The sequence below is a fragment of the Zosterops lateralis genome, assembly GCF_965231275.1.
Source record: "Zosterops lateralis genome assembly, chromosome: 10".
NCBI classification, from domain to species: Eukaryota; Metazoa; Chordata; class Aves; order Passeriformes; family Zosteropidae; genus Zosterops; species Zosterops lateralis.
Window position 1 is genome coordinate 4,978,040 of NC_139770.1, and position 144,179 is coordinate 5,122,218.

The following is a 144,179-nucleotide window of genomic DNA, read 5'->3' on the forward strand; positions in this document are numbered from 1 at the left end:
CTGCACACAGTTCATGATCAACCTCACCCTGCCAAGCCCCCCAGTGAAACAGGCACCAGGAGCCTGCACAGGGTTAACCCTGCAGTGTGTCCTCAGCCCTGCACATCAACATGTGCTGCACAGATCACATCTGCCTCCTGTGGTTTGTTCATTCCTTCAATGGTCCCTGTGCCAGAGCCCGACCTCATGTGTTACTGTCAGTTGTAAAGCATCTCCAATCCATGAGTTCATTGTGATTTGTACTGTCATGGGATCAGGAGCTGTTTATCACTGCAATACCCTTTTGGCCTATGGTGCTACACAAACAACTGCCCAAAACACACCTGTGAATTCAATTAGTCAGACCTGACATCTCTCTTTTAATGGCCCAAGCAGTGGATTTGATAAAAAGAGCTGTTAGTGGCAATATCTGTGGATGGACGTGCCACAATCATGTCCAAAAATGCTGTAGAAACAATACTCCAGATCTAACTTTGGATCTCTCCATTTCGATTGAGAAAATACTAACAAAAATAAATACCTTCTGGCTGTTAATATACTGTATATATTTTAAGCTTGTTCTTAAATTTTGTCAGTTATATAGGGGCACTTCCAAAAGTATATTGTCCTTTATGAGTGCTCATTATGAAATCTCTCTTTGAGAGATTTAGTATCATAAAATCACTGAATGTTTTGGGTTGGAAGGGACCGTAAAGCTCATCCAGTTCCAACCTCCCTACCATGGGCAGGGGCACCTTTCTTTATCCCAGAGTGCTCCAAGCCCTGTCCAGCCTGGCCTTGGACACTTCCATGGATGGAGCAGCCACAGCTTCTCTGGGCACCCTGTGCCAGGCCCTCACCACCTCACAGGGAAGAATTTCTTCCCAATATCCCACCTAAATATGTCCTCTTTTAGTTTGAAGCCATTCCCCCTTGTCCTAACACTAGTCCTTCTTCAGCTTTCAAGCACCAGGGATTGTCACAAAGCACATCCCAGGAAAGCCCTCACATGTTACTCACTGAAGGAATACAGTTGGTTTCATTAAGGTGCCCTGACTCAAGGTTCCTTCTCACAGTGGGTTTTTTTTAACACAAATCATTTCCATGTCATTGTTTTAATTACGATTTCTAGTCCCACCACAGAGAGTTTCTGTTTGACAGAAAGGTCTCATATTTCACCATTTCTGTTTGTCTTGGAGTGAAAGATTTCCGTGAAAAAAAAGTTTCTAAACACGTCATTTTGGAATAATTGAACTGACTTTATCATTGCAATAATGTATGTATTCATTGTAAGGGATACATGGCTCTGCTTCCCTGTATTCCCCAGAGATCCCTGAAATAGCAGCAGCTCCTTTCAACTGTAGATTCCAAAGCTGGACCTGGCCATGTGGCTGTTCCCTCATTACAGAACCAGTGTGGTGTGAAGAACTAGATGATGCTCCCTGGCTAGGGGAGCAAAGGGAATGTTTATAGATGCCCTTAAGTCTTTTTCTGTGTTACACTAACAAAGTGATAACGTTGAAATAGGTTCATTGCAGTCTCAGCTCTGGAGAGAGCTGGGAGAAGATCCATAACACATCCATCTGCCTCCACAGCATTTCAGAAAGAGGAAGAATTGCCCTGGCACACAGCAAAGCCTTGCTAGGCAATCAGCTTAAGCCTTGAAGCATGAAATTTGATTTTCTTTACCATAGGCAAGTGCTTTTAAACTCCACTGAAAATGGAAGACAAATATTTCTCTTTAGGGTGCCAGTTGTGCATGCAGAGAAATTTCATTTTTTTGAGGCTTCTTCTCAGCAAAGCATCTGTCACACAGCTGTCTATCTTCATCTGGGCTACAGATTCCTTCTGGGACAGACAGTAACAAGGCTGTTGGTAGAGAAATGAAAGAGATTTCTGTTTCCTTGCTGAGGGAATCTGCCATCCACAGTCCTCTGTGCTGTTGGCATCACATCCAGGGCTCTGCTCAGACGTGCTCTCCCAGATGGCTCCAAAATCCTCTGGGTGCAGAGAGACTGGGGAGAAACAGGTGTGGATGATTTGTACTTCCATGAAGCCTCTTCCTGCGAAACCAGGATGTGATTGATTAATTGGATGGGCTGTGTTTTCTCTTGTCATTGAAAAAAAAACATGGAGTGAATTAAATTCTTGATTATGTCCAGGAGAATCTGCTTTCCTGTTGTTGTAGTTTGGTTTCATCTACAACACTTGATCTGTGTTGAGGATGTGTGGATTGGATTTTGCATTTATACCAGCACAGCCCTCATGAGAACTCACTAATGGGAGTGGGAAGAGGTTTGTTTTTATCTGCAGCTACTCATCTGCAGCAAGAGCATCACTGCATAGGTGATGCCCATTGCTGTGTGTGCACTTCCTGGGCTTATTCACCCTGTGTCCTGCTGCTGGGGAGGCTTTGGGACTGAGGAGTGCCACAGACCCTGAGAAACATCATGGACTGCTCTGATCCATAGCATGTGGATCCAGCTCCTGGGTGATTGATCAGGTGCTGCATATTTCACTACATACTACTTTGAGACACAAAGATTCTTCCACTGTTTCATTTTTGTCTATTAAAAGACTTCATGCCACTAGCTAGAAAACCCCCTCTGTTCAGTCTCCCATCCTCTATGATTAGTATAAAAAGTAGGGAATAACAAGAAGAGAATACAGCCATGAATATTGTGGCTATTTTACCCTGAGGGAGGAACAAGGGGGGAAATTGTGGGAGTGGCATGCAGTGACTCTCACACAAAAAACACTCTTAAATCCTTCAGTGTGGGGGTACCTGGACCACCTGAAATGTGGTTATTTTCAGATTGACAGCTGTGAGTTCAGTGGGGCTGGCTCAGGGACTAGCCAGGACAGTCAGGGTTAGCCAGACTGTCCAGAGGCTCGTGAGCAGGAAACACGAGTCAGTGGAAGCCCTGTAAGACAAGAGGAACTTGAATTATTGGTGGAGATTGCTGGGTTATCAGTGGGTTGGAGCAAAGCTGAAAGGAAACCCTGGCTGGGGTGAGTATGCCAATCACATCACGGTGGTGATAAACAGTACACGTGCCTTATGTTATAAAGGTGAGTACAAATACTGTATAAATGTCATTTGCAGACATTATATTAGGATTCTGTGTATCTGCATCTTTGATGGCCATTTGGAATTTTCAGTGACACCTAACTGCAAAAGCATTTGGCTTCTGTCCTGAAAATGGGTCATTATAGGGCAGGGAGCAGAAATTCCCCATAGCTGCTGCCAAAGGGAGCATTGAAGCAGCTCCAGGGCCAGTTTGCCACAAGAACAGAGACTGAATTGATCTGGAGCTAATGACAGATGGCAAATTTTGCCAGATGCAAGATGCTTCCTTGGGCCAGCACTGAAACTCAGTAAACAGAAAGAGCTCAAGGAAAAATAGAAAGTGAAGCATTCTCCTGGGTCAGCATTTCAGTTTCATCATTCCTACTCCAAACTTGTGTAATATTTAACTGGAAAAAGACATTTATAACTATAACAATATTTAACTAAAAGCAAACTTCATCGAGCTGCAGTGAGGACCAAGATTCCTTTGCTTTTCCTCACTAATTTTCAACTTAAACTCAAGCTAACATTGATTGTCAAAACCAAACCTCAAGTGTCTGGGAATGAAACTCATATTAAAAACATTTCTCTGGGCTCTTTGAAACAGGATTTCCTTATTTACTTGGAAAGGAAGTTGAAAAACGCTCCTGACAATACATATCTAATGTGGAAAATCTTAGAAAACATAACATTAAAAAAAAACAAAACAAAACCCACTGGTTTAAGAGCTAGTGATTGCTACACAGCAATCAATTTGCTTGTTCTGGGTAACCCACAGCACTTGTCTTTTTCCATTAATTTTTAGCTAGCCCTGAGATGTAACTTAATACAGGAGTACTCCACCAAACAAACCCTGGAGACTTGTTCATATCTCAGCAGGCAAAACATTCCCAGCTTGTGTTTCCAACTTTGTTCAGTCATTACTCTTGTTTGTCTGAGCACCACCACAATATCAGCAGATCGACTGCTGCTCTGGTCACAGAGTTTTTAAGTAATCCATTAACAAGAAAGGTGATTCAGGCAATGCAAATAAAGGCCACCTGAAAACAAAATGTAAGATGCCAACACTTGGAAGGGATGAGATTGCAGAGGTGCAAAGTATCATCCTCCATTGTTCCAGGACACAGGATTCAAGATTCCCTTTCATTTCTGATGGGGATTCCAGGTGGACTTTTGGGGTTGTTGGGTCTTTCTACAGCTGGAAACACGAGTCCCTCAAATCCTGCCCTGTCCTTGGTGCAGCCACAGTTTCTGAGCGGGGAAAAGGAGACACCACCAGCTCCTTCCAAGGAGGGAGAGGCTCTGAGAGGGGGCACCAAGGGTGAGCTCAAGGGTCTGCAGAGGGTCTGAGGCTTTGCAAATCCTCTCTGTCCCCACATCTGCAGAGAAGCCAGGCAAGCCTTGAGCCCCCCAGAGCCCCCTGCAGCCACTTGTCCCAAAGTGTCCTTTGCAGGGCATGGCCTGCCCTCCCTGAGCTGTGCTGGACCAGGACAGTGGTCACTGTGCAAAGACAGGCCACAGAGGAAGGGTAAACCCCCTAATTCCTAAAAGGTTTGTGTTAGTTCTGGGTTTTCTGGGAGTTTTTTCATAGCAGCAACAGCAAAGCTCTACAAGGGCACAGCCAAAATCGCAACAAACTGCATTAGGGCAGAGAAGAATGGAAGGAAACACTTAAAACAGTTTTTTTGCCAAAGAAAATGGCAATATAATGAAATCATCTTGATACAGGTGACCTTTTTAAGTTTATAAATTTTATTTGTAGATGTAATAAGGGAAAAAAAAATCAGATTTTACGGTGAAGGAGGAAAGATTAGAAATAGAGGAATTATGTGCTGGGGGTTCAAACATAAGCCAGATATTAAAGGAATCCAGATTTGCCTGTAAAATATTTTGCAATAATAAAATAATTTCCAAACTTTTAAATGATGAGTGTTGGAAACTTGTTTTGGCAGAATGAGTGCATGGGATTGCCATGGAGAAGGCTGGGGGAGATTTGGGCCCTTATTAAAGCCACGTGGACATAAATAAATACGCTTGGAGGTCTATGTTTCATGCCAATATTACCTGACTGGGTAAGAGTTTGCTCTTCTTTAGTCTCCTGGTTAATTCTGGGCTTTGGGTATATACTGGTTAAGCTGGTTAAAGATTTGTGGGGTTTGGGATAAGAAAAAATTGGAACCGTTGCAACAGAATGTTTACATTAAAAGAATAAATGCAAAAGTAATCTCTGTATAATTAGGAAGAATTATCACCAAAGGGCACTTCAAAAATAATTGATGACTGCAATCAGCCACTAAAATAGTTCTTCAGCACAGTTAGATTGTAAAAATACCTCCATGAGTGACTTAATTAAAACAATTACCTAGGGACTTGCCTTGGCTTCAAATAATATGCCCCTTTTTATGACTTTTGGAGGCAGGTGAACGTGATCTCCTTGTCTTCTCTAAGGCTCCTGTCCAGTCACATATTTGGGACAATTAGGTCCTTAATCACCTAAGAAGAAATATCACTCACCAGATATTTCAGGCAGCAGAGAGCTGTTCCCAGCACAAAGATTATTCTGGTGTGTGACTCAAGGGCTTAATTTTAAAAAATGGACCTTAATGATGCAGATGCAATTTTGTGTTAGGAAAACACCAGGAGATGATGATATGGCTTCACAAAAATAACTTCCCCCCCTGTGTTGGTGTTGTTGGTGTCAGTGGCAGGAGCAGGATGTGATAATTGGATGGGATCTGATACCACCTATCCACACAAAGCACAAACGGGGAGCTGTGATTAGGAGATGCAGTGAGGTGTTAGACATGCTCACCCCTTCTCAAAGGGAAAAAAGCTCCACTTCTGCCTTCTTCCCATCTTGTTCCTGACTCCATGGTTTTGCTGCTTACACTGGATCAGCTCTGGTGTTCATCAGAGCCAGTACAGCTCTGATTCCCACAAAACACCAGGACTGGCTCAGTGAAGAGCCCACAAGCCCAGGGCAGTGCAAGGAGAGGTGGGAGCCAGTGCCAGGGTGAGGACAACCCTTCCCTGGCCATGAGGAGGGCTCAGCTGCCCATCCAGCATCAGTCTTGGCCACTCCAGAGTGTTTATCTCAGTGCAGAGGTTGGATCTGGCTCATCTTCAGCCACTGGCTTTTGTTGAGTTGATAGTTTGAAGGAAAAGAGTCCATGAATGGCTTTCTCATCACCCCTGACACGAATTTTTAATGACTGCTTTCAGGCTGCTGAAACTCTCCTGTCAAAGAGATTAGTGGGGAAAAAAAAATCTTACCTGTTATGTAACACTCATTCTGGGGAAAAAACCAATTCTTACAAGAAACACAATGCTTACTTCCTCCAGTGAGAATACAATTGGTTTTGTTTTCCTTTTCTTTGTTACTAGCAGTTTCATATTTAGCTTCAACGTTCTCTGAAGGGAGTTGTCTACAGAGCCTCAGTTCAACCTTTCTGTTTCTCTCACCAGCCACATCCTGAAGTGCCTTCCAGGCATGAGAACAACCTGTGCCATGTGAGACCTCAGTCAGACACAGAGAAATCACCAGCAGCTTCCCAGAATTGATGCTTTCACCATCCCAGTGGCAATATTCATTTACAGCTCACATTTCTTTTCAGCGAAAGAAAAGTTCAGTTCCCCAGACAGGTTTGTAGTGTGGTCACACAGAGGGTTTTGCTGACCTCCTTCAGAGGTGAGGAGGTGCAGGGCAGGGTGAGGAATCCCATCCAAGGCTGTGGCCTCAGCTGCCCTTGAATGAACAGGCTGGGAAAATGGGTCAGTCCCTCACACACCTCCTTCCACCTCAACTTCCCACCCAGATGTCAAAATTGTGCTGATTTTACTCCCTGCCAGAACCCAGCTGTGTAAAGGACAGGGAAACACAGACCCTTCTCCCTTCTTTCACCTTTTACAGAATTCAGAGTGGACCTGGGGAAGCACCTCTGGCTGGGCTGTGAATGCCATGGGGTAGATGTGCATTTTTAACATGGGACCTTTGAACTCACTGTCATCAGCTGAAACTGGAGAATGGAGAGTGAAATTGCAGTCTTTGTCTGAGCAGTGAGACTACCACAGAGCTCATCACATTTGCCAGTGCCTCTGTTCTGCTGATTGCTGATAGATAAGCAGGTTTTATTTAAATTCAGGATAGCAGAAGACAATGAGGTGCTGTCACAAATGCAGACAGAAGGGTTATTAGGATTGCCCAAGAGCTGTTGGGAGTGAATACCCAAAAAGTGCTCATCTCTATACATAACTTTATTTTCTTTTCTTCAATCTTCTTTAGAAACATTTACCACCACTGCCCCTCTGTCACATGGAAGAGGTGCTGTTTAGTTTCTGTCACTTAAAACCGATCAAGTGTCACAGGCAAGGGAGGCTTCCTTAGAGAGCCCTTTTTTTGCAACTGGATATGAAACAGCAATTTGGTTGTCCTTGCAAGATATTAATAGGGAGGAAGTTAGAAATATTTTATAAATACATAGTCTATTTATTATGCTCGTTTCCTACTTCCTTGCTCAGAAATTGTCCCAGGGTCACTTGAGGCTGTTCCTGGAGATGCACAGCAGCTCTCCCCGGGCTGCCATGCCTCCTGCAGGCTCACCTTTACCACCTGTGGCCACATTCACAGTGAATCAGATTCTTTCGGAAAGAATTACACGCAGTCCTGAAAACGGTTGTGTGCAGGTAGGGCAAATCAGATCTGTCCCCAACATCTATTGTAGTAATCTGTTTTTCTTGTGCTCGCCTTGCACGACCACACAGGGATTTACTCTCCAGGGAGCACAATGGCTGGATGGGGATAGCAGAGATTGCTGTGATAATATATTTACAATTCACTGGCAGGACAAAGCACTAAAGCCCTTTGAAGCTTCCCACAAAGAATTCGGCTCATCTGAGTCAACCAGGGGAAGGGCTGGGGTCTGGGTCTGGGGGAGGGCAGCGGCAGCAGGAGGTGGGAGCTGGCAGAGGTAGGAGAAGATTTTTGGTATGAAGAGAAGCAGATGTGAACACAGGGTTTGGCCAAACTCCCTTTCCATGCTCCGCTTCCTGCCTGCTGAGGAGGCACATTTGTGTTTCAAAAGAGCTGAGTCAAGCCCCAGTATTGCAGAATCCAAGCTCCTGAGGTGGGTTTTGATGCTGAATCTGCCTGAGCTCACAGAGAAATCCCCTTCTCTCCACCAAGGCAGTGCCAGCTCTCCTGCCCCCTGAGGGCTGTGTAGGAACAGGTTCCCACCTGTGTAGGAACACAGGTTCCCACCTGTGTAGGAACACTGGTTCCACCAGGACCAGTGCTGATGCCAGCCCACATTCAAGTCTGAGTAGGGATCAGCAATGCTCCACCTCTGCTAAATATGTCCCTGAGGCTCATCTCTGATTCCCAGCATCAAAAACAACATTGCAGGAAGAGCAAGAGCAACACCAAAGTTGCAGGAATCAGGTTGATTCTGTTGCCTTTGGGAATTGAGTCTGCCACAAGAAAGAAGACCTGGGAGAAGCAGGATGCAAGCACTCAACAAGTTGCTTTAAAGTTTCTTTAAGAGTCAGTTTTCTTCAACACTGAATCTTTTTGAAGGTTAGAGTCAGTGATTCACAGAGCCATCATTTCTTTACTCAAAAAAGAACTAGTTGCACATCAAAATAGGTTTATTAACCTCTTTCCTTCTCTTGCAAGTCTCTCCTTCAGTCAGAGTGGCAATATTGCCAGCCAGCTCACTGCCAGGGTCTCCAGAGTGTGGTTCTTAAAATGCAATACAGGAAATTCCCCAAATTTAAAAAATGTTCCACAGGCAAGATTTGTAGGAAAAAACCCAATAACTTCTGCTTAATTTGCACTTTGCAAATCAAAAGAGGGCCCTGAAGGGCAGGCTGCATTCCTCATTTGTAATCCTGGCTGGCTGTGGGTCTGACTCAGGCTGTGTCTGGTCCTTGAGGTCACAGAGTGGTTTTAACAAAGCAGTTCAGTGATGCTCTATGTGAACAAAGCGGTTCAGTGATGCTCTATGTCTAGGCATGACTTGCAAGCAATGCAACAAGTGGAGAATGTGCTGCAGTGTGACCCTTCAGCTGCTGGTGCTCACCTACACCCCACTAGATATAAATTTGTGATTATTGGTTCTCTTCGTGCCCCTCCTTAGAGCCAGTCGTGTTGTAACAGCCTCCAAAGGCCCAGAGCTCTTGTCACTGCTCATGATGGAGTGCATGGGGAGAGATGAGAATTCTCTCTGACCTCATGATTTCTTGGCTAAATCTGGCTGAAGGCTGAGTTGGCTGCACCTTCCTCAGAGTGACAGGCTGACAGGTCCCCACAGGTCTGAAGAGAAAACATCTTGTGATCCTTGCCTTTGTGTTTTTCTGAGCTCTGAACTTCTTATTGGAGTTTTTAGGGCTGGAAACTTACCTTTGTTTACTTTAAGAAGCAAGCATCTGTGAATCTGTCCTGGATTAATCTCCTGTCTCTGAGGAGGTGTTTCTGCAGACAGCATCAAAGTGATGGAGATGTGAACCAAGGGGAGATCTGCCAGCTCCGAGCTCCTGAGACCTAAGCTGGGCTCTTTGTCAGATTTCTCCTCTGACTTTAGCCAGATTATTCAGCTTTTCTTCCACACTGTGTCCGTGTCTTCAAGGAGCCCATCAGGTGGAAGAAATCCCGGAACCCAACCCACCTCCCAGTTGGATTGTGAAGAATTCATCCCTGAACAGCACTTTGTGGGAATTGACTTTTAAGACTGAGTTATTGATGCATTGACAAACCTCTGCTTTCTTTTCACAGGGAAGGAATGTCATGAGAAACAGACTGCTTAAAAACCCTACTTAATAAAAACCCTGCTTAATAATCCTTGAACATGGAGCTGCTCCAGACCTGAAGTGTCCATGTCTGTATGGATGTAGAGGTCTCTTCTATGAATGCATGAATGAATGAATGCACACTCCTACCTAAACATGCACACAGACATTGGAACACGTGTGTATATTACAGATCTAGTTCCTCCCAGTGTATGGTAATCCTGGTTTGGTGCACTCAGCAAAACTTTGATTTATTGTGCTTTAAATACTCTGGATGACATTCATCCCCAGATGGAGTTCTGCTGTAGAGACAAATACGTGTTTTGCCTGTAGGACACCTGCTATTACACTTTCTTAACGTGGAGAATGCTCATTTTTCAAGCAAATACTGTTCACTGTTTGGTAAGCATGTAGCTCTCCAAAATTCTTGTCAGGTTACTTTGTTGTTTCTGACAGCCTGGAGCACAGGTTTGATATATGTTTAATGTGCATTTACACTGACCTGGAGAATTTGCAGTTCTTGTAAAACATCTTGTATTCACCTCTTTGTTTTTCTCAGCTTTATGTTGGTGGAAGGCCCAATACCAACCTGGCTTCCAAAGTTTCTCACCTAATTTCTGCATTTTGGTGGAGTCTCAGTTGTTGCAGCAGAGTGCAAAAGTCTTGTAAGGGTAAGAGAAAGTGAGCAGGGTGTAAGAGTTAGATGATCCTAGACAAGATATCAATCTTCTGAGCAGAAATGTTCAGGTGCAGGAAGCTTTAGCTGAACTAAATATAAAGGCTTTAGGTTGTGTTCAGATTAAGGCACTATTGATTCACCCAGCAGTATCAATGCTGCCTGATCTGTGTAGCTGCAGAAGGGTTTGTGCTTTATCCTGACACAGGCAGCACCAGCAAAAAGGTCAGCCAGTGGTCACATCGTGGAGCTGAATGCTTTCACAGACTGAACCTTTGTGCTCCAAGCAGCACAAAGGTTTCTAAGGTATGTGGTATTTACTTTTGAAATCCATTTTGTAAAAGAAAAAAAAAATTAAAAATCTATATCTATCTATCTATCTATCTACCTATATACCTATATATCTGTATCTATCTATATATATATATATGAAGCATTTCTTCCTAGCTGTGGCAGTTTACCATTGCTGGAGCTCAGTTCAGTGCTGAGTGGAGGGAACACAGCTCAGGCTGTGCTGCTGGCAGCTGAGATAATCTAGTCACGACTTGCTGTGACTCTCTTGTTATGAAATCACTGGTACTGGATAAACACAGGACATCTGCCTTCCATCCCTTCTTACACCTCCTTTCTGACTGCAAGTAAGTGCTCAGTGTAGCACTGACCTGAACTGAAAATTGTAAATTTGCCGGTGACTGAAGACACCACAGAGCTCTGCACTGAGACATCAGGGACAGGAATGATCCCTGCAGGAATCCCAGAGGCACAAATTGTGCTGGGGACTCACCCAGATAATTGGGATAATTGGGGGTAAATGTCATGCCCTTTAGGAATACAGTGAGGTGCTGATTGGAATAATGTTAGGGTGCAACCTTACCCTGCAGCAGAGCCAAGGAAATGGCAATGGATGCTGCACCGGGACTGTCCTGTCACTCAGCTGCTCCCACAGGGACTGTCCTGTCACTCAGCTGCTCCCACTGCCCCCCAGGAATCAGAATTCACCTGTCCCTGCCCTGGGCCAGCCCATGGAGCAAAACAACAAATGGCAACAGCTCCACGTAAACAAGGAATAATTTCTTTTGGCAGTTTGCTGCCTGACTGGAGTTTCCCCAAATGTTTTGTTTTCACAGCGGATGGTTTTTGGGTTGATATATGTGTGAGTGTCTTTGGGACCTTGCATTGGATGTGGGCCTGACCTCGTTCCAATTCACAGCAAAAGCCTCATGAACTGCAGCAGGAACAGGCTTGTTTTATGGCTCACAGCCTGGAAATATTCTTCTCAACACAGCGTGGCTTTCCAAAACTGGATGTAATCAACAGTATCACTGCAGTGTTTTGTTAGGTTAGATGGCCAAATCTGTGAAGAAGCCAAATACAGACATGCTTTCCTTCAAAGTTAGTAAAAAATGCTTAAGAAAAAAAACAACAGGTGAAGAGTTGCCAAGGTTCCTTGAGTTTCAAGTTTAACAAATATTTGCAGTTTAGAAGTTATTTACTCTGGCTGGATTTGTGGATCGAACAGGAGAAAACCTACGTTGACTTAAAAGTCAAGGAAAAGTACTTGTCTTTTTACTTATTTCACTTTTCAGCTCTGATGGACTTAAAAAACAAAGCTCTGGTAATGTGTTTATGTATTTGTCTATGCCCATAAAGATAATCTTAGCCCTCAAGGGCTTACAGTCAAAATCATTTCTTTGCAGCTCCTTGGGTACATTAAAACAAGCTGAGCAGCACCGATGGAAATATTGTGATAATTCACCTCCACTGTACTTGCAGGGCTGATGTCTTAAAAAAACCCCAGCCGGGCATGGATAATTAAATCTGTTGCTGCTGTCAGGTTAGTAGGAATGTCTTTCTCTTTCAAAAGCCTTTCACCAATTGCACCTGTAATCACAGAAGAATCTCTCAGTAAAGCACCCAAGGCATGCAGGGAATGGAGAACTGCACCCAGAAAGGTGCTTTGTCTGATCCTATTCCTCCCCAGTCACTGCTGATGAAGTTTTCTCACTCTTGTGTGAAATGCTGGTGTGGGAGGGGGATTCCTTGGCTCCTGTCCCTCCTGATATTTTCAATGCATTTCCCAGGCCTGTTTCTCCATCCTGCAGTGTAAAATTAATTTTGATGAAATCTTGAGTGAATTAAACTGCAACACAGAGATCTCCTTGCTCATATTTGCTGTCTGTCTTATTTATGTGGAGAAGAAGCACTTGGGCATGCCAATTATCCTGTCATTTATTTGCCTTGTGCATCGTGCCTTTGGCTACTAGAATTAAACTGGAAAATGCAATTAAAAGCATTAGCTGTAGCAGGCATACAAAAAAATATCATTACATGCTTGACAATGTTCTCTTTCATATTGTTAATCCCTGCAGATCTACCTGTGCTATTAGATTTCATACACAGATTTTATTTTTCTCAGAAGGCTACATTAATTGGAACGAGCATTCCTGTTTGTACAAGGAAAGAAAAGGAAGATGTCACACCATGCTGGAAAGCCTCACCTGACTTTTCCTGGTGAGTATGGTCTAAACTTGAATTGAGCAAATACTATTCAGGCTTCAAAATATTTGCAGATGGCTGGACAGTGTTGTTAGGTAACGTGTTTGGCTTGCTGCACCGTGGAAAATATTTGTGTGTAAACTCAAATTGTTATGTAAACACAAACTTTTAGAGAAACGAAATTGGTCTGTGATGAAAAGAAGAGAGAGGCAGCTCAGATGGGATCTGGGCATGAGGATCTTTCCTCCCTGCACACCTCAGCAGGAAGTGTGGGCTTGAGAGCCATGCTGGTGATGGCCAAACCTAAGTACTGAGAACACAAATGTCCCTCCATTTTCATTTCCAAATTAAAATACATGATAAAGACAAGCAAAATTCTTACACAGAAAGTAGCTACAGCAAGTTGGAAAGCATTGCTGCTGAGCACAGCACTGAAATTGCTGTAGTGAAAATATTTTGGGGGAAAAGGTTCCTGATAAGATACGAAAACCTGAAATGGTATTAACAGTGCAAACCCAAGTTATTTGCTTTATCAGTGAAACTGAGAATCCACAAATGCCTTATACTCATGCCCCTCAATTCATTTAATGACTTCTTTATGGTGAGAATACATTATTAGTCATATAAATAGTTCACACAACACTTTAAATACATACCTCTTAACCTCTAGTAGAAACATGTCATTGCAAGAAGGCTTTATTGCAAAGAACTCACAGAAATCCCTGTCACCCTCAGTTTGAACCTCCTCTCTCTACCTGTGGAGAAAAGAAAGTGAAGAAAAAAAGACATTTGTTTTCTTTTGTTTGAAGAAAGACATTTGTTTTCTTTTCCAAAGAAGAAACAAGCACAGGAGAAATGAAAGGGTGAGAAAAAAAGACAAATCTGGACAAGTCCAACTGAGTGGTGACACATCTGCATCTCCAGTGAGGTGATGGAACCAGGGTGGAGAAAGGTCATGTTTTCCTTACCCAGGGCCTGCATTTCCAGCCCTGCATGTTGTGCTGCATGCAAACATGCTAAATACCTGAGACATGAAATCCCAGCCATAAAAAGAAATAGCTGAAATTACATTTAGTGGAAGAGCGGTTGTTTAAAGAATGGTGGTGCCAGGAGCAAAATATCTCTGGTTGTGTGCTGGTTGCAACATTTTATCGTTTCTTGTTAGTCCTGATAAAGGCTGTAAAGGAGTGCATAAACCAGGCAACCTTGCCCGGCTGGACTTGTTTCATTTAACGATTACTGCTCAAGGTAGAGTGGAGAGAAAACAGAAATGAAACTCTCTACACCCAGGGCAAACAAAACTTCAGATTCATGAGATCCTTCAGAGCACGTTAAAGTAGTCTTTACCTCAATCATAAGGGGTTTGGTTTTGGCTGGTTAGGTCTGATAATTCCAAGAAGGTTTTGCTAGAGGGCAGAACTGTCTTGATTTGCACAATTCCCAACATTTCCCGACATTTCTCAAGATCCCTGTTCAGTGCTGCTACCTCCTGGCTCCAGGAGGGCAGGGCCGACTCAGTAAACAGGCAGGGCTTTTTGGCCAGCCGCCTTCCTTATTAGCTGTGAGCAGCAGATTGTTTAATATTTGAAGCACTCTGCTGAAACCACACTGGTTCATTTATTTCCAAACATTTCAGGGAAAGGGAAACAAGCTGAGTGGAGGGGTGGAGCAGATAAGCAGCCGTGTTTTTCTCTCCCTGGCTAAGTATTTTATTGATACTGTGGAAAGCACCAGCTCTAAGAGTTTTGACCTTACCTCTGTGTGTTGCAATTTGACTATTGAGAAAAGTAAGGTAAAATCCCACTTATACCCTGCTTGTTTGTGTCAGTCACTGCTCTCTTTGCTCTGGTCTCGGAGGTTCCTTCACCAGCACATTAGATGAAGCAGCTACAAATGATGTGGGCAAAAGTTTTCTAATCTGAGTTAGGTGTATTCCTATTGAAACCTCACTGACACAGCTTGAGAGGTGCTCCCAGACCCCTCTGGCTGGGGCAGCAGCTCCTGCTGTTGGGCTCTTAAGGTTCTCTCTCTGTCAGCTGTGGCCCCAGAGCTCCTCAGGACAATGCCAGTCACTCTGCTGGATTCAGCAGACGGTTGTTAATGTCCTAAAATGACAATATGTGAGTCATCTAATTCCTTCCTCAATAAATACTGACACTCCTCGGCTGTGGGGAGTGTCATATTTCCATAGGACTCTCCATGCTCCCAAGCCTGCAGCAGCTTGGTGTTGTAGGAGCATTGTCAAGGAAGAAAAGGGCAAAGCTGCTCAGTTAGAACAAGTGCCAGCCCACTGGCTGCTGGTGTGTTTGTGTCCTAAAATCCTTGCCTGAACAAACACTGCTGAAGCTGCAGTGAACGGGGGCACTCTGCAATGCCTTGCACAGGAGACAGGGATTGTGTGCAAGCCCCGTGGCTGAATCCCAGCCTCAGGCTGCTCCCCGGGCTGAAAAACTATCTCTGCCGACTAAATTTGCAATCTCTTCCTGCAAGCCTAAGCGAGGAAACGCCTCCATTGTTTTGCCTCACCAGTGAAGAGCTGGCCTGTGTCCAGGCCTTAGGGAAGCAGGGACAGAAGGGGTGGAATTCCCCTGCCCCACCTGGAGCAAACAGCCGCCCCTGCCCATGGGAGAACAACTGCTCCCAAACCTACTGGAGACACAGAAGTTTAACCCAGCTGAGCTTCAATCCTTGCTGGTTTGGTTCCTTTGGAAACTTTCCCCAAGCTCCTCCTTCCCACCTGTTGGAGACCTAGAAAGTTAGAATTTGGGGTTTTAATGTATAGTAATACATATGAGTCAAGATAGAGGATTTTGGGTGTTGTCTTTGTCCTTCTTCACCTTCTTCTTCCTTCTTCTTTATGGGTCTGGGTGGTTTTCTGTAATTGGGTGAAAAAGGTCTGCATTGCAGGCCTTGGGTGGGCATTATTAGTTCAAAAACATAAATAATATAGTTGTCACCTTGGTATTGGGTAATTATAATTTAAAAGACCTTAGAAAGAGTTAGAAGCACTCCATTTTACCTCATTTTTCTAGCTTGGTAGTTAAGCTCATGGCTCGTGAGTCTATAAATAGATAAGATGTAATAAACGTTCCAAGTCCAAACTCAACATCTTCATTTCCCATGTTGTTCATCCTGACCTTGGCAGAGAAAAAGAAGCCAAAACCTTTACACCCACCCAGTAAAGATCCCCTGGTCCCTGAGAAAGCCCTTCAGGAAAGGATGAAGTATTAACAGGAAAATCACCTTCTGCTTTAACTTGTTATTCATCTGGAAAATAAATGACTTCAGAACTTCGTTATGGGTCCTGGCACAGATTAGCTTTTAATGATTCCTGTGTCCTGATTGATTTGGAAGTGGAAAGATAGCTGGGTTTGCTCCCAGCTCCAGCTTTGGGAACTGAGTCTGGGTCAAGGTGAGTTGCTTGGATGTTTGCAAGAACAGTGTGGTGAGTGTCTGCTGTCAGCTGGGACGAGGAGGTGCTGAGTTAACCCCACTGCCCTTAACTGACTGCAGCTCAGCAAACAAGTCTGTTGAGGAAGTTTTAGGAGGAAGAGCACACAGCTGTGTTGGCTCTGCTGCATTAACATGCAAACAGCAAATGGCTTTTTACAGCTCAGGAGATACAAACACATACAGGCCAGTGATAAAAATAAACGTTACTCAAGCTAAAGTTGCATTTCAAAGTGACACTAAAAAGTAAGTCAGAAATGAGATTTGCATTTTGGAGTGAAGGCCCAAAGAGATTGCATCAGTGGCTGATATGTATGAATCTGCCTCAAGGTGACAACTCAGCAGACTTGTTTAGATCTTGCTTAAACTCAGACTCTCCCTTGGAAACTCAGGTGAGAAGATCACCAGCCCAAGAAGCCAAGATGATGACAGTTATGAAAATAAAAGGTCTGAGCCCAAATTCATGCCAATATCATCATTTTAGCCTGACTAAAAGGACCATTATAAATCTAGAGCCAGCCTATAACCCTTAATGAAATGGTTCTAGGTTTGTATATGGCAATTAATATGTATGTGTGTGTTTATATATACATATGCACAAGTATAATTTATAGCAAGTAGTTTCTGAGAGTGTGCTCAAAAATATACATTGACTCAGGCCGAAAGCTTCTGTTTCACCAGCTTCACCATGCCACTCATGGTGAGACACGTAATTCCATAGGCCCTTCTCACATTTGTACCCCTGTCTCTGATTTTTCATAATTCTACTGTGGAGTTGGCCAACACCCAGTTAAATCTCTGTGTCCAAAGAGACTCTTTGCATTCCAGATATCCTGTCTGTAGGCCACCACTCTGGGGCTGAACATGAAATACAAATGTACAATATGTGATCTCTGATTAAATCACCTGGTATTTCAGCAGGTCACACAGGACCTCAGCTAAACAGTTGGTTCTTTGTGCTCAAATCCAGGCTTAGACTCCAGGGCATTGCTGTGACTGTGAAGTAACAAGTGGCATTTTCCTTCCCTTGACTGTCCACACAGACCACCAAAACCAGGATTTGCAATGATACGGTATTTGGGAAGTTCTGTTGCACTTGTGCAGGGGAACTGGTTATGAAAAAATAGGAATGCAAAAGGAAATTAGGAGTTTTGGAGGGGTTTTTTTGCAGGTGTTTTGGGGTTTTTTTTCAGGGATTTTGGAGCCCCAGCACTGGATGCAGGCCCTGATGCCTCATGCTGAGCCTCTCCAGCTGCAAAGGGAGATGAAGAGGCATGTCTGACTCCTGCCTTTGCATGCTCCTCAGCACAGGATTTTTTGGGGGAGGAAAAAACCCCTGAAGAATAGATACTAGTCACACCAAATGTGCCCTGCTGCTTTGCTGAGCTGTCCTGGCTTTGCAGTGCTCCATGGCCCAGACCACATTTATAGATGTGATGGCTGCTAATGCAGCATAGAGCATGTGGGCTGGGTATGAAAAACACCAAAGATAACTCCAAAGAAAGCTAAAATCACTCAAACCCCAGTTTGCTGGCTGTGCCATGGAACCCTCCCTGGCTCCCACAGGCCCCAGAGCAGAGCATCAGGGTTGCTTTGCCAGTGGAGTTCTTGGAAAGCTCATCTCCTCCCAGCATCAGGAGCAAGCTGTGCAAGGGCTGTAAAAGCTGCCTTTTTTCCTACAATGAATTGCCTTTTGCACCATTAAAAGTGCAGAGATGCCACAGCACAAGGGCAGAAATAGCCCCACTTCTTCAGGTGTTACCCTGCACCATTTCCAGGGGCACTCACAGCTCTCTGTAGGTTTTTGGAGATGCTGCTTATGCCTCCATGCAGCCCTCACTGACACAGACAGATGTCTGTGCAGGTGATGGAGACAGCCCTGAAAATGCAGCTTTCCATGAGCGTGGAGACAGCCCTTGAATGGAGATAGCTCTGAAATGGAGATAGCCCTGAAAATGCAGCTTTCCATGAGCATGGAGATAGCCCTGAAACGGAGATAGCCCTGAAATGAAGATAGTCCCAAAAATGCAGCCCTGAAATGGAGATAGTCCTGAAAATGCAGCTTTCCATGAGTATGGAGATAGCCCTGAAATGAAGATAGCCCCAAAAATGCAGCCCTAAAATGAAGATAGCCCTGAAAATGCAGCTTTCCATGAGTATGGAAATAGCCCTGAAATGGAGACAGCCCTGAAAATGCAGCTCTCCATGAGCATGCCCCATGCCCTGGGCACAGAGCAGCAGATTTCCCCTGTGTACACTTCCTCACCCTTGTGGCTCTGCAGACATGCTCAGGCAGCTGCAGCGAACCCGGGTCACTGCACACACCCCAGCTGGGTCCCAGGGTCTGAACTAACAGCCACATCACCTGAAAAACACCCTCACAGCCTGCCAAGGGCTGAATCATTCACGCTGAGGAACCACAGAATGTTTGGGTTGGAAGGGACGTTAAAGGGACTCATCTCATTGTACCCCATGCCATGGGCAGGGACACCTTCCACTGGATCAGGTTCCTCAAAGCCATGGCCAAGCTGGCCTTGGACACTTCCAGGGATGGGATATCCCTGGGATGGAATGGTTATGAGGTGCTTGTTTGTTTGTTTTTTTTTTTGTTTTTTTTTTTTTTTCCTTTGTGAGAACTCAGTAATTCCTCATTGGCATGACTTCCCTGCCCTGTCTGTGCATGAATTCACAAGTCACGGCTGGGCTGCCCCAAACGTTCCGGTGCAGTTCCCACAATAACACTCCCTGTTTGACACCGTGCTTTTAGAAATTGCTGCAGCAGGCATTGCTTTAAACGCTCCCTCTGCTGGCTGCACTGAAAATTATTGTCTTTGAACTAAAACCTCAGATTGGAATTAGATTGTCGGGAATTCACTAGGTTAACAGTAAGAATTCCCTTTATTCCTTCACCTCACCTTGAATCCCACCTCTAAAAGGCACTGAGTGTGCTGCACCTGTTCTGACACTTGCACAGTGATTGTGGGAGAGGGTTTTTTCTATAACACCAATTATTATTGATGATTTAGCTCTCTTAATATAAAATTTATTCTCTCCTTTAACAAATTTTGCCTCTCCTATATCCCTAGACTGTCTTATGATGGGAAGTGTTGGGATTCTGAGATTCTGCTTCAAAAGGAATAGTTGTAATGGAAGTATTTAGTGTTCTCTACATTTTATAAAATCAGAAAAAAATATTTAACATATTGTTTCTGTAAAAACAGCTTTAAAGGAGTCATTGCAGGGTGGGTTTTGGTTTTTTGTTTGGTTGTGGGTTTTTTTTTTTGGTTGGTTGGTTTTGGTGTAAGGTTTGTTTTGTTTGGTTGGTTTTTTTTTTCCTTTTTTATTTTACCTGTTTTCCTGCTGAACAGCAGATAAACCCTTTAAAATGCCATAGAAAATAATTTGGAAAAAAAATATTAGATTTACATTACGTGTGAATTTAGTCTCATATTATTGATGTGTTGTCAGCTATTTAGATGACATTTACAAAAGAAATAAATGCCATTGGATTAGTGCCAGAAAAACTGGAAGCAAGAGCGAGAAAACGTGTGTCTCCCCTGAGGATGAACAAAATAAAACATGGCCCAGCTCCAAAGAGTTTCCTCCGTGTGAGTCAGGGAGCAGAACCCAGCCAGGCAGGAGGCAGGAGATGGATTTTGGGATCCAGCTGTGTCAGGCACAGCCCCATGGGGCACCTGCTGCTCCAGCTGAGGGTGGGAGCTGGGAAATGGGGCACAGGGACAGCCAGGCACGGGATGTGGGCACAGCCACACACTGCCCTGCCTTGCCAAACCCTGCACAGTGTGTTTTATGACATCTGAGAAAACATCACTGGAAAAAAATGTTCTGTGTGGCCCAGCCTGTTTTTTAATGCACTCAATTTCATGCAAGTAGGAATACGACTCTTGCTGGCTTATAAAAATAGGGTTTTAAGTCCTTTGAAGCATTTGGGTTTTTTTCAGCAGGAGAAAAGCTTTGTATTCTATGAAAGGCACAGGACCCTGCTGGGTGAAATGGGAAACCCCTCACATTAGGGTATTTCAAAAGCAATGCTGCTGTGATCAATAAATGAGAGAGCAGGGGCAGAAAATGGGTTACAGGTCAGAAAGAAAGGATGTGAAAGGAAGGCAAACAGGAATGAAAAAGGAATCTGGACTTCTGCTGATTAAACAAAATTTTAAACATACACATAACCTATAGACACATAAAAATGTGTTTATACATCAGAAAGGAGAATAGGAGTCCTGCTGTTTATCTTGAACAAGAGTAACAGCACCACTGCAGGTTTGTCCACTCAGCACCAGCAGATGAGGTCACCATTCACCATTTGGCAGAAATTAAGTACAAGGAGGTGACCCTTACAGAAGTCTCTTGCCTTGAAAACAATCAAAAATCAGATTGAAAAAGCTCAGAAATACAAAACCAGTGGTCCTGGGGGAAAAAAAATCAAACACCAGGTATATTTCACTTTATTTATTTGTTCTTCATTTTGATAGCACATCTCAAATCACACTTGGTAATGAGATCTTACAAATTTTTCCCCTGCTCTGTGACAAAAAGCAAAAACCAGTCATGCATAAGGTATTGAATGCATTCATTATCAAGTATGTTGTATTTTGGGCTTTTGAACATCATAAATATGAGAACATCAAACCAGCTGGTTTTTGATTTATTTTTAACAATATTATTGTTACAGATCATAGCAGCTTAAAAGGTTTAACTCAAGTTTACCTGCTTCCAATATTTTTATTTTTAAAAGTTTCTAGTAAAGTTTGCTAAGAGATTAAAAAATATAAAGGCCCAAATACTACAAAATAATGCTTTAAAGATGAAATAGTTCTATTTAGTTTGTAGGGTTTAAAACTCACAATGGCCTTTCTGCTTTGACTGGGAATACAGTTCTGGATTTACTTAGATGAAGGTTAGGAAATTCAACTTATTTGTGATTTTTATGCATCATGAAACCTCTTGAAAGAGGTCTGGGCTTCCAGCAGTGTTGAACACCCATCCTTTAAGAGGTCCTCAGCTAGGGAGACAAAATCTCCCTCTATTCCTGCAAATATCAGCCAAAATACTGGGGACACACTAATATAGTCCTCAGGTCTATGAAAGCAGGATAAGAATGACTATAGGTTCTGTTATGCAAGTTGATTTTTTTTTTTTTTTTTTTTTTTTTTTTTTTTTTTTTTTTTTTTTAAATTTTTTTTTTTTAAGCTGTCATCTGAATGCTTTGATAGCCATCAGGAACAAGATATTTTTGCAATAGAGGGATAGAGTCTAATTGTAGAAGGGGGAGAAAAGCTGCCTACAAAAGATATCTAACAAAATCATGATAAGAAAACAAACTTCTTGAACATCTCCTCTGAAAAGACTTTACCATGCACAGGTGAAATTTTGCTACAAACGTTTGCTCTGATCCTACAACGTGCAAAGTGCCCTAAACTGCTTTGTGAAACAACCAAAGGATGAAGGTGCAAGATGTGCCTGAGGAAACACTTGGCGACTTGGGAAACCCAGGAACAAATCCAGGTGTTGTGAAATGGATTAATCTTAATCCCTTGCTATCAGGCATCCTCTTTTTTCTATAACCCTGAGTCAGTCCCTAGGAGCTCGTAGCAACACAGCAGGAAACAACCCTAAACTTTCAATGTGGGGCTTGGGGACTGCGTGCAAAGGAGAACAAAGCACAGGAGCAGGAAAGCTGGGCTGGGACTAACACTGGGCTGGGACTAACACTCACTTCAGGGTTCACACTGAATTTCATCAGTGCTTTGTGTGGCTGTGCACGAAAAGTCATTTTAGAGCTGGAACTCAGACCTCTTTTTTCCCCACGTTGTAGGATCCCTCAGGTATCTCTGCAGCTCTCAGGTATTAAACCACGTGGCTGCAAGATCAAAGTAGTCCAGATGCTTTGACAGAAGTAGTTAATACTGTACATCACATCCGTGTGGTGCTGTGATCTCAGCTGTCACACCAGGCTGCTGACGGCTTCGTAAACATGTTCACTCCAGTTATAAACTTACTACCATTTCTTGTGCCAAGACTTTAATGTGCTTCAGTGCATGAAGGAAATTTACAACCAACTCCATGAACATATATATATGTATATGTGTATATATATATATGTATATATATGTTCCAGCTCTCCCTTTCATTTCAGTTAAAAAAAACAAACCAGCAGCAATTATATTTTAGGTTCATAACAGGTATTTATAACTTAGCTATAAACAAATGCTGACCTAAAGCTTTGCAGAAAGCTCTCAGCAAAACTTAATTATTTTAAGTTTTATAGGAATATTAACTAGTTTCTTCCAGTACTACAGTTATACTATGACATATAATCATAGTATATCTACATATTATACTAATGACAGTGAGTAGATATAAATGGTATTTTTTCTGACATGAGTTTACTCTTTAAGTGGGAAATTCAGGAAAAAGCCTGTTGTTTTAACTCAGTATAGTGATTTTTTTTTCTATTTTAGTCATAGTTTAAAGTCAGTTAAATGCAGCTGTCTCCATATAAAGGGAAAGGATTCTGAAACAGATTAGAAACTTGTCTTTTGAATGGACACAGCTTTGGTTGCTGTCTGTTTAAAGCACACAATCTATGAAGTTGTGTTTCTGGGGAAAAGGAGAAAAGGGTTTAAATCCAGATAAAAAGTCTGAATTCCTCTGCAGTGTTAATTTGGTTTCTTGATCAAAATTTATGCTGATTCAGATTGTCACTTGGTTGCTCTAATTCCACCAAGTCTTTGTAAATGCTAAGTGGAGGAAGAATCTGGGGCACTGTTGAAAAAGCTTTGCCTTGTGATCTCTGTGTGAACTATGTTGGGAATGAGTTTTGGCCTGCATGACTGAGCTGACATCCAGGCCTTGTCTCATTAATGGTTTTTCTTAATACACACAACCATGTTAACAACCTAGTGTTTCCAGGAAGCTGTGATTAAGCAAAGCCATTTCCTTTTTAATTTAAATCCCAGTGAACGGGATTTAAATATATACTGCTCTGTATATATTTTAAATGTCAGAAGGCAGTTTGATGTACCAGTACCTGATGGGGTTTTTTGAGGAACTCTTCAGAATCCTGCTATAAGGAATGCTTTAATGAAATTGCCTTTGTTATGATCTCCAAGGGCTAAGAAGCCTCACCTTAGGGTTCCTGACAGGAACCAGGACAGAAGGGAGCAAACTGCTCAGCAGGACCCGAGCCCAGCAGCATCCCTGATGTGGGACAGGCTGCTCTGAGCCAGCTTTGGGAGAAGAATGGAAAGTCAAAAGCCCTGGGAGCTTTTGCTGAGTGCCTGCAGTTACATTCACATCCATGTGCTTCGCCCACGCCTGAGAATTCAGCTTCACAACTCCTTTGAGAGGTAGGAAGTTACTCCCTCCTTTGCAGAAGTGGGGTGTAAGGAGATGATGTTGTACTCCTGGGAACCCACAGGAAGCCTGTGGTAAACGGAGGATGAATTTGATCTCCCACTCTCTCTCCTCTGTGCCTAAGGGCATTTGTCACCACCTTCATTTCTGCAAGCTGAGAGCAGCCTGGACCACAGACAGTCACAAAGTGGTTTCACTCCCGTCCTGCCTGTCTGAACTTCCCAGACTGGCTCAAACTGCACAGATTTGCTGTCCAGTAGCGAGATCACCTTACCTAGAGCAGTCTACAAGACAGACAAAGCTCAGCTGCAAAGCTCAGAATTAAATAGATTTTATAGATTGGAGCTCACTTCTATTCGCTTCCTTTCCCCCTTTCATGAAGTAGGAAATACAATAAAAACTACAAACACAAAAGAAAAGTCAATGAACAAAAACTTCTACTATTAATTACAAATATTAGTGCAAACCACACAGCAGACTATTTGTAGTAAGGTCAGTATTATCTGTAAGGAGGTCATACAACTGAGGCTTTGAACACAGGTGAAGTCACATTCTTTAGCCAAGTTAGTAGTCAGCTTTGGAGGTCACTCACATAGGAAACTTGGATTCTGCTGCTACACATAATATTTTATCTTACCTATTTGTGTGTATCCTATCATACTTTTTACTGAAAATGTATTTAGTCCTGTACCTTTAAAAAATATATTTATTAAAAGGCAGTAAAGACCAAATTCCAAAGCTGAATTACAAGTTTGGCTAAGAGACTCATCTAGCATCATTTTAACTGTCTAGAAAGAACAGCTTTTGTGAAAAATATTTTTTAAAATTTAAATGAGCCCTTTGTCTGTGGCAAAAAGCCAACACCTAAATCCATGCTTGTCATTCAAATGCATGGCCCTGCGGCCCAAGGTGAGTTGTTCTCACTGTGACATCAGATTTTCAACACAAAATAGCTCACATTCTTACATATTCAGAAGCAGATGTAGGTGTTAGGATTTAAAATCACTTGAAAGCCAGGGCCTTTGTACCTAATTAAGAGTCAAAGCTTGAAACTTGCAGGCAGGTTGAGAATCCTGCAGGAATCCTCATCTCCTGTGCTTATGTTTGGCAATAGTCATCTGGGAGAAAGTGGGAAAAAAAACCCCAAAACCTTCTCAAAATGCTTTCCTGGGCAAGGCCAACAGAGCTAGAAAACGCTGCATTCAGTGGTCTGTACCCCCAGCAGCCAAAGGGCAAAGTCAGAATTCAGAAAAAGTGCACTTTTAGATTGTTTCCTCTTCTGCCACAACAAGCTGGAAAGCCCAGGGGTGGTGGGGTGGCTTCTCCTCTCAGAGATTCTCATCCAACCACTTGATGTAGCTGTCCCTGGTCTTGACGCCGGCCGAGAAATCTGTGGGCCACACGGTGAAGATCATGCAGCCGTGGAAGCAGTCGTGGAAGTGGTCGAGGGTGACGGGCACGCCGGCCCGCTCCAGGCGCCGCGCGTACATGGCGCCGTCGTCGCGCAGCACGTCGTTCTCGCAGGTCAGCATGTAGGTGGGCGGCTGCCGCGCCAGCGTGGTGTCGTCCGCCAGCAGCGGCACCGCCCGCACGTCCAGCAGCGCCGGCAGCCGCTCCACAATGGCCTCCGTGCCCGTGGCCTGCACCACGGGCTTGTAGCTCTTCTTGAAGGAAGGAGGCAGAAGGGAGGTCCAGTTGAGGCGGGCGCGGAAGGAGAGGGCGCGGCCGACGTTGAGCGCGGTGTGGTTGTTGACCAGCAGCTCGTGGGCCAGGGCGTAGTCGCCATTGAGGTAGTCGATCCAGTAGTTGACCATGACGTAGCGAGGCAGGACGGGCATGTTCATGTTCTGCTGGTAGGAGGGAGTGTTGAAGTCGAAGGCTTGCAGGACGGGGTAAATCAAAGCCTGCAGTTTTGGCCTGACGGTCAAGTTCTCTTCTTTGCTGAGCTGTGCAAAAGACACGGGGCAAATCAAGATTGTAAAGGAGATAAACGTATGGCAGTGTGGAACTGTAGAAAAGCAAACACTCATTTGACAGTTCTAGAGTGAATTCTGCTCTAATACAGGTAATGTGGCTTTTTTTCTGAAGTATCAGCAGCCTGATCTTTATCTCCTCTCACTTTATCTCCTGCCATTCAGGCAGACCCAGCATCCCATCAGAAATCCCAACAGAAATCACTGACATAAGTTTATTGAAGGGAATAAGAAGAAAAAAATCGTGTAACACAGTGCCCAGCTGAACAAGTGGCACCTGAAGGATTTACTGAATCAAAGGAGCTACTCTTTTTCTTTAAAGTTCTTAATGGATTTTTCTTACATGAATTGATCTAATTGGGTTTTTTCTCAGACCAGTGCGGACTGCTGGAATCCACAATTTCTTCTAGCAAAGACTCACCTGGTGCAGAAACACCTCCCTGTGTCTGACTTCACCTGCACTTGATTTGAGTCTATCAATTACACATTTGGTGCCCTCTGACTGCCTTACTGGAAGAGTCAGCAAACTCTTAGTTTCATATTCTACACAAGATACACAGTGCCCTGCCATGTCTCATCTTGTTTAAAAAGAATTATGCATCAGGAAATCGAATTAGGAATGCTCTTTCCAAAAACGTGGTACTATCATGCTTATCAGTCCTCAATATTGAAGCTTTTATTGTAATTGTCGCTTAATAATTTTTCCACCCTAATTCAATATTGCAAGGTTGTCATGATAATTAGTTGTCTGGACACGGTATCTGCTTTCTTATCGCTAATGGTTATGGAAATAGGAATAAGTTAGTAATAATAATATTTCATTCAACCATGAAAAATATTACTTGCCTCGGGTTTCCTTTAAATTCTTTACTAGATCAAATTCAGATTACATTTAAAGTGCAGATACACAAAAGAAATTTCCTTAAAATTGCAAAATGTTACAGGAAGACAATTTAATGAAAGAATTAAGCTCTATTTACTGTATATTTTGTCCTTCATTTGTATTTGGAAGAAATAAAAGCATATTTCCAGAGACAATTATCTAAAAATAGGCAACCACATTAAGAAATTATGCCTACCTGGAAAAATAAGGAGTTCACCAGCAAAATAGGTTAAAAAAAAAGTCATTTGGCTACTTGGTCCATAACAATTTATCACTGTAACAACACCTATGTGATTCATAATAGTGACTGAGTCACTTTGCAGAAGGAAAATGAATAGATTCTGGCTTTCTACTATTCTGTTTTTAGGGGTGGCACATCACCTCATGATGGTGTAGCACAAAGAACCTGCCAGCCTCTCTGGGCTGGACTGCTGTAGTGCAATACAGAACACTCAGTGGCTGTTACCTGCTGACACACGGCAGCTGCCAAATTCCCTCCTGCACTGTCCCCAGAGATTGCAATTCGACTGGGGTCCACTGAATACTCAGCTAAGACATCAGGCTGCAGGAAATGCTTGGTTGCACGAAGAGCATCGTGGTACTGCTCAGGGAAGCACACCTCAGGCACCAGCCTGTATCTGCAAAAGAAAAGGGGTGAGAAACAGTTCTTACCTCTGCTTTATTGTACTGATGTTTTATATTTCTAAATAATTTATAAATTTATAAATAAATTTATATTTATAAATCCTCTCCTTTAGGATTTACACGTGATATCAGATAACCCTTACTGGAAATAAATATTTTGTTACGATAAATAGTACAGAAGAAGTAGGAGGTGTGAAATACCTACGTAAGATTTAATCTTATAATTAATGTTCTAATTTGGAAAAATTAAAATGAACTGACTAAACATGAGTAATACCAAGATAGTATAAAATTGTGCAGCACTTTCCTAGGATTTCCCAATGGAGGATTTCTTCAAGCATTATAAAAATCGATAGTTAAAACACCCTTGAGTAATTATACTCTGCCTGGTTTTGATCCAAATTCCCACCTTAACAAGTATGAGGGTGAGTAAATTGTACACACCCAACACGCTCCTGTTTGGCTGAGCCAAACCCCCAACACTTCTGCTTCCCAAATTTTTACTGATGTCAGGAGAGAATAAACCTTGCTATCCCTCTGTGCCATGAAATGAACAATAAACAAGAAATGAAGTAATTCCAATTTTCTCCAATGCAACGGATACAATAATTCCTTTGCCTTATCAAGGAGAGGAGCAGAAATGCCCCCATTGGGCAGGGTGGGGATGGAGGCACAGAGAGAGCAAACAGTCTGCCAGGAAGAGCCAGCAGCTGAATCCCAGACATGAGGCTTTCTCAGCTTCTAAATAACAGGGCAGGACAAATCTGTTTGCATTTACTGAATAATTTGACATCCAAGAGTTATTACTGGGCCTTATGGTACAAAGTTTTCAGCTTTTCAAACTACAGATTTTACACTTTCTCAGTACAGCTTAGTGAACCAAAATTCAATTTTCTGACTCAAAACATCTTTAGGCTGTAAGCCTAAAGAAGTTTCATATGCAGAATAAATTTTAAACTTAAGATTACAACTTTCAAGCTCCAGTTGTGACCTGCTGTCAGAAAGCAATCTGTATCTTGTATGTACAGGAATCTGAGAGTGTCCTTTGGGAGCTCCTTGCAAAACTGTGTAACAGTAAACTGTGCACAGATTGTGAAAGTGAGATGTGCAATTAGACCAACAAGGAATCTAATTAGACTTGACTAATTGAATACAAACACCTTGATTGAAGGATGTAATGATTAGAGAGAAAAGGTAATAGTAACTCAGAGCAGTAAGGCAGAATGATATCAGCATAAATCAGAAAAGGAATAATAAGGAACTTTTCAATATTGTGATTGCTGCTTGCCTGGAATAACCAATAGCTGCTTTTGTAGTTTTCCTTGTTTCTAGTAATAAAAACCAAAACAGTAAAAAAACCCAACCAACCAAACAAAAAAACCCCAAAAAACCAAACCTTCCAAGCCTTTAAAGTACACTATAATAAGCATTAAATGAGTAACATCAACTCCATATAATTAAGTTGCAATTAGATCCCAAAGCTTGGTACATAATGAACTGCAGGTGGGAAAATTGAGTAATTTTATCAAGTGGTTCAGTTTGCAAAAGAAAATATTGAAGTTGACAATAAAGATGGGAACAGTACCAATCAAGCTGGAGTCGTCTAGGTAATGTATTTAGCTAGTCAAGAGGTTTGTTTGCCTTGGAATTATTCAACATGTTAAAAAAGCAGCCCTGCTTCTCTGTTGTCTGGCAGTCTTCTGCTCTTAAGGGAAGCACAAGGCTTAAAAGAGAGGACTGGAACAGTGGGAGATTGCGAGAGCAGCAGGAAACTGCCAGACCCCACAGTGTATTCTAGAATAATTAGAAACCCAAATGAATTTCTGATAGCATTCCAACTTGTTGCAATTTTAAAAGGATAAAGGTACCAGACTGGTAGAGAAAATTACTGTCCAAGTTAAAGCCTTGTAGAGAAGCCTCTAGGCAAAGGAGAAGCTAAAAGAGCTGTTACGTATTTCCAATACCTTCAAACTACTTGATCAGTTTTAGATTACTCACTCGACAGAGACAACAACAGCATTCAGAGATTCAGCCATAATTCTGCAGAGATTGTTGTAAAGGCTTGTTCCTGGAAGGGAAGGACATGGTGTTAGGGACATGTGAGTCAATAGACACAAAGCTGTCCCTAAGCCTTCTCAGAAAACATACAGCCATCACATAGATAAGAGCAAAGTAAATGAGATCAGCCAGCAACTGATCAAGTGCCAAATCCATTGTACAGCAGAAGAAATATAATTCATGTCTTCAGAATCCTGCAGCCTAATGCCTCCTTCCTCATCTGGTTCTTGGTGCCTTCAGACATGCCATTTCACCCATCTATCACAATTTTCTCCGTTGGCCAAAATCTAAGGCACCCAGTGGTTTGGGGGCATTAACATCCAGAGAGAGTTACTGCTGTATGAGTCACTGCCTGTGGTTCATTTTATTACAGCATGCATTGCTTTCATTCAAATGAGTTGCCCTATTAATGTCAGCTGAGCTACTCATTTAAGGGAGGATTAATCACAGCTATCCTATTTATCAGAGGACTGATTGTCTTCAATTTTGTTCCTTTCCAGTTACTTAATTGTTGGTTCCCAGTACTATAAAATATAGGACCTTATACGTTTTCTAAAGTGTCCACTCTTGAAAGTTAATATTTAGGTGTAGCAATTGTGTCATTAACGTCTGCACCTTGGACTAAGGGATATATCTGACTAAGCCAAACTATAATCATCCTGACAAAGTGCAGCAATTCAATATAAACTTTTGCACAAGAGTCATATGCAAACTATTACAGAACAAATGATGCAGGCAGGAGGTTAACAAATATCCCATAGGCAGGGCTAAGAAAACTCATCTCAAATAATACCACAAGCACAAATCCTCTTCAGGAAGAGGAGGAAAATGTTTAAGTACCAGACAAAGAGACTGGAATTTCCAAAGGCCTGTGAAGGCCACATTTCAAAGTTGTTTAGAAACCTAAATCTCACTCAAATCATGGTCTAAATTATTTGTACATCCAGAGTCCAAATGAAATCAATACAGTCCGTGTTTCATATAATTTTGTAAAAATCCACTGATGTTCTTTTTCTGCAGAGGAAGCTGTAGAACGCATCAAGGCTGTTTGGAACAATGGGGAAGGAAAAGAGAGAAGACTTCTCAGATCTGGATCTCAGAGCAGCCACAGGAACCACATGCCCTTTCTCTCCCAAGGCTGTTTTCCTTCTACGCCATGTGGAAGGAATCAGTGGTTACCTTATCACTGCCTATAGCTGTACCTCACTTCCTCTGATTATGTTTGTGGTTTCCAAGTTAATGGAGTAATCAGCATTAAATTTCAAGGTAATTATGCTAGTGGTGGTTGTAGTCCCCAAGGAGCAACCCAAAGAGGAGCCAACCTGTTTCCCCCACACTCCTCCTGTCTGTGCTCAGCAGTGTGTATTCCCAGGTAGGTGTTATTTAAGAACCAAACATTAGCAAGGCTGTTGCATGCAGTGTAGATCAGCTCAGCCTTCTGCTAATTATTCTCTGAAAATGGGGAAAACCCACATAATTTCCTTATATGTACCTGGAACCTGATCACCAAGGACTGACTTTTGCACATCACCTCAGAAAACGGGCCCAAGCAGCCCAACCAGGCATCACAGAAATTTAATCAATAAGCTATCTTTCTCTCTCAGGATATAATAAAATTAACCTTTTGGTCCTTTTACAGCTCACATGCAGATAAGATATGCACTTCTGCTGTGTGTTCATGGTATTTTTCTCCCCTCTTAGACTTCATCCACCAGAGCGGAGACAGTCACTCTGAACCCAGGTACATCTTAGTGAAACTGCCATTCCTGGCAGGAAGAAGAGCTTCTGGCTTTTCCTGCTAGTAAAAAAGCAGACTGGAATCCCATTTATTTACAGGCAGACACCTACTTGCACTTGCCAGGGCCCAGCCCCCTCCGTGGATGTAAACAACGCTGCGCTTGAGGCTTTCATCTCCCTTGGCTGGAGGTTCAAACACTCTCACTTCCACGCCGTCAAAAACCGCATCCGTGATTTTGATGTCTTCAGAGGACACAGACTTCAGCTTGTCGAAGGTGCAAATCAAATAATTCAGGACTATCAAGTGATGGCTGAGTCTCAGATAGTGAATCAGGTGACACTAATGGGAGGAAAAGAAGAAGGAAAGAAATTTCTGTTACTTCAGAGTGTATCACAGGCTGCCGCATTGGTGTGCAATACCACTGCCTTCAAACAGCAGGTCCTGCATGGTTCTTACAACATTCACTGGAAAATGGAATTTTATCAAGAACCTCTAATGCTTTTAAAGCTGTATTAAAACAAAACGCTGCCCATAAAAGATTTTCTGTGGAAAAATGGATTTAAACCATGAACACTTAGTGGATCACAACCATGAACGAGCACTCTGATCCTTTGAAAGATACCTTGGAAGGGGACAAACCTCATGTTCCACTAGGGGACCTACGAAGCTCCTCACTCAGACTGGTGCCAGCAGAGGGCAATACTACACAGACGATGTTTTCTGGTGGAAAAGTATCAAAAATGCAGATTATTTCTCTTGTTCTACCGCAAACCATAAGTCTTTCAACTTCCAAATTAAGAAAAGTTCTCAAGGACTGCAAAAAAATTTGGAAACAGGAATGGTCTTAAAGGAATATAATGGTGGTTTCTGGCTTGTCCTGTGTTTACCTTCTGAATTGGGAGGGATCTGAAACACTAGTCAAGAACAACAGTAACTTAACAACACATTTTTCCAGCCCCAGAGACCCAAGTGTGTTACTTTTTAATGTGATTAAAACACTATGAAACTGAAGAATGATCTGATCCTTCTGTCTCCTCATGGTAGAAGGAGACAGATTTTATCCCCTGTAGCTATCCAGGACTTCTATTTTCATGTTTACTTTTAAATTTCTGCCTTGACTCAATTAGAAACCTGTTTCTCTTAGCAAACACTCCTTCAAGGCCCTCCTCCACTTGAAGTGGTCACGACCTGCTCCCCACACCTGATCCGCTCCTTATTTGTAGTCCATACCTGTTCCCATGCCCTGGATGGTGCACCAGGGGTGGCAAAAGGGCAGCCAAAGGACCACAGGGACTACAGTGTCCAGACTGACCATTTAAAAGAAAAAGTAGTGGAGGTCCTTCCCCTTTAAGCTCAGAAGCCTTTTGTACAACTTTCTCAGTCAAGGCAATGGAGTTAGGAGGTAAAATTAATATATATACTTAACACAGACCTTTAGGAACAACTCCACTAGGAAAACTGTCAGCTGGGACCTTTTATTTTATGTCCAGGTACCAAACACTTGGAACAAGAGGTGTCCTGTTGTATAGGGCTTTACTACACATGCCCACTCTGCAGTGTGAATTCTGCCAGCCCCACCAGTGCAGTGCAGCCTGCCACAAAGAATTCCAGATGCTGACACAGGGTGAGCAGGGTCACCCAGGTACTGGTCTAACCACATTCACCTGGTGAAGAACAGATGGTTGCCAGTTTAATCAGTACAAAATCTGCACACACCCCTTTCCAGAAGAAAAGCAAGCTTTGAAGCACTCAGCATTCTCTCTTCCAAAGATCTTACAGTCACAATCTCTTACATGTATTTTTTTTTTCTCTGTCCTAATTAGTTTGAATTTTAAAATAATTGAAATACTTGCTTTCATCCAGGTTCTGTACAGAAAAGGCTCTGCACAGCTCCCACTGCAGACTGCTGAAGAACAAAGGACAAGTTTGATATTTAAAAAAAACCCTCAAGATTTACACCAAATACAATGGGCTGTTATGTGATCTGGGAGAGGAATCCACTTCCAAAACAAGAATTTTTAAAAACTACTTTCTTTTCTTGCTTTAACTTGTGGTAACATCACCCTGCTGAGATGGTTTGGTAGGAATGCAAGTTTTAAAATGTTTGCTGCGTTTTGGATGGGATATATTTCTCCATACTGCAAGACTTTTCTCTGGGAGAAGAAACACAAAATACCCACCCAGCAGGAAGAAATGCTGAATTCACAAGGCTGTTTGTATCTCTGAGTTCCAGCCCATGTTTTTCTCCCACCATTACTTAAAATTCCCATGGGAAACCTCAGGACTAGTTTGAAATCTGAAGAGCAATACATCTATTAATAATTTGGCACCGATGTAACCACATAAAGGTCTGATCCTCTCTGTGCCCTTTGGAAGCTCCCTGGGGAGGTAACCACTGAGAAGCAGTTCTAGAAACACTGCTAAAGAAAATAATGTTTTTGTAGATTTTATTTAGCCTGACTGTGCTGCAATAGACATCTCACTTCTGCTTTCTCCCACTTTAGTTTGCATTCTTTTTAGACAAGATTACCACATGTTCCCTGGAATCAGGAATGTTTTGTTTTCAAGGCTAGTTAGTGGTGTTTACCGAGAAGTGTTTTGCCCTGTTCTTCAAATCACAGAGCACCCTGGCCATCTGCAGCCTGCCATGCTCTTTCATGTCTGTTTCTCCTAGAATAGACCACTCTTTCCAAGAATCCACAAACCTGGAAGAGACGATTTCTACATCAGGGCACAAAGGCAACAGTCCTAATTATTTATCAGACATGGGTAGGTTTTCTGCCAAGCATTTATCAGACAGATTCCCTGTTAGTCAATCTGCCTAATCAGCCTATTGGCTTGTTATTTGTAATGCCTCAGGATTGCACTTTTTGCTGGCAAAGAGCCGGTCTTGTCCAAAGTTCTCCCAAATAAATTTATTATTTTCTTCTCTCTAAATATATATTTAAAAATAATTATCATATCTTAGCAATCTGTACTAATACTCCTGGCAGAAGATGTGGTTGGCCAGACTCCTCTAGGAGTGCCTTGCCACTGAAAGGACAGCCCTGCCCATCCTGGTGCCTGTTCTTCCCTGGCACCTTTGTTGTGGTGCCACTGGAAGCCTCAGAGCATGATCTTGCTGCACCAGCTCAGAACCTGTGAAACACTAAATTTCAGCCATGTCACCACCTTACTGATACCCCGAGGCAGGAAAGAAGGAGCAGGAGAAAAGGATGAGACCAGCCCTTTTGGCAGCAGCTGGATTGCCTTAAATACAGTATAAAACTGGAACTGCTCATCTCATGTGAGCAACAAGTGGTTTGATCTTTGCTGGTGGCTGTGATTTTTACCATTCTTCCAGTTACAACCTGCAGGGCTGCTGCAGGTTTGCAAGTGTAACACTTCAATATATTTGGGGATTATGTGGATGAGAGAAGAGGAGGGGAGAGAGGAGAGAGAGGAGAGTGATGTTCTCTGCTGAATAGGGAGAGCAGACAGCACTGTAATACTAAAAGCTAACAGAAAGGAGAGAAAGCATAAGGGAAAGGGGGAAGTAAAGAGACTACAGGAAAGAAAGAGATGAAAAGCCTGTGGGCAACTGGCCCAGAACTGCTGTGCCAGCCACAGGCACACCACATCCCTTGCTCTGGGTCACAGCTGCAAGTTTTCCCACTTCAGCAAAATCTCCTTCTGTTTCACCAGGTCATTCCCATGACTGAGATTTTAAGGTAAGAACTATGCAGGCACTCCCTAGGGACTGAACTGTTCAAGACTGACACCTTCCTCCTGGTAAATTCTTTGATACAGGGCGCCAGATACTGAAAGATTTAACTGATGCGGAAGAAATTTTTCAGTAAATGAAGAAAGGAGTCAGAGCAGAGTGAACAAAGTACTGCACCAGTGAGGCATCATTACTTCACCTTTAACCACCAATATCTGTCCCTGAATTATATGGATTCTTCTACTGGCTCCTCAGCTGATAATTTCATTACGAAATTCATGCCCTCAAGGGCTTGAATTCCATACTCATCATGTGTTCTGTATTGCAAAAAAGTAACCCAAAAGTTTTTCCTACAAGTATCCAGTAACCTCTAATGCTACTGAGCACACTGGGACTCTCTGTCCTCAGATGACTTCCTTGGCTAACCGTGGCTCTGCCCTTTAGCCACAGAATTATTGCGACAGGTCGCACAAAGGCAACACCCCAGAGGCACCAGCTGGTCCCTGCAATGCCCTCCCGGCTGGGCAGGGCCAAGGTCCTGCACTGACCTTCCAGGCTTTGGGGGGGATCAGGAACTGGGCAAACAGCTAAGGCTCTTTCTACATCCAGCACTCCTTGGGACCGAGCCAAATCTCACTCATGACTCAACCGAGTGATGATGCTGGAACTGCAAGGCTGAACTGTCTAAAACTCAACTTCCTACCTTAAACGACACAGACACTACAGTCAGTTCTGGCATTGCTTTGAAAAGGACACTTCTATAATCATCAGAGGCCAAAATGCCAACAACAATGACTGTGGTCAGTAACAGATTAGTGAAAAATAAACAGGATCATTTCCACATTTAGCTGTGTGGAACATATTGTTTTCTGTGCATTTAGGGCAATTTACCCTGTTTGAGGGTAATCTGACAAAAAGATTTGTCAATGCAAATGTCTTGTTGCCCAGTAAAGAACATGTCTTTTAATACTATTAGATAAAGACAGTTTTCAAAGACAAGTGCTCTTAGTTTTATGAATTTCTTTTAGAACTAAAAATAAAACAGGAAGACTGTTTTTCAGATTATTAATTAGAAGCAAAATCTAGATTACATTTTAATGTAAGGTTTTGTGCATGTATCTGTTCAACCATGATGATTTGCTTGTATAGCAACATCAGTTACCTGCTCCTGCAAAAAGGACTTACAGTGTGGTTCAGTTTCTGCACAGGTCCCAGTGCTGTGAGATCTACCTGGCATAATTAAAAAAACTTTTTTACTGTAAATCAATTCTGAGACTGTTCTTGCATCCAAAACCATCAAAAACTTACTTCACTGCCTACAATTATGATTTACATCAGTCCAGAAGTCACACACTCTGAAATATGTGGGTAGAGAGAAATTTAAATGTTATAAAGAACTAACAGTTTACTTTACTCCTGAATGTTGATATCCCATGGCTGATTTTATTCCAAAAGTGAGTGGAGAAGAAGCACAAAGGAAACACTTGGCTGATGAGTTTTCTGCCCTGTACAGCTGCCTGCCTTCTTCCCTATGCATCTATCTGCTGGCCTCTCTGCCAACCCTTCCAAACCTTTGCTAACAGCTGTCCCAATTCCAAAAAAATCCCTTTCCTTGCCATGCACCAGAATAGCAAGTGTCTTGACAGTGATGTCCAGAAATAACTTATTTCAAAAGACTTGAATAAACATGTGCTGCTCTCTTTCCTCCTCTAAGGGAGAGTGGTTAGAGGAAGAGGTGAAAAACGCCTGTTATCAATACTGCTGTTACAGCAGAATTACCAAGTGCTGCTCTAGACACTTTTAAATAGACACCAACTGAAAAAATGACTATGGTTAAATCCATGGCTCAATCCTGTAATTAACTTTATGTGGCTTCCCACATCTCAGTGAAGCTGAGTTCTGAGGTACCTGTGTATATATATGTATGTATAAAACTTTTTAATTTCTAATCATAGATTGTGTTACATCACAGTTTTATGTAAAAATGTTACTATGCCCCATTTTGAGACAGGTGATGGGCAAATGACCCCTTTCTTAGGTAAGCATTTTCACATCAATTCATTAGTATCATTAAAGTCTCAGTTTCTCTGTTTTCTTTCCAGAGCATTAAAGAGGAGACAGGAACAAGGCTCTGAAAAGTCACCTCTGTTTTCAGCTCCTTCACTGGAATTTTTGTGTCCTCAGATAAGAACTCCAGCTCTTCCTACCTCTGTTCCCCCCAAATTAAGACTAAGTTAGCAGTATCACTTCCCTTCTGTAATATGTTTTGAAACCTACTTAAAGAAGCTGCCCTATAAACATTACACACTTTCTAAACCACCTGATTATATTCCTTGGGAGTCTCACACTGAGCCAGGGCACTGACTCAGTCCCAAGCTTATAAAGAAATTTTATAGCTGACTGGGACAAAACTCTACATGCAAATGTAAAAACCTTATAATTAATTAGTATGCTGGAAGCCAGTGACAGCCCTATTGTGTTTTATTCACGGTGATTATTAATGCACTGAGCAAACAAACACATTATGCCTGACAAGAAATGGTCACACTTAATCATTGGACTCTTGACAAATCCGTTTCAAAACAAGCAAAAGACAATTAATTTATTAGAAGCACATGACGTTTGTGGGGGAAAAGCACATTTCAGAGATTTCAGAATGAGAAAGGTATTTCTGTCAGCTATCAGATCTATAAAGCAAAGTAATAAACAGTAAGCTGAAACATTCAGAAGTGGGTGAAAGTTCAACAGTCACATTGAGAGAAATGTTAAACCATTTGACCTTGAAAAACAGCTGATAGAGGAAGAAAGAGGAAGCTGAACTCTAGAAAAGGACATACACTTTGTTATATATATATATATATATATATATACACACACACACACAAGAGCTGCCTAGCAAAGTAAATACACAAGCTGAACTTTTACAATCCTACCTTAGGTTCACAAGAGCTCCTTCCTAATGACAGTCATTTACTCCCGACTGCGGTGCCTCAGTGTTAGAAAGACTTCTGAACACTTGGAAAGCACCTGCCCTTTCTCTCCAGGAACCAATGTCCCAAGGCTCACCTGCTGTGTGACTGGGGCACCTCTAACAACTCACCTCCTTCACAAGTGTGAAACTCACTTGTACTTTTGGTTTGCAAGTGATGTTACAGGAACTGTTACTTGCTTAGTAGTGTTTCTTACTATTGAAGTTTTTATTTCTAAGGCCAAACATGTAAACAACTAAGAAATTACCACTTTCCCCTAAGTCTTCCCTGCCTCAGAGAGTGGAGCAGATGTGGGCACCTCAGCCCTGCCACCAGCCTGCTCCAGCTGGCAGCCACCAGGCTTTGTCCTGCCAGCTCCTCCTGGGATTATGACCTCTAGAATATCTCAAATGAAAGACTCCTCAGCCTCCAAGCTAGAGGCACCAGACTGTATCTATGGCCAACACACCACATAAACAAACTGACTGTGTAGCTGAGGCAGCAGCAATAAACATATATACAGCCACAGTCATACCATTTTCTAAAGTGAGATCTCCTTCAGCCAGAGGTTCTGGCCTCGATTCAGGTGTTCCTGGACAAACCACGACACTGTGTTTTGCAGGCAGCATGCTGGGCAGGCACCATGGCCCTTCTGTCTCTACTTACCAATGAATTTGGGCAAGCTGAGCACCTGCAGTTCAGTCACTTGAGTTAAAAACATGGGAGCAAGTGAATGTCAAGCCACAGATTTTTACTGCAGAACTTAAGCTATTGTATTGCAAAATTTTCCTATCGCACAGGAGGATCTACAAGTGACCAGGTTTTATCTGTACATCAAACAGGTTTTATCATTTCACCCCAGAGGCATGCTTTGATTCCGCTATACAAATGGACCATAAGATGTCCCAGGAGATCAGATGAGTGATCCATTTAGTTCCAGCCTCTGTCTACAAAGGTGACAAGCAGAGGAGCTATTCAGGCAGAATATACAAGTTTGGACACTGTGTGGTCCACTGTCCTCATGTTTCCCACTATCCACCCTTAGAGCATGAACACAGCAGGTACATTCCCACCCAGTCCATTCATGAGCTCTCTGGCCACTAACTCATTTAATCCCTTTTTGAAAGGATCATCATCTGCTTAAAATACATTTCAAAACAATTCAGTAAACTGCAATTAAAATCAAAACAACTTTCGATTTTGACAAACGTAGTGCTTTACACCAGTCCTGTCCATGACTGATGAGTCGTTGTGAAAGATTTGATAATATTAGAAGAAAACAAACTTCACAGCTAAAGCCATTACCAGAAATTTTGTCATCTCTGTTCTGTTTCACGTCAGCATAAGAATACTGACAGAAAATAAGGGAGAAATCACTAAGTGACAACTGCTTGGTAACAAAAAAACAAGCATTCAGCCTTCTTTAGTAATAAGACAAACGAAGGCAGTTTAATATTTGAAAAAGCTTCAAATGCCTTCTCTCCCTAAGGCATACGTAACGGATCAGATTAAAACCCACTAATTCTTTTTTCCTGACCCAGAGCCGGCGGGTCACAGAGCAGACCGAGCCCGGAGCCAGGGGCCCGGGCAGCGCTGGGGACAGACAGACGGACGGACAGACAGAGGCGACACCCGGGTTTGTCCCGCACGGCGCTGTCGCCGCGGAGCCACCGCGTTACAGAGGGACTCGAACCCGCTTCTCCCCCTGCACGGGGGATGGCCCGGTGCTGCAGGGCCGGCCCAGCTCCGGCCCGCGATGTCACCGACACGGGGACACCCCGCTGGGCTCCAGCCACAAGGGCCGGGCCGGGCCGGGCGGGATGCTCCGGGCCGCTCCCGTTACCGCGCTTCCCATCGCCTCCGGTAGCGCTGCGGGGATTGTCCGCCCGCGGATCCAGAGCCGCGGCCGCCTTACCGTCTGCTGCACCGCCCGGAAGGTGGCATCCAGCAGCATCAGCTTCCAGGGGTCGGACACGGCGCCGGGCAGCGGCAGGTACACGTAGTAGGCGGACAGGGCGGCCAGCGCCGGCAGCAGCAGCCAGGCGGCCCGCATCGCCTCCTCCGCGCCGTGTGCGGCCGCCTCGCCGCGCTCCCCGCGGGGCGCGCACCGCCCCCGGGCCGCCCTCCCCCGGAGGAAGTCCCGGCGCTTCCTCCCGGCCCGCCGGCCGTGTGCCCGGCCCGCGCCCAGCCCAGAGTCCAGGGCCCAGAGCCCGCCCGGCGCCGCCCCGCCCGGCCCTCGGAGCCGCCGCGCCCCGCTGCCGGGCGCTCTGGGCAATAGCCCCGGGGCATCGCAGCGGCCTGAGGCTGCCCGGGCCCGGCTGGGCCCCCGGGAAAGGGGCTGAGCGGACACACGGGGCGTGGGCTGACAGAGCTCCTCCATCGCGCGCTGGGCCAACAAAGGCATCCACATCTGCAGTGCTGCCTCCTGCACCGCGCACCCACTGCTGACACCCCGTACCCACTCTTAACTCCCTGTACCCACTGCTGACACCCCATATCCACTCTTGACCCCCTGTACCCACTGCTGACACCCCGTGCCTACACCCGACCCCTGTACCCACACCCAAACCCTTTGCCCACCCCAGGCTGGTTCTGTAGGGGCTGACCTGGCAGCAGCCAGCCCGACCCACAAGCAAACCCCACCAGTTTCACGGAATTGAAGAATGGTTTGGGTTGCAAGGGACCTTAAAGACCATCTCATTCCACACTCCCTGCCACAGACAGGAACACCTTCCACTAGATCAAGTTGATCCAGTTCCTGTCAGACCTGGCCTTGATTTTCATATTTAGGGGTTGTAGCAGCAGCAGATGTGTGTGGTGGCAGCTCTTTGGAACATCAATGTTCAGGCAGAGTTTGCCCTTCTCCATTGAGCCCAGAGGCTGAGGAGGTGAGATGAAGACTGTAACATGGATTAATTCAAGTTTGAGAGGATCTCAGATTCAGGGTGTTTCCAGAAACTCAGGCACAGCCTTACTTTACCTGAAGAAACCATGCTGTTTCCCTTTTAACATGTCGCAATTTTTTTTCCTGAAAAATTATTTGTTAAAGGTATGTTTATTTTGTAATTTTGTTTTGGACTGGGAGTTTGTTGGGGTTTTCATTTTTTTACCACGGGTCAGTAACACATTTTGGTTTAACACAGGAATATTTCTTGTACCTAAGACAGGAAAAAACCAAACACTAAAGAGTTCAGCCTTTACACAAGTCATTACTTAATCACCATCCTATCATCAGCAAATTAAAATATTTATTTAAATAACCAGATTCATGTACATTATGAATCCAGTGCAGAGAAAAAAAAAAAAAAAGAACGAGCACCAAATTTAACAAAGACAATAATTTAAAATTAATTCAGAATACTAAAAAGTCACATAGAAATTATATAAATAGAGTCCTGGAAAGCACAAGTTTCCTTTAAAAATTGACATGAAAACGTAATATTAGAAAAACATCTTTCTAAGAAGTAAAAGGTCAGCTTTTAGTCTAGCTTTCCTGGAACTGAAGTACAACCTCGCTGATTCTAAAGGTTGCAGAAGAAAGTTTCTGAAATGAGTGGAGGAAGTCAGACCCTCAAGTATCTTTAACCTTAACAACAGCAGGTGGATTTTCTGTGGTTTTCACAGTCCGTTTGGGTAGAACTACAGAAGGAGAGAAACAAGCTTTGCCAAGAAAGCAGCACAGGGTAAGTCTCCGAGGTCTCCAGATTTTTTATACAAAGTTGTGGCTTTCTGTATTATTTTTTTGCTCACCTTGTGCCCTGCTCCCCTGCCTCCCTTGCTTTGCAAACCCCCGTTCCTTTGCTTTCCCAAGCTCTGCCCCTACCCAGATCCCGAGTGTAATAATTGGTTCCCATCTCTTCCAACTAAACTCACTGCTCCCAAACCTCTGGCAAAACTGAGCCCCACTCCTCTCTCAGCTACTTATCTCCTCAAAGTAGAGATAAAAAAAGGTTGGATGGGATTTTTCTGAGGTTTCTCATGCTCCCACTGACCCCCCACATACATCTGGTGCTTAATCTCTCCCTTTCCTCACATTTTGAAAACTGCTGCTCTGGCTAAACTGAATCAATGGCCCTTTGAGGAATCTGTTGTTTTCCAGGTGCTTAAAAAGAAGTCAGTCGATTGAAAAAAAAAACCCAAAAAAACAAAACCCAACCAAACAAACCACTGTGGTTTGAGAAAGATCCCTTTGTTTAAAGAAATATAAAAGAGATAAACGAAACCCCAGGGTGCTTGCAAGACATCCAGGGGTTTACCGGCAGTTTCCCTGTGTAAACTCACACCCTGGAGGCAAGAAAGAGATGCTGGATCCCGAATTCCCGGGCCAGCACAGCGCACCGAGGTCTCCCTGCGCCTCCTGGGGTTCCACCAGCTTTTCTGATGTGGCTTCCTCGTATTTTTTTTTTTTTTTTTTTCTTTTCCCACAGATAGGCGATCCCTGCTCTGACGTGGGCGTCCTGTCAGGATTTATTTAATGATTTAATCTCCTGAAACTTTCTCCCTGTAGGTGTCACTGCTTGAGGAAACTATCTAACTACAAGATAAGTGTTATACTCCTGGGTTACTGCTGTGTAACTGGAAGGAAGGGCACGTTTCAGCCGCATGTTACATTTTACAGAACGGAAAATAATGGGTGTTTCTATTTCAGAGCCTTTTATAAGAAAATGAGTTTGATGTTTAAATGTCAGACACATGAAGAAGAGTAATTATTTTGTCATCAGTCAGGATAAATGCTATTTGGTTTAAAAAACCCCAACAACTTAGCCATGTTTTTAAAGTGATTACTACCTAAAATTCGTCGAATTTCTTTTCCTGGGGCTTCAGGTTCACCAGAACAACCAAATTGCTTTATCAGTTTGTAATTCTGGATTTTCAAGTATATTTAAAAAATGGATAATGCAAGTCACTCCCAAATGCAGAGGTACCTTCCATTTATGTACTGAACATTTGGATCTTGATTATATTATTTCTTAAACCTTTAGCTGAGACGTGATTCATCTTATCACCTCTTAATCCCCTGTCCAAATAAATATGGTTCTCCTGTCTTTGCAGGCAGAACATTTTATGCAGACTTTGTTTTTTCTTTTTTCTTTAAGATCTTGACACTAAGTGAAAATAACGTGCAATCACCAATATCTTTTCCGGAAACAAGTAATGTTGACTCCTGTACTGCAGAACTTGTTGCAAACCTAGGAGGAGCCTGGCCAATGGTGCCAGGTGTGGGGAAATCTGGCTGAAAAGGACTTTTTAAGAGAGCAGAGAAAGGAGAGAGCAGTGGAAAAGCCAGTGAAAGTTGGCCTGGCCTGGCACTGCAAAATGATGGCCCAAGTGGGTATTTGAATGTGACAAAAGGACCTCAGGTAAGGGTGTACTTTGACTGTAAGTTATTATTGAAATCAGTCAATGCGAAATAAAGTAATTGCAGGGCTTGTGTAATTGTGTAATATTCTGATACAAGTGTCAACATGGAAATGACCTCCCTGTTTTCCAGGTTGTTATTCTGAAATCTTTTCCTCAGGAAAATAGTCCAAATTTTTGTGCACCTCATCAGCAAGTCTATATCCACATAAACAACACCTTTTCTTACGCTTTTTCCTATTTTGTTTTTCTTCCAAATCATAAAAAGTCTATGGACTTTTGCAATTGCTGGATCAGTCATGAAAAAGCCTGAACTGAAAAAAAAATTGTTGTGTAAAAAAAAATTTGGAACATCTAAAAACTCGATTTTCATTCTAGAAATGGAAAATTTATCTCTCATTGTTTTTACATTGTGAGTTTACATTTGCAGTGAAACATTGTGCTAAATCAGGTTCCAGGATGCTGAGCCCGTATGACACAATTCCTTTCCATACCAGTAAGCTTTAGTATCAGGGTAATTAAAAATAAAAGGACGGTTTAAGCATTTGACATAATTAATTAGTTTCAGGGCTGGTGCCGTGGAGCCAACTAGTTGATTTCCATCTTCACCAGCCCTATTTTCCCGGCAGCTCCTGTTTCCTACCAACTGATTAATCTGAAAGTCAATATAAGAGATGCACACCGATATCCGTTTTTTAATTATTAATTATTAATGTTTTTGTGGTGACCACTGCGACATTTTACTGGTGCCGTGGGTTGGTGTGGAGGGCGCCGGGACGCGCTGAGGGCGCTGAGGGGAGCGGCGCTCCCCCCCCCCCCGCCCGCTCCATCCGGGGCTCCCGGCGTGGCCGTTGGGAGCGTTCAAACCCCGCGGCAGCCAATCAGCGCAGAGGGGGCCCCTCCCAACAGCCAATCAACGCAGAGCTCTTCCCTTCCGCCCACTCAGTAACCTGCGCTCGGCGCCGCAACAAGCGCTGTGCGTCTGCCCAGGAAACACCTCACAGCCAATGGGAGCTCGCTCCGCGTGAGTGGCAGATGCAGCTACCAATCTGAGTGGGACAGGGGTGCAGGTGTGGCCGAAAAGGAAGGTTATGTGGGCGGGGCATCTCGCAGCCGTGGCGAATGAGGGGGCGGTTTACAGACGGGCGGTGGGGCCGGCAGCCAATGGGCGGCGGCGTGGGTGCGGCGGCTCGCTTTTTGAATTGGCGGCGGCCGCAGATGGCGGATGGCGGCGGGTGGCGCCGGCGGTGAGGGGGCACCGGGGCCGGGGGGTGTGGGCGGCCCGGAGCGGGGCTGGTGTGGGGCACCTGTGGGGCCTCCGGGCTTCAGAGCTGCTCCGGGGCTCCTCAGGCCGCTGGCCGAGCTCTTTGGGCAGGGCGGAGCCCCGGGCCCGCCGGCACCTGCCGGCTCGTGGGGCGGGAGGCTGTGGCCGTCCCTCGTCCTGTCCTGTCTTGTCCTTTCCTGTCCTGTCCTGCCCAAGGTCACCTCCCTGCAGAGGGCTCGGGAACCTGCCTGGGTGGTTTCTCGGGAGGGAAATGGGAAACGTGGGAGGTGTTTACTGTCATTTCCTTGCTTTAACCAACATATTTTGGTTTGTGGGTGTTTTGTGTCCTTCAGGCTTTCCACAAATGGTTGGGAGGTCATTTCTGAGTGTGATGCTGTGGGGGTATTAACTCTGCCTGAAGCCTATAGTGATGGTGTTCTGACTTTTACTCTTTATGTGAGGGAAAGCTGTTGTGTTTGTGTCTGTCTGTGCTGTTTGTTCTCTTCTGTGTTCTGGAACTTTCAGTCTGTAAGTTTAGTGACAAATATTGTTATTATTACATGATTATTGAAACAAGAAATATTTTTAAATACATCCATGATGGAACCTCAGAAATAAATAAACTGGAAAAGCCATAAAGAAAATCAATGCCCAGATTCAAGTCTGGGCTTCTTCAAATATGTAATGAAGTTGATTGCATATTTCATAAGCTCATTTACATGTTATTTGGTATAGTAATAACCATACTGATGTCTCAGACTTCTAAGAAATAATCTCTAGGATTTAAGTTTAGTTGTGCCTATAACTGGAGGGCTTGTTTTCTTCTGAATTTACCTGTAATTGTCCTTGTGATAATCATTATTGACAATGTGGTTTGAATCTGCCAAGATTATACTTCCCTCCATCAGTGCCAACAAAACTGGTAACTCTATAACAGTTCCTGGTGCTGACATTGTAACCTTCTGGCCAGGTGATTCCCCAAAGACTCTTTATGACTGAGGTTACTCTCTTCTCTTGCTCTGTCTAAAACTGCTCTGAGAAAAATGAGGAGGGTGAGTGGGACTGAGGTCTAGGAAACTCAGTGCTGTGGACGTGCACAGCTGTGTGTGACCTGGAAATTCAAACTAAGGTGGCAAGTCTGGCAGCTGAGTATGTCTGGAATAATGATAGATTTGTGGTGTTGATTATTGCTCATCACCGCATTAGGAACTTGTGTGTTATGAAGGCTTGAATCCTTTCCACGAGTCACAGATGTGATCACTGGAAGATAAAGCCTTTTCTGTATTGCTGGTTTGCCCAAGTGCCCATTGCTTTTTGTTTTCTGACTCAGTTAATAGGATGATGATTACTCAATTTGAAAAATAGTATGTGGTGTTCTCTAGGGGTTTACCACCTCAAGAGTCCCTTCCCAGACAATGCTCTGGTGTGGTATTTATGTAGCTGCTGTTTTAAAAGGGCATTTACAGTCACAAGAACAGTTTCAGTTGAAGCCCTATAAAGGGTTATTATTCTCCAGCAGTTCAGCTGCAATTGCTGCTGCAGGTAACTCCTGATATCACCGTGCAAACATTGAAATCTGGGCGTGTGATGAATCACAGGAGCTGCACCCTGCTTGCCTTGTGTGGGAGAGAAAAGGTGCTGTGTGCTGGGCAGGTGCCTTAGGACACCCTTGTGCTGCAGGATTTGGGTAGGGAGCTCCCAGAAAATGAGAGGGTCAGGGATCCTGCCTTTCCAGTAAGTCTGGGCAGGGAGAGCACAGACACATTCTGTTTGAGAAGAGAGAAGGATTTAACTGATGATGGAAAGGTCCTTCTACTCTTACAGTTAATGCAGGACAGTAGAGCACACCATACAGCTAGACATATATATGCATATCAACTTTGCAGAGACTCTCAAGCTTTTTTAATGTTTCTAAGAGTAAATAATCCTGGTTCTGCTCTCTGGGTGCTCATTTCTAACCACAGTATCTATAGCCAGTTCTCCTGAAAAATTAGATTTTAGCAAGATGTTATGCTTACCCTAATTCTTCTGCTAATGTTTCAAATCAACAATGCTATTTTTAGTCTTATAATAGTTTGTCACTGAAAGAAACAAGTGTTTTTAGTTTGGTGCTTTGTGGTTGAGGTTTTTTAAATGAGCATTTGAGTTTGTGCTCCGACCTGAAGTTCCCTCTCTGCAGCTCTCTGTGCAGATGAATTTCAGAACCATTTCTGAGCAGCTTTGTTGTCAGTCCTTTCTATCAGTTGTGTTACTCCTGATGCTCTTTCAGAGCTGCTCTATCAGTGTGAGTGGGAGTTCAGTAAGAGCCTGAATGTTTTGTTTTGTGAAGTCACTTCTGACAGCCTCGCTTGTAGGACTCTTTTATGGATGAGCTTTTTGCACCTGTAACTGAGTTTGGCCCCTCCACCTTCCAGCTGTTGAAGAAAGAAACAAGGCACAATAATCATGGCTGACAACAGTACTCTGGTGTCTGAAACTGGGAGGAGCCTCTTGGCCGATTCTTCTGTTCTTGATTCAAAAATTATAGAAACCTCCAAAGAGAATATATTCCGTGCAACTGTTCTGGATGTTGAAGGTAATGGGGGCAGTTTATTTTAAGACAACTCAGTTTTTGCAATGACTGATTACTTTGTTGGTATTTAGTAGTTTTGAGAAACCAAAAGCACTTTGAACTCCAAAATTGTATGTACAATATGTACAAACTGTATTGTATGTACAGTAGGGAAAAGGGTGTTGATCTGGAATCCTTTCATTAAGAAAATTTGGGGTTACAGCCTGAATTGAATGAATTTTCTGGCTCTTGTACAGAAAGCTGTCAGTTCCATTTGATGCCTCTTCTGTGGAATGAATCACTCCAGGTGACATTTTGACACCAATGTTTGGAAACTGCAGCTGCTCTGTTGTGGACAGATTAATAGGTATAAGGTAGAGAGGGGGAGAGATTAATAGTCTTGAGCCCAAAAATAATTCAAGAACAAATCTTAAAATTAAAAAACAACCACCAGTGCTTTTCTCCAAGGTAGTAGCCAAAATCTGCTGGTGGTCTGTTGATGCAAATGGAGGCAACATTTGTTCTTACTCCTAATATTTTGAAGGCTTATGTATACATGGAAAAAAAGAACAAGGCATCTAATTTCAGTTCTGATATTCCTGGTAACTGCTCAGTTACCAAGAAAGTAATGAACCCTGTCAGTCAGGAACACAGAAAACAGAAAAGACACCAGCTGTCTATTTCCCAGCAAATCTTGGTACCTAATTCTGCTAGAAGCATTAAGCCTGTATTTTTTTGGGGTTTTCATTTGCTTGTTGTCTTTCCTCCTCCCTACTCCTTGATTTACATTCTTGCTTTGACTGGTCATTAATTGCAGATTGTTGTTTCACCTCATACTAGAAAGTTTGGGCTTTAACTCAATTGGGTATGCCTTAATTAAAGGACACTCTTCCTGAAGTAACATTTGTTTTCAGGATTGTTTCTGATAAGGAGTCTTGAAAGGCTCTCTGCCTGTGTTCTTTTTGACATTATTGCTTGATTTAGACATAACATGGATTTTTCTGCTAAAATACAAATAATATCCTTGCTTCTCTCTAAGCAGAAGAAATGCCTCAAATAGAAACAAGAGTGGTTTTGGTTCAGGAAGCAGGGAAACGTGAGGAGCTTCTGAAAGCCTTGGAGGTATGTGGGCCTGAGATAAAACAGTCACTGGAAGGGCATGTTGTGCCTTCAGACTTGTGGTAACCAATTTGCTCCTGTACTAAAGTTCTCCTCTTCCACAGACCATTAAGATAATGGAAGTACCTGTTATAAAGATAAAGGAAAGTAGTCCTGATAAATCAGAAGAAAAACTAATAAAAAGTATTATTCATATGGTATGTCATGCAATTCAGCACACGTAATTGCATGCAGCATGTTACACTTCACTGGGTCTGAGATGTGCTTTAATTTGTGTTAATTGGGCATAATGGCCATAATATATGCTAATGGTTCTGATGGTGTCACAGCTCATCAAAATTAGCACTTTTTAAAAATCTGGAGTAATACTTGCAGCTCTTACCTAGTGGTGTTTTCTAACAGGGGCCTCAAAATATCCCTGGGGACATCCAACTGCATGCTTGTATTCAGTCACACATAAGTCTGTGCTATGAACTGACTTTGTAATTGTCAATGGGCTTCTCTTTCAACTGAAAGCTGAATTTAAACTGAAGTGCAAGAAATGCTTTTCCATTTCTTGATGGGAAAGACACAAGAGATAAAGTTTGGAACTAATGTTTGAAATTGGAATGGACCAAATTTTTTAACCCCTTAAAAATATCAAGCAATGAACAAAATCTATTTCTGTTCTGTAGATGTTCTGCGGAGTGGAGCTTGCTGTTGCAAACTGGATGCTACTTTTTATTAGCATCCCAAAGTACCCTAAGCTGTTCTGACAGTCTGAAATTTCATTTATCTTTTGAGCTTAGGGTGTTTTTTCTATGTAGCTGCTTGCAATGCTAAATTATCAGTGTGAACTGATATGTAAACTGCTAAAGCAACCAGAAGTCTGATTCTTTAAAAGAAGGAATTACTTTGACATTCAGTCTTAAAGCATGCAGCAGTTCATAGTATGCTTATGCTAGAGAAGAGTGCATTGCATTCAGCTTTCACAAATCCTAATTCTGCCTCTGAAATATGAATCACACATTTTTCTAATGGTCCAAAATAAACATTGGTTGAATTTTACACTTGTGCCTGAGTAATGCTTTCCCTTTCACCCCTGTGCATGAAGGAAATTAAAATGCCCTACGTAAAGACAGACACGCTAGAAGAGCTGGGAGATTCTGATTCCCCAGAATTTGAGACCATCTTCGTTGTGTCAGACTTCCAGACTCCCATCTTCAGCAACCTCTGCAAGGCGGATTGCCGAGTCGTCGGGCCGCCGGTGGTGCTGCACTGTGCACAGAGAGGAGAGGTGTGTGTGCTTCCTGCTGAAATCAGATCACTAGTTTCCTGCTGCAGGGACTTATAACAGCTCACAGTAAAATCTCTCTTGCTTTTCCAATCAGTTATAAACGTTCCTAGCAAGAGAGCTTGAAGAAAAGCAAGTTTCTAGTGCTGCGTTAGAATATTGCACATAGGCAGACAGTGGTAAGGCTACAATTGCTGCTGTAGCTGTGGGAGTTGTTGATCACCACTTGGGATTGTGCCATTAGGAATGGCACCATACAAATGATTCTCCAGTAATGAGTTTATATTTCCAAAAGTTGTGATGTGCAGCAGATAGACTGGGGAGGAAGTAAAAGGATGGAGTGGTACACGTAGAATTTGGGGATGCTCTAGTTACTTTTACAGCAGGCCTGGAGCTAAGGTATAGCTGAATATACAGACCTAGCCTAGTGTCTGATGCATTTTTAATACTAGAAATAATAGTACTGTATTAAAGGTAATGTGAGAACTTTAATGGGAGCAGTATGGTGTTGACTCATGAGCTTTCTTCTTGTTTCCAGCCGTTACCTTTCTCCTGCCGCCCACTGTACTGTGCAAGTATGATGAACTTGGTACTGTGCTTTACAGGATTCAGAAAGAAAGAGGAATTAGTAAGTAATTTATTCTTTGGATTGGTAAAATCACGTTATAGAAGACATTGTCTTCATAACTCATAGGGTTTACCACAGCTCAAGCTTGTATGGGGAGAATGATTTGTCTGTTCTTTTGGGTTTTTTTTGTTTTGCAAGTCCAGAGGCAGTGATATTTGAAGATGGGACCAAAACTTTGTTCAAGTCGTTTTATCTGTGTTATTTTTGGTCACTTTGTGACATTAAACTGCCCTAATTCAGTAGAGCTTAAAGTTTTGTAAGTTGAGGCTTCAGATAAGATGTTTACCCAGTAGTCTCCTCTTTTTCTGTACAGGTGATAGAATGGCCAAGTAAATCTTTGTAGCTCAGTTCAGAGCATTTGCAGGCATGTTATTTTGTCATGATATTGTGCTATCAGGACTTTACTCTTTGTTTGACACTCTAGCACTTTGCTTTTCCATTTCAGTAGGCAGTTGCCATCTAATTTCCCTACTGGACATCTGGGAATCAATGATATGGCTCCACATCTGCATCTGAAAAAACCCACAAAACCAAAAGCCTTTGCCTGATGTTGGGGTTAGTTAGATTTGATCTAGAATTGACTAAATCAGCAAGGAAAATGTCGAATCTGACAGGTGTGAAAAGGTGAAGGCATTATGTATGATGATCATGAGGGTACTGGTGGCTGGGATAGTCTTCAGGCTACATGGCAAGGCTGTATTAAATGTTGAAATAAAAATAAATATAAATAGTTCTTTTGATGTATAAGCTATATCTTCTGTTGATGTGAACAATTTGTTTCAAGAACAGATCAGAGTATTTCTATTTCTAGACATTGAATGTAACCTTCTGTAACTTTCTTTGTAAACCACTTTTGTACTGAACTCACTCTTCAAAAGATCCTGAAAACTTTTCATCTTCATTTTTCAGATTAGGCTCGTGACCCTCGTTCATCATATGGGTGGAATTATTCGAAGGGACTTTAGCTCAAAAGTTACTCATCTGGTGGCAAACTCAACACATGGAGACAAATTCAGAGTATGTAAGCTTGAGATGATGTTTCAGAGAAACCTTTGGAATTTGGCTCTTGTAGACTAAGTTTGTTCATTGTACTTCAGCTCAGAAGCTCATGTTTTTTCCTGTACTAACAGCAATAACTTGTAGTGTTGAATTCATCTGTGTGGTGTTCAGCTTTGGAATGTTTTTGTCTCTGTGGGATATGTAAATAACATAAATTTGAAATAGACAAGTATGGTAAATAACAAGGTTCAAAATGGTTAAATATTGATGCTACCAGTAGTTAAGGCAATGATGAACAAGTGCCTGCTTTTGTTTGTCCAAACTATAAACTTTGAGGTAACTTGCAAGAAGCTTCAGTCCTTAACTGGTGCATGTCTTTTAAAAAATATTTTTAACTTGTTATGTGTGAAGATTCAAATATTCCATTATGTATAAACAGACATGGGTGTACTTTTTCTTTCCTGGTTCAGTTTAGAAGTAAATAACAGATTATAGGTTTTTGTATTGTCTCATATGATGTAGCAATTTCTATGCCTCTTGACTCTCCCTTGTTTGAATTATTGGTAGGATATTGCTTTTTTTTTTTTTTTCTTTTTTTTTATAGTCTTGCATTTGGAAGAGAAGTCCTACTTTCTGTTCAAACACTCCTTTCTGCCAACTCAAAGGAGAAAATGTAGGAAAATGTACAATCTCTCAAGCAGTCATGGCAGTTACCTTTCAAATAGTCACTTTCTCTTTGATAAAAGCAGGATGGGATATTTTTCTTACAAAGTATCAAAAGCAGAGAAAAGATCCCATATTCCACTGGAACAGAGATTTGATTTTGTGTTTTTGTGAGTGATGAAGGATATCAGACTAACAAAATGGTGCACTTTAGAGGAAATGTCAAAATAGCTATTGATCTGATCTCCTGAATTCATACATTCTAACTCTGAGGAACTGCAGTTGGATATGATTCTTGAAGGAATATATTCACTTTTTGCAGTATCTGTCTTGAAAAGTAAAAGGAAGGTTACAAATTTTTCTTGATGTGGGGAAAAAATTAAATGGAAATATTTGGTACAACTTACGCTTTTCCTGTTTTGTAGATTGCTGTAAGCCTTGGTATTCCTATCCTGAAAGCTGAGTGGATTTACAAGGCATGGGAGAAAAGGAATGAAATGTAGGTGTTTGTTTTCCTTCAGCCTTCACCTTACGTCCTACTCACCTGAAATATTGTGAGCTTCTGCTTAAATACTGACATGAATCACTTACTAAGTGACCTTTTTGTGCATCTTCTTTCTTTCAGTGATTTCTCTGCAGCTGATGACAACTTTAGAAACCAGTTCAAGGTTCCTCCCTTTCAGGATTGCATGTTAAGTTTCCTGGGATTCTCTGATGATGAGAAAGCTAACATGGAAGAAATGACAGAAATGCAAGGTGGTTGTTTATGAAAACCCGTGGGGAAAAAAGGGGTGGATTTAATAATGATAGGTGCCACAGAACTGTTAAGTAAGATTCTAATTTATAACAAGAACCTTCTTTCCACTTGCTAATTTGCTTTTTGTTTTTTATCTAGGAGGACATTATTTACCAGTTGGTGATGAAAGGTGTACACACTTGGTGGTTGAAGAAAGTACAGTCAAAGATCTTCCATTTGAACCTTTAAAAAAACTTTATGTTGTAAAGCAAGAGGTTAGTGCTGCAAATTCTTTAGAGAATGCTGCTATGTAGAACTGTGTGTGCCACATGCAAGCACATGGCTTATTCTGAAAAAATATCTTCCATGACAACTGTGTTACTATTATAGATTATTTTGAATACTTTTAACTTAGGGTGAAGCTCTGTAATATGTGTTTTCCTTTTTCCTTTAGTGGTTTTGGGGAAGCATTCAAATGGATGCCAGAGCTGGAGAGTCCATGTATTTATTTGAGAAGGTATGTTGAGCACTCCCACAATGCACAGCATATTTTGGTGGTAAAATTAGCATGCAACATAATGTGTGTGGGACCAGAGATCAGATAGTTTAAAGCAGCATTTAAGTTCCAGATAATCCATAGTAATTTGGAATGGAAAACTCTTTGTACTTCCCAACAGTTTTACTTTTAGTCAAACAAAACACTACTGCGGTTTCTATTTTAAAAAGGGGAAAAGAAAGCTTCACACATTTTTCCTTGGCTTCCCTAAGAAGTTGATGTCTGTAATAATTGATCTCTGCACTGAGCTGAACAGGACACAGAGAATAAACCATTGAATGAAGTTTTCTTTGCCTACAGTCGGAGAGTCCCGACTTCAAGAAGTCAGTGTCGCTGCTGTCCCTGAGCACTCCCAACAGCAACCGCAAACGGCGCCGCTTGAAAGAGACTCTGGCCCAGCTGACCAGGGAAACTGACCTGTCCCCTTTCCCTCCTCGGAAACGCCCCTCAGCTGAGCATTCCCTCTCTATTGGCTCCCTGCTGGATATTTCCAACACTCCGGAGTCAAGCGCTGCCAACGGAGGTAGAGCTAAATCCTTCCATTCAGCCCCACTTACAGTGTTTAATAATTCCTTCATGCAGGTGGAAATGGTGGTGATGGGGGAATCTTACAGGTTCTTCTACAGATTTGCAAAGTAATTCCAGGCTTTTGCCTTTTTGAGGTGTAGAGGAAAAAAATGGAGTGAAGAGTTCAGACACAGGCCAAGCTGCCTCTTGTCATCACAGTAACTGTGTTCATACCTGGAGGAATAGATGTGGAGGTGATAAATAGGGAGTACAGTTGAGTGTTACTCCAAAATGCTTCAGATACTCTGTTGGAATCTGTAGAAAATTACCAGCATAGTCAACAGCAAATTGTCTGAAATACCCTCCACAGGATACTTGGAGGGAAAAGGACAAAGATTCTTTTCTAGAAGAGTTAAAAGGAAAATTCCTGCAGGGCCCACTCCTAGGTTTTTGAAATGTTCTGTTGAGGCAACACTGTTTGTGCCAGCAAACTGTCATGTCTAAAACTTCACAAGAATATAAATCATCAATTGGTTTTGAGTGAATGGACAGAGTTTTAAATATCTCTGCATGTGGCTCTTGTGAAGAGAGGAACTGCAAAGTTTTGGGTTAGTCAAAAGCTCATACCCCAAATGTTTTTAAAAGGTCTGGTCCAACATATATAGAGGACATATCTGGAGCTGCTACTGCTTTAAAAATGCAAACTCAAATTACATAAGAGCTCCCAATGAGGCACAACCTGTAAGTCATAATTCAGAAGATCAGCCTTCTTGGATGATGCTGTGCTCTTGTTGCCCCTGGTAGGGAATTTTCTTCTCATCCAACAGCAGCAGTCTCAGAACATGCTATTTTGGAAACAACAGATAAGGTACTTATTCCATTGTTAACTATGGCAGTAATGAGCTTTGATATCAAAAAAGTCAGTGGAGGTCTCTAAAATCCAATACATGAGCAAGTATTTAAAACTCATGAACTGTTTCAGGTCTGCCTTGGCTTTAGCTTTTGACTTTTGAGCCTTTCTTCTTCCCCCAGTAGGATGAAATGTAAGAGTTGTGTGCAAGAGCTGATTTTAGTAAATGATTTTGAGGTACACAACTAATGCAAGGATGGTAGGCAGCTGAGAGAATTGTTTACAAGGGAAAGTGAAAGTAGAAAAGCACTTTTGTACCAGTGTATAAATAAGTAATGTTCAGCGCCTAATCCTTGCTTCCTGCAATATAAGGTACTAAGAATTGGGTCAAGTCATTGACCTGCCCATAAATGGCTTATTAGTTTCAGTCTAATTTTGAGGAATTATGTGTTCCTGTTGCTCTATAAGTAGGCTGTAATAAAGAGAGCTATTTTCTTAAAACAGCCCTGGTAACTACAATATAGGCTTTAAAATAAAAATGCCAAACTTATCTTCAGTTAACAATTCTGAAGTTGTTTGTTTGGTGGTTGGTTGTTATTTTTTTTTTTTTTTTTTTTTTTTTTTTTGAGGATGAGCTTTTTTTAGGGACTCTATTGTAATAAAGCTCTATTTTCTTTTGGGAATATCTCTTCATCAGAAACACCAAAATCCTGTGCAAGACCTTCCAAAAACTCAACTCCTCTTCCTCTCAAGCAGTCTGCAAGATGGCAGGTTGCAAAGGAATTGTATCAGACAGAAAGTAACTATGTTGATATTCTGACAACAATAATTCAGGTAAGATGGTTTTAAAGCCAGTCCAGGTCAATTATAATAATGTTTCACATTAATTAGTATTTTCAGTCTGTGATCTGCAGGCTTTTGAGGGCTTGGGTGCATCAAAGCTTCATAGGAAGATGACAATATAAACAGTCTCATGTAATTTTACTGACACAAAAATACTCAGTTTTAGGTTGTAAAATACAATTTCTAATCTGGAATTAGAATTCTAATCTGGTATTGCAATATATATGGAAATTGGAAGTGTCAGGAAAATAGGATCTTTATGACTAATATTTTAGATATTAATGAATAGAGAGAGATGGCAGAGGGGAAAGTCTTTTTTGAAATTATTCCAAGAAGAGCAGAATAGCAAACAACTTACAGGAAGAGCTTAATTTCTTGAAAGTTTATTTCTATTGCAGCTGATTATCTACTTAAAGAATGAGCCAAGCTGTGTGTGAGTAGAAAGAGATGAAAGGGGGTTATGCTGTAGAGATGTATCAAACTAAGTGTTTGTATTTTCAAACCACTCTCCAAAACCCACTCTTGCTGAATGGAGACATCTCAAGATTGTGACTGCAGGAAATTATGATCTAGAAGGAAAACACTGTTGCTTTCATAACTATTTCTAACAGAATATAAGGAGGGCATTAACTTTTTTTTTTTTTTTTTCTTAATCCCTCAGTTATTTCAAGTTCCATTGGAGAAGGAAGGACAACTTGGGGGACCAATCCTTGCACAGGAAGAGATCAAGACCATATTTGGCAGCATTCCAGATATTCTTGATGTGCACACTAAAATCAAGGCAAGCTGCACTTTCTCCCCTGCAGGGGAAGCTTTCATAGGGTTTTTGAATATTTTCTGCATGGTTTCAGTTGTGTCTGCTGAAATAGGTATAGACTCTTCCTGGTGCTGATACATACTCTTTCAAATAGTGGCATCTGCTTGTTCCCAGCAGCATTTCACTGCAGGCTTTTAAAATAGAGAGACTTGCAGACTACCTGCAACTTGGTGATTTGTTTGTACAGTTTTTATTGTTTTTTTCCAAGCAGTGGGGTCAGTCTGGTTAATCAGGCCAGCTATTGATGTGTGCCCACTGAGACAGAGATGAAAGTAGAGCTGTGTCTGTGTGTCAAATCTGAGTCACCTGCAGCAGACAGTGCAGTGAGAGTTGCTTTGATGTAGTTGTTGTGTTTTCTTTCATCTTTGGTGTTATAAAGATATGAGCAGTGGCAGCAAAAAACCAATATTAGTGATAAATCCTTTTCACTTAAGGTGAATCCTGAGCCTTCAGTTGTGCCCTCCTGTCCCTCTTACTGTCTGAAGGTGATTGAGCTTGATCCTTATCAAGCTCCTATGGGCTTAACAGGCTCTGTCTCACTTTCCTTGACACCCTGGTGTAGCAACTAAGTGGAATCTATCCTAGTTCTATTTCAATCCTATCTTATAGACTTAAGTCCTAGATAAGTTGTACAGTCTTAATTAGAATTGGTTCAACTGCCTTCTGTGTATCCTTTTTCAATATTCCTTTGGGATGTGTTGTGTATGGTGTGGGATGCAGCAGTGGCATCTTGCTGCAGAGTTGGCTGGTCCTGACATGCTGCCAGGCTCTACTTGCATGGATTTACAGTTATATGTACATATTCACTAAGCCAGAGATCTCTTGTTTCAGCCCTCAGTGGACTGGAGGGGCTGAATGTAAAATTGTACAACTTTTAGGATTGCTTGTTTTGTCAGCATGGACACACACCTAATGATGTGTGTTTGGCAAAATACTGATCCCATTTAATGGCTTTATGCTCAGCTTGTTTTCTCTCCCCATCCCTGCATGTATTCTAGGAAGACCTGGAAGATCTTATGATAAATTGGACTGAAAGCAAAAGTATTGGTGATATCATTCTCAAATATGTAAGTTCCTGTTTCTTTCTTTGTGCTTCCAGCTATTATCTTGCCTTACAAACAATCCTCTGCTAGGAGCTAGCAAACACAAGGAAAGCACTGCTGAGAAAGAACTACAACTTGCATCATTTTTTTTTTTATTTAGACTTTACAATTGAATTAGGTGATACAATCCATGTCAAGTTTTAGTGTATATGTCTGTTCACAGGTATGAAGGATTTAAACTACAAATAGCCACAGTTTGAGAACTGTAATTTGCAACACAGCAGACATGCTTTCTACTCAGACATTAAAAGCCACTTCCTGGGCCTTTAGCCATCTGCTGCCTCTGATCAATAGTAAAGAACTAGGAAAATAACTTTTCACAAAAACTTCTTATGTTCTTTCTTCAAGGCTTGAAACATGTAAGTGAATAAGGAGTCCTGTGTAGAACAGGAAAGCTTAGTCTGGGACTGCAAAGTATTTTAACATAAATAGGCTGCTAGGTGTCTTGTGATTTTGCTGATCTGATGATTTGGAGACAAATAGTGCTTGTCATTCAAAAGCATTCAGTCTAAGGTGTTGCTTCTGGTGATTTAAGAGGTGATTGCAGTAACTGGTGAAAATATCTGTCTGAAATTTCCAAAGTTCTTACCAAGAGCCTCTTGCTGGGTGAGAACCTGCCTCTCACTTGAGCTGCTCAGCAGCTTCTGAGATTGTCATGTTTGCTTGATGCTGGTGAGAGCAGCCTGCCTTTCATCAGCAGCATCAGCCTGGGGCATCTGCCATGCAAAAATGTCTTGTCTTGTTCTGAGAACACGTATGGGTTTACAACACGTTTTTTATTATTCTTTATTGCAATGTGCCTTTGAGCAGCTTTGTATGGCTCAGGGCATGTGAACATATGTGCAATGATACATAATATGTAAAGCAGAGCCCTAACAGTTGTTTCTTTCAGTCAAAAGACTTGTTGAAAACATACCCTCCATTTGTGAATTTCTTTGAAATGAGCAAGGAGACGATTACAAGATGTGAAAAGCAGAAACCAAGGTTTCATGCCTTCCTAAAGGTAAGTGTCTGCAGAACTAAGTCTATGAGTAGAACATGGGGTCTGTTACAATGTTCTACTGAATGTAGTTGATGGAAGAATGTGAAACTTTGAAAGCTTGAAGGAGTGTGAACATCTCTTGGTGAGACAAAAATAGGAAGGACTTGAACTTCGATCCCTCAAGCTCCTCATAAGACTCTTTCAGAAAAAGTCTGAGTTCCTCCTCTGTTAAACAGCTTTCAAGGTAGTTTGATTATATGTATTTGTTGCTGGAAAAAGTTCCTCCCAAATACATGTCTTCCCTTTTCTGTAAAGATAACTGGAGCTGCTACTTTGGCCCCCTCCCTGTGTTTGTGAGACTTGTATTTCTGAAATAGCTTTTAACTTTCCTTGGGCAGCTGTGAAGCTGCAGGGAGGTAGAATTTCTCAGCATTCTTGTGACTAATGAATAGGAGCCTAACAGGGGAGATCTAACAGGAAGATGATCTTCAAAGAAAGCTCTCTGAAGATGAGGCTTAAAACTCTTGATCTCTTCAGATATGTGTGTACTGTTAATAGTGCAGTGTAGCTTTAACTAAATAGTCAAGTGTAGCTATATCTAAATAGTCAAGTAATCACACTGACAGTTTCAGCTCATGTTTTCTGAGGGACTAGGAATTACATCCAAGTATTGATATCTAAAAAATGGGGAACATGTAAGAGAACAGGCTGTCCCCAGTCCCACTCCACATTAGCGCCTGGAACAAGAGCTGAAGGGTTGATATGGACCCATTAAAATTAGACATTCTGGGAACACTGTGTAGTTTAGAATATAATGTGGTTTTTAACATGCTCTGTTAATAAGTGTGGTAAATGATTCTCACACTTGTATAGCTATGCTAATTTCAAGGAAAGCAAGTTTTCTCTGATCTTGTGCTTTTCTTGTGTATGTGTGTAATAAAAAAGTAAACGTTATTTTCTTTTCCCCAGATAAATCAAGCTAAACCTGAATGTGGCCGCCAAAGCCTTGCTGAGCTCCTTATTCGTCCTGTTCAAAGGCTGCCCAGTGTTGCCCTTCTACTAAATGGTAACCCAGTGATGTAATTTTTATTAGTTTGTCTGTGAAGGTGTTAAAACCACAAGATGATATCTACTTCTTGTAGCAACAGGTTTTCTTATCTCAAACAAGCCTGGTTATGTGAGTTACCCATGATTCCTGCCAGTCAGTGAGACCCACTACTAAAGAAAGCATAAATTCTGACTAAATTCCACTTGTTCATACATTTGTATGCAGGATACAGATAGAGGAACAGTTTGCACTGACAATTCTGTCTCTTCAAACAAGAATATAATTGAGATTCAAATGAAACTAACATAAACTAGAGAGCAATTCATATTGACAAGGCTCACAGTTTCATGTGTTCTGCCTGGTATCAACCACTTGCTGTAGCAATGATTTTGTTAATAAAAATAATAAAAAATTCACATCACCCTTTGCTTCAGGTAGAAAAAGACTTCTATGCTTATGTGTGCACTTCAATTTAATTTTTATTAAGAGTTTAAGGGTTTGGTTTCTGTATTGTATTTGGGTCTCTTTTTCTTAATGAGATGTCTGGACATCTTCTGTTCAGCCTAGTTCCCCACTTAATCAGTGCTACTTGGACTCCAGGGTAGATCTTATTTCTTCAGTCAGCTTATCTTAACTCAGTTTAAATTTGAGTTTTTCATATTTCTTTTCCAGCACTTGTAATATGTGTGGAGCTTTTATTTCTTTATTTTTTTTAATTGTAGATATTAAGAAACATACAGCAGAAGAGAACCCAGATAAAATAACTCTAGAGAGAGCTATTGAATCATTAAAGGAGGTGATGACGTAAGTCATGTAGATTCTATGGAACATACTGTTAACCATACTGCATTTAGATCTCTCTATTCCTCCTAAATTGTCAGTATTATGTTGCCACAAGGAACAGTAAGTAAACAGAACTGTAGGTGTTCTTCAGCCTCCTTTTGGCTGCTGTTGTCACTTTGGTGTTCTGTGCCAGAGCTCTGAAGGAGTCTGTGACGTTACCCAGCACTTGGACCTCTGCTGACTCCCTGCCTCAGCAGAGACTGTCCTCAGTCCTCTCTTCTGTTCCAGCTCTTATTTCTATCTATTCCCTCTGGAATGGAAGAGATGGATTTTGTCTTTAAATCTTATTTCTGTGCATGTATCTACTGAAAGGACAGACTTCTGGTGGGAGATGAGTTTTTCTTCTAGTCCTGTATTAGCTCTTCTTGGCGCTGTTCCATGAGTTAATTAGCTGAAAGCTGAAGTTGTTTAGATTGTAAGTCTCACCTCTTTTGAAGTGTAGCGTATGTCTCCAGCAAGGAGAACTCCTGCATTAATTGGGTAAATGTTTGCCCAGTTTTAACAACAACTTTTAAATTGTAATTATTCTTGCATCTGCTGCTTGGTGAGCTGCAGCCCTGATTTGGAGGAGACAAAATGCAGGCTGTAAAGAACTGAGTTGTGTCAGTCTCTGGTTCAAAATTTTGCAGGGGAGGGGAATTCTATTTTAACTGATTAGTGTGTGAAGTGCTGGTAAGGTGACAAGAACAGTGTTCTAGAGCTGAAGTTTCCTATGTGATGTCATGTGGTATTTGGCTATTTTTTCAGGCAAATGTGGCAATTGCTGCTTTATAAATTCTATTCCTGAATGTTTAGTTTTATTATTTTTGTATGTCTTAAATGCAGTGCATCCATTTACTGTTGCTTGGCATTGGAGATTAATATAATGTGTTTTCCTTAGACACATTAATGAAGACAAAAGAAAAACAGAGGCACAAAGGCAGTTCTTTGACGTTGTCTATGAAGTGGATGGATGTCCTGTAAGTAATTCCTCCCAAGCTGCAGATCTATTAAATTACTGCAGTACTTTGTTCCCTTTGCAAAAGTGTGTGAGGCTACAATGCAATGGTGCTGCTTTAAACAGATTGCCAGTGATCATAAGCTGTAAGCAAGCAATAATCCAGCCCTTGAACTAAATGCTTAATGAGCTTTTTGCTTGTGTCATTCAGGCCAATCTCCTGTCCTCCCACCGCAGCTTGGTTCAGCGTCTGGAAACTGTAGCACTTGGTGATGACCTCTGTGACAGGGGAGAGCAGGTCACACTCTTTCTGTTCAATGATTGCCTGGAGGTAAGGTACCTGTACCAGTACATCTCACTAACTGAATTGTAGAGGGATTGACATTACACATGAATATAAATAAGTAAAATTTAAGAACTTTTGAGGCAGAATTCTAAGTCACAGATTGCTGATGGGTCAACATGTGCTGATGTTTCCTCTCCATTAACTACAGTATAAGCAAACATAGTAAGTCATGTCTGCATGGCTGGGAGGTGTTAATGTAGCCTTTATGTCTTGCAGCCAGAGTAAAAACATAAAAGCAGCTTAATGTGTTAAAAAATGTTTATCTGAATAGCACTTTGCATAGCACCGATGGATGAAAAAGTGCTGGAGTCCTTGGCTCATCAGGCTGTTTGTCCTTTTAAAGTTCAGTTGTATATAATGGGAGTGAATAGTGGGCCTTGGTAGATCATCTGTCTGTTCTTAGGCTACCAAAAAACCAAAATCATAATAAATGCTTTAAACTAAAAATATTAAGAAGAACTAAAGGGGAAGAATAATCTAGCTGGGTTTTGGAGACTAATGTGGAAAAAAGGACACTTTCATAGGGTACTTGATGCTGTCTGCAGCAGTGAAGAACATTGTCTTCACAGAAGACCAATTCTAAAATAATTCAAAATTAGTGCTGTCCTAAACAGCACTTAGAGACAAAAGCCTGTTCCTGTGACTAGTGATAAACTCTCCCTGAGAGTCAAGTTGACTCAGTTTCATCCTTTCTTGTAAAGGAAGGAAAGGGAAACAAAACCACTTTTAATAAAGCTTCTTGGCTTGTCTCTTGGACAAGAGACAAACAAGATGCATTACTTTAACACACAAGTACCTTACATATTTTTATGCAAAGCCTCTCAATGGCTGCATGCATAAGCAAGTGATATTTCTAGGACATAACACACCACACCTTAGGTTGGTTCATGCATATAGATGTTGTCTTTTCTATTTAAATCTAGGCTGCCTTGTGGTAGATTTCAAAAGACCCTTGTTTGTTATGCAGGGTAGAATTGAGGTCTGTAATGCAAAATTACTTCCTCTCTAGGTATTTTTTAAAAATTTATTGTATTTTTCAGCTGAGTGTTTTGATGCCAAGTAACAAATATTGCTGGGCCACTTGGGCTGTAGGCAGTGAGTAGTGAGATAAGTGAATTCCTTTAAGATTTATGTGGTAGAGCAGCAAGATTTTCTGTGCCTCCCTGGATAGTGGAAGGTAAAAAATATAGAAAGAAAACAATGGCAAGAGATCTTCCAACTGACCCTGTCTATTCTATTTAACTGCAGATTGCGAGGAAACGGCACAAAGTTATTGGAGCTTTCAAGAGTCCTCATGGCCACACAAGGCCTCCTGCATCTCTCAAGCATGTTGTTCTCATGCCTCTCTCCCAGATCAAGAAAGTCTTGGACATCAAGGAGACAGAAGGTCTGTGTGTTTTGAAGTGCTGTGCTAGTTAAACTATGTTTCAGAGTGTGAAGGAGGAAGTTCTGCTGTTGTGGGATGGAATGCTAAAGTGTACTTATTGTATGGTATGTTAGGTATGTGATTTTAGTAAAAGCTTCTGTTTGAATCTCTGTATGAGCTTGAGAATTCCTTGTACTGATGCCTTTTGGCTTTTCAAGAATGGCTGCAGGATGCTAAATTTGGCAGAACTACTAGATGGCATTAGCATAAGCCAACCAATTGGCAGTGTGACATAAACAGAGTTAAACACTTGACAGCTCTGGATTTACAAAATAAAAACCAAACCTCAAACTTCAGCCCAGAGCATTAGACTGGCCAGGGAAAAGTGCGGTTGGTGTGAAACCAAATTTTCTTCTAACTGGTGATGATAATGCTCAGGAGGAACTGTGCTTGGCATCTTAAAAGATGACTTAATTTCTCTGTCTGCTTTGCCATACTGCTCCAGCCTTGATAGTGAATTATAAAGAATCTAGTCACACCAGTTTCTAGATTTCTATATCCTGGCAAGATTTGGTGTTTCACTGTAAGTGATGATATACACATCATGTGTTCTGCTTTATGTTCTATGAAGCACCTGAACACAAACCCAGTTAAGAGAAATGGCAAAGAGGATAAGGTGAGGCTGACTGCTCTGCAGATTATTTGGTGAATAATCAGCTATTACTTGAACAGCTGATTGCAGCCTCTTGATGATGGCTATGGACAGAACTCTGCTCTTGCAAATGATACAACAGCTGATGTGTAAATAAAGACAAAATCATTGTGCCAAATCATGTTGTCTGTAGCTCCAGCTCCTGGCAGACAGAGGGTTGACCCTTCTGAAATTTTCCCCTCGAATTATATATTAAAAAAATTACTCTTTTTATTAACTCCTTGGGTTGTTTTTGTTTTTTTTTTTTTTTTTTTTTTTTTTTTTTTTTTTTTTTTTTTTTTTTTTGTTGTTTTTTTTTGTTGTTTTTTTTTGTTTTTTTTGTTTTTTTTTAAATAAACTGTAGATTGCCAGAAAGCTTTTGCCTTAGTTGTGAGGCCACCTACAGAGCTGAACAACAAGCTGCTCAGTTTCCAGATGACAACTGAGGAGCCTCGCAAGGAGGACTGGCTGAAGACGTTGTGTCGGCACGTGGCCAACACTATTTGTAAAGCAGATGCAGTAAGTACTCTGGAACCATGATTGAAGCATTCCCCTCTTTTTGGCTTTAAGCACCTGAAGCTAAAGAAGTGAATAGTGGACATGCCTGAGGTAAAGTAGAGCAGAAAACATTTGTGCTAACGTGTCTGCAAGTGAGTGGTTAAAAGGCAGAAGAAGAAACAGCCTGGAAGTTAAGTTTGTGCAGAAGCTAAGTAGTGCTTAAAAATCAAAAATTATTTATAATTAATTTGTGATGGTGAAAGATTTAACTTTGCACTGTAATTCTAACAAGAGTTGTATTCAGCTTGCTTCTTTCACAGCTATCTTTGAATTTACAATCCTAGTGGTATAGATCACTTGTGTTGGATTAACTCTGTATTAGGTTGAGTTCTTTGCTCTACACCATATCTGATCCATTATGCAAGAGACATGACACATCTTCTTCCCATAGACAGAAATCTACAACCTTAAAACAAGGAAATAAGAAAAAGAGTGACATGAAGGAGGCACTGGCCTTGTCACATTTCTAGAAATTCAGCATGTGGGCTTTCTATAGTCAGAAAACCACTAATTTGAGGAGTAGATCCTCTTCAATTACAGCAAGAGGCTTTCAGCTAATGCTCTAATTATGTAAAAGTCTATGCATATCAGTCATCTCAATTTGCTGAAAATATGTGCATGACATGTAGCTGAAGCTACTTGGTGTAAACTAGGAATGCTTTATGTTCTGCAGTGCATTCTTACAGTGCAATATTTGGTTGTAATTTTTAAAGGCATGCTTGTTACAGGAGAGGTAATTAAGTAATGAAAACAGCATCTTGGTTTCATTTTGTGTGTCTTGTAATCTAGGGATTTAGGAATAAGAGATTTGGGCTATGTAGTTTCCTTTCCTTTTTAGGTACTGAGCAGGAAAAGTGCTGATGTGGAAGTGTTAATTTACTTTGGCCTGTGTGTTGCCTATCTTCACTATTTTGTCACGTATAACTTGGATTTTTTAATAGAAATTAAACCTTTGTGTAATAAATGCATCGTTCCCTCTTGCCCCAAGACATTCAAATGACAAATTGTAACCTACTTTGCTGAATCCCATTAGTTATAATTTCCGTACTTATTGCTTTGTACCAACTATATAATACTTCTTTCTTACTGATTTAAATGTCAAATTGAGCTTCAATTTAAGCACTTTTGCCTGGTTTTAGACTTCTAGACTCATGTGAATGAGAACAATGACTTTGCCACCTGGTGGCAGCAAAGGCTTTGGCTACTCTTCCTTAGTCCTTGGGAATGGCCATAAAGCTGCTGCCTGGGGTCTTTCTAAGATATATATTTTTTTAAGTGTAAAATGTCTTTTCTCAAAATACAGACAACAACAACAAAAAATCATCCCAGCAACTTCCCACTCCCATGTGTGCCCCCTAGGTTTTGTAAGTCGGTAACCAGAGATTGCTTTGCACATGCTGGAGCTTAAGAATGAGGCATGAAAAAAACCCAAACTCATGGCTATTCTGTAACATGTATTGCCCTTAAAAAGTCTTTAGTCTTAAGGTTTGGCAGCTGGAGCTCTCAGGATTTCACTTCAGAAATGTGCTGGATGTGTCAGTGGAATAAAGCAGTGTTTATCTTGGAAACTCCTTAGGGATGCCTCAGAACTACTGCCTTTAATTTGGTCAGCCCTGGACTTGAAACTGAATCAGATAAACTGAATGTAAAACTACTGATGAAGTGGTTTCACAAACTGATTGCACCAGCTGTTGATCTAATGAAATGGCTTGAAAACAAATAGCTGCTGGGCTGTATAAAGAGTTAAATATGGAAGAATATGGCAATTAAACCCTCTAAATCTGATCTAGTGGACTATAAAACTATATTTTGGCAAGTGATGATATTTAACTATTTACTATTATTAAGACTATTTTTGTCTACAGGAAAATCTCATTTATGTTGCTGATCCTGATTCAGTTGAAGTAAATACTAAAGATATGGACAGTACTTTAAGCAGAGCATCCAGAGCAATAAAGAAGACATCAAAAAAGGTAAGAGTGCATTTTAGTCAGAGAATTGTTCTGGGATTCCTCTTTCAGGTGGTTTGTAGTATTTACAGTACTGACAGGAAAAACTTAATCTGAACTAAAACTCTTAAATATAATCTCCTTACAGAAAGAAGGTAAGGGGTGTTTAAGGTTTTGGAATATCTGTATATATAGTCTTAAGTATTACAGTCCTAAGTATTATGTAGTCACTTTTGAGTCTGTTATGGAACTTATGCTGTTTAATACTTTGAGTCTTTTAAATATAATGCAAAATTGAGAGCAACTTAAAGGAGAGGGGGCCTGACTGTGCAGGACTCGGGGATGTGGGGAAGCCTTGGTGACCAACCTTGCTTTGACTTCTCCCTAAATCTCTTCCCTCCTCTCTCCCTCCTGTGCTGTCCACATATTTGGACAGAATGAGAAGAGCAAGGATGATGGGGAGCCTTTAAAAAGTCAGATCACTTTAGGTGTGGGTGTTGTGATCCAACCACCAACACTTGATCCACATCCTAGAGATGTTCAGGATGAGAGCCTGTATAACTGCAGCTATTCCAGCCCGGTTTTTGTCAGTGTTTAACCACGTGCCACTCTCCTCAGGTCACACGAGCCTTTTCTTTCTCCAAAACCCCCAAGCGAGCTCTCCGCAGGGCTCTGATGTCCCACAGCGCCACCGAAGGGCGGAGCCCCAGCTCTGCCAACGAGAGTTTCATCGGCAGCCGCCTGACCAGCACCTCCTCCCTGGCGGTGAGTGACCTCTGTGCAGCCCGGGAGGGCCCCTTCTCCTCTTCACCCTCCTTCCAAGGCTGCTGCTGCTCTTACTCTAGCAATCCCAACATCCACAGTGGGGGAAAAAATATTTTTAACTGCATTCATTCATAGGGATATTATTTTCAAAAGCTGTTTAATGAGAAGCTTTACTTGCTGAAAATGCAGCACTAGAAACTGGGAGTTGCCTTCTACATTTATGTTGAAAAACACCACCAATGTCTTTTGCTCGGGGTGGAATATGTTTCCTGTTCTGAGAGAGTGAGAAAGTTTCAACACTAGTCTTATATTGGTTCATGCTTTTGATTTTGAACACTAAATAGAAATGTGGTGTACAACCCTGAATAGTGTGGTGAATGTTTCAGTCAAAGTAGTGAGATTTCACAGACATCCTGTGAAACAAACTGGGAAGGAAGGGTAGAGAAACATAGATGCTGCAGCCTGCAAGTTTTTAAACAACAAGGGAATTATCTCCTTGTAAATGTTTAAGAAAACTTGGTAAAATAAAATATTGTTCTACATATTGCAACTCTTCTGCTATGCCTGGCTGCCTGTTACAGCTTGCTTCTGCTACATTAGGCCAAACTCAATTTCCTAATACAGTCTAGTAAAGCAGGCTAGATTTGGAGGAATCTTTTAATCTTTACTTTTTATTACAGTATTTGAGTAAATTTGGTGAGTAAACAGCTGCTTTCTAGTCTGTAGTATGTGGGACAGAAGGCCAAGAAAAGGGAATCCTGTTCATCTTTTTACAACTGACTGATGTGTCAGTACTTTAATATTGAGGTAATTCAGTATGTTTGAGTGGCCATTAAATTGTACAACATAAAGATATATCCCTGCTCTCCCACATGAGAAAATATGAAGCAGTAAGGGAGGAAGTATCACAGCAGACTCCCTTGCTTTAGAGGAAAAAAAAAATCTACCAATGGGGCTATTGCCTAGCTTTATGTAGAGAGATTTTCTTCCTTCTATTTGATTATGACAACCATTGTTTTTGCATTCTAATCAACTTCATTTTGATACAGCACTGCATCTCATTTCTCATGAACTTTAGAGCCATATACTTTTCTTTTTGTGCATATCTGCCCCAGACAGAAATACCTGTTTTCCACAGAATCTTACAAACTTGAAAAACCATGTTCCTGTTTCAGATTCTTCCCAGACCTCTTGCACCTCTGCAATAATAAGCTGCAGCTTATTATTGCATTATGTGTTGTGTGGTGGTAATTTGCATGAACCCTGTTTGGTTCAGTGATAAGGCTGAGGGGAAAAGAGGTTTGGATTCCAGCCCCTCAAGTTGGAATACCACTGCAGTTGTTGATAGAAAACTAAAGCTGTAGGAAACCTGACTGAGTCCATTAAGAGTCAAAGCTTTTATTCAGACATGTTGTTTTATTTAAATAAAATCCTGACCTATGGTTATGTAGGAATTTTTTGGTGTAGAAAAAAAAAAAACCCATAGAGTAAAAGTATCAATAAAGCTTGGATGCTTGGGTTGTTTTTTTTTTTTTTTTTCTTGTTTGAACTAACTCTTGAAACCTTCCTAATTGTAGATTGCTCGTTCCTCCTTCATGTGCAGCCTCAGTGGAGCTGCCAAATGTGCTGTTCATGTCCATCGCTCCAGCTCTGTTGATCGGAGCTCTCAAAATTCCAAGCCTCGACCTGTGCTGTGTCCTGGCTCTCCAAATACTCATCTTGCAAATGCTGTAGAAGCAAAAAAAGCCTCTTCCAGCTTGGAAAGCTTAAATCATCATGCCTTGGAGAGACCATGTACTTTCCTTTGTGCTGATGCTGGAGATGATAACCAGTGTGGTGCTGGGAAATTCTGTGCATCAGATCCTGACTGAAGTGAGCAAGAAATCCTGAGTTCTATTGGTACAGCTCTAATGCACAAAGGGCTTCAAATGGTGTTGGGTTCTTCTTTAACATCCTCTAATGCACAGGGTTGGAGTCAGCACTCACATGTGGTTCTATTTCTGGTTCTGGGTGCAAGCTTATTTTTTCACAAGCTTTTAAATGTAATTTTTTGTGGGTGTTTTTTGGTTGTTTTTTTTTGTTTGTATTTTTTTTTTTTTTTTTTTTTTTTTTTTGTTTTTTGTTTGTTTGTTTTTTTTTTTTTTCTTAATTGATGTACAGTTGAATTCCTCACTGTTTCAGTTCAGTTGTCCAAATGGCCATGTAGCTCACTGGCCAGACTTCTGAGAGCTTTAATAATTGGGTTGCAAGGAAGTCTTGAGCAGCTCATTTTACCTGTAGTTTGTTTCTTGTTCTCTATCTGTAAAAGAAAACGACATGTGGTATAAAATACTTGAGTCTAATAAGAGCTGCTCTATAAAGAGGAGCATAGGGTTAAATTTTCAGATATTACCAATGACTGCAGATGGAGGACATGCCATAAACAGGCATAGGGCATGTTCACAGTGAAGTGTGTTTATTCTTACCTGCCCAAAATATCCCTATTTAAAAGCTTCTTGAAGCATGCAGGTGCACGAGCTGCCTAACTACCGTGACCTGTTGATGTGCTGAGAAGCTTGGCTGGCTGTTAAGAGCAACAGAGGATTGCTTGTGAAAGTATCTTGAGGTCTAATGTGGAAAGAATATAAAATCTCAGCTAATCCAAAGAGGTTTACTTTTAGTGCTACATATTGATGTGTTGGTTTCGCTGTAATTAAGTCTCAGAAGCAGCTTATTCTCCAAGCATCAGAAAAGTCAGCTCCTTGCCTCGTGTGTGCCCATCCAGGCACGGCTAAAGCAAGCTCTGACAAATCATTGGGATGGCTGTTGCCTCCTGCAGCCAAGGAGACATGTGTTCAGCATCTCATTTGGGGCTCAGAGCTGATGATAACACAGACAGTTGTAGGATTGGAGGGGGAGCTCTGTTTCTCTAAGAGATGATCATGGTGTATCTTGCCTTCATTTTGGAGGGAGATTATTACTGTAAAAAGTGATGCAGGATGTACACTAATACTTGTTAGCAGCTACTCTTCAAAAACATGATCTGGCATTCCAAATCTCTCGAGGCTGGTAACAAGGAAAAAAAAGTCTTCCTTCTGCAATTTTTAAAATATGTCAAGTTTTCTGTTCAAACTCTAGAAATGCTGAATCATTAACTTCAAAAGCTGCCAATCTTCGAGATCTTCTGCGGTCACACATCCCTTGTATATCTCAAGACTGAGAAGTGCCTCCTGCACTATTGAAATTGGCTCATAAGTGATCAGTAACTGATATTTATATTTTTTTTGTCCAACAGGGCGTTCCTTCTCCTTCCTTGGTCAGCCTTCCCTCGATCTTTGAGAGGAGGAGTCACACATTAAGCCGATCAACAACCCACTTGATATGAGGCAGGTGGGAGAGACTCTGCTCTTTGGGAGTGACTGACAAGCAGGTGGCTGTGCAGTGACCTGTTCCTGACATTAATGGTACCTTAGTCATTAGCACTTAGCAATGATTAGCAAAATGTTAGGTAACACTAAGTTAATCACAAGAGGGGGTTAGTTGTGTTGAAGCAGACCAGCCAATCACTGGAAGAAGTAACTTGGCCTTCCTTTAAACACAGTATTCCCTTGCACAGATTTATTTCCTTACCAGCATAACTGAAACACTTTCTATGGAAATTGTCTCCTCCAGGCAATAAACTGGTTTGTCAGATCTTGAAATGAAGATGATGATCACATAATTTACTGCTAGTTGGGATGACTCTTATGCTTGCCTAACTTCATCTACTGGCAGAGCACTCTAATGTTTGAATTGTGGATTTCCTAAATGGAGATACATTATGAAGTACCTGACCTTTCAAGTATGACAGTTAACCTGTTGTACAGCTGCTTATTTGAGATATTTTATAAATGTAGTTGTTTATAATTAAATAGAATTGAGTTTTGTGATTATGATCTCCTGCAGCCTCACTGTAACACAGTGGTATGAGGAGCTTTGACCACCAAAAATGATCAATTGAATTCTTTGTCTTGCTTTGAAGTGGAAGTCTGAAGAAAAGAATTACACTCCTGTTCAGCAGGGTTGTTTAAAAACCAAACCCCCACACATTCCCCATACTTGGTTAACAAATCATTATTTAATACATGGGATTATTGGTGTGACATTGTAACTTCAGGGTCCAATTTTGGCGTGTCAGGTTTCAGTGTACTATTCCTAAGGCTTTTAGGCTTTCTCATGTATTTATGTCTTCCTTGAAAACTCTATGTTCACTTCTGTCATCTCTGAACAGTTTGTACCCTGCAATGCACGCTCACAAACTATCTAAATATGTAAATTTCTGCATTTCATTAACAGTTCAACTGTTGGTATTAGCAGGAGTTCACAACTTCTGGTTTCTTTTTAACCACCTGTGTTTTGTCTTGTATCTATATGTAACTAGTGATGCTTTTGAATGTGTCAGACTGCACTGTTTTTTATATCTCCTTTTGCCAATCTGAGCATTGTAAATAAACTGTTTAAAATAACACTGCTTCTGACTTTGCTAAACAAGCTTTTATGAAAGTTTACTTTTTTATGTGGGGAAAAAAAAAAAAAACATTGTTGGGCTCCAGTCTACAACTGTACTCTGATTATCTATGTAGTTATTCCAAATAAAGTATACCACTTGATAGGCCTGAATATCTTTTTTGTTTTTTCTTAATATATTCATGAATCTCCCCTGGATCTACGTGTCCAGTCCATGGTTTGTTTGTTTTTATTCTGTCCTTGTCCATTCAGAATAAGCCTCTGAGCTGAATATGCACTGATATTCCTATCACAATGTGGCTCTAGAAAATAAACTATTCAATAAATACTATGCTAAAACTCCAACCACAGTTCTTGGTTTCTGTTTTTATTGTTATTTTTGAAAGGTTATGTTTACCCCTGGTAACTTCTGTGCAAACTTACAGCACTATCAGCCTGTCACTTACAGTGCTGAGTCCTTCTGCTCTTCAGGTTTGGACACTGGTAATTCAGGAATCAATTCTGCCCGGTCTTGCTAACTCTTGAAGGAGGAGGAAGGCTATAGCAGCTTTTGGTGTGACTTTATCCCCTCCTACTTTGTGGATGCATTATCTTAACCTGTTACATCAAGTTTCAGCAAGGGCTGCTTCTACTTTTATAGAAAAAATAAGTGTACTGTTAACAAATGTTAGGATTTAGAAGGGTCTGCTCAGTATTTCTCCTGACGGAGGGGGAAGGGAAGGGGAGAGTGTTTTACAGCTGTCACACAGCAGCAAAATCTTGAGTAAGAGGACAGAACAGGTTGGGAGGCGGAAATGAGCTTTCTCAGTTAAAAAGGTGATCCAGAGTAACAGAAACAAGACGAAATAAGGAATTTTTACAAATGAGAAGTTTGCTCCACCTTTCCCATTTCCGATATTACGTGTAGTTGTAACTTTGGAATAAGTACATAATTTTGGAGGGTATTTTGGCTGGTGTTCTTTGAAATCTGAGGTGAGACTGCTTCCCCAAACCAGAATTTTAAACAATATTACATTCACCATCTCACCTCATGGGATGTGACACTGAGTAGCAGTAAGCATCTGGTTTTGTACAACACCTAGCTTCAGTCATCATACAGACAATTCACAGCTCCTGAATAATTTTTAAGCTTCAATTTGGACACTTTAGTAAAATTCATTATAATTTTGTGAGCCTTTATGTTGAGATTTTTGAACTGTAAAACTATAAGATCTGTTCTGCAATTCTTTTAAGGAAAAAAAAAAAGGATAAAAAGGGCATTCCTTTCTGACATCTCTATGCTACAGAGTCAGCCAACACATGTTCAGCATACAGAATTTATTCATTCAGAAAAACTGGAATTCTGAAGAGGGGGTTAAAAGATGGTCTTTGTTTAAAACACCACATTTTCTCGTGGGCTGTACAAAAACAATTTAATGAGCTGCTCTCAATGCTACAGGAATCCTCTTAACCATTGCTGTAAGTTGGTGATTGAAGGACAGCTGCCAAAGGAAAGGGTCTTCTTTCGGGTGGGTGTTTGGTGGGGTGGTGTTTAAGGAAGCAAGAGCTTACTTAAAAAAATTAGAAGAGCCCAAATGAAATATTCAAGAGACTGAAGGAAGTCTGGAATAGAGGCTGGAGCCATTCACATACCTAGAACTCATAAATGTACACTCACAATTAAAGCATTAGTGGCTTAGCATGATTAATCTTTTATAGGTTCCTGTTCAAAGGGAAAAGGTGGAGCTCTCCCGGCTGCCCGAGAGCACCTGTTTGCAAATTTGTCGTAGATTCAACAGCACGGCTTGACCTGTGCTTTGCAGAGAAATAGTTGCTGTTTGAACGCAGGAGCTGCGAACTCCTGTGCGAGATGGATGTTTACAGCCCCTGAAAGCCAGCCATCAGAGACAAAGAGGGGCAGCCAGAGTGTGCTTTAAAAACACAAAAGCTGTTGAAAGCTGAAAACGCTGCCTGAGTGCTCCGCGGTGACATTGGAAGGGGAAGGCAAACCCCTGCCACCTTCTTTGCCTTGGGAGCGGCTTTTAGAGCAGAGCCAGAAACCTGCCCGCTCCCACCACTAAGGAAAGCTGAAATGGAAACGGGAACACCATGAAAACAAACTAATTAAACACGTTGTGAAGTAGATGTCACTCTGTCGGGCGTTAGGCAAACAACGGCAATTTCTTGTTAAGAACATTACCACTACTGAGGGCAGAATTTTCAGCTGGCACAGAGTGTCCTGTCAGCCTTTATACAAATGCAGCCAGGCTTTTGTATACTTAATTTAGGCAGTTAGAAGTGTAATTACCACCCTACCTGCAAATTGTAATTAGTTATAAGCTGTGTTGGTGCCTTTATTGGCTGATCCAGACGCTGACACTGACTTCAAGTACCGAGCCTGACTATTGTGGGAGCTACCCTCTGGTTTTGAAGTAAGTTGTTATATAAAAATATATGTGTTTGTGTATTTGGATAAACAAAAGGTTCTTACGAAGATATATGAAGCGGCCTTTTATTTTTACACCCTGTATGGAGGCCTAGTGCATGTCCTTTATATGAATGAAATTAAGGAATTAAAGTTCTGATATTTCTACTAATATGGGTAGAAAGAGGAGAACCTCTACACCTCATTTCCTCTCTTCCCCCAGCTCCTCAATTCCTTTAAGGGCTGAAAAAGAAGGGAAGAGGCTCTTGGCCTAATGCTGGAGTGCCCAGTTTTGCTGCTCAGCTTCAGGAGTGCTGTAGAGCCCAGCCTGGCTTGGGGGAAGTAAAATCTTCTACCAAAGCCCAGAAGCAGGTTGTGTTCTGCTGCTCCTGCTCAGGTTTCTCTGGCCGCGCTGAAGATCAGGGAAAGGGGAATTTTTCACACTTCTCTCACCTCCTCCTCCATCCAAAATGCAACAACCTGGTGAGTACACAATCAGTTTATTAATGGATTCTTTAAAATGGAGTTGAGTGGAATATAAATGGTGCTGCCTGAGCTCCTGGACATTTGGAGTTGTGTAGAGTTAACAAAGATAATGCTTATTAATATTTATTTGTGAATGTCTGGACATGCCAGCTGCCTCTTGTAAATACTCAAACTTGTGCCTTCACCCGAACCATCAGTGATGCAGTGGTTGTGTTGGGTTGTGTTGGATTGTGAGTTCCTACATGCTTTCTGCTGTTCTCTGATGGCATTTCAGTGGTTTCTCCAATGTTTCAGCCTGGAGGGAATGTAAATATAAGCATAAATGGTTTTGAAAGTGTGCCTTTTTTCTGTATTTCAATGGCTCATGCATTAGAGCTGTCATGGCTGACAAATCAGCACTGATTGCTAATTAAAAAGTGGAATATATTAAGGAGTTTCACACTTCCACTTCTGCCTCCAATTGAAACCCTGGCTGTATGAGTGTGTGCTAGGGAAGCTTTAATGGATACAGTCTAATTATTTGCTGTTTTTGCTTTGACTTAACAGTTCATGAATTACTGTAACTCTGGCTAACAGATCACTGCTGATTACTAATTAAATGGCAGAATTTGGTTTTATGCACCTCCAGCTATTACCCCCACAAAAAGTGACATTCCACATCTTAACAAAAAAAGCTTTTTCCCTGCTTGTTTGTTGATGTGTAAAAGCTGGTGTTATCATCTCTTTGGAAAATAAAAGTTCTTTGGGCACATTTAACAATAGCAGTTGATAAATGTGTTTCGAAATTGAAGTTACTGCTGTGCTGCTATAAATAAGGGTTTAGGGAGGAAGCATTTCAAGGAAGCTGTTCTGCTTTTGGTTGGGGTAGGGTTAATTCTTTTCACAGTAGATGATGTGGGGCTGTGCTTTGGGTTTGTGCTGGGAGCAGTGTGGATAACTCAGGCATGTTTTGTTTATAGCTGAGCAGGGCTTACACTGTGCCCAGACCTTTTCTGCTCCTCACCTCAACCCCACCAGCAAGAGGGTGGGGGGTGCACAAGGATTTGGGAGGGGACAGAGCCAGGACAGCTGGCCCCAATGACCCCAGGGATATTCCAGACTGTATGATGTGGTGCTCAGCATAAAAATGAGGAAGAAGAAGGAAGTGGGAATATTCAGAGCATTGGCTTCTGTCTTCCCAGGTCACTGTAACGTGCGATGGAAAGTCACTGTTATGGTTTTCCCGGGGATGGCTGAACACCTGCCCGCCCATGGGAAGTGGGGAATGAATTCCTTGTTTGGTTTTGCTTGTGTGCATGGCTTTTCCTTCCCTTATTAAACTGTCTTCATCTCAGCCCACATGTTTTCTCACTTTTGCTCTTCTGATTTGCTCTCCCTCCCACCCGGGAGAGGAGCGAGCGGCTGCGTGGGGCTGAGTTAAACCACGACAGCAGCACCTCTATGGCTCCTGCCACTCTCATTCCCTTAGGGATCACCTCAGCCCTCCTTAAGTGGGCACACAGAACAAAGAGAGTTTTAATCCTCTATCTGCAGGAGGGAACAGTTCATTCACTGCCACAGGGACTCCCCAGGTCACCCAGACAGTTGAACAAATGCAGGAGTGGATTGACTTCCTTTCTCTTTATTTGCCTTTTCTATTCAACATACCCAGAATTCAATCTGATTCTTGACAGGATCAGTACTCTCCTAATTTATGGTATGTTCTAATTTCTGATAGTGATCTGTAGAGATCAGCTGTTGAGGTTTGTAATTCTTGTCATGATGGTGTATGTCCTGCTGAATGGCAGTGGGTAGAGTAATGGAGAGCCCTGTAAATGGCATAACTGCTATAACTCTTGCTGAATGCCCAGAAATATTCAGAATTAGATCTCATTAAAATTGACACCAATCTTTTCAAATCAAAGATATGGCAGCCTGATAAACTTTTCTTTATTCTGGTTACCTGTTACAGAAGTACAGCAAAACTTTTATCCTAAAAATAAAAGAAAAAAAAAAGATTGCTCTTCTGAAAAGAAATTATGCTTCTCTAATCTCTTTCAGTTTGTGAGCAGGCCCCTACGCATTTGAATATTTCAATATGCAGTTTGTAAAAATCCATCAGAGATAGTGCTCAAGAGCAAGGGTCAAAAGAAATGGTATGATACTTGAGATCCCATATATCAAAAAGCACAATGTAAAAATCCTTGGCATATTGGTGATCTTAATGGTCCCTTCTGGACTTAAAATGTATTACAGAGAGAAACTATCAAGTCATTTTTATAATTTAAAGCTTTATCTTTTCCTTGTTAGTAATTCTTCCTGTCTGAATATCATTGTTCACCTTAAGCAAAATAGAGAATATATTATTAGTGGAAGGTAATAAAAAGGACTCTGCATTATTGCGGTCAATACCCATAATAAATGTAAAATTTGGTGTTCCAAAGGGTGTCAAAAAGGTCCTTTTTTCTTTGCTTCCATCTAAAGTATTTCATAGCATTGCTAGAAATAGTAACTCAGAGCAACACATTTCTGCAAAGACAAGAATATGGCAGTGTCTGAAAAACAAACTATCTCAGGTCATCATAAATGAACCACTGGAGTGTTGGTTAGAAAATCTTTACGAGCAAAAAGAAGCCCATGTGAAATTGTGAAATTAGGACTTTTGACTACAAGGCTTCAGAAAACAGTTTCTGGTACTTACCTATAACTCTGTGTCATTCACAATGGTTTTATCTTTAAAAAAAAAAAAAAGATATTGGGAGATTTTAAAAATGCATTGGTATCCGGAGGAATGGGGCAGTACTTTCTACAGGTGCTTTCACTGAGACCCACTGTGCCTCACATTCTCCATGTGCCTGAACATGTGAGCTCTGCCTGTCCTCGTAGTCTTGGTGAGTACTGGGATGACGTTTTCTGCAGCTGACAGCCCACAGGATGTAAAAATTCCAGCATTTGCTCTCTTTAAGTAGGAAATCACTGGGATGACTCAGCTTGTAGCAAGAGTGACCTTTGGAAGAAGGCTGTCATATGGAGTTGCTCTGCCACTACTCTCCAATTTTCCTTTACTCAAGAATAGCCAGAGAAAAGGTTCACCACTTTAATTGAATGTTCTCCATATTGAGAGGAGTAAAAATAAACATTCTTCTCGGTTTATTCACGCATACGCTGGAACCATCCAAGTGTGACATCTGAGAGGAGCTACATGATTATGATCTGAAATGAGAACAAAGTTCATCTTGTGCGAATTCTTGTTTTTTTTCCCCTTCAGACTTTGAAAGAGGAAAGAGATTGCAGAATCTTAATACCCATTGGAGCTCAAGAAAGCCAAGGCTGTGAGCTCCTGCATTAACCTTTTTAGCATTCTGCTGGCTAATTGTCTGTCCGTTCCACCTTCTCGTCCCAGGTTAATGGGGTGGTTAACAGGGGAGGACAGGAACAGTTGGCCAATCACACCACAAAAGCAAACTGAAAAGGTCAAAGCAATGTGCTGTATTATTCATGGACTATGCCTTGCTGAGGTATCTCAGATCTCACGTCTTCTCATGATGAATTACGACGAGAACAAGAAATGGCCCAACGTGAAATTGGCTCTTGTGACAATAATTGTAGTTCAGATTGAGAAATGTAAAACTCTGGCCTGCTGCTGTTCTGGTTTTTGAGACTGAGGGGGTGTGATCACATCTAGCCACTGAGAGAGCAGCAGGTTACATTTGTATGGTTTCTCAGCTGGGCTACCAGTTTAAAATCATGTATCCTGATTCTTCTCATTTCAGCCATGAACTTTGTTTTAGAAGTATTGCGTGGTGCTAAATATCCCTCCTATACCTTCTATGTCTATAAACTCATGACTAGCTTATAGATGTCTTAATAGCAGAGGCTTTTTCTGTTATGTGGTATTTTGTTTTGAAGTATTAATATGCTCATTCCCAAGAGGCCCTCCAGAGCTGACCATAAGACAGTTCCTATTCTCAAGAATTTGCAACCTGGAGAGTCAAATTTGAAGGAAAACTTGATGCAACCATTATATTTTCCTTCATCTTGGATGTGAAACAGGAGATATTTGCCCTGTGCCTGAAGTGCTTCAAATTATTTTGAGTGCAGTCCCTCTCACTGACCCCACAGGGCTCAGCCACAAGCAGAGCACTGCTTTAATCCCTGCCAGTGGATCTCATTAGTGCATGTCCTTGTTTAAGGACTCATGACAACTGGATGTCATGAGTTCACCTCATCTTGTTCCTCTGGTGATATGTTTCATGCAATACTTTAGGTGTAGACCTACTTTAAACCTTGTATTTTTTGAGTGTTTTTACCATACCCCATTGACAGGAGAGACTTCACAAATAGTGGAATGTCTTTTTCAAGAACAGCCACTGCCTGGTCTACCTTCTCCAAGTTGTAATTAGTGTTGTAACCCAAGAGTATACCATAACTAGCACCTGGAGGAGTTGACTTTGCTTATGTCTCTTGCAGGGAAGAGTTACAAGGCAGCCTTAGAGGAAAGGACTTACTTATATCTTTTCTTTTCCTTCCCTTTCTTTAAACTGGTAATAGTGTTCTTTGCTTTTCATTGAGTGGTTTCAACTGCCATCAGTTGCCTGGGGGCAGTGAACCTGGCTGTCAACAGATAAATCATTTCTGTGACAAAAAAATTTCTGTGATGGAGGGAAACAAGCCCCCATCATTCATTTGGGAACAGGTTTTTGAAAGAGAAGTGACCTGAAAGTGGAGCTCGTGGGGAGTGGTCTCAGATGTGTCCTTGTGCATGGGACTGAAATAGCCACAGAAACCATGGGCCAGGCTTTTTAATGTGCTCTTAGAAAAAAAAAAAAAAAAAAAAAAAAAGATGAGGAATCAAGCTTGTAATAATATTACCTGAATGAGAGAAACTGTGGTTTGTATCTTCACCCAGTAGAAATTGCCAGCTAAGTTGCAATAACCCAGTCTGCAGTTTATTTAAAAAGCAAGTTTATCTACTTTCCCCTCCTTCAAACTTCCTCATTGCCCAGCCAAAATGTAGTATAACCATGGAATAAATAATTGCCTTTTTTTCCCCACAACTTGAATAGTCCTGGGTAAAATCCTGTGCTCACTGGGGCCTGGGGATCTGTGCATTACAGATGGGTATTTTTGGAAAACAGCAATGCCCTTCTCCATGACAAGAGGCTTCTTTCACGTTTGCTTTGTGTTGTTTCCTGGCTGACTCCATCTCCTGACAACTGCTTTGGTCTGAGGCTCTCTGGGGGCTAAAGGGCACAGTAGCCAGGTGTCGGCCTAGATGTTTCTGACACCTTGCAGATTGATTTGGGCTATGGCCTCTCTCTCCCTCTCTAAGTGATGTATTGATCTGCAGTGTAAGACAGGTTTTCCGCCCTACTTGATAACTGAAAAGTGAAATGTCACATCTTGCCTCGGATCTGGGTCTCTCACAAAGCTCTGAGATGAGGCTGGAACATTTCTCTCAGTGTGCTCGGGTCCACTTGTTCATGTTGCACACACACAACTTGTTTTTTCTTGGCAATGCTGCTTTTTTTCCTTCCCAAGGATCACCTGCTTTCAGCTCACTTTGTTATTTTTCACCATTTCCAGATAAAACCACCCAATTTTCGTTAAATACTGCGGAATTCTACACCAGCTTGAAACACATTAGGAGTATTTATTTAAAAGGCTGATGATTTACCAAAGTGTGTGCTGTGACTCGGTGATCCGTGGAGAGCAGTCTCTCTGATTTAGTGCGTGTCTGCTCATCAAAGATGGATGATTGCCACTATGTGTCATAAAACTTCATCTGACAAAACCAACTCCATGGCAAAATAATGCCGTCTCCAAAGGGCAATAACTCTTAGTTTCTCTGTCCTACATATTTAAGGAGCTCTGATTTTTCTCCAAAAGATTTCTTTATTCTGTTAACAAAGGATCATCAAAGCTTTTGCCAATTTTTCTTATTTTTCAGACATATTTTTTGATGGCCCAGGAAGGCGGTCTCTAGCAGCTAAAAACCTGCAGACCTTAGACTCCTGTCTGTGATAAACACATAATGGGAATTAAGTGGCAAAATACCTTTTGAGGTCCTGGATTTTTAATTAAATCTTAAATTTAATTTAAGATTCAGGGGCTGGATTTTTCCTTTCTTTCCATCCTTTTGTTTTGAAATCACCCTTGAATAAGAAAAAAAGCAATGAACTGAATGCTGGTTTTATAAGGGTGAGGTTATTTTCTTACTGAGTAAACACAGGGCACCAGAAGGCACAGCCAGCCTTAGCAGAGCCTGTAAACTTCAGCTGGGGATGCTGGACAAGCATCACCTACTCAGGTGACCTCTGCTGTGTTGCTGGCTGAGGATCCCTGTTTCCCATGCTGCTTGGGTGAGAAGCCGGCAGGGATTTGTAATTTGGATGCAGAATATTCTGACAGCAGGAAATATTTTGGCTGGGTGTTACTTACGATTTCAAATGCAACACAACTGAATGGAATTGGAATTTAATGAAAATTATGGCAATTTAAATTTTAATTAATACAACTTTAAGTTAATTCAGTTTAAAATAAGCCTTTCACAGACAGCTCAGACTAATGAAGTAGAGGATAAAGCCTTGCTGAAGATAACCTGTGGAAAGGAGAAGGATCATTAAGTAGAAGGATGACTCTGGTTGGTCTATCTACCCCATACCTATAAAATCTATAAATCTTCTCTTTGGCTCTATAGTTAAATGTTAACATCAGAAATGCACAGGTTTGGAGTCAAAATCATGTTTTCCATCCCAGCTGTTCTCATCTTTTTGTTCCTTAAGAAATTATCTTCTATTGTGTTTAAGTAGTTTTCAATTAATCCAATATACCATCATAAAGAAGTTGTGTCAGAAGAATGTCCCTTCCCCTCTATAAAAATCTTTAAAACTTTCGCAATCAGTTTATTTCAAAACTAATTGTCATTAGAAAGCAAAACACATCAGGGCATCTCTCATACGTTTGGCTGCAGTAGCAGTACCCAACTTCATAATTTTTTTTCCTCTCTCTTTCTATTTGGATGAAAACTACTTTTACTGCTGTGGAATAGACTCTTTCATTGAAATCTGTACATTGAAACCAGGAATTTATCACAACTCTGCCTTTAAATGGCATTGAAAAACAGCCACTTTAAAAGGAAAGGATGATGAGGAAATTAATCTGAGGCAAGTTTTTCTTGATAAGGAAAGAGAACAGAGGCTTCTGGCATTTATATGCCAAAAAATCAACACATGGAGAAAAATGAGTATTCCACATTGCTGTGGCAAGAACCATTTTTCTATTAAATCAGAATGAAGTTCTGAATAAATATGTTTTCCTGTGAATATAATACACTGGAGAACACAGTAAAAGAATAATGACCTCAGCATTCCCCCCAAAATAAAACAGTAATTAACCTAATAAAGAGCATATTCTGCTCTTTATTCTCATCTTCCTTGCAGGGGTGATTAAAAAAAAAAAAAAAAAAAAAGGAATAATTGTACTGTGTACAGGTATTCTGTAAGTACCAAGCATTCATAATTTTCTGTCTCTCTCTCTCCCCATCCCTTACTTTTATTCATTCCCTTTGTCAGCTTTGGTGACACGCAGCATCTCTGGAAGGTGAAGATGAGAATCATCTCCCTTCACACTGAGTTATACTCTAGACCCAGACCCTATATAATGTGAGGATCTAAAGAATCAATCTTCCAATTGCGTTTTAAGCTGAAATAATCTTGGGAGGGGGGGTAAAAAAAAAAAAAAAAGCCCTTGGAATTTATCATCCTGACACACGTTCAGTGGAGCGTTGTTTCTTTAGGCACAACACAGAGCAGCTGACTGGGAATTAATCCTATTGTAGTTATTCATGTGTTGAGCTGTTACCAAAGTGCTCCTCAGTCTGAGCTTGGAGCTGTGCCGGTGCTCTGGCTGTGGTTTGTGCTGCTGAGGGGTGTGAGAGAGAAGTTTCCAAGGCCAGCAGGAATGTTTATGGACTATTCCACCTGCCCCCTTGTGCTGTTGGGGGCTCAGGGAATAGCTCTGGGAGAAGAGCTCTGCCTGCCCCAGGGAGCATTTCCAGCGGGAATTCCAGCTGTGCTTAGCACCGAGCACGATGCTGCAGGAAAAGAGTTTCTCTTGTGCTGGTGAGCCTCGCTGAAAAGCACTTGGGCTTCTGCTCCCTTGGTGCCAAGAGATCCATTGGAACAGGAGCACAGAGAGCTTGGGGCTCTCTGAGGAGCCTCCAGGGCTGCCTCTGCTGGGATGTGCTCACCAAATAATCATGAGGAGGATTAGAGGAAGGAGTCGTTATGACAGCCTCATTTTTAAGAAGCTGAAAAGAAAAGCTTAGGGAGTCATTGATCTGGCCAAAAGCACATGGGAAACCTCAGGAAGACTAATCACTTAGTGCTGAGCTGCAGTCCAGGGGCTTAGCCACATTATAAACATCCTCTAAGCCCCCAAGACTCCAACAGACCAACTGGGAATACCTGCCTAACTTTCTTCTGCAGATAAAAGTCACTATTTCTATTTTGGGGGCAGTGTCTGCGTTTGGGTGAGCACAAATTATGAAACAAAACAGGTCCCTAGTGGTGGTAGGGTGTGGAGTGAGGGCAGTGGTGACACCAGAGGAGCAACAGGTTTTCCAGCAGCTCCTTTAGGACCATCCATGAGCTTTGGTGATGCCACCAAGGAGTCCCAGTGGAATGATGTTCCTACCTGGAGCCGCAGCTCGGCTGCCGTTGTGTGCTTTTCATATTGACAGAATACCTGTCAGCTCCAGCCCCCAAAATAAGTTTTAATGTGGCATATCAGGGGTGGAAATAATAGTGGCTTACATAATTGCAATGTTACTGACACAGCTGATGAGCTGATGATGTTATTTGCACAGCAGTGATGACATTCAAACCCTTGCCGGCTCACAATTACACGGTGCGCGCTGAGCCCGAGCAGGATTTAAATTACCAGGAGAGCACAATGAAAATACAGTCTCTTGACAAGATAAAGGCGGGGGAGCGGTGGAGAATGGCTTAAAAATCTCTTTTTGGTGGCTGCGGCGTTCGCTAGTGCTAATTCACCGCTTTTTACCTTGCGTGTTTCGTCTTAAGGAAGTAAATTGGAGCATTATGTTCTGCCTTTTTGCCTTGATTTAAAACCTGCCTGTGCCCGCTCCTCCTCTGCCTGGCTGTGGTGAGGCACCTCTGGGGCTCTCCCTGGGAAATGCAAATTTCTTGAATCAATAGCTTCACTTTTTTTTTTTTTTTTTTTTTTTTTTTTTTTTTTTTTCTTCTTCCCCCCCTTCTCCCAGTAGAAGTTTAAATAAGAGTATATGTGGGTGGGAGTAGGTAGGACACCGTTTGTAGCCAGCCCAAACATGATGAGTGTTAGAACAACAGCTGAAGGAAAATGGATTTTGGGAAAGATTTATTCCCCAAGCAGAGCAATAACTGGCTACAGACTGATGCTGAGGCTGAATCCCAGGGATATATGGCTGAATCCTGCAGCTGCTCTGGGGCCAAAGCAGCACCGAGCCCCAGGTAAAGAGCTGTGCTGGCCTTGGCTCACAGCACAGCATTCCCTGCTGGTGTTACCAGTGATTCACATGACGCTCATTTTGGGCACGATCCCAGCCCACACAGAGATCAGTGACACCAGGGCAGTCCTTTGCACTGTTTGGATTTGGATTATGGTCCTCACCTGCAATGCCTTGATCCCCACAGGTACCCAGGTGTGCCACAGGCAGTGCTTGGCAGGTGGGCAGAGGCATCAGAGCCCACCTGCAGGGCTGTGCTCAGCTCTCTGCAGCTGAACTTGCTGCCTGACAGCCTTACAGTGAAGTCCCTTCAATCCTCTCCTGAATGTACAAAACCACGCTTCCCATTTGTTATTCCATGGCTTTATGGTCTTTTCCTCAAGTGCCTGGTGACCTGAGAAATTATGAAGGCAAACTGGGCTTTACCCATTTTTAATCCTCTGCTGCTACAGCATCTTTCTCTCAAGATATTTTTGCATATTCCCTCCACCCCAGTTACTCACAGCATTTATACTTTGGGTCAATGTCTGCAGCTTTGTCCAGCTGGAGGCTCCTCAGTGCACAACTGCTGCAGCTACTCAAGTTCCTCATGTTTCTTCCTCATTAGCTCCTGATTTCAGGCTGCTTCTGACTCTAGTCCTCTCACTGGATTTTTCTCTCTGTGGGTTCTGTGATCAGCTGGAGGGAACAGGAAAAGGAAATGAACAGAATGAAGATTAAATGGGAAGCAGGAAGAAATACAAATAAAAAGTACCTTTTAAGCTAATTACATGCTTGGTCCACAGCACATCCTTGTGGTGCCTGGATGTGCTTTGGGATCAAGTCATGCAGAGAAATGTAGGGTTTTGGGGACAGAAATATGAAAACGAACCAGGTCTTCAGGGTTTATTTTGTGCTCTTTATGTTAATATTGTATTTATTTTACCTTGCCCCCAAATTATTTGTGTTTCAAATTCTTGCACCAATCATATGTCACAGAAGATATGAACATTAGAAATTCTTGATTTGAGGAGAGGCAGAACAGAAAACAAGGGAATGGGAATTAAAACACCTGGACAAGAGCACAGATATGTAGTGTTGGTGTTTTCAACTCTCTGCCTTCAGTCTACACCCACGAGTTATCTGGGGACCTGAGGCTTAGGGGAATTAGGACAGACACAGATCTCCAGGCTGGTGGCTGAGTGAAAATGTGAAACAGGACAAGAAAAGCAAACTTGTCTGGCCCCCCTAAAGGAAGTCACATTATTTTTTTTTATGCCAGAGGAGTGCATGGGAAGGACAAAACCTCTGAGTGTGCCCTTGGACCCAGAAGCTGCTGGGGCGATGGCACAGCCTGTGCTGTGCTGCTGAGGCATCAGCACAGACCTGCAGCACTGACAAGTCATGTCTCAAAGGTGTTTCTGCTCTTTTATTCTTGGGGAAAATCAGCTGAATGAGCAAGGTTGTGTCTGCCTTTCCTCAGTGCCACACATCAAGGCGTTTCTACTCTGACATGGAGTGAGAAGGTGAAAAGCATAATTAGTGCACCAGGAGTAGCTGGATGGACTGTAGGTCAATTAGTCTGCTCTGAATCTCAGTTCTGAATTTGCTGGGAGAAGAAAATGATCTGTGTTCTGTGTGAATACTGAGCTGATCAGCTCATTCTTGGCTTAAATGGTTTTACATCAATCTCTAAGGCTGGGCAGAATCTGTAAATACTTCTGGTTTTGGTAGATGTTTAATGCAGTTTCTGTCTGCAGTGAAAGCACGGGGCTCTTTGGGTATCAGGCACTGCAACAGGATTAGCTGGAGGGATGAGCTGCAGAGGCTCTTATCAGATGAGACAAAACGTGGTGTCCCTTTGGCTTAGGGTTTGATTCGAACCTACAGGAGTTCTTGAGAATGACATCCTATAGATCCACACACAGATAAGGATCACACAGGCCTTGTTTGGAGCATATAAAAATATTTCTGCCCCTGCCCTTTTGTACCTGCTGGCCAGTGATGGATAAAGGGGAGTGCCTGGCTGCTGGGAGTGCTGAGCCCTGCTCTCTGAATGCCATCCTGATTGATTTGCTTGTGCCGTGCAGGGAGGTGGAAGCAGCACTTGCTGGCAGCAGCTGAATTACAATCATGGCAAGATTTCACTGTAAGGGACTCTGGAGGTCACCTGGACCAACCTCCTCTTCAAAGCAGGACTTTACTCTCCATTTCTGAAAAACTTACCACATTTCTGGTGATGCCCCTATCAATCCCTTCTGAAATTTCCTGGGTGCCCGTGGTTGTACCCTGAAACAGCCCAATGCCAGTGAATCCTTCCTGTTCCTGGGCACTCCTTGGGATAAGACATCCCACAGATGGTTCCTAACCCAGGGACAGGCACTGACTGTGATGGGGGAATGCTGTGAGACCATCCATCATTCCTCTGCTTTTGTCCAAGTCCTGATGGGCCACAGATGTCACGGAGCTTGTCAACCTTTGCTATGAGGGGCTGTTCCAAGGAACAGATGTCTGTGTTCAGGTGCTCACTGACTGTCCAAAGGAAGCTTCCATCCAAAAATGAGGACCTTTTCTTGTCTTGAAAGCACACACAACTTTTAACAGACCAGCGTGAATTTATCTGAGTGCAAATGCAAAATATCGGTTATAGAGTCTGCTAAAGAGTTTAGAATAAAATGAGAAAGAGGCAGAATCCAACAAGGAAAAGCTTCTCTAGGGAAATAACTTTGTTTAGAGGAAAATTTAGTTGGATAAGCAGCAAGCAGAGCCTGTAAATTGTTATATCATTAAAGTGTGTCTCGCATGGGTACATGTGCATGCTTCCTCTTTAGTGTGGTGCCTAAACATCCAAACTTCCCAAATCCCAGCACAGCTCTGGGGAGCCATGCTCAAGGAAGAGACAGGTGTTTTTGAAAATGTCTGCAGGAGCTATAAATAACAGGCAATGGCAAAAAAGATCTTCTGGCATACAGACTCTATTTTTGTTACTTGGGAGCTATAAGTAATAGAAGGCAAATTTGAAGGGCTGCCTTCAAACATGAAACACCCCTCAGTGTTTTGCTTTGTCTCTCACAGGTACTTGCTAAAGCACTCCTTGGAGTGGCTATAACCAAAGGAACAGTACTTGAAGGGTCTATGAGTAAGTAGGGATGGCTATACAGGGTGTGGAGGAACAGCTTGAGAAAAGCTACTGATATTTTAGTGAAGGTTAAATCCCAATCTATACCCTCCATCAAAGTCAATTAGAACAGAGGATGCTAAGTATTGGGGGAAAATAAACTCCTGATTTTCCTGTTTGTGTGTTAAGTGAAGCACATTTGTTCTGTTCTGGTTGCTTTTGCAAGGGAAGAGTTTTGCCCAGGATCTGAGCTGCCTTGGGCAGGGCAAAGCCTCTTCCCTGTGTCTGTTTGAGCCCCCAGCTCTCACCTGGGCCCTGCTGCTGGAAGTGTTCATAGCTGGGATGCAGACACCAAAGCTGGATGTGTAGTTGTCCCTCATGCTCCATTCCTGTAGCTCCCCATGCCTGGTTTGCATGCACAGCCTTGCTTTGAGGAGGGAATTCTGACAGACAGCTCCAATGCAGGGATGAGCTCAGCGAAACATGGAAAACCAGTGTTTGCCTGCAGCTCCTTTGCACAGCAGCAAAGCCCCAGTGCCAAAAGCAGATGGTGGAAAGAGTCTTTTTTGATGAGGAGGAAAGGAAAAAAACCCCAAAAATATTGATGCTGCTAATGAATTACACTTAATAACTACCTTAGAATTCAGACAACCTTTTAGCACTTCACAAGCTCTTCTGAACGCCCTGTCCAACCCAGTGTTTACTATCAGCAGCCTTGTTGACTTACACCATTTTTCAGAGCTGTAGCAATTCCTGGTAACAAGTGTTTATAGGGCTGGAGACCTTCTGTGGTGGAGGGCAGCAGGTGAACACTCTGCCTGTTTATAACTGACAGCACCATTAGCAGGGGCTGGGGAAATGTTTACCTAAATCCTGATGTGGGGACTGGAAATGCCCAGAATCACCAGTGATTTAACTGCCAGGCAGCTGCAAGCACCTACATTATTCCTATTTTAGGACACTTACTGCTTAGTTGCCAGATTTGCTGCTATTTAAAATTATTCCAGTGACTTATCACACCTTAGAGCTTGGTGGAATGGACCAAAGGCCTTCTCAGCACAAAGCTCCTTCCTGATAGCATGAGCAGGGTTTTGTTGGAGCTGTCATGACCCAAGCATTATGGGTATAGATGATATGTGTTATTACACTGATGGATTTATCTGGAAAAAGAACTGGTTTTATGTACAAAATTTTTATTTCCTCGTGGTGTGGAGCAGAAAACTTAAAACCTTCCCATCTCTCCTTCAGAGCTGAATAAAACCTTGTGTGCTCCTAATCAGTTAGTAGCCCCAGGGGCTGTTTTTTACATTGCAGTGCTGTTCTGTCATGAGGCAGAGCTGTTTGGGGTGTGACCATGAACCAGCTCAGCTTTACATGGGACACTGGTGTCTGGAGGGTGGGAAATGGGCAGGATGCAATTGCTCCTTCCAGAGTAGCCAAAGGACATGTAGGCACTTTGCTGGGGCCTTTTTTCTTCTCTTATATGCAAGGCAGAAAGAAGCAGAGACTCACTGGGGCAGAAATTGATTTTGAGGAATGGGAGTATTGATAGCAGCTGAAATCCCACTGTCACCTCTCTCCTACTCAAAGAGTTCTGAGAATGCAGTCATGCTTTAATTGTCCCTTTAATTGTGCTGGGACTGAATTTATTAACAGGACTCTTTGGCTGCCTACAATTCTTTTATATCACCTGAGATTCTGTGGGGCAAATGTAATTTTCTGCTCATGTATTTTCCCCATGCCCTTTGCTTGATCTAAAAACTTCCCTCACCACGAGGTTAGAACCTCTGCCACAGTTACTTGTTGTCTCTCTTGAGGCTGTTGCTGATTCAGAGTTAATCCTTTCCAGAATGTCTCAATGTTTTCTGTAATCTTGATATGAGGACACTCTTCAGTCAAGTCCAAGAAAAATTCTTGCATTTTTACCTGGTCGCTCTGCTCTTGGTTTCCTTCACTCTCAATCGACCGATTGAATCTACACCAACTGAATCTCTCAATCTACACCAATCTGAATTGGTGCCACTAACATTGTTTTTTCTTTTGCATTTTCACTTTTCTGACTTCATTGCACATTAGACTTTTACTCCTGTTTCAGAAAATATCATTTTCCTACCCTTTCCCATCCTTTGCTTCCCCTTTCCACAGTGGGTCCACACATTCATGAAACACTTGGCTGCACCACAGCCCCAAGGAGGGAACAAACCAGGAACTGGTTTCCTTTTGTTAATTTAGGAATAGCCAAGTTTGAGCCAAGAAAGTGCACCAGAACTCAGTGACTTTTGGAGCCTGTGCAGTTCCCAGTGGCTGTGGCGTGGGTTTGGATGACTTTATCAGGTGTTACAAAGTCATATCCATCAAAAGCTGCTGGAGTAGCCGGCAAATCCTATTCAGCAACGTGTCCACTTTCCACCAACATCCCATGAATCTCCCTCCTTGTTCCTTTGGCTGACTGAGAGCCCAGCAAGTCTGTGGCCCTTTTTCCATGGCTTGGTTTTCAATTAAGAGATAATGTCAGTGGAAGAGCGCAGTTCATCAGACAGGGTCCCCCTGCTGTTGCAGAAGGCAGGGATGTGGTAAGCAGAGGTCAGCTGCTGAAAATCTACGTGCCTGGCTAAAATATTATATAATATGTTAGGCTAATTTTACTTCATTTCATATTCACATATATTAGTGCAGCTTTTGTTATATTCTTATCCTTATGTAAGTTACATCTGTTCTTTTATTCACTCATCCATGTTTGCTCTGCTTTCAGATTTATGAAACAGGCATTCCACTGAGCTCAGCAAATGATGGGCATAATAACTTATCTAAATTGCAAAGTATGTGATGCCCTTGAGGTAAACTCGGTTGTGAAGGTTTTATGAAGTGTCTCACATGTGGAAGTGGAGGAAAGTGTTTATTTGCCAACTCCTGTCTCTCCTTTGGCTGTTCAATTGATGTTAAGAGGATCCTGTGGAACTGCTACGAAAGCCTAGGGGCTAAATGGAGGAGAGAAGTAGAGCTGCATTATTATCTTGGTAGAGAAAGCAGAGCCATCCTGGCACTGGCACTTGCACTTACACGGCTCTTCCCTCTTTGGATGTCAAAAGTTTCTGGTTGACAGGCTCTAAAGTATCTATTTACTTAATGAAATGCCTCTCACTGTAACAATATTGTGAGGCTTTATTAATGAATTTATGGTTATGAGGTAGGATAGAAATCTCTTTTTTTTTTTTTTTTTTTTTTTTTTTTTTTTTTCCCCCTCTTACAGCACTGCAGAGGGGCAAAGGCTCTGTAGAGGAAAGGAGGGGCTGTTTTATGTACCTGAGATACTCTGACCCCCTGTGCCTGTCTGTGGCTGCTGTAAAGTCCTTCACTGGCCTTGCAGAGTCCTGATTCCTTGAGTTATTCAGGGCCAAGCTTTACTGCCAGTAAAGCTGTGCACATCAGAGGTCACATTGTGTGTAACTCTGTCACCAAAGAAGCTCATCAATAAAAAATAAAATAACAGCCAGATCTGGCTATTAGGGGAGTGTCTTCCTCTGCCTAATTCTCAGTGCCTGGACTGAGTTTTGTGGGACAGAGCTGAGTTATTATCCTAATTTCCCTCAATATCTCTTGGAGTTTCCCATTCATTGCTGCTGAGCCTTGTGCATCAGAGATCTCTGCTTAAACCACTGCTAAGTAAGTCTTGCTAAAATAATAAATTCAAATATCATTTGAATTAAGAAGAGAATTTACACTTTAAAATCCAGAAAGCAAAAATACATTTCTATGTGTCTTGGGTGTTGAAGACTTAAGACCCTTTTAGAAAGAGGGTTTGATTCTCTTTTGATTCTCTTTTCCTTCATGTTTCCTATTGACAACTTTAGGTGGGATTCCCATGCACGAGGGGGGCTTCAGAGAGGTTCATTGTTATGCAATGCTGAAGTTGTGATATTTAAATACCTTTGAACATTTTGAACAGAGCCAATAACCAAAAATATAGTCCTAAGCCTTAGTATGTTGCCTCAAATGTGAGCCCAGTGGTCTGGCCACAACCAAGTTGAGTTTGGGAATTTGTGACAACTATAGAAAAGGAATGAATTTGGTAAATTTTTCTTATGTATTCCTGAAGTAGACAGTGACTCAGTCTCTTCATTGATTGTAAAAGGTTTGAGGGTGTCTGTTTCTCCCAATTGCTGGTCAAATTTCATACAGGGGACTGTGAGCAAGTGTCAGGAAAATTCTGCAGGATGGGGATGTTGGGAGACTGACCAGAGCTATTTTCCCTGCCTCTTAGACACTCCAATACCTGGTAAATGGGTAAAGGCTCTGTGGGAGGATGTTTGTTAATCTCCCAAGGTAATCTGGATTTCCTGGGTCATCTCTCCTCGTGGCTGCAGTCACAGCCTGGTCATACTGGGAGAAGCATCTTCCATTCACTGATGTTCTCTTTTTTCCCAGCTAATTATGAAGTAATTTTTCATTTCTTTGTGTTTAAGCTCACAAAATAATTAGCCCATTTGATAAATTAGTTGGCTTAAAAACATAAATCTGTCAGTGAATTGGATGAGCAGTGCAGCACCCAAACCACTTGAAGCTACATATCTATTACTACTTTGTCAGTCCTGTAAATTCAAATTTGCTCAGATTAATTCCAAACTAATTTCATAAACCCTCCACTATGACAAGAGGAAAAGTGTTTGGGTGTCAGCCTTTGTGCCCTTTGATGTCAGATTTCAGCCTGAATGAATTTTTTATGGCTGACTCTAGAATATAAAACCCTGAAAACAGTGGTTTGTAATGGCAGTTCTGACAGACCCTTCAACCATTTGGAAAATAGGCACTGCTATAACCCTGCTGCATTAGAGAAAACTGTTGAGTGCTTTCATTAGGTGCAACAGCTGTTTCTATTGCAAAAGCCAAACTTCACTGGTGGGAGCAGAGCTGTCAGCTTTCCAGAGCTTTGCATTTATAGCTGATTGTATAAACTCCTTTATGTTCTGCTTTTTTGCTTTCCAATGTATGTAAATTAATTCAATAGCAAAAATACAAATAACCACCTTGAAAGTAGATGTGTGTGGAGGTTCTTTGTAGGCTCCTACAATCAGTGTGGTGTGATGAGTGAGCTGAGAAATTCTGAACTTTGGGAAATGGTTCTAGCTCAAGTGATGTGGTAATCCACACCACATCAGTTTTTAATCACCAGATTTAATCCTCCTCCTTGGTAATGTGTTAGAGGTCTTTAACCTAATGTAACATTCTTAATTAGCTGATTTAAAAACAACAACCACAAACCAGGAAAAAAAAAAAAAAAAAAAAAAAATCCAACAAACCCCTCCCCCTGAGCTCCCTGAGTGTTCTCCTGTCTCTTCTATTTAAACAGGATTTTTTTCCTAAGAACATGCTGAATATGCTGAAATGCATTTTTTTTAAAAAAAAGTAAAGTTGATGACGCTTTTAATTTCTTTGTTCTGACATAATACAGAAAAATATTTTAGTATTATGAAACAAACAGTGAGTTCTGCCTGGAACAAGATGCCTCAAATCAAATAGTTATGTGAGTTGTCAGAAATTAAATGCAAACATATGCTCAGAATGCAAACGAATTTTGAAGCATCAAATTCTGTAATGGCAGGGAGCATGTTTTAATGCATTCAGTAAATTTCAATCCCAAATATTGAGTTATGCAGAGATTCATGTGGCATAATATGGGATGCCAGTCCATTTTTAGATGTTAGCTTGATTTCTGTTAAAATGATACTGAAAGCAAAAGTATCCAGAGAAATATAAAGGATGTATATACATACAGACAAACACACCAAAACCCAAATTTGTTTTACTGAGTTTGCAACGTGATATTAGTCAATTTGTGTTAAAAAAATGAAAATAAGTAAAAATTTAAGAAACCTTTAGTAAATACTTAGCTATGTCTGTCCAATCCATTCTCAACAGCCTCTGACCTATGGTCACTCAGAGTTGTGAAAATCAGGCTGGTTATTCAAACACCTGACTGTGGGTTAAAATGCTGACTTGGGGAAAACTTTGGAAATCTATCTTTGATATTTAAGTCCACTGTCTAAAATGGGAAGGTTAAGTGTTAGAGAAGTACAGAGAATAGGCTATTTGTAGCTGTGTCACTTGCACTCATCTAGTTAACAATGTTTATTATATAAGGCAGGAAAAAATATATGTAACTGTACAAGTATATATATTTTATATCATGTGCAGCATTCGTGCTGCAAAAGATTCTCATGATCTGTAGGCAGGTGTGAGAAATTTAGAGAGTGTCGTGGTGCAATGTCAAAAAAGTAGGAATATTTGTCCTTTGTTTTGCCTCACAAGCTTCTGAAGGAGATGAAACCCAGTCTGTCTATAATTTGGGGCATTTAAGATTTGATTAGTTTCTGAAAACATTCTGTTCTTGGAAAACTTTGTTAGAAGCCACTGATCTGACAGCTAACTGAGGCAATACACACCTACTCAGACTTTCCCTAAGGAGAGATAGATGCCTTCTGAAACTGTAATACAAATAACTTAGGAATAGAATGAATAGAATCACTTTGAAAACACCTTGACCCTCCACCCCTGTGGTGTCTTTCAGACATCTCTGTCTCATTTCCTTGTCCTGGGGACACTGACTCTGGGCAGGCAGGATTTGGAGTTTTCAGTTTTACTTGAGATCTGTCTGCAAACCCCAGATCCCAAAGAAGGGCAATTCCAGGTCCTGCCAGTGCAGAAATCCAAATCCTCTATTCACCAGCCTGTCACTGCTGACCAATCCAGAGTGAGAGCCCATCCCTCTGGGATCTGAGGGAGCTGCAAGGACCATTAATAACATTTTCCCTCCCTGCTGATGTGTTGCTGTCCTTCTCCTCACAAGGGGCTGAATGTCTGTGGTGGTGAATGCCCAGAGCTGTGATTTGCTCTGGTTTGAGAGACTTTATAAAAATGTAAGAAACTCCCCTTACACCCCAGCCTGACCTGCTATTCATTGTGCAGGGTCAGACTCATCTGTACTGAGAACCAGCACAGGGCTCCCTGCATTTCACAAATCCTTTCAGAATTAAATTGACCATTTGCTGTGCAGAGACTCCAAAGAGGCATTTACATGTCTTTTACCTCTCCCATCACCAAAGCCTCATTTGAGCTCCGCTAAGAGACCTAATTTGTTGGGCTGAATTTCATTCTCTAACAACTTCCCCCCCACATCCAATTAGCACAGTACCACACATGACAAAGATAGAAGAGAATTCTAATTATCAGCCAAAAAGAGGCTATTCAGGTTGGGATTTTTGTCTCTCTCTTTTTTTTTAAAATGTGTTAGGAACCCCTATGAGACTGTTAGCATGGACAAAGTTCAACCATAGGGGCTAAATCAAATAATAAACATGTATTTGTGGTTAATGCCTCAGCACTAACAGAGTTCAAGGGGTGCAGTCAGGTTTCAAATAGCACTTACATTTTTTTTAACCTTTCAAATAGATATGACTCAGGTGGAATTTTACTCCCCAAGGAGCAATGTACTCTCCTGCCCTTTGCTGCTGCTTTTTACCTTCTCAATTTTAGTCCACACATGATCATCTTCACTTCTTCCTTCAAGGATGTCCATGGCATCAGCCATTAGTGACTGCAGCTGTGGCACTGAGATAAAAATTATCAGTGTGGAATTCACACAGAAATAACTTCTCTAAATACACAGATTAAAACCTAATTAAAAAATCATTTGTACGCTGATGATTTTATAACTCATCCTTCACACAATGAGCACTGCCACCTCATCTTTGCTTCAGCCATTACACTGCATTATTGTGGGTATAAAGTACTTCACAATGGGAAAAAAATCCTCTGGAAAATTTGTACTTAAGCCTATACATTTTAATGCAGTAAATGTTTATATTTAGCAAAGGAAGGCTTGGGTTGTAAAGAATAAAGGCTCCATATATTATTCTTTAGCTGTCTGAGATATTCTCTGTCGTACATGAATGCTTTTTAGTATTTTCTCCCAAGGCTAATGTATCATCATTTAAAGCAGCATGTAAAACCTTACAAGAGGACAACAATAAAGCTGAGATGCTTTTACTGTAGCTGGAAGTATCGAGCTCATTTTTCCTGCTTTTACTATCCTTTTCCTTTGGCAAACCCTTCCTTCTCCCCATCATTCAGCATAACAGAGCATAAAACCAAGGCTGACAATTTCTAGTGTAAACTATAAAAAGAAGCTGAGGGAAAATACTTGGTAATCAGTCCTTAGTGTTAGGAGGGAGGCTAAAATTCCAGTTTAGCTGCAGCACTGCCTCACTCCAGTGCCCTCCCAGGTTAGTCACAGCCTCACCCTGCACCTTTCCCAAACACCTGGAAATGTTTCAGTGGTTCTTAGTTCAAGAAGAGAGACACAAGGGCCAGGTCCTTGAGCAGCCACCAGCATCAGTGTTTAGGGACAAACTGGGAGAAACTGGTATTTAATATCTGTCACTTTGCTGTGCTCCAGTAGGTCTATTCCAAAATGTTTACTTGCTTAAAGAGAATGCAAACAATAGTTTTTAGAATCTCTCCCCAAAGCCATTACTCATTACAAGGAATTGGACAATTTAAGCATTAGGATTTATGGTGAAGGTGTCTTTTCCCTCAAGGAATTGTCTCTTCCATCTGTACCTAGACAGGCAGCAGTCTAATATGAAAACATGGGTGGTAAAACATCAGCATTTAGGCTCATCTGTACAAGATAAAAAAATGCAGCCCTTAGATTGAAAAAGCAGATCTGCATTTCCTCATGTTACTCTACACGTTCAGGTATTTGAAGTTAAAATTATATATCTGAATCCCTGCACCAGATAAAGGATACAGGAATCCTCTTTTGACTCTCTAAAGAAATTTGTTATGCTCAATCACAGCCTGTTTTCCCTCTGCTTGTGCAGCCATTAAGTTGAATATTGTCGGTCCAAACATTTTATGAAATCTTTTGAGTTTTTTTTAAGTTGTGCATCAGCAATGATGAAAAACAAAAACAACACTATAAATTTCTGCCTCTGATTTCAAGAATTAACCTGTCAGAAATTTTCTATCACCATACTTTTATGACATATAATCTTTTATGAATCCAGAATAGACACAGCCCAGAGATTTAAGGGTATTAAGGGCAGAATGGGCAAAGCACAGATCCTGCATCAAACCAGGCAGCAGAGGAACTGCTCAGGGAAGGGGAGGGTGTTTCCAGTCCTTTCCTTGGAGTAATTCTCCTGAAGAACTGGCTGGGACAGGGAGCAGGACATTGGTCTGTCACCCCTGAGGGGCTGCTCTGACAGCCCAACCAGGCTGCAAATTTCACTGCTTGGGGCAACAAGTTAAAACAAGAAGTCTTTCCAATTAGTTTCACTGATATTGGGACGTGCCAGTGAAAAGTGCCCAGTGTGTGCTGTGGGTTTAATTTTTATCACCCAAAGTGTTTCACCAGCTCTGCTGACAGATAAAATGTGCAGCTACCGAAGTGGGCAGTTGGCAAACCATAGTAATTATCCCAAAGCTGTTTTTTTTTTTTTTGGAAAATCCCCCCCAAAGAGAAAGGTGTCTTTAAAAAAAAATTAGAAGTTCTAATTTGATCTTAAATGAAAATAGATTTTTTTTTTCTTTTTTTTTAACAGCCTTTCATCTTGATTTATGATGTACAAATACGGTGACATTGAAATCATAAACCTTGGAAAGATTTTCTTCAGGGTTTTTTCTCCACTTACATTCAATTGTTCAGGCTAACTGAAATCACAGCATCTTTGTTTTCCCAGGATCTGTGAAAAAATACTGACTTAAAAAGGCCTCAGTTGAGGTTCCCTGTGTTGTATCTTAGGACTTTATTTATTTAGTCACAGGAAGACATTTATACAGAAGAGTTTATAACTGAAATGCCTTCGGGATCCTTGTGAGTTGTACTGTTATAAATTCAGTGTCTTTTAAACTTTATACAACTTATTCAGCATGTGATAATAAACATTTGGCATCTTTAGCCCTTTCTAACTCACACAATTTAACTGCCTGCCTTGGTTATCTCAGTTTTACCAGTGTAAAGTCAGAATGACCTCAGAGGAATTATTTTTAAATTTTTATTAGTCCAAGTGCGATTAGAACTTGGCCAGCTCAGTTTTCCTCGAGGAAAAGAAATCAGATTTCTCTTAGAAACGTTGGTGAGGAGTGAGAACCACGTTGAGTCAGTGTAGGGGCTGTGCCTCTGACCCCAGGGACACAGGGGTGACCCTGGAGTGGTCACTGAGAGATGCTGAATCACACCAGGTCAGCCTCAGATGGCTCATCCTGTGTGGAGCCCAGGGAGACGAGGAGGGTGACAGGAGGATGAGCAGACCAGGATCTGTGTCTGCCTCTTTCCCTGGATGACTCAGGAGAGCAGACCCAGAGATGGGCAGTGATGCTCTGTGCTCGGTGCAGCTGGGATGTGGTAGGGAACCAGTCCCTACTGGCATAGGAGAAGCCTATGCCATGTGGGCTGGTGTCACCAGGGAAGATAAAGCCCATTAATCACTCCCTGGTGAAGTTATTCTGCAAGTTCTTGCCTGCAGTCTTGTGCCTTCACACTGTGGTGCCTTAACTTTACTGAAATATTCCAGTTACAAAGCAACCCAGCCTCCATTTGCACACAGAGAATAAAGATATATTTTACAGCTGGGTGGCAGAACAAAGAAAAATACATGAATTCTGAATTAATGCAGTGTAGCTGGTAGAGATTTTCCGTCTTTATTCTTTTTAAAAAAAACATTTTTACCTTGTGCTCGGTAAACAAAAAAATACGTATTTCGCTGAAAGATTTAAAGCCTGTCACTTAAATGTCCCAGCATGGACCTTTGTCCTGCACAGTCCTACCCTTAAGAGACTGAAAACCTGTCTTGGGTGGCCCTAAAGCCTCTCCAAAAAGCTTTCCAGGGAGGTCAGGTTTATGATTACTGCATGACAAGATCCAGACAAGAGAGTGAGAGCCCGTGCTGAACGTGCGATGTACTGAAAATATTGTGCCCTGGAGAAAAACCTATCACTGAAATATGTACCAATAACTCAAGACCCTTTAGTCAGCCTTGAAATGTGGGCCTGCTGAAGTTTAATACCAGAGAGCTTGAATCAAAAGGAGAATGTCTTTTAATAACAGTTTCTTTGCAATGTCGTTTCCCCCTTATCTCGAGCCCAGACTTCAAAGTCTGGCAACCACCTCCTGCAGTTGCAGGCTGCTGCTTCTCTTCCCTAAAGCAAGCTGCTGTGAAGCTTTAATTCTGCAGAGCTTAGGAGCTTTGCAGGACTGCAAACAAATGGCAAGGGACCGGCTTTGGGAAAACCAAGAGTTTTTAGTTGGATCATCAGAATTGGACTGCATTTAAATGCAAGGGCTGTGGAGGGACTTTTTTTTTTTTTTTTTTTTTTTTACCCTAGAATGCTTAAAATTTACATGTACCTGAGCTCCCTTTTCCCCCTCCTTCATATAACCTGACAGCCTCAAGGAAGAATAATCATGTGGTACTTTCTGATTGCAGCTTATTGATGTGCTATCAGGCCTCTAATGACTCCAGTCCCAGCCCTGCTGGCACCACTGCCCTCTTCTCACAAAGGGAAAACAAAGCATGGCAGGCACACAGGATTATTCAGACAGGGAGCAAGTCATGGATGGAAGCAGGAGAGAAAACCTTTTTCCTTTCCTTTCCTTTCCTTTCCTTTCCTTTCCTTTCCTTTCCTTTCCTTTCCTTTCCTTTCCTTTCCTTTCCTTTCCTTTCCTTTCCTTTCCTTTCCTTTCCTTTCCTTTCCTTTCCTTTCCTTTCCTTTCCTTTCCTTTCCTTTCCTTTCCTTTCCTTTCCTTTCCTTTCCTTTCCTTTCCTTTCCTTTCCTTTCCTTTCCCTTCCCTTCCCTTTCCCTTCCCTTTTCCCTTCCCTTTTCCCTTTCCTCCTCCCTTTCCTCCTCCCTTTCCTCCTCCCTTTCCTCCTCCCTTTCCTCCTCTGCTCAGCTGTAGCTGGATTGGGCCTGTTTTGCAGCAGGTGGCTTCTGAGGTTAGATAACTTAAAGTAGCACAATCTGAATAATTGCAATCATTTTCCCAGACTGATTTGGGGAGGTTTGGGGGAAAAGAAGAGGTTTTAAAAATATGCCCACAGATGAGTCATGCTGGTTCTATAAAAGTCATCCTTGCAGGTGATCAGCACCTCCTCTGATAAAGCACTGAAGGACGATTTAAAAACTACTTCAGGGCTGCACATTGGGAAAAATGAGTTATGGAGCAAATTGCAGTGCAGAGCCCTGGCCCAGCCCTCCCCTCCCTGGCTCCCTTCTCCTAAAGGCCAAAATAGGTGTTAGAAATGAAACCTGGCCAGTTCTGCACCCTCCCAAGTGACTTCCTGCAGGCAGGGGATGGTGGCCAGCTCAGCCATCACTTGATTCATCACCTGGGACTGTTCCTCCTCCCTCTGCCAGCGGCCAGGGAGGTTGGGGTAATGGAACCTCTCCATCACCCTGGACACGAGCTGTGCTTGCCCTGTTCTTCCAGCAAAAGCAGGCAGGGTAGAGGAGAGTAACAGGAAAAAAGAAAAAATCTCCTCCTTTAAGTCCTGCACCTGGAGGTTTATCAACCCCTATATTTGTGCTGGTAATGCTATAAGCAATATGATATCCAGCATCTTAAAGATAATGCTGCTGACAATCTCTGAAGAGAGAAAAAAAAAAAAAAGGATTTTCTTACCACACTCTCTCTAGTAGTAGTAGTAGAAAAAATAAATATGCAGTCATAACATATGTGAAGGGAGGACAGCAGATAACCAACTTGAATGCAATTTTCTCATTTGGAAATGGCTTTTCCATAATCCCCTCTATTAAATATTACCTAACTTACATGGATTGCTTTTAAAGTTTCGGTGGAGAGGTTGAGGAAAGCTTGCAGTATGTCAGCTTAGGGTTTGTTTGCAGACTAGGCAAATCCAGAGTTTTCAAATATATAACCTTGAGGGCCTGAAACCTGCAGAGGTGGTCTCTGATCCTCCAGGCAGCCAGGCACATGGTAAATTTTAAGTGTGTGAATACAGAAACTCAGCCAAGTGCTTGCATAAAATCTCAGCACCTGCTGAAGTGTTTGATGGATGGCAGCCTTGCCACCATATTTTCAGAAGTATTCTGATGCCAAAAATGCAAATAAGCACCCTACTGAGATTTTCAAAAGCAATTTGGCCTAGATTCCCGACGAGATGGAGCCATTGCATATCTGAATGCTCAGCCCTTCAGAGTGAAATTTCCATTCATCTAATCAGGGTTTTGAATGCACTTAAGTGCCTGAAATTCCAAGAATTGGCATCAATTTTCAAAACCACTTCCAGTATTTTTAGCAGACCTTTGTTCTGGCAGCTCCATATGGTGGCACCCTGATGCTGCCATTTCCATGCACTTCAGGTAGGTGATTCTAGGTCCAATCATGGATTGAACACAGTGAAAGGAAAGTTTGGAGTGACATTTATTTTTTTCAACAAACTCTGTCCTGTTTTTAAATCAAACCTCTCTTCACAAAGGATCTTCATCCTTTGGTTGGGTCTTGATCTTGGTTTTGCAGAAATTTGCACGGGGCGACCATCAAGTGTTGCCATCAAGTGTGAACGTGGTCCTTCTATCAAGGCTAAGAATTTAATAAAGAGTCTGATCTTGCTTTCTATACCTCTTTCAAGAACAATAATGGAAAAACCTCAATTCTTTTTAACTTTAAAAAACTACAAATAATCCTGGCACTGTTAATTGTACACCTTTTAATCTAATACCTAAGATAATTGTGAAACAGTATGAAATAAAAGACTGTGTGCTGGAGACCAGCACAATAATGGAGCCGTAATCTGGGAGCTCCAGATGTGAGAGCAACTGGAAAAGAAAGAGCTGAGGCAGTGGGCTGGTATTTCCATTAGCTGAAGGGGAGAATCAGGGAGTGCACAGGGAAAAGGAGCTCTGGTCAGCAGTTCTCTGGAGGATTGCAGATAGCTCCCATCAGCTGTGTTTGGAGAGGTTAATTGAAACCCAAGCATCAGAGAGCAGAGAAGCCAGCACGGTAGGAGATACCTCTTTTGAGAGAAGTGTGCTTTGATTAGTCTATTAATGAAAATGCCAAGAGCTTATTATTCTTCTCAATAAACATAATGCAGGGCTGAATTTCCAAAGAGAGCAAACAACTGGAAAGGAAAGGAGAGATAAAAGACAATGATAGCAGAAGGACCATTGTGTAAAAATAGGTACAAACAAGACAGTTGAGCTTCTGATAATTCGGGTGGAAGGTCTGCAGTGTGTTTCATTTCACTCAGAGCAGAAAAGACAGAATGCCTGACTAGTTCTAAGATGGATTTTACTGCATATATGAGTGAGATATTTGGTGGAACAAAGGTGTATAACAGCACACGACTTGAGGATCCAGGAGAGTCCTTCCAAACCCATCTTCTCATGAACTGTTAACCCATCTCTAAGAGGGGAGACTGGGACAACCTCCTTACAAACTACATTTGTCACTTGGAGAGTCATTTTCTGAGGACCTGACCTAGTATTATTAGGAGATACCAACAAGGAAAAAGTTTTCTGTGCTCTCTGACATGTAAAATTCTAAATCTGGCGCTGTCTAGTTAACGTGGTGCTGAAGCAAGGAGGAGAATGGAGCTCGGTCTCTGAAAGCCCCAGGCAGAGCTGTGTGCATTAAAAGAAGGAGAAGCAATCAGTTAATGAGGAAGAAAGAAGGAAAGAAAGAAAGAGAGCTCTTATCAACACCAAAGAGTCTCACAACATTTGAGATGCAGCAAATGGTTTTTTCCCTGCTATTCTTGTAATCCGCCCAAACCCTTTTTGTGCAAGCACTAAGAAATGAGTGTGTTGAGTCATCAGCTCAGAAAGCAGGTAACAATCCTCTCTCATCATGCTGTGTCTGTTGGGGGCTTCTCCAGTGATTAAGAAAGTAAAGGCTAAAAGAAAACAATTTTTTCTCTGCTTGACTCTTCAGAAATATATAAGGGCAGGCCACGTAGCTCCAGGAAACAAATTTGGCATCAGAGGCAGCACTCACTCTGTGGACACAGCAATGCTATTTAAATTTAGAGTGGATTGGAAATAAATAAATAAATAAATTACTGACAAGGTGGGGGTTTTTTTTTCTGTTGTTGTTTTTTATTTTTTTTTCAAGGGATTAGAGGAGGTTGAAATTGTCAGAGGTGGTGTTTCAGTGACAATGAGAAATGCAGAAAGAGAAAGTAAATAACTGCTGCTGGCAGGAAGAAAATTTCCACGGGGAGCTGATCCGCATGATGAGAATTACATGAACTGTAGCAGAATTCAAGGGGCTACTAAGCTGCAGTAAAAAAACATAATAAAGTGACCTGGCAAACAGATGAAAGTGAAACCAGCCCAGGTAGCCACAGTGAAGGTTAAGCAAGCAGCAAACTTAAATGGAGACTCGGTGGAAAAAAGGAATCAGGTAGAAAAGGAACCAAAAATGCAGTATATGGAGTAAGAGTTGTATTCTGGTTAGAAATTCAGTAACATATTCAGATAAGAAACAGATAAATGATGATGCTGTTACTTTCTGGATGTATCTCACCCCTATTGACTAGTATTTCAAGGGGAATTTAAAAGAGAAAGTAAAAATAAGCCATTGATGGATTCTCTGTTGAGGACTTAATTCATAATGGGCAGGCCTCACAAGAGGGAGCACTCCCTAGAAAACTTTTTGCTGCACAAATTCCCTTTTAACTAAAACAAAACAAAACAAAAAGGTGTTTATTCCCGGAGACATCTTTGAGACATCTTCCTGCTGGGAGAGAAAGAAGGTCCTGCTGCCCGAGGATCAGCCCTGTGACATCCTCCGTCCTCTGACCTTGGGATGAAAAAAGCAGCCACATAAAGGAGGTCAGTCCCTGCTGGATGGAGCTTACCTTAACTCGTGCTCAACAACCAGCACCAAGAGCCAGAACAAAGCTTTCATTGCAAAGAGAGCATGTGAGAGGGGTGAATCATATGTCCTTTCATGTATTGAGGACTTGTATTGTGATACCCCCACCTTTCCCTTTTCTCTGTACGCAAGAAAGGAGTCATCCCTTCTGCCACTTCTATTTATAAATGAAGTTAAATTGCTGAGTGCTAAAAACCCACAAAAAATCACAAAACCCACAAAAGAGCAAAGCAAAGTGTTTGGTCAGCCTGGATTTTAAGCAGGATGTGTCATACCCAACACTCTCAGGGCATGTTAAAGTATCAGCTCAAAGAGCATCACTTTGCAAAAGTCTGGAATGCCCCCCAGTAGTTCTTGTCTATTGTGCAGTCCTTTCAACTGTTTTTCAGCTCAGAAATCTGAATGAAGTTATGTTTTGCAAGCAGCTCTGCAGAACATTGCAATAACAAGCAGGAAAAATCCATCATCATGTTTCCTTAAAGCCCCTGGTATCCTCCAGGAAGTGTGTGCTGAAACCTGTCCCTAGTAAATATTTCCCCTCCACTTAAAAAACAGACAAAAAAAGAATGAGGTCTCTAAATGTGACCACCGTGCTGTGAATCATGAGGTAGGTTTTGCTCACCTTTATAGTGTGAGCAGTCTAATAAACCCCTCTGGCCACTCTTTCTCCTCTTAAGTAGCATCGTGTGCCATCAGCATGGGAACTACAGCAAGAGAAAGGCAAATGTGGTGTGAACAAAGCAGCAGAAACTACCCCAGTGCAATCACTTAAGAGAATAACTGCTTGTCAGTGCTTGGCTGGGGTGTGAGTAGCTGCAGGTCTGACCAGCAGATATCTTTTAAAGCAAATGAAATAACTGTTGTACCAGGGTATTTCTGGGTAGATGTGGTTTATGGCATTTCCCCACCAGCTGCAGATGAGGGGCAGACTGTGATGTTCTTTCTCAAATTGCTTTACAGTACCCAAATGTCCTCTTGATTTAAATGGGACTGGCTGTACTTTATGAGGAAAGGGGGGGAGCAAGAGAAAATTCTCTGCTTTTCAAACCTCTAACTTCACATCATACCAACCCTGGTGTGTGTGCACAAAGCACATAACTAACTCTAGGTTGTGTGGCTGCACAGCTGAGGTGGCAGAATTGCCTTGAATATTAAGTGCTGCCATGGCCTAGTAAGGTCTACTTTAGCCCTGAGGTGTTTTTGTCAAAAAAAAAAAAAAAAAAAAAAAAAAAAAAAAAAAAAAAAAAAAAAAATCTAATCAGAACAAGAATTTGATTGCACATTTGCATCTCCAAAAGAAAAAGAAGACAGAAATGAACCTTGGTTCTATTAAAAAACCAAAGATATTATTTTATCTTCTTTAAGTAAGTTGCAAAGCATAAGGCTGTAGCTAAAGTTTGTCTTGCAGAAGTTTTTAATTTAGTTCATATGTGACAGAAGTCAGATGGAGTCATATTTGTAGCTTAAAGAAAATTTTGGAATAGTTTTAACAAAGCAAAATAGGCCAAGTCTATCAGCACCATGAAGAGATGCTATCCTTAGCAGCAGAGCAGCTCTGGCTCTGTGTCATTGCCATTGTCTTTTGCTCTTTGGCTCTGCTTGAACCACATGGTCCTGTTCCTCCAAATTCATTTACAGAATAGTAAATACTATTACAGGATACCTTTGGAAAATACATAATATACCTTATTTCAAAGTTTCTTCTCTTCCTGATACCCTTTAGAGACTGTACAAATGTGACAGAGGAATCTTAGCTCCAAAAGCTCTGTGCCATACCCAAAGAGAGAATTTTGGGCTCAATTATTCTTTTCAAATTGCAGTTTTACTGGGGCTTTTAGAAAGGCCAGGGGTTTATTCTGTATCCAGTACCCAACCCACTGCCTGTTTGCACTTGTAGCTTCCTGAAGTGCACTGAAGTGCAGTGCCCACAGCAGGAACAGATATTTCACTTTCCCAAAGATGCCACTTCTCTCAGCCCACACATCAATAACCCGAGCTTCTGGCCATCCAAAGCCAGCATCACAAGGCTTCAGGAGAGAACCAGAGAGAAGCAGCTGTGCTTCCTTGGGGATGTCTGACCCTTCTCCTGCCTCCCAGCCACGCAGGCACTTTGTGAGTGCCCATTTTGGAACAGCTCTGAGCACCTTTACCTCCCACCAGCCCCGCGAGTTCATGCGCTGAGCGTCGTTTCAGCAGCTGCTCTCTGGAACTGGAGGAGATGGAGCTTCCTCAAATACCCAGCTAATGTTTCTTCCTTGCTAGGGGTTGCTAAGTAGCAGTTTTTTGTCAACCTCCTATCTAAGAATATAAATCCTGTGATTTGCTAAGACACTCCTGACGAGAAAATGGCTCTGATTCCCTGAGCGCACCGAGAGCTCCAGCCCGGTTATTGCTGGGGAAAAAGCATTAACATTAGCATTCACAATCTGGGCAGGAGGAGAGGCTTCTTCCTCATATTTTCAGGAGAATAATTTAAGAATTGCATTAAAACAGTCTAGTCTACATGCAAATTTGATTTTTGACCTTTTGTGCTAATCAACAGCCATGCTGCTAAAAAGCTGTGTACATTATTGCAGAAAGTATGGAGTAGAATTAACTAATATACCTTTAATGTGGCTGTAGAAGATCTGAAGGTTATTTCACACACTTCCCTACACGGGGATCAGGATCTGAATCATCAGAAATGCTTCAAGGAGCAATTGTTAATTCTTGATGGAGATCCTGGTGGAATGTGTAGTATACTATGGGTATTAAATATAGTGGGTAGTTTTGGTGGTTATGTGGACAAGGGATATGATCTATTAGGCCATAAAGATTTGAGAAAATTGCATGTTAAATGATTTGAAATAAACCAAGTACAGTTAAATAATTAGGACTACTTAAAAAAAGTGTCTAAACCCTGTTTGATCTCTTAGTGCAGTCCAGGGGGTGTTTCTGGACATGGGAGAAGCATGTGCAGCATGAAGTACCCACCAGAAAGCACAACAGCATTTCCACACAGAGGATTCTGCCACCACACATCACACAATATAAAGAGGGTTTTATACTCACATTTATTCCGGTGCTTCTTATAAAAACCCACCACAATATTTTTCCCCAGTTCTTTCCCCAAATATTTTTCTTTCTTTTTCCATGGTAGGACTGAAAGGTGTCTTCTGGTCTAGAAAATGAGACAAAAAGAACATAGATTGTGTTTATTCATATCCATTTTCTGTAGAGGATCTGTCAGGGTGAGGATAAACTGGAGGGGTGAGGAGTGTGGGGAGACTTCACTGGCCCTAGAGAAAAGTGCCCTGAGATATTCCCCAACCCTCCTCATCCATCAATGATTGTGGAGATCACCCCTGAGCTATCCCAGCCTTTAAGCACCTGAAAAAACTGGCAGTTTTCTAGTTACAGACCTTTCCGAGTTTCTTTTTCCCAATGTATTTGTTTCTGAAGCCCACAGTCAGTAAGCACTGCTGGGCAGGCAGAGATTCAGCCCTGTCTGGCCACATGTAAATTCCATGAGGATCTGGGACAGCAAAATGAAGACAATTTCCACTGTCACGTTTCAGTTGTAAGAGAAGCTACTTCTTGCTTTTGGGAAGAAAAGAAAGAAGAAGAAAAAAAAAAAAAAAAAAAAAAAAAAAAAAAAAAAAAAAAAAAGAAAAGAAAAAAAAAAAGGGACAGAAATGGGCTCCAGAAATGTTACCAGAACAAAAGAGACCAAACCAACCCATCCAGCTCTAACAGAGTTTTGAAAATCCAGACTTTGCAACCTTTTGCATCAACAGCTCAAGTTTTGCTGATGCATGAGATAAAACACGTTCTTCCAATCTATGCACTTTTCAGTGCTGATCATCCAGAGCATTAAGAACTCAACCCTTCAGAGCACAGCATCCAGATCTTTTAGCTGCAGAAGAAGCTGTTTTGTTGTTCCCTGACTTCCTGAGGTTTAATTTCCTGTGGGTTTGTGCTTTTGCCATCACCACCACCAGCACAGTCCCAGGTTTCCTGTGTGTCCTGTCTGATGTCCCCCATGTGTCAGCTGCTGTCCAAGCCCTGCGTGTCACTGGGTGGGTTTGCCCCCAGCTCAAGAAGGACAGATGCTCAGAGCACTTGGTACAAACCACCTTTGTGCAGGCAGCTGGACCAGCTCTGTCCTCCCTCCTTTTCCCCTGCAGAAAATAAACCTAGATTGAATGTCAGTGTCACTCCTCACAAAGGAGTGCTCTGTTTGCAGGGAGCTCTGCTTTTAAGATGCCAGGCTGTGTGGTCACAGTGACAAATGGAGAACCCCACTCAGTGCTCTCCAGACTCACCCTGACATAAATCAAAGCAAGTGGACCTGATGTTTCCCTTGCAGCATATTCTGCTGCTGATGGGTTCCCAATTTTGTGACAAACTGCATTGCGCACTTGGATTTCGATGCGTATCTGCTCCTTTTCCTTGGCAATAGGAAAACTTTGAAAACCAATTCAGACCTTGCACTCCAGCAGAACTTGGGCTAAAATTGGACAGATATTTGTTGCAGAATTGGAAGGGTATTTAAAATAGCATGTTCGTGAGATGCCTGGTATTTCACACCCACTGATAGAATAGGATTTAACTCCTATTTTTAATTTCACCTATGAGAGATTCAGACCTGCACTTTATGCTCAGTGGTGCCACACTGATAATGAACTAAACTTGTTGCTTGGGATGTCTTTTTTTTTTTTTTTTTTTTGGTGGGCCCTATGATTTTGGGTCAGATCTGAAGAGATGAGTTGAGTAAATGCTACAGACTTGGCTGATTTCACTTAATACTGTTTTGAATTATCTCAGCCTCAAGTGAAGGAAAAGAAGCAGTATCTGCTCTAACTGAGAGGGTTATCAGGACAGCCCTCATACACATATTTTTTTTTTCTTTGCCTTTGGTACCTTTAAATCCCAGAAATTTCAGTGATTCCAGAACCTGCACTCAGAAAAAAAAAAATAAAATTGAAGCAATTCTTTTAACTGATAGAATTTTGTAAGAAAACATATTTGAAAAGCAGAACTGGCTCTAGTCTGTCTGTTTTGGAATGGACTAAAATTCCATAGGACTGGGATCTTTTATCTCCCTTTCCTTTTTTACCTTCTTTTTCCTTATTGGAAAAGGAGAAGTAACAAAGTAACTGGTGACACTTTTAGAATCATTCAGTGATTTATGAACACAAACTGAATTTCAGTGCAACACTTGCACACTTTTGCTGCTTATGTGCTCCTGAAACTCTCACCCTTGCTGTAAATTGAAGGAGTTTTATTTTATGCTCCTTTTAATGTCAGTACTTTTGTCCCAGGAAATTCTCCCCAGTCCCATCAGCAAGCAAATGGAAGACAGGGATTTTACAACTTTCATGATAGATAAGTTCCTCATTTTCTCTCTTTGAACAAGCCCAAAGCTCCTGCCAGGAATCCAATACATGGGTGGCCTGCAACTTGCAAAACATGATCTGTTTTGCAAGATTTATACTAGGAATTTACAGAATTTTAGAAAACCAGATTTGGAGTGGTTTTCTAAAGCAAAGCAAGAATGAACAAAACAAGTTTGCTTGAGTTACCTACTTGCAGAGTTTTATGGTGACCACTGGGTTTTCTAATTCCTATTTGTGTTTTAGAAGGAGATTTTTTTTATTTTCTTTTCTCCAAAGATGAAGCCTTGGAAGCCTTTTGGAAGCTCAGCAGGGTTAGGGCCATCTGACCTGGGGTTTGCAGGAAGGGGGCAGCCCCTCAGCCTTTTGGATGGTTGTGTTGGAGGTGGCAGTGAGGGGTCACCTACACCCAGTTTGTCTGGCAGAGGTAGAGGCTTTCCACAATCTGATGAGGGAAATATACTTTTCCCTTCATGTTTCTCAATCACCAGCTCAGAGCCAAGTGTTATCAGGGACAGCCATGTTCCAGGTCAGCAGGTTAGTGACAGGAAGAAATGTCTTTTATTCCCCTGCCAAAATGTCATGCCCATTCCTCTTGACATAAGGCCAGAGTGACCAGAATTTGGGCATCTGTTTGCCCCAGGAGAGGCTATTGGAGTTCACTGTGCCAGGAGGTGACAACAAAGCCCTTGCTCACTCTGGATCCAACTTCAGCAGGCTGAAGGAAACCTGGCAGTCAGTTCCCATCCCTGCAGCTGAGGTGCTCTTAGAGGTGCTGGTCAGTCCAGGAGTGCTCACAGAAGGGAAAGGTGAAGGCCCTGCTGCAGGGATGACCATCAGTGGTCACAGAAATCCCTGGGGCTGGGAATGAGCTTGGGTGTCCCTGTCACCACAGCACACTGCAAACCTACCTTTGAACAAAAGATTGGTTGCAATTATGAAATTCAATAACAGAAATCTGGCACTTTGTGGGTAAAAATTGTATTTATGGGGACTTGCAGTGTAAAGTCTGTACTTTGCCTCAGAATTCATTTGATTACCTAAATCATGGACAATCACAGAGCGAATCTCAGGTGACAGTTTTCCCCCCAGAAGTGCAGAAATGTCTGGAGCTCAAGCTTCAGACTCTCTCAGCCTCCTTTTAAGACACAATCACACACAAAGAGTACACAGTGCTCAAGACATCTGCTGTTACCTGTGAGGATGTGCTGCATGTAATCAGGGTGCTCTTTAGCAAAGTTTTTATTTGCCTCCTTTATTTTGTCAGCCTTGTCTCCTTTCACAAATGGTGTGTACAAAACTGAAAAAGATACTTCTCTCTTGAAGTTACAGCCTAAAAAAAGCAAAGAAATGATACATTTCTTGTTGGGTAATCACTAGTTAAAAAAACCACCAACCCCCCCCCTCCCCTTAACTTTCTCTGATGATATTTTCCCTTTAATAATTGCACAGTCATGCAAAGATAACATATTTTGGTCCTGAATATTAATTAGAGAGGAATTTAAATTAGTTCCAGAAAACACTGCCTATCTATACTCAGAAAATCAATTTAATGGGGAAAGAACATTTGTAAACAGTTTTCAGTGCAGCGAGCCTCTGTCTTCAATGGGGAGAAAAGTATTAGCTAAATTATCTCCCAGATGAAAAGAAAGAGTGATTCCATGCTCTTTGAAGGTCACAGCTTTCATCTGAGGGTTTTATTCAGTCCTTGGGAGCTGGTTAAAAAACACTAAGCATTCATATTACCCCTTGGGTTGGCACGAATCAGACACTGTGCCTGTATGGAATATTAGTCTTAAAATATTGCGTTTAAGCACTGCTTGCATTAAGAGTAAAATTCACTCCTGTGCAGAGGGCAACACGGAGCTTATGAACCTTTTCATCCCTTAGAAATGACTCCAGTGATGCATTGTGCTGGTCTGATGCAGAGAGGTGGGTTTCACACCCGGAGGATCCCAATGGTGCTGGAGCTGCCAGGAGGAGCTGCCAGCCTGGGAACAGCTTTGCTTGGCATTTTTAGCCATCAGAGCAAGGCAGGCTGAGCTGCAGCTCCTCCTGGGCTGGGGTTTGGGTCAGGCCACCTTCAGCTCTGCCTGGGCTGCATCCATCCCCTGCCAATGACAACTGTGTCTTCTCCAGGTGGGCATTGCTGCTGGAAACTGGGGGAACTGCAAGGCTTTGTTGGTGTAAGCAGAACAGAATGCCAGAGCACATCCCTTTCTCAGTATGTTTATGGCATGAATAAATCATCTATTACAGAGTAGATGAGAACTTTCTGCTTATCTGCCATGTAATGCCTGTAAGGCCATGTAAGATTCTGGCAAATTTTCCATATTTCCCCACAGAATATGAAAAATTTGCCAGAATTTTCCATAATCTGGGAGGAAAATTATGGCAAAAGCATAAACATGGTTAGCAGTGCCGGCACTAACACAAGGTTAACAGGGATGGTCAGAAACACGTGAGAGGAAAGAAAATCTGCATTTCAATAGGGGGTTTGAATCTCCCAGGTCCCCTGGTGCACTGAGGTGATTCACAGACGGTATCACTGTGGGACCAGCTCTGTGTTTTATTGACAAGCCCTCTTTTTTGCTCTCCAGCCTATCCCCCACCTGTGTAAAATTATCCAAGGCACAGTGTGGCTCCATGAGTCATCCCTTCAGCTGATGACTGCTCCCACCACCCTGGGATGGGAGGCTGAGAGTGTCAATTAGTTAAGTATCCATGTCCTTCTCTCTAATGGCTTTAGACAACAGGACTTCTGATAAGGTTTTATGCCAGTTTATTTCCATCCTGTTGATTGATATGGGGCATGCAGAAGTACTGTTAGTGTTGTTTTGAGTAGGTTTTAGGATAGGCTGCCACATGTGCACCCTGAGTGCTCTTACACTGATTACTCTGCCTGGATCTCGAGGGTATCAATGGGGATTTGTTTATATTTTAGATTTCTATATTTAGCCAGCACGTTATCCTGCATTTATTGGAATGGAAGTCTGGAGTGGCCAGTTTAGCCCTGGAGAATTAACAAGCCTTGAATGTGTGTAACAGTATTGTGGCCACCTGGGGCAATAATAACATTCCACCCAGGTGAGGAGAAGTTCCAGAACCGTGTTATCCATGGTTAATGCCACAGGTCTGGAGGTATCAGACCAGAAAATAACAAGTGTGTCCTCTTGCCAAGAGCTTGGGGGACACACGAGGGGATCTGTGCTCATTCCTTCCTGTGGTAAAACTTACCAGTCTGCACTGATTTACAGGAAAGTGATTTTAGGTTTTCCTATTTCTGTGGGCTTTAATTATCTTGTTGTTCAGGGCCTTTGGAGGATCATGTGGCAAACAATGCTACCAATCTAACTTTCTAAGATATGCTTTTTAAAAAAAACTTTTCCAAGTTTTTCTGAATTTCACGTGTAAATATAGAGATGGAATTAGGTCAGCCTAATTTTGTGTGAGCTGTTAGGTATTCTGCTTATTTTCTATAGGTTGGCAGCCCTTTCCTAATCTGGATTGATATGAGCATGTGAGTGTGGGTTTGGGTGTATCCACACACTCCAGGTTTAAAATAGGTGGAGTGAGGGAGCGAGATGAAAAAGTGAGTGGCTGGACCAGGCAAGCTCTGCAGTCTGCAAAGTTCACTTTTGGGTTTTTCATCCTCAAGAACACTTCAAAGACACACTTTGGGATCTCTGCATTGCCTTGTACATGTGGCTGCTCTGCACAGTAAATAGTGAGTAGCTCTGAGGGCAATAATGGTGAAATGTCAGCCAATCAGGAAAAAAAGAAGAGATTCATCATTTCTGGTCAATACTGTTACTGAAGGTATTCTTATTATTACCCAAGAGCATTTTCCCCCCAGACTACTGACCCTGGACATAGACATTATTTGTTTTATTATCTTCTTGGATTTTTATGGGGTAAAGTCTTTAAAGGTATAAAACTTCAGCCCATAAAAACTTTGGAGGAGAAAACTTTTTATGATGAAATCCCAGAGGATTGTTCTGCTCATGCCTTTATGTACTGAAGTCTGTCACTGTGGATGAATATCTGCAGCATGTCCAGGAAGCAGAGATGCCTCCAGAACATTTGTTGTGCTGTGCACCATGTCACTCAAGACACAGGCAGACAGAGGAGAGGAATGGAAGGGATCAATGGACTTCCAAGAATTCCTTGCAGAGAGGGTTGGACAACTGTTTTTTCCCCATTTGCACGTGTTTTGATGTTGTTGCATCAGAACAGGCCTTTCTGCAATGTCCTGTCAGGTGCAAGGAGGAGGATGTTGCTGTTCTGGCCTTGAGTGGAAGGAGTGTGAGGCTCTTGTGAGTGTGGGGGCAGCTGCTAAGCTGACAAAATGACAAAGAAAGATGATTTTTTTTGCATATGTTGCAACTGAGCTCTGCAGCAAGTCTCATCACATGGAGCTACACTCCAGCCCTTAATTCCAGAAGAGTTGGAAAACATGAAGCCCTTGGGATGATCTTAAAATATAAGAAAGAGCTCCTCTAGCAAGGTAAAATAATGACTGTAAGGGCTGTGACTGACACGAGGCCACAGGATGTGGCTGACTTCATCACTGGACAGAACCTATTGCTCCAGCAAAGATGCAAAAAGTTGCTTGAAAAGAGTCTGCAAAGTAACCTGGTGATAGAGAAGATTTCTTTTTGTATTTATGGGACTGACTCATGCTTTGCTGTGTCAGGAGGTTTATATCCCTGTTTGGGAAGTGTGGGGAATCAGAGAAGTTCTGCAGAGAAACCATATGGAGACAAAGTGTCTCCAGGGGTATTTATATTGTCAGCACTTCTATTAAAATACCAATTAATTCCTTCACGAAGCACAAGCTTGAGGGATGCCTCAGTTACAGGTTTGAAGGGTGAACATTGCTATCATGAAAAATAAAAACCCAAAAGACATTCTTAAATAACAAACCTTGTTTTGATCGAGGTCTTAAACCCATATTTGACCCAGAACAGTCTCATACTCTTCTCTGAGTCTCTTGGCTATGCAATATCCAAAGTTTTCTTCCCTGTGAGAGTGAGGAGGCCCTGGCAAAGGGTGTCCAGAGAAGCTGTGGCTGTTCCTGGATCCCTGGAAGTGTCCAAGGCCAGGTTGAACAGGGCTTGGAGCAACCTGGGACAGTGGAAGGTGTCCCTGCCCATGGCAGGGGGTGGAATGAGATGGGATTTAATGTCCTTTCCAACTCAACCCAGTCTATAATTCTGTGATTCAACACTCACTAAAATTCTGTTAAGAACTCATAAAATGAATAGGTAGATGCACAAGAAAGGAACCTTCCCTGTGCCAGCTTCTGATGGCAAGTGATGTAACTGCTTCAATATTTTTAATGAAGCTCTTGCCATTTTGCATTAGAGCAGACATAGAAGAAGAAAAATGGCACTGTAGTGAAAAAGTCTTCATAACAGTGACAGTAGCTTTCCCTGCCACAGTCCCTAACCTTAATCCTCTTTAACTACAGAAAGGTTTAATTTGGAAAATCCAATTATCTTGACATCTAGAATTAGCCAAAAATTTAGATATCTTTCTAGTGCCTTATCTTGCAGCTGCAGTGCACACTCAGCCCCTGTCTCATTTACAGTACAGCAGGAACTGATGCTTTTATTGATGATTTTTATTAATGCAATGGTATCAGACAGGGTAAAGCCATTAGCCTCTTCTATGAACTGCTTCCACTCCTAGGCTGGTAGTTAGAATTATGGGTGCACTGCAGTGCAACCTATGTGCTTTTCTCTATATCTTCCCAACAATAAAAAAGTCTCTGGCAGTCCTGCCACTAAGTCTGTGGCTGTTGAGATACAAATATCTTCTCACCAGCATGATCCTATTACATAATTTTTATTTTATTTTTTTTTTCCCTCTGGGGAAAAAATAAACAGAACAGAATGCCAGAGGACATCCCTTTTTCAATATGTTTATGGCATGAATAAATCATCTATTACACAATAGATGAGAACTTTCTGCTTATCTGCCATGTAATGCCTCCCTATTAATGTAGGTCACATCAAATATCAGCTTATTGGGGGTGTTAAGTTATTAAGGTATTTAAGTCTCTGTGAGTTGGTTTGGATGCAGCGTGTTTTGAAAAGGGGATTTGCAGCGACAGATCCATGTCTTCCCAAAGGCAGAGGTGCTGCAACATGGGTTACCTAAGGCTTCAAGGCCTGTTTGATACTCTAATAAGTGTGTCTTTATGTTTGGGGAGAAAGGAAATCCGTGTTTTACATCCTTTCAAAGAGATCACTAGTCATTAAATAAAGATCCTGGAATGCACGGCGTATGGAAAGGCTGCTCTGGAAACTCCGCACCTGTGGTGTCTGTGAACAGGCCAATTATCCTCTACATGAAGCCAGTGTCCAAACCCAGAGTTTTTAACCAGTTTTGTTAACAATGTCCCCTTTTCAAAGATGTTTTTTCTAGCAAGGAATTCCCCAATTCCAGTGAGGGAATTCCCTGTGGCTGCTCTGGGCTCCCTTCCAGTGCTGGGAGAAGCCTTTTGCCATCCCAAGTCCTCAGCAGGTGCTGGGACAGCTCTGCAGGGCTCCTGCTGGGGCAGGGACAAGTCACAGCTTAAACAGCATGTTGTTTTTTGTTGGAGGAAGGGAATAAATAAATAAATAAATAAATAAATAAATAAATAAATAAAAACTGTGCTCAGCTGAACAGCTTAGGCAGCCTGGGCTCAGAAATCTGAACTCAGACAGGCAGAGCCAAAGGTTGAGCACCACTGAGTGATTTAGGGACATGTAGTCAGAATCCCCTGGCCAACATCTGGATGCTGCATCCATCAGAAGGTGCAGGCAAGTGCTTGAGAAACACGGAGTGAGCCTGGCAAGGGAATACCCCCAGGAGAAAGATGGGATATTTGCTGTGAGGGGTTTTCAGGGCTTTTAGCCTGAGGAGGAGAAAAAAGAAAAAGAGAGAAGAAAAGGAAACTAGAATGCAGAAACTAACTGAAGGAGATGTCAGTCCTCCCCAGCACGGAGCTCAATGTCTTTTGGGAGCTTCAATGTGAAGAGATGAATCAGACAGCCTGAGATGGTGACTGATGTGGTTAGCCTGTCAAATGGACAGCTCTGCTCAGACGGTCACTGGAAAATCATGCCTGTGTCATTGCAATGGCAAACTACCCCATGTGCCTGAATGGCTGTTCATTTAGCAGCAGCCGGGCTGGATGTGTGTAGGGATGTTTCTGAGAAGTGACTCTGTCTATTTTTGCATGGTGTGCTGTGTAGCTCTTCAAGAGCAGGTGTGCAGACAGAGCCACATCACCAGTAATGATCCCGGGAACAGCACACGCATTCCTGCCTGCAGCTTCATTTCCCCAAAGAAAGGAGGAGGTATGCAAAGAAAGGGAAGGGGATAATGGATGTGCAACTTCTTAAGGACCTTTGCAATTCACGGGAACAATGAGGGCCTGAGAACAGCACAAAATGGGTGGGTTTTTGCACTGGTTTTTCAGGTTTCCTTTGTAAATCTTAAAGCTCTGCTTTGCAACCAGTAAAATCCAGAATTAATGGAAAATTCTGCTTTTGAAATATGAACGTTACTTTCGAGCTGCCTTGTGGGGTTTTTAAATGGTCTATGGTTTTGCTGACCAGGTTGTTCCAATTGAGCATCCCTGAGACATGATTTATGGGACCCTGTTAACAGTTACAACCCTAATTTTGTTGATAATTTGTTTAATATTGGGCTTTCAACAGCTAGCAACTACAGCTAGGTGTGTGTTGCCTATTTCATTCAGCCAGTGTTAAATAAATCCTCAAATCAGGGACAATTAATCCATCTGCTTTAATAGCTGTGACATTTAAACTAATACCTTCTCTTAGCATTATGATTCAAGCAGTATTTATTCTATCGTGAATGATTTAGTACCAGAAAAAAATAGAAGTAGGGAGAAAATATGTGGAAGTAGATATTATTAAAGAATAAAGGATGCAAGAAAACTGTTAAATTCCTTGGTTTTGTACACATAGAATTGTTTCTGAAATGGAAATATCAGCAGTAACAACAGCAGCGAAAAGCTCCCAAATCAGTATCAAGATGATAGAAACTCTCTGTTATGTTATTTTATTTGCCTTCTCAATCCAGTTTTCAATTACTCCATATTTTTACTACCGTACCTGAGAGCAGAGTGATGCTGATTTTCTGCAGCTGAGAGTTATGTCTTACAAGGAGTGAATTCCAAAGGCAGACTGCTCTGAATCCCTGAAATGGCACACACAGGGAGGGGCCCATTCTGCCCTGACAAAATGTTATTAATTTTAATTTTAACAGGTTGATTCAGTCATGGTGCAATGGGACATAGGAAATCCACAAACTAGTCAGAAGCTGCACTGAGGTCATCTGGACACCAGTGAGATGTCTTAAGAACAAACTGATCTTCCTGCTTAAGGGACAAAATCTCTTTGTTCTAACGACCAGGATAAGGAATATAATTGTCTCCAAATTTCCCACCAGGAAATTAAAAGCTCAGTGCTTCAAGGCAAGAGTTGGCCTTCAGTATGACCATAGATATGGAAGAGGGAGGATTAGAAGAGCTATAAAGGGAAATGTTACCTCTTTTCTGGCATGAGAAAATTTAAAATAAATTCTTAGAGCAGCAACAAGCTCCACAGACCTCTGGGACAAAACAGACTCAGGCACACCTGCTTCTGCCACTGAACCCAAGAGCCATTGAGCTCACAAAGATTTTTCCCCAGATTTGATTAAAGGAAGGACTTCCCTGCAGTGAAGGGTGGCACAGCATGAACTGCTAAAATAGCTTCAAGAATTAATGAGAACTAGGTTTTCTCAGTGATATGATGGCCAGGCTGCCCAGAGAGGCTGCCTGTCAGCTCCTATCAGTCATTCCATTGGGAGCATTGCAAAACATCCCTGCTGTTGCCAGCTTGGAAACTTCACTCTCCATAGCAGGGCACGGGTCAAGTGTGAGCACACAGAACTGCTGACAGGCCTGGGCACCAGCTGGGACTGCACAGGAGGCTTTGCCTACCAAGAGCTTTTCCCTCTTAACTTTCTTGCCCTGGATTTTCACCCCTGAAGGAGTGAGATGAGGCTGAGCTCTACAGGAGCTGACAGCGCCTGGTGCTACACTGGAGGTGCTGAGCTGCCTCTCAGGGCTGGGTTATTGTTTGCTTTTTTGGGTGAGGTGTGTCCTGCCCCGTGCCTGGAGCAGCCCAGGCTCTTAGGATGGTGTGGTGGGAAATAATAAAGGTAGGAAGACTTCCAGGAGCTGTGAAAGCAGGCTTCAGAAACAGAAAGAGCAGAGAACTTAGAGCCAGCTTCTTCTGCAAAGCCTGAAAGTAGAGAAGATACAATAATACAGCAAGCAAGAACATGAAAAAAAAGTTTTGAGTTTTTAAGCTTGGCGAAGATAGACCTTAAGACTGCAGAAAAATATTTTAGCAAGATAGTAGTAGGTTTTAAGATTAAAAATGGAGTATTGTATATTGTTAATAGAAAGCACGCAAGCATTGTCTGAAGCAGGTGTAGGTGTGCTTTTAGTAATTGGCTGCAACAATTGTCTGTGAGCTTTAGCAATATGCTATTGGCTGGGAAACTTTTAAAATGCCCTGTACCAAAGAGATCTTTGGCTTCCCATGGTAGAGGAGAGCATGTACCATGTCCTGTGTCTTGCCATGTGGTTGAGACTGGTGCCTGAATAAAACTCCTGACATGTCACCTAGCAGTTCCATCCTATTTGTAAAAAATTCCAACGGGGTGGAAGCACCTGGTGTTCACAGTAGTGACCAGAGAGTGTAGAGAAAAGGTCTGAAGGTACCCAGACCTCCATGTGCTGCTGGAGGCTTTTCTGGGGCACTGAGTTTATCTGACAGAAATATTCTCAGAAACTCAAGCTGCATTTTCAGTGTGCTAAGAGCAGCTCTGTGGTGGCTGCATCCTTGCCCAGAACACTGTGGATGAACAGGAGTTAAAGCTAAAAGCCCAGTTTACTCCAATGTAAATTAAAGGCCTCCATTCGAGCTGCAGCAAATACTTGTTGGCTGCATTCTGGAATTAACGTTTTTAGTACAGATGGCTATGGAAGTGTGAAGATATAAGCATACAAGCTTTGAAATGCTGTCCTGGGGTTCTGTTTCTGCAACATATGCATGGCTGGTGCAATGGCATTTAGTGTAAGACTTTGGCTAGGTGGGATTGACTTTGGGTCTAAGTGCACAGTGGATACCAGAGCTCAGCTTTTAGCATAAAATAGGACACAAGGTTTTCACAATGGAATAACAAAAGCAATTTGATTTGTAATGTGCTAATGAGTTAAGACTGAGATATTTATAAATGAGGTAAAAATTTCCACTAAGATGGGAGTGCCAGATGTTGGTGAAGTCAGGCTGTGACTTTCAAGGTTTCAACCCTGTTTGACAATGTTGGGCTTTTTTGACATTGTCAGAATGTATGGGTGTGGAATATCTTCATTCACAGAATGAAACATCCAGCTTCTATTGCACAGTTTTTAGCCAGTGGAATTGTTTGCCAAGGTGTGAGTAAAACTGGACAGTCTGGAGAGGGATTCTTTCCATGGAATGAAATATCACAAGCCTCCTGCTTCTTTTGTTATTACCAGCTGAGAAATTGCATTGCAGACAAGAAGTGCTGGGGAGCTTACATGACTATAGTAATAAGTTTAAACTTTGTCTTCCTGCTACCACTCTGAGGATATTTACTACAATACATTTAATTTTTCCATTATTATTTATTGTGATGAACTCTATTTAATTCATCTATTTTTAATCTAACAGCCAATACACAAATCACCCAGTGCATATCTCTAGTGAGTTATGAAAAGAGACCCATTCATTTGATGATATGTCAACTTGGAATGTATATTTTCAATCCACAGGATAAAATATTTGAACAGAGAAAAAGGCTCAACTTACTGAATAATATTATCCATTGCAAATTACTTTTCCACCACTCATCAGCATTATACCTTTGTCTCAGAGCAGAATGGAAGTTGTGTATTAATATTAGGTATTACACATCACTGTACAGAAGATCCAGAAATAGATGATTTACTTTAAAGGGGACAATCAAAGGAAGCTAATCAAAAAGCTAATCAAAAAGAATATTTAAAGTTGCCTTGATCATGATCCATAGGTACATGTACAGGGAGAAGGTAAGACGTGCTAAAGGATCTTTAAGCTTTCAGAAATTAATGCATAATTTAAATTGATGGAAGTTTGGATTGAATGAGTAAGGTCCCAGTTCATAAACTGGGGCAAAACAGGGGAAAAAACCTGCAAGAAATCATCTATTAGATGGTCAATGGGAAATATTCTGTTCCTAAACTGGTTAAATGGGCATTGGGTAACTTTCTCAAAACCAGTCTCTGCTTTCCTCTTGTGGCACCAATGCAGGAAGGCAGGGGTGCAGTTCTGTGGTGTTTTTATGCAGAAAATCAGGTAATTCATTAGTGTGAGTCCATGTGGCCTTAAAAATTTAGCACAAACCTTGCAGTGTGCCTTAGAGGAGCTAGTCACATGGAACAGGTTAGTGCCAAAGAAGAACAAATATGTAAAAGTTGATAATGAAGGGAGCAATTTGAAAGTTTTAAGAATGGTTTAAAGAAAAAGGATTCCTGGCAGTTGATGTCAGGGATAGGAGAAGTTCAAAGGAAAGTATAAACCCCATATCAGGAGAAGAAAACCAGAGGAGATACAAGATAATGACTGCTCTGAGCACAAGGAATGGATCAGGAGAGAAAACACAGTGATTAAAAGTAGGATAAATATTAAAGAGCTTTGCAGATGAGAATTAAGGGCCTGAATTTTTTGAAGTAAAGATGTCAACTGAAGGATTCAAATGGTCTGTACAATATTTTGAAGCCATGGCAGAAGGAGAAGGCTTTTCCAGCAGTTAAAAGAATCACGATATGAAGAAACAAAAGTAATCAGTGCCATGCCAGAAGGTTTTATACCTGACCCACTGATCAAAGCAAAGAGTGACGCATTTAATCTGCAAATCTTTCTTCACAGAAGGAAAAAGCAAACCATCCTGTCCCTCATCTATTCTCTTTTCCTTGGAAAATGTTGCTCATGGTTGTGAGCCAGTGCTGGGGCAGAGGAGTAGTTAGCACGAAGTGCGTGCATCAATAGCTGTTGCTTTGGTTACAAAGGCACATGAGCATGTATAGTTGTGACAAGTTATTTTCAGCTTTTACACCATGAAATAGAGAGAATATTAATAAAAAAAGATTGTGCTACCTCTGCTCAGTCTCTCTGCTGTGGAAAGTCCCAGTGCAGTGTCACATGCTGCATCATCCTGATAATTGTCGCTGCGTGTTCTGATGACATTGGAGTCAGCCCTGGTGCTGAGTGCACAGAACTCAGCAGCTCTGGGAGGGGAAAGGTTGTTGCTGGTGCTGGGGATGTATCTTCAGGAACAAGCTCTTGAGTGGGAGCAGCACTGGGCACCCAGCTGCCTCTCCTGTGTGTGTCAGCATCTCGGTGCCGCTGAATCTCTCGCGCAGCCCACGCTCAGGCACACGCACAAAAGGCACAAAATCTCAGAGCAAAATCTCTGTCTCCTGGTGAAAACCGGGTGCAGCAGGGGATCAAACAAATGGTTTGACCTCTAGTGAGGTTTCAAAGCTTCTGCAGTCTGACAGTGACTTGGGAGAAAGGCAAGGATTGGGAGTGGGGCACAAACACCAAGGTGGTACCTCTGGGTACCACGGGGGTCCAGCCAGGCCCACACAGGAGCTTTCTGTCAGGCAGAGAAATGAGCTGTGAGCTCTGGGGTAAAGTACTGATGAACCAGAGTCCTACCACTGCCAACATCCTTTGGCCCTTGGTATTTAGCAGATGATGGTAAAGGCTGGAAGCAGCTCAGTTCACTTCTGGTACATTCCCACCTTAGCCCAACCACAGCTTCTGGTTTAGACTCTGCATGGAGGCACTGGGTTGAATCTTGTCCTTCACACCACTTTTCCAGCCCTGGTGCATAGCAGGATGGCCTGAACCCCTGGGGGAGAGGACAGCTATGACAGCTCCTCCTTTAAAGGGTTATTCTTTGAAGCTTCATGTCCATGACATCAAGAAGGGAAGTCAATGGATACCAGTGTAAAGAGACAAAAAAAGACATTCCATTTGAAGAAATGACCCCTTCAAAAAATGTGTTTGTGAACTCAAGATTTTAAAAGAGTCTGACCCAGTGGGGAAAAAAAAATCAAACTGTTCTGTACAGAAGAAATTCTCTGCTGGAAAGCACATACGAAAGTTCACAGGCACTGCAAACACTAGCCCAGTGGGTAATTCTCTGAATTAGATGCACTTTGCACTCACAGCAGTACTGAAATTCAGCAGCTCCTGGGACTCAGATTTATTCCATTTTTACCAATAAGAATGCAACTAATAATAGTTTAAAAAAGGAAGAATTTGCCATGTGAGGGAAGATTTAAAAAAAAAAAAATCTCATTCTGATCTTTATTACTCAGCTTACATCAGATGTATTTTGCACCACTTCACATGAAGTACAGATGTAACAGGTGTTCTCACAGAATAAGCTAAAATAAATGGGATCAGAATCAAACCCTGAAATTTTGTTGCATGGGACATATCCTGTTCCTAGAATCCTTAAATTCTTTGTGTGGAAAAGGAGAGCCTGAGGACCAGGTCCATTTTGGGAAGCAGGAGGGTTTTCCACCGCCTGAGGCCCAAATGCTGCACTCCATCTGGGAATGAAGGCTGGGTCTTCGCTGGTGGTGGCAAACTCCTGTAGAAATGAGCCTTTCCAAATAAAGGATTCATTTACCTCAAAATTTGCATCTCAGGAAAGAGTAGAAATTTGAGTGGAAGGAAGTACCCTTCAACTTGAATTTGTGCTGATGGGGCTGAACAGCCATCTTAAATAAATATCACTCAAGACATGAGTCTCATTAAAGTCAATGGTCTACTCCTCACATCAGTAATCTTGGTAAAGTGGGGTCTTGTCTACTCATCCTTCACAGAGCACTGCAGGCTCCTCTGAGACCATTTGTTACAGCCATTTTTTGCTCCCCTTCCAGTTGAGGAGTTTGGAAAGGTGTCAGAGGATTAGTACCATGCAAATTAAGAGAGGAAAGTGTCACTAAGGTAGGAAGACTTCACAAAAAATAGCTTAGGGGGCTATACAGTATCCAGAATTAAATTTTATGGCACTCCATAAAATTGAAGTATGAGTCAAGGGTTAACAACCTTGAATTTTGCCCTTAAAATTAGTCCAAGAAAATCTCCTTCGTTATAAATACGGCGGCACTGTATCGTGTCCCGTTGATTGATATGCCCAAGAGCTACCTTTGTCGGCAGTCTTTTAAGCAGCAATCCTTCATTTTGATCTTAATAGGGAGATAAGCACCTCCTTCCTCATTGGGCTATCAATTTTTGGCTGCCAATACAGATGGATGGGGTCGCTTGTTGCACACGCGGTGCCTCCCGTCGTGATGAATGTATGGTCAGAAATCATGGCCCTCCTCGTGACAAAAGCAGAATAAATGAGTGTACGGGGAGGGAAGGATGCATAAGGAAGGGAAATATAGCAGTATTTAATGCAGGTGATATTAGAAGAGTGCGACATGAGTTTTTTACCAAAAGATTGCACATAACTCTCAGTCTTTGTCCAGCCTTAAGACAAGCGTTGGTAAATTTTTTAAACTATCTGCCAAAAAAGCGACATTTTGTTTTAATAACTTTTCTGTATTTTGCTCTAAGCAAATATTTAATGGATCTTATACAATATTTTATCCTGGCTTTTCTTTTTTTCCTTTAAAGTATTTGAGCTTTATTAAAGTATACTCCTTCTAGAACAGCATCAACATTTACAATACCCTGTATCTTGGCAGTGCTGGAATATCACTTGTCTATGGTAAACTCAGACATAGCTCACTTTTGATTAAACTATAGCTTAAAACCTACCCCAAACTAAAAGTAATCAGCTGTCTTGTCACCTAATTGAGTACACTTTAGTACTCCCACTGTCTGTGACAATCACTGCATTGCTCTTTCTAGGCTGAGGGATATTAAAAAAGTATTGTGCAAAGGATATTAATGCAGAGTCTTAACAGACTTTGGAAAATCAGTTTGCTTTTATGGCTGCCTCTCTGCACTGCTCTCTGTTTCCTTTCCTCTAGAGATTCCAAATCCAATTAAATGTGACTAGATGTAATTCCAAATTGTCGCTTTAGTCAATTAAACATATAATAATCTTGTGTACCTAATTACCAGCTCCAAAAGTTTATTTGTTGATGTAGTGCTATCAATGTGTACTTCTGCATGTTCTCCTTATCATTGCCTATATATTAATTGTGGTTTGACATTACTGTAAATTGAATTTGAAATTTCCCCCTAGTTAAAAGTCTCTCACAAACAGTAATCCCAATCCGGTTGTAATACCCTTTCAGAATGTACTTTCCAAGGCTGCTTTATGTTCTTAATGAGATATAACCAAAAATACATGGATTTAACAATAAACATTTCAAAACAGGCCCAGTATCAGGGGGTAACATATTGTTACAAACAGGAACTAAATCTTCCCTTAGATGTTCTCATACAGCTCCCATTAATTTCACTGGGAGAAAAGCAATTCAGTAGAATCCATGGATTTTTGCATAAGGGCTGGATTTAGCCATAAGCTTTATCCAATGCTCATTCAAATCATTGGCAAGAATCCTCTTGACTGCGCTAGAACAAAGAGCAGTTTCTAATTGAACATCGTTAGCCCAGCCGGCACAGGATGAACAAAGGATAAAATCCTCATTGCCTGGAAAATAATTGGCAAACTGCTCATGGGCTCCAAGTGGAGCCAGGGTTTAATCTCAGGAATGACATATGGACCCTGTGGATGGAGCAGAGGAGGTGAGCAAAGCACCCAGCTCTGCCTGCTTGAGCTGGTGATGGTTTTGAGAAGAGACCTTCAGTGTGTCCTGAGCTGCAAACAAGAAATAACCCTGTAGCACGATATGAGGGAAGACTGAATGAATGTGCCCTGTTATTCCATGCCTTTGATCCATTGCAAAGCTTCCAGCTCCCAGGGCAGGGGCAGTGCCTGGTCCACAGCTGTGTACATGGATGGTGGTTGCTCCTGTAGCCACTTCAACAGAAATAAGTGACTTAGAATCCAAATATAAGCCAGTCTGAAGCACTTGAAACCTTGTATTTTTTTGCAACCAGAGGCCATTTGCAAGTGGTCACTTGCAGTCTGGGATCCCATAGGTATATTGCCCACTTGGCTGCTGTCATTCCAAAGGTTAAAACTGTCAGGTCCTTAACCCTGAGCCAAGGCTTGCTTCTCCCAGCCTGGCACTGCTTCCAGAGGTGCACAGAGCTCTGGACGAACCTGGCACCAATCCTCGGGCAAGTTTGTTCATCTTTTGCTGTTTCTCAGCATCAGCTGTGAAATGCAGACACTCATATTTGACTGATTTACTGGTTTGGTGTGTGAGTCCCCCTGGCTCAATCTTTTGCTAATCCTTCACAGCCTGCACAGCACAATGTCACTCTGATGTGGCAGAAGTCTCCAGGCATTGCTGCACTCCAGACAAATCCCTTTTCTCTTTATTTCTTCCTTCTTAATTTGTCCTTATTTAAATAATCAGAAGCACACTTACATTTCTGGCGTTCGTGTTTAGTTTTCCAACGTGTGCTGTTATCCCTGACAGGTTCCCTGAACTGCATCAGGAATTCTGAGGCACCCTCAGAAAACCCCTCTCAGCCTTCTGATGGCTCCACCCCAGTTTTGCTTCTCAGTTCCTCAGTCACAGGGAACACACAGAGGTCAGGACCAATGCTTGCTGCTGTGACCTCAGGGCTTATGAAGGAAAATTCCACTAAGGAAATTCCACTTTCAAAAGAAACACAAGGATTAAGGCCCTGTTGTATGGCCTGTTCAACCCCAAATGTGCCCAAGTTGCAGAATTTTTGTTGAAGGTCCCCAAGGCTCAATGCATAGAACCAAAGTGACCTGTGAGACAGGGAACTGTGAATTTCCAGAGGCAGGGACACAGGTGAAATTACATTGTCTGAATATGATTACAGGGCTGGGCACTGAAAAATACTTAGGGACACTCTAAACACTCCCCAAAGGACCAGTTGAGGTGTTTAGGAAAGTTAAAAGCTTGTCTCCCACTGAAATACTTGAAGGCTTACAGCACTGAGCTGGGGTCCTGATTCCCAGTGAACACCTCTCCATATGGCCCATGGAAATCCAGGCAACAAAGATTTCCACTAAGAGGCTGATGAGCCCTTGAGACACTCTGAAATCAGATTTAAGTAAAATATGTACTTAAGGAAATACTATTTATGAAATTATTATTTAAGATTTAGGACCCAACTCATTAACATTTTGAAAAAAGAAATCTCCCAATACATGGACTGATATTCCCAAACTAGAATGAGGGACCAGTCACCAGTCCCTGCCCTGTCACAAATCAATACCATATATTAAATGTGATGTGTAATGTTATACAAAGGGATCAGCTGCTCAGTCATGTGGGGATTTTGGGCAAGTAATGTTGATCAGCAACAGACCTCACTCTTTGTACCTTGAGAGTGGCTATAATAAGAGTTCAGCTGAGCACAAGGAACATAAGGTACAAAAGAATGGGAAAACAGCTCTTATTTAGACCATGTAATGCATCTTTCTGCACGAAATGCCATCTTTTTTTTTTTTTTTCCCCAGCTTTTCAAGATAAAGGGATTAATCTCTAAAGAACAAAGATATGTGCTTTCTTCCCACTTCTGACACAAACACTTCATTGACATTCAGAAATATTGGCCTTGTATTTACAGAACCATCCACCACTAAATTTTAAGTATGTAAAATGTGACTGAAGAGGAACTGAAACAGTTTTGACGACACATTTTTAGGAATGTCGTAGGGGATATCAGAAAAAAAAAAAAAAACCAAAAAAACAAGGGGGAACTTTCTTCTTTCAAGATATGAGGCTTTATAGTCTGTATTTTTTTTTCTTTCCTATTTGCCAGTTGAGGCCAATATGACACCATAACCAAACCCGTGCAGGTGATGTGGCAAGCCTGGCTCCAAAGGTGTTCTGCAACCTCTGCTCCATGTGGCCACTTGGTGGTGCAGAATAATCAGATATATTTCTCTGCGTGCCGGTGAGGAGCAGACCAGGGATCCTGAACCGTCTCCCTGAGCCCATCCACGGGACTTGCACCAGCAGAGCCCAAGGCAGCTTTTGGTGCGTGACAGCTGCTGACACCAACAGCCTGTGCCCGGCCAAATCCTCTGCAGCAGCCACGCAGGTCTGGGACAGGAAAATGGATGGTGAGGGTAGAGAAACAGGCAGAATTTTCTGGAATGCGCCAAAGCATTCCAATTCCAGAGAAGACAAGAAATTAGAGTTGTGGCTAAATGCCTATCTATTCATTTACCATGGCAAATACTGGGAAATAAATACTGGGATTCACGAGGGCAGGACTCAAGGTCAGCTCCTGAGTCCTTGGCTGTTCCCCTTGAGCTGCAGAGAAAGGAGAGAAGCCCAGAAGGGGAGAGGAGGATTTCTCTGCAGATGGCAGAGCCTCAGGAATAATCACAACCCATGCACACTAGAGTAACTTTCACCCTCCTGTGCTATGCAGCCTTAATTGCTACTAAGATCAAGAGGCTGATAAATGGCTGAAAATTACCTGTGCATCTCCTTCAAGTGAGCTCACCTGGATCTGCAGTCAGTGGTACTAACAGAGGGCCACAGCCCCTGCACTGTTAGTCCTGTGCAGACCTCCTCTTTGGAAAGGTAAGTATGGCTCTGTTTTTTCAGTTTAACAGGAACTTTAATATTCCTATTCAGATCAGCTCTGATGCAGACACCTGGGCATTTAGAGATCTCTAATACAATAGCACTGAGGCTGAGATACAAGATGCAAAATAAGCTGCAGCTCTCTTCTGGATGACCTTTCTTATTTTCTTCTGAGATTAGAAAAGGGAAGTGATGTTTATAACTGAAATAAGGAGAAAGTAGTAACTTTAATGCAATTATGCTATTTGAAAAGTGTAAAAAATAATGGCACTTAATTTTTGAATACTTTCATATATTCTAATTAGTTGTAACCTCATTACATTGATGGCATGAAGACATTTGGAAACCATTACATAAGGAGAGATAAATACCATTTCAGAATACTGAGCAGGTATGAAATTGCTACTATCTGGTTTGACTTATGTGTAGACTAGCCCCAAAATGGGGCAAAATGTTGTTATGTGTGTGCAATATTTTGGTGTTGCTAATTCCTGCAGGGGACTGACTAGAAGTTCCTTTTGAACATTTCACTAATGAGCCTTAAATGCGCTGCGAAACTGCTACAAAACACTTCTGTCCTGCCAAACCCTCCCAGGTGGGTGGTGGGGTACACTTGCTGCCTTTGCTGAAGTTTCTCTGTTGTCAGCCCATTGCTGGAAAGCAGAAATAAGTTTCCTATGAGAAAACTGGCCCCTGTATTTAAAACACATTTATTGTATTTATTATTATCTGCCCCATGGTTACATGCCAGCAACAACTCTCTGCACGGTATCGAGACTGCTCTGTGATGATAAAACACATTTCTCATTTAATGGCAAGTGCCACTTGAGGACACAGAAGCTGCTTTGCAAACGTGAGCTGAGAGATGCACGGGGAAATCAGGAGCCTTTGAAAAGGACAGGGGGAGATCAGGAAAACAGCTCCCAGTGAGGCTGGGGTCTCCATGGCCTGGTAGGACATGAGCACTAGGGATGGGTGTGATGGACAGAGCCCAGGGGGTGTGGGAGGAACCACTGTTGGCTTCACAGTGGAGCCTTTTGGGGAAGGGCTGGGATGAGCTGCTGCTAACAGAGATATAGGGGAACATCCAGAGGGACACGGTCCTTGCTTGGTCTGGACTTGCTCTGCTCCCTGACTTAGGAACAGACCTTGTGCCCTCAGATTTGGGTTTACTTCTGGCAGGGGCTGTGGAAACACTAGAATTGAAACTTTCCTCTTGCCTCTGATGGGATCCTGTCTGATCAAGCTGCTGTTTGACAGTTTCAGGTGATAATGAAGAATGTCTGTGGCACAGAGATAATTTTGGTAAATTTTAGACGTGGACTAACACTGTCTATTGGTGTCATAAAAAAATAATAGGCCATGTGGGCTTTCCTTTGGGCTTTGACTGATCCCAGCACTCACCAGAGCTGCTTTTCTAGGCCCAGTTTATGAAGTGGTCCCAGCAGTGCTGCTCTTCTGAGCAGGGAAGTCACAAACCATCAGAAGCTCTTGGACCCTTTCCACATGGGGAACACCAGATCCTATTTCCTTCATTTTGCCATTTCATTCCTAGTCCTGGGCCATATCCACTTGGCATTTGGGTTTTGGGATCAGTGCTCTGCAGCCCCTGGGTGGTCAGTGGGCTCTGAGCCAGCAGCTCCTGAAATAATGGTGTAAAATGAACCCTCCCCAGCTGTGGGAGAATTCCCTGTCCATCCCTGTCCTTGGTGAGCCCTTGAGGGATTCTCTGCGATCACAGGTGGATTGGGGGGGATTCTGTTGCTCTGACAACAGATTTGTTTGGGGTTTTTACTAGAACTAGATTTTTTTAAAAATATTTTTTCAGTTTAGAAAAAGTGAAACTATTAGGATAGAGACAGAAGATAAACTTTCCTGTTTTCCCAAGAGGAGGCACTGGCAGGTAGCAGGGTGGCAGGTGTGGGCAGGAGGCAGGCAGCTGGTATCCCCAACCCCAAGGATTTATACATCTTCCCTTCGCACAACTGTGTGCCTCATAAAACAAACCCAGGCACAAAAACTAATCCAAATAATTCACCTTGCTTCCTCACACTACCTTTTCAAGCCTGACTAAAAGGGGACACCGACCTGAACTCTTAGGGAGGGCTGAGGTTTACTCCTTGCAGAGCTGGTTTGCTTTTCAGCTGATGGGATTGTATAGATTATATGTTTTTTTAAAATTTTTTCTTTTTAACCAGAATGTCAAAAAGCTGAGTCAGCCATCCCACTGCTATTAAGATCCTAAAACTTCTTCCTCCTTACGGATTGCTTACCCCTACTCCATGCAGTCAGATGAAGATGAGTTGTTTGTTCTGGCAGAGGGACAGACAGTCTGTTTTCCCCTACATGTATACAACTAATTTCAAGTCACTGGTGTTCCAACTGGTGATAAAAGAGCTATCTTAAGCTTTTCACAGAACACAGTGACACTGTTAAATCAGCACAGCTTTTTGATTAGCAGAAAGATGAGAGCTATACAGCTTAATGAGAAAAAGGGGCAAAATACCTTTTGTACTTGGAGGTTTAAACCTCTAGTTTTAAAGGAAATAGGTGGCTGTATTTTTCTGTAAGTTGCACACTTTCGCCTTACTGCTGATCCAAGGCTATCCAGTGTCAGCAATAGTCTGCACTGTTTGAGTAAGGAAGAAAAATTGCTCTCATGCCTTATTGCTCATCTGGTTAGACCTTTTCCTGTGGATGTGTGACAGGCAGCTGTGAGAGCACAGCCCGTGGGCTTGGGGAGTGGAAAGACACAGGGGCTCTGCTAACTCTTCCTCCAGGAGCTTTGAGGCTCACCTTTTGGTGCTTGTTCCTTTTCTAGGACTCATCCTTGTAAGTAGGGTTGGGTGGTCCTTATGGACAGCACAGACCTCTGAGGTTCTTCTGTGGCACGTCCCCTGGCACAGACATGTCCCTCTCATCTCATCTTTCCAGCTGTCACAGAATCATTCAGGTTGGGAAGGACCTCTGAGATCATTGAGGCCAACCTTTGACTGATCACCACCTTGTCATGCAGACCATGGCCCCGAGTGCCACATCCAGCCATTTCTTTAACACCCCCAGGAATGGTGTCCTTACATTGCCAGGAAGGTCAGGTTCTCCTTGGCTTTCCCCAAGAGCATTGGGGGAAATGGTTTTGAGACAGAAGTGAGCCCAGGACCCTTCCCTAAACCTTTTATTCTGGTTAATGAGGGATTTTTTGATCAGCTGTGACAATGTGTTCTTTGGCAGGACACTTCCAGTTGCTGCTGTTGGAGGCTGATCCTCCTATGGCTGAATGCCTAAAATTTCCTGGTAACTTCCAGACTAAATTTATACACAACACATTTATGCCCATTTGTTCAAGATGGTCTTTCCACTGAAATGGGTTTTCTCCCTGCTGAGGTTTAAATCTTCACTGTGTTTGTCCAGAGCTGTTTTCCAACATGAGAGATACCAAAAGAGGAGGAATAGATTTACTAAGTGGCACCTCAGGGAAAGTGGTTGCAGAGCTTTGGAATTCATTGTCTGCAGATGCTGTGACCCCACAGTGGTGTTTCTGCTCTGCAGTGCCAAATGGCCTCAGGCTGCACCCTGCATGGTGCCATCCCATCCCTGGGCTATCCCAGAGGGATCCCTGTGCAGCTGACAAAAATTCAGAATACATGCAGACATCAGAGTCTTTACATTCATTCACACCTCCTTGCATTCAGGCTCCTTCCCATATTTATTCTCCTGGTACTGGGAGAAAAGAGTTAGCGAAAACTGCACTCAGAGGACTTTGAGAGACGCTTAAATTACAGTTGACCCCTCTGTAACCTCTGACTTTCTCTGAACCAGAGAATTCAGTCTGGCATGTCTTCAGAGACAAAATCTCAGGGGATCTCAGCTTGACGGGTAGGCTGAGTCAAATGTGATTATCCCTGGTGTTTGTGCCAAGCTGAGCTGCTCCCAGCCAGCCACTGCTGCTCACACACCCTGCTCTGGGGGCCACATAGTTAGATGGTGGCTAGCAGCAATAATAATAATAATAATAATAATGAAGATAATAATTCCTTGTAGATTTCATCACCCTCAAAGGTAGCTTTGGCCCTTTTATAATGACTGGATTGGGGGTTAAGGAATGGCAAAAGAAACAAAGAAATTAATTATTTTATTCTCTGCTGACATGTAAGAGCAAAGAAAACATATAGGGTTGGGTTTTTTAAAAATATGCAGTTCTTCATGCACTGTGCAGTAACTGAAAATCCATGTGAGGGGTGAGAAGGCTAGGGATGCCCAACAGCGGGAAAAGGAATAGAATGAGCATTTTCTCAGTAAAAAACCCCAACAAAACAGGCAAGCAGAAATGAATGATGGCTTATGCTAACAAACCCCAGGTCTGTGTTTCCAGGAAATGTAACTGAGTGCCCCCGTGGCATGGGCTGTCTGTGATGAGCAGAGCACACTCTGCACTGTGAGCAGGGTTTGACTGAGCCCAGTGACTCCAGAGAGATGACAGAAGTGGTGCTAAGCTTAGTTTAACACAATCTGCAGAAGCAGCTCTGCACAGTTGCTATAACACTCTGTTAAACTAGGCTAAACTCTGAGAGCTGCTGCAGTCACTGCTTTTGGAACCACGCTGGAGTCAGTCTGTCGGAATGTTCCTCTCCTTTACAAAACACATAATCTCGTTGAAAATCATCTAGTTTCCTGAGAGCTACTCAATGTGGGGAAAAAAGGCTGACAGTGTTCCCTCCTGCCTGCTGATGTAGTAAATTTACTCATTCCTTATCTGCAGTGACACCAACCACAAATTTATATTCATTTTTGAAATCGTATTTATGAACAGCTTCTCTGTTCATATCATCTCCTCAAATATACCCATTTATTTGTATTGCTTCTCAAGAAAGCTCAGTTTTTGAAAGAATACTTTGAAAAAGAAAAACAAAACATTTATTATTGTTACTATTTTAAAAAATCTTTGACCTGACTTAAAGGGAAAACCCTCCTTTCCTTGCCAGCACCCCAAACAAATCCCTTTTTTCACTTCATCTGTTGGGATTCTGGTGAATTTGGGGGTTTGAAAGTATCCTGGGCAGGATTCCCCACCTGTCACAAAGCAACATATGGTCCTAACAGAGCTCTAAAACATCTGGCTGAGCAGTGAGCCTCACCTGTTGATAATTCAGTAGATGGCAACTTCTGTCTGAATCAGGACACCAACAAGATTCCAGGAAGAAGAGACAGTTCCCAGATCTCCTTTTCCATCTCACTGATAAGAATTACAACACTTCATTGTTTTTCAACAAAATGTTTCTCTTTCTTAGCTTGAAACATCTTTGTCTGAATAGGGAGGTGTGCTTTGAGATTAAAAAACAAAGGTTGGGTGGGTTGATGGTCAGGGGAAATATTCCAGATGTGTCTGAAATCACATTTCTTAAGAAAGTTAGAAGAAGAGTTTTGTGGTTTTTTTGCTCAGGAAGGTGATTTCCTCTGCCTGTACTGTCGAATGAAAGCCAGAGGAGATTACTTGGACATAATCTCAATGTGTGTCCTGCTGAAGGAAAAGTGCTTGTCTTGGAGTCTTTGGCAGAAGTCCCACACAGAAAATTGAAGTTCATCTTCCCAAATCCTCTCTGCAAGTCTGCTTGTCTGCCTGGATAAAGTCTTCTTCCACTCCCTGGGCTGTTTTGCTGCTGTTTTTAGTGGCTTCAGAGCTGTTCCACCAGCATCCATCTTAAAGGATGAGCAAAGTGACCCTTTCAGTCTCTTGCCTAATTCACACTGGCTGCTCTGCCATTAGTTACCTAATGATTTGTGAAATATTTTGTGAGATACCTTGTGGTCTTCAGCTGAACAGTCCCTTGTAAGTGTCTAATGCTGGCAGTAATGGTGATACATGGCAAGTCACTGTTGCTTTTCTTCATGCATTTCTCTTTCACTTAAGCATCCTTACGTGGTTGAAAACTTCTGCAGCACCGTGAAACTTGGAGGGTTTTTGGCAGCATCAGTGGAGGCACACAAGCAGAGCTTCCTCTTGCAGAGCTTTCCTCCTGCCAGCAGTTCCTGTTCACACCAGCAATCTCTTCAGCTGTACACAGGCTAAATTTTGCAGCATACCACAGTGTACCCTGGGATCTTGATTATTTTTTTCCTCTCTCTGATTTTTTTTTTCCCCCTCCCTCTCCCCACCCTCCATTTGGAGCACATCTGAGCATCTGCCCAGAGTTTCAGGGAATCCAAGGAGTGGAAGGTGCTTGTGTGGGTGTAACTTTTATCCAGCACAGCTCTGGGACCTGATCAGGGCTCACACCAGTGCCCAAGAATGAGTGAATGCTCCTACATATATCTGCCTAATCACAACTAGGGATGTAATTAGGATTATTCATGTTATGACAACCAGAGGGATTGGATCATGGGCACAAAGGCAGCCCAAAAGCCCCACTGATTTTGGAAATGCCTGGATCTAAGATGACAGCCTTACTACTGAGAGCTAGAATGAAAGGGATGCAGAGAATCCATTCAAGAGCCACAAGCAGTGTGATTTGCAGCTTCAGAATCTCTCTACAAGCACCAAAGGGAAGCAGCTTGGTGTAGGTGATTCTGGAGAGAGGCTGGGTTCAGAATAATGCTCCTTTAAAGGACAAGATACATAAAGATTACATTTTTATTACTTAAATCATTAAAAGCTCCTTATAGTCACAGTTTAAGACACATACTGTGTGTACTTATTCTATACAACACTGTCTCAAATGCAATATGGGCTCTTTCTCTTGACAGCTCTGATATAGGAACAAGCATTATTAAAATTTTAAAAGCAATTTCATTAGGGTTTTGTGTGTTGCTCTAGGGAAAAAAAAATCCTGTGGTAATATTTTATATTGTTTTTAGCTTGTAAATAAGGTAATCCAAACTGCTGCAGCACAACTTGGGGTTAAGCCCTGCCTCTGCAAACATGAGTGGCAGGTGCCTGACCCATCTACCTGCAGAAACTGCATCTGGAATGTATTTAGTGTTAACTTGGAAGGCTCTGAAACACTTTCTGCACAAGTGATAGGTTCTACGTGGGTGGACCTTGGCATGTTCCTTAGACCTTAACTTTAATAGATGCAGTTCCAGGTGTAACAAATTACAGGCTTTAAGTCAATATCAGAAAAGATGAAAGGATAAAAATAGCAGGAGCTCAGCAGTCAGATTGGCAGGCAGGGTGGCCTTTTGATGGGAGCAAGGGGAGGGCAGGAGTGACAGCTCCTTCTACATCCAATTAGTTCCACCTGTGAGATCTCCAAGAGGGGACTGGATTCTCAGGTCAGCAGCACTTCTGGTCCTTGGAAAAAAATAAAACAGATGCTGTTCTAACATGCAAAGTTTAGTATTTATCATTTCATACGTGCTTTATAAAGTATTGAATGATAGATTAGGACTTCAGCAAAGAGATTAACACTGCATTCTGTTACAATGAAATTGTGCAAAGCAGATCTTGTTTTCTCGTTGAGAGTTTTGAATATCATGATAACATAAAAACGATTGCTTTTATGATTTCAGTATGTTAATAATCACAGACCTAATCCTTTTCCTAACCAAATCATCATTCATCTTCTTGAAATGATGACATAAATATAGATGCAAACACATTCAGTTAGGAATTCTCTTGTATGGAAATACACAGAGCATTTTAGCAGACCAATACCTGCCTCTTCTCTATGTATCCAACACTCATGACCTGCATGCCTGTGGCCTTCAGAGACAGAGCTCTTAAAATAAATTAAAACCTAAAAGTTAAAATAAGTTAAAACCTCCAAGATGCCACAGACCTGTAAATCAAATTAACTCTGCAGGTTTTCTCCAAGGCACAGAGGAGAAAGCCTGAAGCTCTGAATGGTTACATCTGCATTTGCCACTAATTAGATAAATAAGGACATTTCTGTTTTGGCACAGTGAACCTTCCTCTGTCTGAGCAGAGCTGCTCTGTGCCTTGGAGATTCTGCTGAAGACCACCCTCATCTGGTGTAGCACCTCAGAAATTGTGCTTTCAACATGTGAAAAAGGTGCTCAGAAAATTGTACTGAGGGAAAGCATCACCCTGCAGGAGCTGCCTCCCTGGGGAGAAGGTGTGTGTGTGGGTGTGTGTGGAAAAACCAGTGACAAATGATCTCATAACTTCAGGCATTGCTGGAGGAAGAGCAGGACTTGGTGACTGGGGGCACATCTGAACACTCCACTAATACACAATGCAAGAAACAGCACAGGATGTTAAAAATTAGTTGCTCTTAATGAGGGAATGAATCACTTTTAGCAGTAATGAAAACAGAATGCCAACAGCAAATACTGCAGCTCTCAGCCAAATGTGGTTTAGATGTGAGGTTTGGGCAATATTGATGGTCACCAAATCAAAATGACCAAAACATCAAATAACATCTGCATTTAATAACTTGACCAAACCAATAATACATTATGTGGATGACAACTGCTACTTCTGCAAGCTATTTCAAAGGACATTATTGCTGCTGTAAACTGTAGTTACCACTTGATAATGATAATATTGATTTTTTTATTATTATTATTATTTTAAATTTTACCCATCCTCTCCAAGTTATGGCTTCTACCACTGCTAAGCAATAGCACTGTGAGGGGGAAAAAATTAAAAAATCAATGATTCCCTGGTAGTTAGCAACATATTTTCTGTAAGACTTTGAGCAGGATGTGCTGGCATAGGCTTATCATAAATATAGAACTGTGGCAGATTTTCATAGGATTAGATATCAGCTCTCCATTTTTCCATCTTTATTTTTTTTTTTAAACTCATCTCAAAGAGATCAACTGCTTGTCTTGATCTATAAATTCTACACTCCAAAATAATACAGCATGCCCTAATAGCTTGACCAAACAGCAGAATGCTACCTTTGACTCCTGGTGTTAGGATTGATTTTGCTACACTCTCTGAAGCCTATACACTAGAAATAATTTCTGCTGTGCTCCTACTTTCCCACAAAGGAGCCCTTTGCTGTGCTGAGGCTGCTCCAGAGCAGAGGCCTTTGTGCAGAACTGGGCTCATTTCATGCCAGGTGTGCACCAAAACTGTGAGGAGCTGCCTCTTTATCTTTTAAATCTCACTCTGATGTGCTTCAGGTGATTTAAAAAGAATGGGAAGAGGAAGCAAAGGATTGTACAAACAAAGGTTAAGAGGAAAACCCTAATTCCAGGAAGTTTTCCTTCAAATAGGAGCAGATGGTGAACCCATCTGGCCAGGCAGGAATATGCCAGGCTGGGCACACTGAGAATGGGCCCATGCTCCAAGATCCACCTCCAGCCATGAGCATCTTGGTGCTAGGCTGGTTAATCCAGTAATTAATTAGGAGGGCTGAGTTTCAAGAGTGAGGCTTGAAAGGGGAATTGGGAAAGGAAGGAGGTGGTGGTGGACACACAGGTTGCAGCACGGTCAGAACAAGGTCTCTGTGAGCTTTGTGCCATGAGCAGAAACATCTTTGGTGTTTTTACTCATGTACCTTTCATGGCAGATTCATGTTAGAAAAAAAAAAAAGTAGTTTCAACAGAAGACATCTGAAGATGCTCTGAAAATCTCTTATTTTGTGCTGAGAGAACTTTAATCAGCAAAACTGCAAATAAAGTCACTACATCTGAAGATTAGAACTTGTGTGCTTGCCAGGTTTTGCCCTCATCTGTCAAATGACTAGGCTAAAGTAAACTTGAAATAGATTTTCATTTATTTTTCATCTTCACTGTAATCCAAAGACTGCCCTGTTAAAAGCCTTTCGTAAATCATTTGGTCAGTTTTTCTCAACAAAACAGTCTTTAAGTAATGCTGTATATCAGCCTCTTTTTTGACATTTTCATTTTTTCATCTTGACATCTTCTCTTAAAAATAATACAGGGTTTGTCCTATTATCTTTTTTCAAACTGTGAGGAGAAGGGAAGGCTTCAGCTCACTCCCCAGCACAGCAATTGGAGTATGCAAATCACAGGCACACACGTCACTCTGCAGTTTTCCTTCCAAGTTTTCCTTTCAATTTTACTGAAACCTGGATTGCTGCATCAACCTGGATGCTGGAAATCCCACTGCTTTTTTTTTTTTTTTCTAAGGTGCACAGTCTCTGTCTCTAATTCCTTCCCAAATGCAGTTGGGATTTAACTCTAATCTGACTGAGCTGAAGAATTGCCTCTGCCATGATCCACCACATCATTTGTGTTTGGCCTTTGCAGGCCAAGAAAAAGTCAATGATGATTCTACAGATGAAACAAGTGAAAAAATGCACTTCACTACTCGAGCAGATAAACTCATTTTTCTTATTAGTGCTGTGAGTAAAAGCTGGTTGGTTTGTGGATATGTGTGCAGTTATTTCTTTAAGAAGAGTAACAGCCTTTTCTTTTTCCTAGTTATCCATACTTTCCTGAGATGCTGTGGGGTTTATTGGTCGACTGTAATTGACTGTTAGAGAGGAATTAGGGGATTTCTCAGCAGTAAAACTGCAGTTCTGATGCAGGCTGTGCTGCTGCAGGGGTGGGTGGGTGTTTTGGGATGCACATCCATGTGTCAGTAGCACTGAGGGACTGCACTAATGCACTCGCTGAGCTCTCCTTCACCACGTTAAAGACAATGTCAGTGCAAGAAATGTGTCAAGCAGCATTCAGCAGGGCCATGTCTGCAGCTGCTGCAGACTAATACAATGCTCTTATCTTCAGTGAACACTGTCAATCAGTACAGCTGGTGATCCAGCCCAAATTTACTCGTGGATGAACCTGACAAATCCTGTGTAATTACGCTAAACTTCAACCTTCTTCTTTTTCCTTGTTTCATCTTTATGGCAGGCAGATTATTGTGTGTTGAGTATTCTTACATCTATTCTTACATCTATTTGAGTCTGCTGTCTCTGTTCTGTGATCCCAAGGGCTGGTTTGAGAGTTTAGCTCTGCCAGAGACAGCCAAATTCCTGTACCCCACAGCAGTCAGGAGTCAACCTCATTGTGTTCTTCTGCAACTTGCATGGGCAGTGATGTTGAGACTTTCTTTATTTCATGGTTGTACACTTATAGCCAACTCTGTGTCCCAAACCATTTCCCTTCCCAGTGCTGTTGTAGGGAATTAAGAGGGACGTGTCTTGGAGACACAAAAGCTTGTGAGCATCCTTCCTCTGTGTGAGGGTTCACCAAAGATGATATCCCAAAGAGGGGAAAGCCCTCCCTGCTGGAACAAAGTGCTGGAGATATTTGGTGGCTTGTGAGAGCAGCCTCTCTGCCAGAGGACAGGAGTGAGGTGGTTTTGGTGCTGGTGGGGATTAGCAACTAAAGGGAGAAGTGGATGAGGGGAGCCATGTGAAGACACACGTGAGGGAGGCAGGGCCTTTGTCCCAAGTTTGATTTCAGCCTCTTGGTGCCTGGACAATGTCAGGACCACTAGTCCATGGGGAGTTTTCTTTCCATTGCCTGGCTGTGACTGTGCCCATCCTGCTCTGTGCTTGGGGATGTTTTCCCCCTGATCCCTGAAGGAGGAACTGCTCTTCCCTCCCTGCCCTGGCCAAATCAGGTAACATCTGGATTACTGAGAAAAAAGCTGGGGGACAAAGGGGCCAGGGTTGGTTGGCAGATATATCTACAAGGGGAGCTGCATGGAGCACTGCAAATTTGGCAGAGTCCTGAATTAGTGTCTGGTAATCTGATAAATCACTAGGAATCCCTTTTAATATAACCATCATCTCTGAACAAAACAGACAGAAAAGCTTCTGCCAAACCTGGATGGATGAAGGAAGAGGCTCAAATCTTCTCACGCTGAAGGAGGATGCTTGAATTGTCTTTGTGCAGTTAGATTTTTTTTTTTTTTTTTTTTTTTTTTTTTTTTTTTTTTTTTTTGCACAGCCCATCAGAGATAAATGCAGTTATGGCATCTATGGGCAAGGACTGTCAGTGCACAGAAAAAAACCACCTCATGATGTTTTCATATTTAAACAGACAGGAAGGGAGGAAGTGTGGGTTCCCAAAAAAGGTTTCACACAACGCCTTTTCTCTGTCAGTAAAGTGAAATATAACTGCCATGCTAAAAGGTTTTGCAGCAGCAATTTGCTTTGAATTGCAAGCACAAGATAAATGTGCCATACAGGTCTCGATTTTTGAGCTGTGAAGGTGGTAAAAAGGAGAATGTTCTCTGGTCCAGAACAAAAAGATATTTAGAAATATCTTGTTTCAAAGTTCCCAAAACATCTTGGCACAAGTGGAGACACTCTGCATTCCTTGTCTTGTTCCCATAATGTGTTGCCCTCTTGTTTTCCAGCTGTACCACCAAGCTTCCCAATGCCATTAGCACTGCTGTCATGTTCAATATTGTTAGACTTTTCTTTCTACAAGAAACTGTATGTCTTCCAGGCTTTTTTACCCCCCAAATGTGCATTTTCTTAATAGGATCCCACCATGAGTTGTGCAGATAAAGGTTTTTGCCAAGTAGCATCATCAGAGTCAAGGGGAATGTAGCCTTTGACCACAGAGGAGGAAGTTTCAGTCCATAAAATAAGAACCATGTCAGTGATATGTCAGCCTGGAAATAACATGAGTCAGAGTCAGAGGATCAGAATCCAGAGCATCCAATGATGCTCATTTAAAAACTAATAAAAAATTGAAGTACATAGGAATATTTGAAATGCTGCATGAGAAGGAATTATTTTTTAAGAGTACTTCTAGTTTATATTACCCAGAGCATCTCAATGGAATAGCTCTGTATTAATAATATCTCATCTATTATGTATATTGCAATATGCCTAACACAATTGCTGAAGTAATTTGGTGTTGCTAATTCTTCTCTTTCTTTTTATTCCCTTTTCTGAAGGGGTAAAAAGATTATGAGAGTAGTTTAGAGCAAAGTATACATTGCACTACAGACTTCCCACAGATGAGGAGTATCAGTCCCTACATTTCTTGCTTTTCTATTTCAGCCTAAAAATCTCAGTTTTTCTAGAGCTCTTCTTCTATTCTGCCTCCATTTTAATGTCCACTGACTGCACTGTATCATCACATCATTGCATTATTTATTTTTGATTATTTAATATTTCACTAGAATTCCATTCTCAAGTTACTTTAATATAGTCCTATTTTAAAGGTGCAAAATAAGGAAGCTAGGGAATGCAGAAGTAGCTGAATATTGAATTTTTAGTCTGAAATTTTGAATAATCTGTGCTAAAGGGTCCTGGCTGATCCAGTCTATAATACACTGACCAAGATCAGATGTCTTTTGAGATGTCTTTTCTTCTGACAGATAGTGCATAAAGCTTCATCACTGTTAATTATTTTAGACCTTTTGTAGTGTTTGAAAAATCACTGGGAAAAATGCAGAGGATTTAGGAGTAAATCCATGAACTTTCAGCTGTTTTAGACTTTTTCCCCTCACTGTGCCTCCATCAGAGATTCCCTCTGTTAACTCATCACCAAAGCAATCGTGTACTACTTAACAGAGGTGCTATTTTCTACTTCATGTGTCTCCCTATGAATTGTGCAAGAGGCATTAGAGAGCCCTGCCTTCCACTGAACACATAAAAAGGCAGAGCAGAGAAAAAGCTTTGCAGATTTATTGCATTCTCTGTGCATTGCCTTTCTGGGAGGGAGGGAGGGAATTGGCAGTGGGTCGTGCTGTGGAGCAGAGTGCAAGGACACAGGAAAGTCTCTGCTAACCCCCAAAGATCTTGAGTAGCTCCTTAAAGCACTCCTCATTACCATGAAGATATTTTCCAGGCATTACCTAGAGGGTAATACTGAAGAAACATGTTATAAAGTCGGGTTCCTCTTCCTCCCCTCAACCCTTACAGCCACAATTTCCAGATCAAGGGGAGGAGGACAGGGAATGGAGAGCAGGGATGCTCTGGTAGGAGGCAGGTCACAAACATCCTTCCCACTGCACTTCCCACCACCTGCTGTGGGCTTCCCATGGCAGGAGAGCAATCCCATTGGGAAGAGGGGTCACTTTCCAGCCTGTGGTGAGCAGCCTCTTTCTCCTTCTGACCAGCTGATTTCCAGAGGAGTCCCGTGTGTGCCATGGGGACCAGGTGCAGGGGCAAAAAGCACCTTTCCAATAGAAAGGTTCTGTTTGATTTTCCCAGGTGCAGGCAGCAAGTCACAGGCTCTCAATGCAGATTTATTTTGTCTTGCTTGGAGGGTGAAAAAGCAAGATTAAAAAAGAAAAACCCAAACTATGAGGGGATATAAAATCTTGTTGAAAATTTTTCTTTTATGTTTTCATTAATCTCCATCTTCAACTGTCCCAGAGTTCAGCATGGCCCTCTCCAGTTTCCAATAAAATTGGATCTTAATGATTGCTGAGCTGTGCATGTGAGGCACCAAGGGCTGTTTTTCCAAATGCTTTCCTGTGGCTTTCTGGGTGTCTGTTGTGCCTGGCCTCTGAAGAGCAGGTGGAATTGAGGGACTGTTCTGCTGAAATGCTGTGATCTGCTCTTTTCATTTGGGGCAAAAAATTCAACCACTGACATTATTAGGCTGAGCAACATAAGGCCTAAGTACTAATCTGAGGTTTCTTAGTCAGTTCTTGACTTCTCAGACCTTCACTGTTTTGCCATCTGCTATAATTGAAAATTGCCTTCTGCAACCAAAGGGAAAATCTAATTTCTCAGCAAGCCATATGGGGTTATTAAGATCATTAAACCCTGGTATGCCATGATGCCTGGGCCAAAAGGACCACAGGGCACGTAAATATCGTGTGATTCATTTTATGGCTTCAGGCTGCAAGTTAGGGAGTATTTTGATGGCTGTCTTTTGATGAGAAGTGCTGGTCAGGTAAGTTGCAGCAAATGTTGCTTGGTGAGGTCAGTCCATGGCAGATTTGCTCAGAGCTGTGATGGATGAGAAGTGATTTTGATAGTTTTTGATCACAAAGGGTAAATCTTTTGCATCAGCCTGACAAATGAACCCAGCCAGTGTCCTCAATTGTATCAGTCATGCTAAAGACAGCCTTGAATATTAAGAAATCAGAGAAGACAGTTTCCAGTTTTTAGGAGGACCCAGGCTTGGCTTTCTCATACAGAACCTAAAACCAATGGTATAATTTGGACTTTCTTAAGAGTAGGAAAGCTATTCCCCTATAGATGCCTGTTAATGTACAGGTTAAAACTGAGATGCTTAATTTTTTGTTCTATTTTCTGTTTCTGTAGCTGTGATATTTTATAAGATTTCTCTCTAGCAAAACCCACTACTATGTATTTGACACAACTATGGGGGAGAATATTAAAGCTGATTTTTTGTTAATAGAGCTTCAGAAATGAATGCAGGAAGCTGTGAAATTTACATGAAATTAAAGAAAGAATAGCTCAGTAAATGCAAATAAATGCAGGAACAAATATTTTAATTTGGATTCATGATTAACGCCAAAGGATTACCAGCAAACCATTACAATGTGGTGATGACATAAAAACTCAATGGGAATAAAAATTCTATGTTCTATATGCACTAGTTAACTGATGGCAGGAAGCTATTTTTAGTAGGACAGCTCAGGGTAATTTAATCTTTTCTTAAAAAAAAAAAAAAAAGCAATTGATTGCATTTCAGGTTTTGTCTATGTTAATTATGTCTTGGAATACTTTTACTGGTGTAGTATTGTATCAGTTCCTTCATTTTAAAATGTGCCCACTATGATCAATAGATTTATTCCCATTCTTCAAGTTATGAAATGAATTTTATTGAAAGTACGCATTACTGATTGCCACTTTTCCTTGGGCTATGTAACTAAGGGAGTTAAGAACGAATTGGTGTGATTATATATAAGAATTATAGATAAGGAAAAGAGTGAAAAATGTTTCCCTCCTTCAGTTTTCCAGTGATCTCCATCAGACTGCATTTATTTTCTTGCTGTGCCAGGGGTTTCTGCTTCAAGACAATAGAAACCAAACCAGGTCTGGATAGGCTTTAGTTTCTGTAGCACTGGGGTCATCTTATCTTACCATTTTGAAATCAAGATAAATTAAATGAGGTAAAAAAATGCATTTCCTGTTCTCTTTTACCTGTCCAAATGGCTTTTGCATTTTAGTGTTCATGGAAGTCACAGAATAAGAGAGAAAGACTTAAAGTTTTCTCCAGAACTGTGAGGCCACTCAAACTGTATATATATTTTTTCCCTTTTCTTTGAGAAACCATGATAAAGCACGGCTGGTTTTTAATTTGCACAAGGGGTGCATTTCTTTTGTAGTTTTTGTTGCTTTCTAACTACTCCTGGGCATTGGGGCTGCCAGCCCAGAACCCAGAACAGTACTCAGGAACAGTGGGAAGGACGCACACCCACAACGTGTGCAGGTAGACATGGCTCTCCAAGCCAGAACTGCTTGGGAAAGGGATGGGGATGGGAGCTGAAGGCCTTGGCATTGAGTCAGGCTGCTCAGGCATCCCATCAGGCTGCTCAGGCATCCCATAAGGCTGCTCAGACATCCCATCAGGCTGCTCAGACACCCCACCAGGATGCTCAGACACCCCATGGCTGTGTGTGCAGGTAAATGAACCTGCTGCCACTGTGGAGTTCCCACACCACACGTCATCCCTCCTCTCTGCCAGGAGCATCCCCTCTTCTGCTGCAACCATGTGGGAGCTCAGGACTTTTGGACAACTAACTAATATGATTAAGTAGAAGCTGTTTATTGTTTATATTAAGTTATATTTGTACATTCTAAAACTACTGTTCACATGATTATGCATTACTTGATTGGTGCTTCTATTTTGTCTATGTGTTTAGTATGCACTTAGGAAATATGATTGGTTACAGTTTAGTGTTTCATGGCCTTCCTTTATGTAGTTCTTGTAGTCTTGGTATTTTGTTTCCCAGCCTCTTTTTTTCTTATTTTAGAACAATTTATGTCTTAGTAACCTTGATGAATTCTAGAGGGTTCTGATAAGAATGACTAAATGTTGTGGTTTGAAAGCAAAATGAATGAGAGGCTCCAAGTCAGAGATATAATTTGATAAGAAGAAAGGTAAAAAGGTAAAAGTAAAATAAAATAAATGCAATAACACAAAGGATCACAACAGAGTCAGAATACAACCTGAGCAGGATGGGGGAAGCAGTCCAGGTGAAGTGCTCTTCCTGAAGCAGTGATCCTGTAGAAGGGTCTGGTAGCTCTGCTCCTCTGAGAATCCAGTGGATAAGTGCTCCTGCACTGTCCCACATACCAGCTTATATCCAGGTGAGAATGCTTGGCTCCTCCCCCTGGGCAGAGCATCTCACAATAGCATGAGAAGTGTGAAATGGGTCCTTGATGGCCCATTAACAGAGATAACCCCTGGAGGGAGTTACCTGTGACTCATCGGCCAGGCGTTAATGGGCCATTAGCAGAAGACACCCCAAAGGTCATTAACAGAAGAGGCAGGGGCTTGGGAAAACACTAGCCCACCTGGTTTCAACAGTTCATGAAGATGGTGATAGAATAAATACTTTGTGTACATCCTACACTGCAACCCAGGACACTAAAAGTGGTTTGGTTGGAGCACGCTGTGGCCTAAGCTGTTCAAATACATTGCTACACAACCACCCTTCTGTGGCTACATTCATTTGAGATGACTGCATGAAGGAACCCTCACCCTGCACTAATTGGTGTCCATCTCAATACATCTCAAACCCAGGAAAAAATGAGTGAGGCTTCAATAATGAAGTGTTTGCTGGCATGACGTG

The 144,179-nt window shown here is 41.9% G+C and overlaps 2 protein-coding genes across 3 annotated transcripts; one reads left to right on the forward strand and one right to left on the reverse strand.

Annotated features, from left to right (window-relative positions):
- Positions 1-20,912: 20,912 nt before the first annotated feature.
- NCEH1 (neutral cholesterol ester hydrolase 1) lies at positions 20,913-39,868 on the reverse strand. Of its 2 annotated transcripts, none has more exons than XM_083868368.1 (5): positions 39,719-39,868; positions 31,242-31,470; positions 29,334-29,403; positions 27,157-27,328; positions 20,913-25,780 (listed from the first exon to the last, which is right to left on the reverse strand). In XM_083868368.1, exons 1-5 carry the CDS (start codon positions 39,854-39,856, stop codon positions 25,163-25,165), a joined length of 1,227 nt encoding a protein of 408 aa, XP_083724494.1. In that variant the 5' UTR covers positions 39,857-39,868; the 3' UTR covers positions 20,913-25,162. The 2 variants fall into 2 exon arrangements, with proteins under 2 accessions (XP_083724494.1, XP_083724495.1); XM_083868369.1 differs by lacking the exon at positions 39,719-39,868 and adding an exon at positions 33,719-33,830.
- A 6,985-nt stretch (positions 39,869-46,853) lies between these two features.
- Positions 46,854-71,114, forward strand: ECT2 (epithelial cell transforming 2). The gene is made up of 23 exons (XM_083868274.1): positions 46,854-47,000; positions 48,019-48,098; positions 49,189-49,371; positions 49,907-49,996; positions 50,906-51,013; positions 52,084-52,157; positions 52,284-52,414; positions 52,554-52,669; positions 52,849-52,911; positions 53,251-53,473; positions 55,005-55,141; positions 55,812-55,931; positions 56,966-57,034; positions 57,963-58,073; positions 59,022-59,118; positions 59,823-59,904; positions 60,824-60,902; positions 61,092-61,211; positions 62,475-62,613; positions 63,648-63,802; positions 65,707-65,814; positions 66,409-66,555; positions 69,830-71,114. Exons 1-23 carry the CDS (start codon positions 46,871-46,873, stop codon positions 69,917-69,919), a joined length of 2,652 nt encoding a protein of 883 aa, XP_083724400.1. The 5' UTR covers positions 46,854-46,870; the 3' UTR covers positions 69,920-71,114.
- Positions 71,115-144,179: the final 73,065 nt, after the last annotated feature.

Bases quoted from the DNA above. Each gene is read 5' to 3' on its own strand.
- ECT2 (XM_083868274.1), top strand. From the start codon at position 46,871: ATGGCTGACAACAGTACTCTGGTGTCTGAAACTGGGAGGAGCCTCTTG. The intron at 52,912-53,250 runs GTATGTTGAGCA...CTTTGCCTACAG, and splicing joins CCATGTATTTATTTGAGAAG to TCGGAGAGTCCCGACTTCAA. The intron at 62,614-63,647 runs GTCTGTGTGTTT...AATAAACTGTAG, and splicing joins GGACATCAAGGAGACAGAAG to ATTGCCAGAAAGCTTTTGCC.
- NCEH1 (XM_083868368.1), bottom strand. From the start codon at position 39,856: ATGCGGGCCGCCTGGCTGCTGCTGCCGGCGCTGGCCGCCCTGTCCGCC. The intron at 31,471-39,718 runs GTAAGGCGGCCG...TCCTCCCATTAG, and splicing joins TCCGGGCGGTGCAGCAGACG to TGTCACCTGATTCACTATCT. The intron at 29,404-31,241 runs GTAGGTGTCTGC...CTTCCCTTCCAG, and splicing joins CTGGGCCCTGGCAAGTGCAA to GAACAAGCCTTTACAACAAT.